At 43.7% G+C, this 138,397-nt stretch overlaps 2 protein-coding genes, 3 long non-coding RNA genes and 1 pseudogene across 10 annotated transcripts; 2 read left to right on the plus strand and 4 right to left on the minus strand.

Annotated features, from left to right (window-relative positions):
• Nucleotides 1–7,303: 7,303 nt before the first annotated feature.
• On the plus strand, nt 7,304–28,460 carry DDX24 (DEAD-box helicase 24; the record flags this gene model as incomplete). Of its 5 annotated transcripts, XM_081860904.1 has the most annotated exons (10): nt 7,304–7,712; nt 11,430–12,151; nt 15,871–16,251; nt 17,244–17,397; nt 19,177–19,692; nt 23,002–23,077; nt 23,905–24,093; nt 26,225–26,354; nt 27,411–28,226; nt 28,387–28,460. In XM_081860904.1, exons 1-9 carry the CDS (start codon nt 7,594–7,596, stop codon nt 27,668–27,670), a joined length of 2,547 nt encoding a protein of 848 aa, XP_081717030.1. In that variant the 5' UTR covers nt 7,304–7,593. The 5 variants fall into 5 exon arrangements, with proteins under 5 accessions (XP_081717030.1, XP_081717028.1, XP_081717026.1 ...); XM_081860902.1 differs by lacking the exons at nt 27,411–28,226; nt 28,387–28,460 and having other exon boundaries at nt 7,701–7,820; nt 26,225–26,362; XM_081860900.1 differs by lacking the exons at nt 7,304–7,712; nt 27,411–28,226; nt 28,387–28,460 and adding an exon at nt 7,857–7,891 and having other exon boundaries at nt 26,225–26,362.
• Nucleotides 16,684–19,184, minus strand: LOC309345503. Its single transcript, XR_014158263.1, has 2 exons — nt 19,056–19,184; nt 16,684–16,853 (listed from the first exon to the last, which is right to left on the minus strand). It is a non-coding gene; the product is annotated as an uncharacterized lncRNA (long non-coding RNA).
• Nucleotides 28,461–36,155: 7,695 nt separating the features above from the next.
• On the minus strand, nt 36,156–115,699 carry LOC309344866. The gene is made up of 2 exons (XR_014157913.1): nt 115,631–115,699; nt 36,156–36,785 (listed from the first exon to the last, which is right to left on the minus strand). It is a non-coding gene; the product is annotated as an uncharacterized lncRNA (long non-coding RNA).
• LOC309342398 (cytochrome P450 2C19-like) lies at nt 39,404–66,252 on the minus strand. The gene is made up of 9 exons (XM_081862913.1): nt 66,043–66,252; nt 46,058–46,220; nt 45,027–45,176; nt 44,234–44,394; nt 42,970–43,146; nt 42,470–42,611; nt 41,330–41,517; nt 40,729–40,870; nt 39,404–40,388 (listed from the first exon to the last, which is right to left on the minus strand). Exons 1-9 carry the CDS (start codon nt 66,223–66,225, stop codon nt 40,207–40,209), a joined length of 1,488 nt encoding a protein of 495 aa, XP_081719039.1. The 5' UTR covers nt 66,226–66,252; the 3' UTR covers nt 39,404–40,206.
• Nucleotides 115,700–121,738: 6,039 nt separating the features above from the next.
• LOC309344907 lies at nt 121,739–122,550 on the plus strand. Its single transcript, XR_014157929.1, has 2 exons — nt 121,739–122,082; nt 122,140–122,550. It is a non-coding gene; the product is annotated as an uncharacterized lncRNA (long non-coding RNA).
• A 9-nt stretch (nt 122,551–122,559) lies between these two features.
• LOC309342487 (cytochrome P450 2C19-like) lies at nt 122,560–133,169 on the minus strand (annotated as a pseudogene). Its single transcript, XR_014161536.1, has 9 exons — nt 132,958–133,169; nt 131,201–131,363; nt 127,755–127,904; nt 126,222–126,382; nt 125,342–125,518; nt 124,842–124,983; nt 123,763–123,937; nt 123,163–123,304; nt 122,560–122,821 (listed from the first exon to the last, which is right to left on the minus strand). The product of XR_014161536.1 is annotated as a cytochrome P450 2C19-like (transcript).
• Between the last annotated feature and the right edge of the window lie 5,228 nt (nt 133,170–138,397).

The following is a 138,397-nucleotide window of genomic DNA, read 5'->3' on the forward strand; positions in this document are numbered from 1 at the left end:
ACAGCACTCCAGAGGAGTTCTGCACTCCCTGTTCCTTAATTCTATCAGTGTGGTGAGGACTATTTTAAGGTTACTGGATGCAGCGGAAGATGGGGCTGCTCCCATAACAGCTGGGCAGAAAAGAGAATTCCAGGAAATGCATCTTCACATTCACATCTGTCCAAGGCTACTGATGGGGGAGACTGCTGTTGCATTCATGTCCTGCTTGGGGGATTCCCACTGTGAAAGCAGGATGCTGGACTAGATTGGCCTTTGGCAGCCGCTTGACTCAGTAGAACTCTGATTACAGGTAAGAACTGCTGCTCCATCAGCCCGTCACATGTCTGTCCAAAGTGTCAGGAGGCTAGCAGGCCAGCCACACCGCCAGCCACATGTGAAGCAACCATGAGAAGGGTGACTTGTGTATACAGTGGACGCTTGGGTTGCGAACGTGATCCGTGCGGAAGGCACTTTTGCAACCCGCAGTGTTCACAACCTGCGACTCACACGGGTCGCAATTTAGCACTTCTGCACATGCGCAAGCACTGAAACCCAGAAGTAATCGTTCTGGTACTTCTGGGTTCGGCGCAGTGCGCAACCCGAAGCGTCTGTAACCCGAGGTATGACTCTACTGACATAGGCACTCACGGCTCTTCTGTGTAAGGATGGTATTCTGAGTCAGAGTCCTTTCTCAGATGGAGAAATGTGATGTGCATTGGTACATGCACAGGGCTCCTGCACATGGTCACCCAATGTATGGTTGTTAAGGTGGAGATGTAGCAGCAAAGTTTATTAGCAGGAGCCAAGACTGGTCTGTGATGCTCCTCAACCCTCTCAATGTGGGCTTTAAGCCCATGATCGAGCAATAGCAAAGCAATGCACACACACACCTAGCACTAGACAGGATGCTGGTGGATTAGGTAGTGAGGTTTATCTGCCCACCTCTCCCAGTTGACTCCCCACCAGCTTAAGTTGGGATAGCTATCTGCAAGAAAACAAACCAACGAAAGGGCATTCCTGGAATCTGGGGCAACCAAGCTGTTTCCACTGCTATCACTTGACAGTATTAGATCTAATCCAGGCCTATATAAGCCTGCCTGCACTTTTGCCATATCCATCCTGAGCAGGAGGGCTGCAGATGCCACAGTAGTTCTACTCCTCTGCAAAGCCCAGCCAGCCCCATAAATGAATTCAATGCACAATATGCAGAGTTAGGAAGCTGTCCAAATCAAGTCAGACTATTCGTCCATTAAGCCTGATATTTGCTACTCTGCCTATCAGCTACTCACCAGTGTCCCTGAAAAAGATCTTTCTCAGCACCTACAACCTGTTTTCCCCCCCTAAGTGGAAAGGCAGAATTGAGCCTATAGTCAAAGCATATGTTCTACTGTTGAACTATGTATGGTTTCCCCCCAGAACCTGCCCTATTCTTGTGACTAATTTGATTTAAACTGTTTTTAATATCGCATTTTAAAATGGCAAGAATTGGACCTTTTGGTGAAGGACAAGTAACAATAGATGGATGTGGATTTATTCAAAGTTGGTTGTGCACAAGATTTGAATCTGGCATTTATGGAAAAATGTGCAAATAGGACTTCTGGGTTAGCGCCATCAGCTAATGGCGGATTCCCTCCGACTCGGGGGGATTAGCTTCGCGGAAATAGGGTCTATACCGCTACAGCGAGGCGGGGACCCTACAGAAATCACAGGCGGGAGAAGCCTGTGAACATGGGACTCAGCGGGCACCCTTTGCGCCCCAACTCGCAAAGAAACCCGTCTACGGGCTTCGGAGCGGAGCGGGGTGAGCGGCGCGGTGCTGTGAGTCAACTGCTTCTTCCACGGAGCGAAGCCGCATAGCCGTTGCTGGCGAGCGCTGACTTTTTCTTGTGGATAATTGGATTTTAAACAACAACCCGTGAGTAGAACGGAAATTGGGCTTTTAAAAAGTGTTTTTAAATTGGCACCGATCAGTGAAGGTCTAAACAGGAAGTCCACCTCCCCTTTCTGTAATTAAACTGAAGCAAAGAATTTGTTAACTAAGGTCGTGGAGAGTCTTACGTAAAGGATATAAATTCCACTGATTGAAACTACTATCAATATTTTTTTTGGAAGCAGGGAAGCCTGCAGGAGAAGGTTAAAATTCGGGAATTGAAGCGCCACTTCCCTAAACCCGGGAGTGGTCTGCGAGAGCCCGTTGACGGTGAATAGATAAATCTGACAGCTGTCAAGCTAGCTGTCAAGATACAAAAGAAGGACTTTGTTTCTACTGTCCGTTTCTGTGTTTAAAAAGAAGGAAGGAACTGTTACAATTTTACGTATGGGACCTTTGGGACTGTGCTGGAAGGAGCGATAAAAGGAACTTGTGTCCCTCTAGAGGGAGCTTTGGGATATTGTCATAAGGATGCAGCTGGGAAATTGCTTTTAAAGATAAAAGCGCTGAGAAACTAGTTTTGACCTTGGACTGTTTAAGGATGGCGGTCGGGAAAGAAGTCGAGTGTGAATTGAACAGGACATTTTATCTGTTGGGAAAGCTGCAAGACCAGATAAATGTTATGGCTACTAATGTTGTAATCTTGGGAACAAAAGTGGGCATCAGTAAAGAAGTTGACAAGAATCCGGCACAGGAACCTCTTCCAACTGAACAAATTGAAGAATCTGAGGAGAAATTTGTTGTGATTAAAGTGATGCAAGGGGGAGCCATAACCCCACAGAGGCAAATGGTGGATTATAACTCGAGGCCTTACATGATGGCAACTAGGAGAAGCCAGTTTTTGGAGATGGAAGCCTGGCTTGGTTTGGAAAATGAAAGATGGAGAGATCACCCTATGTGGAGATCAAATGACTTTTGGGATACAAATCTGAGCCAGGCGGAGGTTGGAGCTTTTGGGGCCTTTGGATTTGAAAGGAGTGCGAAATATCCTATTTGGAATATCCTATAGGCCCTACTTTTAACTATGGAAGTCTGGCAGGAAGGAATATGATTACCGTTGGGTTGGAGCCTCCCTGAGATTTGGTTTTTAACACCAAAGACTACCAAAAAGACCGGCAGAGGGGACATGAAAGAGATTTAAGAGCCTCGGACTTAAGATCTCCGGGTTGATGGTTTTCCGAGATTGATGGAACTATTGCTAGGGGCTGAAACCGGGGAGGGGAGCTGGTGAAAGAAAATTGGGAATTTAAAGTGTATATATTATAATTTGTTTTGTTTTTCTTTTAATGAGAGATGGGAAAATCGTGGAACGGAATCTTTTTTTGACCCTAGGGGAAACATCTTAAGAATAAGTTCAGATATATAAGTTTTAATGAGAAATAAGATTAAATAAAGTAAAAGTGGATGGTTAATTGGTGAAAGAAAGAATGGAAAATTACAGTATATTAAGATAAGATATAAGGATAAAAATAAGATGAAGGATTTGCTGAAATATCTATATGAATTAGAATACAAAGAGGGGAGGTGTGAAGAGGTCAAGGAAATAAGTTAAGAAAGGGAGTTATATTAAGGCTTAACTTGTTCTTTTGTTTTTTTTGGATTGTGTCTTTTTTTTCTTTTTTAGCTGTTTTTGCTTTTGCTATTTTTCTATTTTTATTTCTTTCTTGGATATGTTTTGTTTTTGTATATTGTGTTCTTTTCTGTAACCTTTTAAAACTTGAATAAATATTATTGGGGGGAAAAAGAAAAATGTGCAAATAGGTCACATGAAAGACGGTAACATTAAGAAAATTGACAATTTAGGAAAATAATATTTTATTGAATATGCTTTGACATTTTTACTGCTTCAATTTGCTATTCTATATAGCAGTGTTTCCCAACCGGTGTTCCGCGGCACACTAGTGTGCCGCGAGAGGTTGCCGGGTGTGCCGTGGGTGGGAGGCGGGCGAGTCGGGCTGCTTTAGCCCCGTGCGTGCTCTCCCAGCTGGAGAGGTGACGCGCGCCTATGGAGGCTCCTGCCATAGGCGCGCGTCACCTCTCCAGCTGGGAGAGCACGCACGGGGCTAAAGCAGCCCCCCGCGACCCTCTCCCCGCTGGAGAGGTGACGCGCGCCTATGGCAGGAGCCTCCATAGGCGCGCGTCACCTCTCCAGCTGGGAGAGCACGCAGGGGGCTAAAGCAGCCCCCCGCGACCCTCTCCCGGCTGGAGAGGTGACGCGCGCCTATGGCAGGAGCCTCCATAGGCGCGCGTCACCTCTCCAGCTGGGAGAGCACGCAGGGGGCTAAAGCAGCCCCCCGCGACCCTCTCCCGGCTGGAGAGGTGACGCGCGCCTATGGCAGGAGCCTCCATAGGCGCGCGTCACCTCTCCAGCTGGGAGAGCACGCAGGGGGCTAAAGCAGCCCCCCGCGACCCTCTCCCCGCTGGAGAGGTGACGCGCGCCTATGGCAGGAGCCTCCATAGGCGCGCGTCACCTCTCCAGCGGGGAGAGGGTCGCGCGGGGCTAAAGCAGCCCCCCGCGACCCTCTCCCCGCTGGAGAGGTGACGCGCGCCTATGGCAGGAGCCTCCATAGGCGCGCGTCACCTCTCCAGCTGGGAGAGCACGCACGGGGCTAAAGCAGCCCCCCGCGACCCTCTCCCGGCTGGAGAGGTGACGCGCGCCTATGGCAGGAGCCTCCATAGGCGCGCGTCACCTCTCCAGCGGGGAGAGCACGCAGGGGGCTAAAGCAGCCCCCCGCGACCCTCTCCCGGCTGGAGAGGTGACGCGCACCTATGGCAGGAGCCTCCATAGGCGCGCGTCACCTCTCCAGCTGGGAGAGCACGCAGGGGGCTAAAGCAGCCCCCCGCGACCCTCTCCCCGCTGGAGAGGTGACGCGCGCCTATGGCAGGAGCCTCCATAGGCGCGCGTCACCTCTCCAGCTGGGAGAGCACGCAGGGGGCTAAAGCAGCCCCCCGCCAGTGGCGTAGCGTGGGTTGTCAGCACCCGGGGCAAGGCAAGTAATTTGCGCCCCCTAACCCGTGGATTTGCGCCCCCTAACCCTAACCCCCAGATGTTGCGGCCGGTGCGGCCGGCCCCCCCCTGCACCCCCCACGCTACACCACTGCCACAAAGTAGTGCGAGGCTTAATCACATGGCGGGGAAGAAGGCAGCAACTGGGTCCCGGGGGCGTCTCTGATGTGACTTTACGGGCACCATTTGCAAGCGGGGAGCGGCACCCCATCCGCGCGAGCGCGCCCCCAGACGCAGGAGCCGCGCAGGCAGGGCTGGGGGCTGAGGCGCCAATGGAGGGGAGATGAAGGGCCTGCGAAGCCCTCGAGCACCAGAGAGCTGCTCCTGGTTTCGCGGGGGGGGGGGGCTCGGCCGGGGGCGGCAGCCCTTTTGTCCGCAGGATGGCAGCGGCGCCACCGGCCAGCCCCATTACCGGCCCGGCCAGCCTCCCGGGGCGCCAGGGCTCCGCCGCAACTAACACCTTCCCTCCAAAACTGGGCTGGTCGGATGTAGTTCTCTCCTGCGCTCAGCTCTGCGCTGGGCGGCCGCTGCATTTTCCCTCCCCCAGATAGTCCCTCCCTCGCTCTCTCTCCGCTCCGCAATGCACGCCTGGCACCCTCCCCCTCCACAGTGGGCGGCGACCCGGCAGCTCGGATCAGATTCGCACAGCCAGCACTGTGAGAGAGAGAGTGAGCCAGGACCAGGTAGGGGCAGAGAGCTCCGAGTGCGCCCCCAAAAATGTTGCGCCCGGTGCGGCTGGCACCCCTTGCACCCCCCACGCTACGCCACTGCCCCCCGCGACCCTCTCCCGGCTGGAGAGGTGACGCGCGCCTATGGCAGGAGCCTCCATAGGCGCGCGTCACCTCTCCAGCTGGGAGAGCACGCACGGGGCTAAAGCGCGACCGTCTCCCGGCTGGAGACGCGGGGCTGGGGCGGGGGAAGCCCGAGCTTCCCCCTCCCCCAGAACGGGACCCAGAGCTCTGGGAGCTTGCGGGGCTGGGGGAGGAGGAAGCCCTCCGCCAGCCTCCAAACCATGTCGGGAGACAGCGGGTGGGCGAGCTACGCCTCTCCCGCTGTCTCCCGAGTTTGCGGGGCTGGCGACGGGGAGGAGCAGGCTTCTCCCCCCCGCCAGCCTTCTAACCAAGTCGAGGGACAGCGGGATGGCGGCGTTCCTTCGGAGGACGCCCGTGCTCCGCGCTGGTGTTGGCCAGCCTTGCGCACCCGGGGGATCTCCCCCCAGGAGCGCAAGGCTTGCAGGCGGCGCAGAGCACAGGGCGCCCTTCAGAGGACGCCCCGTGCTCCGCGCTGTGTTGGCAAGCCTTGCGCACGGGGGGCGCGTGGGGCGCCCTGAAACAGAGGGTTCCCCATGCTGCGGACTGTAGCCTGCCGCCCGATGCGCGGGGCGCCCTGAAGCAGAGCGCCCCTCGCGCCAGGCAGACATGGGCCAGCCCCACAAGCTCGGGGGACAGTGGGGAGGCGCAGCACCGCCATCCCACTGTTCCCCGACCTGGTTTTGGGGGGGGAAATAAAGGAATTTTTTTTTTCCTTTATTTCCCCCCCCCCAAAAAAAAGTAGGTGCGTCCTATGGGACGGAGCGTCCTAAAAATACGGTACTTACTATTTCATAATAAAGTAATTATAAAATACCGGTACTTTCTTTGTGTTTATTTGATGCCTATTAAAGAGAGTTACTTTATATATAGTCAATATAGGCACAGAGTTAATTTTTTAAACATTTTCTAATGGTGGTGTGCCTCGAGATTTTTTTCATGAAACAAGTGTGCCTTTGCCCAAAAAAGGTTGGGAAACACTGCTATATAGGACATTGTTAAAAAAATAAAATTGTGAAATGGGCTTGGGCGGAGAGGGAATGTTTGTTGGATGCCATTTCTCGTCCCCTCCTTTTCAATAATTAGTAAAACCAATTTTAAAAGTAGCAGTAGTAACAACAACAATACAAGGTGAAGAGACTTCAGCAACTTTTAACGAGAAAAAATACGGGGCCAAACGATTCAGACCGAGACTATGGGCATGAGAGCATAAGTGCTCAGAAAGCGTGCAATATCATCCTCCTGTTAATCTGTGATTAGCTGAGAGGGACGCGGGTGGCGCTGTGGGTTAAACCACAGAGCCTAGGACTTGCTCACATTGCTCGGTCCCTGCTCCTGCCAACCTAGCAGTGCAAAGTGCAAGTAGATAAATAGGTACCACTCCGCCGTGCGCTGCTCTGGTTTGCCAGAAGCGGCTTAGTCATGCTGGCTACATGACCCGGAAGCTGTACGCCAGCTCCCTCGGCCAATAAAGCGAGATGAGCGCCGCAACCCCAGAGTCAGTCATGACTGGACCTAATGGGGGCCTAATGGTCAGGGGTCCCTTTACCTTTATGCCTTGGTTACTCGAGCTAATGAAGTGCTGAACATTCTCTGAGGATAAAATAAATAAATAAATAATAAAATAAAATAAAACAGCCATAATTAAGCAACGGGGGTGGGGAAGAGCCCTTCCTGATAACATAACTCCTCCAAAACTCCACTCAACTTATACCAGAGCAATAATGCTCATCTAAACCGACCATCGGATAACAACCACCAGCAGAATCGGATGCCTCATCCTGTGCTTTTCCCCACCCTTCCCATAGAAACACGACCGCCCCAACGCATCAACCGCAGCCTGCCCGAATGCTGGAGAGGCAGCCAGCATGCAGCCTGATAAAAGTTCTGAAGCCCGGCGCTGGGGGATGACGTCACGGCATCATGGCCGCCCCCGTGAGGCTCCCACGTGGTGGGATTTCCCGGAAGCGTCGCTGTGCAGTGTCTGGTGGGATCTTCGCAGGGACTTTTCTCGGCGGGTGCAAACGGCGCTCGCTGGGCCGTTAAACCCGGCAAGCGCGCTGAAGTAGCCTCGGAGGCGAGCGGAGGAAGGAAGGCAAGGATTACTTTTGTGCAGCCGTAGAGATTTGTGTGGTGTAATATATTTATGCATATAGATATTTCAGTGTAAGTCTCTTGGAGACCTTGGGTGACAAGCGACTAATAAGTTCAGCTAATAAGAATAAATAATAAGAACTTGTTACAGATAGGTAGCCGTGTTGGTCTGCCATAGTCAAAACAAAACAAATTCCTTCCAGTAGCACCTTAAAGACCAACTAAGTCAGTTCTTGGTATGAGCTTTCGTGTGCATGCACATTCTTCAGATGTGTATCTGAAGAAGTGTGCATGCACACGAAAGCTCATACCAAGAACTGACTTAGTTGGTCTTTAAGGTGCTACTGGAAGGAATTTGTTTAATAAGAACTTGGAAGGAGATAACCGCGTGGGGCGGGTAGCAGGAAAGGACGGAGGGCAGCTCCCAAAGAAGTAAAATCGAGGTTGCTATTTACTGTTCTTGTAGTTTCATTACCATTTATAAGGCTGCATCCTTAAAAATGCTTGTTATTGCCGGTTTAATGCCTCGCTGTTCCTCTCAGGAGCCTAAAGTGGCATATACCTTCTCTCTCTCTCTCTCTCTCTCTCTCTCTCTCTTTCTTTCCTTCCTCTCTCTCCCCTACCCTCCCCCCACTTTAATCTCGCGACAGTAACGGTAAGATTGGTTGAGAAACGGCGGAGGAGGGCGATCAGCTGGGGGTTCACCCCACTGAGCTTCATGGCGCTGTGGTGGTTTGGAGATTGGTCTCCTCAGTACTTGGAAGTAAATCCCCGGTGAATCAGTTAAACTTCTGAATAAAACGTATTTAGGATGGCTTCCTGGTCAACTGTTAATTCGTGCAGTTGGCTGCGTGTTGGATGCAAGCTCGCAACTTAATGTTGTTGCGTACCACTTTTACTGGGTGGACTGGCCAATTGGGAGGTTGCTGATTAGCAGGGATCCAAAAGTCTCGCATTATCTGAAAACCGAACACTTACAGTTCATTTCTATTTTTGATTCTTCCTTGTATGTTCACCTGCAAATTGGTTGGGGTAAATAACATTTTCTCTTGTTTATTTGTTTGCTTATTAAAATAAAAATATACCGCTGTATCATAAATATATATCACAGGGGTTTACAATAATATAAAAACATTTTAAAAATACATTTTAAAATCACATTACCTTAGCCTAGGTGACAGCCAAATTTGATGTGAACAGCTCTTCCCCCCCTCCCCACCCCAAATAAATCATTGCATGTACAGTATAGGGTGGAATTTCCACCTATTGTACATCTGTTAATGTGGGTACTTCTGCCTTACTTTCCCAAAGTTGCAGCCCTGTTTTAACAACTGTTTGTTTAAACCTGGATACTGAATCCCACAAAAACTGTAGTTTAGGAATAGGATCGATCTGTTGGACAATTAACCATGTTAAATACTCAGATATTTGAAGTAAGCCACTGAGCGATATCCAGCTGAGTCATACTCTGAGTAGACCCATTGAAACCAGTGGACGTCAGTTATTTAAGTTAGCTTATTTCAGTGGGGCTGTTCTGAGTATGACTAGCATTGAATAAAGGTGTAGAAGCTCACACTTTTATTTCAGCTCCCTAGCCCTATTTTTTTTGGGGGGGGCGCTGGACCTAGGCGTATGGAAAAATGTACCCCCTTGGCTACCAGATGTAACTGCAGGCATTTCCAAACAGGCACACAAGGTTCTGTGAGTAAGCTGCCATCAGTTACAGAAGCCACTGGGACTGCAAAGATCCAGGTTCAGTTCCTCATTCAGTCATGAAGCTTATGGTGTGATGTTGGGTTAGTTGCACACAGTTTGCACGGTCTGCTTCACAGGGCTGTTCCAAGGAGAATAATGGGGAATGGGTAGTATGCATGATAATGTGGGTCCCGTGGAGGAGGGGCAGAATTAAAATAATATATCACATTTTTAAAAAGTTGATGTCATTGTTTCATAGTACAGTGGTACCTCTAGTTAAGAACTTAATTCATTCCGGAGGTCCGTTCTTAACCTGAAACTGTTGATGCTCCACTTTAGCTAATGGGGCCTGGCACTGCTGTGGCGCGATTTCTGTTCTCATCCTGAAGCAAAGTTCTTAACCTGAGGTACTATTTCTGGGTTAGCGGAGTCTGTAACCTGAAGCGTATGTAACCTGAAGCGTCTGTAACCCAAGATACCACTGTAAGGGGCATCTAAGTGTCAGATCTGTTGGTTAGCATTTGACCTCCTGCTGTAACTTTATTGTGACCATTATGGGACTAGTCAAATGCCTGAGATAGCTCAGTCAGTAGAGCATGAGACCCTTAATCTCAGGTTCATGGGTTCAAGCCCCACATTGGGCAAATTGCAAATGTATTTTGGATAGTTAAGCTTTTACATCTATCTTCGGTACGTTTATTCTATGTTATTGCTATGGCTAGTGGCTGATGCAAATAGATATTATTCTTATACCAGCTTTTGAGTCTAACGATTCCAATGCCACAACTGCCAGTTATATCTTGCGTTGTCCATGCTTGCAGCCTGAAAGTTTTTTTTAAAAAAATACAGTCACTACCAAATCTGAGAGGATTGTTGTTCAGAACAAAATATGTAGAACCAAATGTTCAAAGAACCAGGAAGAGAACACAAGCCTATGAAGGGCATATTGAGACATGTTTCTGTAGGAGTTGCTCACATGAGTGATTATTCAACTCCCCCAGCCCCCAAGATAAATGTTAACAGTAAAAGTCCTAGTAGCTGTTGTCACTTTGCATATGAATGGACTTAGCAGGCTGGTAAGGACAACTGTAAGGAGAAGGTCTCTGCTAGTTAGCCAATGTGGTGCCCTCTAAATGATGTTGGACTAGTGGTTAGGGTGTCAGGCTAGGGAGACCAGGGTTCAAATCCCCGCTCACCCATGGTCTGGAATGATTGGAGTTGTAGTCCAAAACATCTGGAATGCATTAGGTTGGGAAACTCTGGTCTAGGGAAAGACAGGGTCTTGGGAGAAGGTAGCATGGCGTGGGAAGCAGGGAAGGACTAGGAAAGGAGGGTGGGAATGGTCTGAATGAACTTAGGGAGGACTCAAGAGGGGAAGAGAAACTAGACTGCTGATTGCATGAAGGAGAGATGCTCATAGCTGGGAGCTGTAGTATCCTTTTTTTCTTGCATCTCTTCCTTTTGTGCAATTTCATGTTATGTACTTTATATAATGGGACGCAGGTGGCGCTGTGGGTTAAACCACAGAGCCTAGGACTTGCCGATCAGAAGGTCAGCGGTTCGAATCCCTGCGACGGGGTGAGCTCCCATTGCTCGGTCCCAGCTCCTGCCAACCTAGCAGTTCGAAAGCACCTCAAAGTGCAAGTAGATAAATAGGTACCGCTCCGACGGGAAGGTAAACGGCGTTTCCGTGTGCTGCTCTGGTTCGCCAGAAGCGGCTTAGTCATTCTGGCTACATGACCCGGAAGCTGTACACCGGCTCCCTCAGCCAATAAAGCGAGATGAGCGCCGCAACCCCAGAGTCGGTCACGACTGGACCTAATGGTCAGGGGTCCCTTTACCTTTACCTTTACTTTATATAATGAATTTAACTGATAGCCGTTTTTGAAATATTTTCCTTTGTTCTTCTTTGAAGGTCAGTCATGAAGCTCAAGCGAGGTTCAAGTAAGTTTAAGACTCCATCCAAGCTTAAGCGAAGAGGCATCAAAGTGACAGGGGCATGGAAGCCCATTGAGATTGACCCAAATCTCTTTGCCGACGAGCAACTTGGAGGTTTAGTATGCTTTGAGGAGCTTACAGATTATAAACTGGTGTCTTCCTCAAAAGCGGGAGAAGAAAATGCCAAGGGGAGAAAATCTACTAGGAGGCCTGGAGAAGAGGAAGAACATAGCACAATTCCCAAAAAGAAGAGGAAGAAGGAGAAAAATCTGGAACCGGAGGTGAGGAGTGGTGATGAACCCAAAGTGAAGGAACTGGTAACAACTGAGCAGGAGGCTGAATGTAAAGAGGCCATCCCTAGCTTTGAGCAAGATGAGAGAGTGGAAGGAGACACCAGAATCCTGAAAAGGAAAGTGAAGAAAAAGAGGAAGAGAGAGTTGAAGAAGAAAACATGTCCTCCCCAAGATGTTGCTGAACCAGCTAAAGCTTCTAAAAAGCCTAAAAACTGGACGGCAGAAGTCCTGTCTTTATCTTCAGGTCAGGAAGTGGACATGTCTGCATGGAAAGGCCTCTTCGTTCCTAAGCCTGTTCTTCAGGCACTGAGTGAATTAGGGTTCAGTGCGCCAACTCCGATTCAGGCCCTGGCTCTGCCTTCTGCGATTCGAGATGGCATGGACATCCTTGGAGCTGCAGAGACAGGTATAACTCATTGCTACAGTGGTTGTTTTGCTTCCACTGTCCCAGATGTGTTGATTCTGTACCTCCATAAGCACATGATAGAAGCATGGATTTTGGTAATTGAGCACAAAGTACAGTGTGCTGAGAATTTCAGCTTTTTCCTTTGTGGGTGAAAAATATTTGGGTGCAGGGGCTGGTGAAATTGAAGAGGGCCAACAGGACATCAGTGGTGAGGACAGGGCCAGCCCAAGACATTTTACTGCTGTAGGCAAGACCAGCAATGCCCTCTTCCCCACAACAATTAATTTATTATTTTTATTTATTAAATTTATATAACACTCTCCATCGTAAGAGCAGTTCTCCATCAAGGCGGTTCACAGAATAAAATACAAGTTAAAAGCAAGAGTGCAAATTTTCAACTTTGAAGCGTGCTTTTTGATTGTAAAATTTTATATGGCAATTTCAGTGTATTAGATTTGTTGGCATCTCTCAGCTAAATTTGGCAGGCATCAAATATGGATTCTTATAACCTGCCAGTTGTCAATAACAAATCACAGACAGCTGCACGGGCACTAAGATTCAACTCGTATCTGTGTGTTTGTGTGTTTTTAAATATTCCAATCTGTTCCAAGTTGCTTTGTACTCTCTTTTTCAATCTGTGCTCTGGCTTCTAAGCCACTACGTCTAAAACAAAGCTCTGTGTTTTCCTTATTCACTGTAATGGGGAACCTGCAGTGACTATAACATTTTCCCCTTTTTGGCCAAAGTGGATAAAATTTTGAGAGACAAATACTCTTCCGAATGCAGTGAGCCTGCCAAATTGTAGACCGATAGAGAAATTTTCATGAAGGGCGCCTTTAAAATTTGATGAATCTTAACTAAAGGAAAAGTCTATTACTATTTTGATGTTCTGGCCGAACTGGATGCAGTTTGCAGGCATAACCACTCCTTCTGAGGGGTTGAAGCCTTCTGAATTTCAGAATGAATCATAAGGTGGTGGTAGAAGGTTTATTGGTGGAGTGTGTGAGCTCCCCATGCCCCCTAAGACTTAGGGATTGCAACTTTTCTTCCCTAGGAGAGTGAGAGACCTCTACATTGTGATTGGAGTGCCCTGAGAAAATGATTATCTGTGATTCAAGCCAAGACCTGTCTGTCAACATGACAGGTTGCACCCCTTCCCCTTTTGAGCTCTGGGCAACTCCCCTCTCGGTTTTGTTTCATTTTGGTGGAGAGAGATTCGTTCATTTTTTTGGAGAGCTTAAGCTACAGAGCCATTCTGCTGATGTTGCTGAACTACAGCTCCCATAATCCTCCACCATTGGCCATGTTGTCTGGGACTTACGAGATTCGTAGTTCAGCAACATCTGGAGGGCTGCAGGTTAACCACCCCTGGCTTATTGAATTGAGAAGGTCCCAACTTCGTTTCCCTTGAATTCACATTATCTCAACACTTACTGAGGGGGAGCATTGGTGTGATAGAAGACATGTCTGCCAGTTCCCTCTTCCCTAGGTGGACTGTCTTCCAGATTCAGAGGCCAGCCTGGGTGAACAACCTTTACCACAAGACCTGGGGGCAGGGAGACTTGGTGTGGGGGGCAGGGATTAAGAAAGGCCCTCCTGTTTGCCAGTTTTCACTTGGGAAAAGTCCCTCCACTCCTTATGAGGGAAACCACTGGGTTAGTGACTCCATATTTCCTACAGAAGGAGTAAAAATGTCAAAGGCAGCAACAGAAAATTGCATCACGAGAGATGAGTTGAGTAGAATGCAGTTTGTCCTTGGCCTAGTTTTCATTTCTGTGTGTGGAGAGCGCTGATCAGAGCTGTCAATTAAGACAATTCCTTTTTTTAGAGCTTTTTCAAAAAGACAGAGAGTAGAATGAAAAATCCAACCAAGTACATATGTTGCACATCAGTAGCATTACACTACTTTGTATGTTACCTTAGGATAGTGGAAGCCGCAGAGCAGCCTTTGCACACCCAACAACAAGCAGGCCAGAAACCACTGCAATTTTTAATTATTTTTTAAGCACAGCAGCCATTTTGATTTGCGATGAGTCTTATTACAGACTAGCAGCCTACAAAGGAACCAGTATTTTTTAAGAGTCCAGGCCCTCATTTGTTGGTTTTAAAAAATATGTATCTGTTCAAAAGATTTCACAATGATTTATATTTATTAATTGCTACTGTTGAAAAGGAACCCACTGTGAAGTGCCTTGGTGAGATAAGCAACGACAGGTGCCTGCTTTAAGAAGCGCCAATTTGACTCATTATAAGGCAACTACATATATTTACATGGCTTTAATTAAGAGAGGGAGCCCTGGCTGAGGGATAATGCATATCCTTTGCATCCAGAATTTCTGAGGTTCAATCCTCACCAACTTCAAGGAGCAGGAAGCTGCTGAAGTAAAAGAATCCCTTGCCTGAGATCCTGGAAAAGAGCTGGCAGTCAAAGAAGAGTAGACCATACCAGACTAGTCAGGGGAAACTGGCTGGTTTGGTTTCTTAATTTTAGATTTAAGCTTAGTTTTGATCATTCAACAAGTGTACAAAATATTAAGAAAATTGGATGACATGAGGTAAAAAAGTTGAATCACTTGATATGGAATTACCTGGCTACACTAGCGTAAGGCAGTTTAGAAAACATTCAGAAAAGAGCAACCTGTTGAATGTTTGACTCTCATTTACACTGTATAGGGATGGAGTGTTTCTTGGGGTGCGGGGATGTATGGGGATGGTTTGTTAAATGAGTTTTTAAAAAACAAAAATAAAGATGTGTTAAAAAGAAATGGGATGGAGCAAGTTCCCTATAAAAAAAGGTGCAGAATTTGGGGCTTTTTAGTTTAGGGAAAAGGCAAAGAGAGGCAACATGGTAGAAGTTTATAAAATTATGCATGGAGAAAGTGGATATAGAAATGTCCCCCCCCCCCTTTCTCCTCACGCTAGAACTCATCCAATGAAGCTGAATGTTGGAGGATTCAGGACTGGTAAAAGAAAGTGCCTAGTTAAACTCTGGAGCTTAGTTCTGTGGGAGGCAATGATGGCCACTAGCCTGGATGGCTTTCAAAGAGGGTTAGGCAACATCATAGAGGGCAAGCCTACCAAGGACTACCAGCCATGTTGTCTAGACTGCCTCCATGGTTGGAGGCAGCAATGCTGGAAACCACATGGGGGGGCGGAGGACTCCTGGGTTTGCCAGTTTCCCCCAGGCATCTGGGTGGCTGCTGTGACAAGATGCTGGACTAGTGTGATGGCTTGTGTATGCTCTTCACAATAAGCACCCTCTGCTCACTCAGAGAGGTATTTACAGTTCTTTATTTTACACGTGTACAAGCAGCACATTACAATCATGCGTCCGAATCGTCCGGTTCAGATTCGGGGAGTGGTCTTCTCCAGCTTCTCCTCCAACAGAAAAGGCAGGGAAGTTTCATGGGACATCTCTGATCCTTGCGTTTTAACCCTCTCCTTTCCTGTGCAGACGGCACAGGGACAGGCTCTCCATCTGTTCCTGAACTTCCTGTGCGGTTCTGGGGCTCTGCTTCAGCATCAGAGAGCCTTCCCGCCTCCTGGCTTTCTCCCTCTTCCCCATCCGTCACTTCCTCTCTATCTCCCTCTGACTGTTCCCACTTCCCAAAGGCGTTCCCTGGCAACCCCATGAGAACTAGGTGGGCCATTGACCTGATCCAGCAGGCTCCTCTTGTGTTCCTAGGTTTCTAACCTGTGTTTCATTTGTCCATGTTTAGGAAGTGGTAAGACTCTTGCTTTCGCCATTCCAATGATCCATTCCATTCTGCAGTGGCGCAAGTCAACAGGACTGGCAAGTGGAAGGGACAGCCCGCTTGACGAAGGAGAGGACGGTGAGGATGAGGTACCCAAGCAGGAAGAGAGTGTGGATACAGGAGGCTTGAGCCCTGATGGGGGTGAAGCTAGTGATGGCGATGGTGACAAGTCTTTGGCAGCAGGAAACCTGAAGGTGTTGGAGGGTGCAGAACGTGATCTGGGTTCCCCAAAACCTAATACTGCTGCACATAAAAACAATCCTCTTCTGGGATTGGTCTTGACTCCTACAAGAGAACTTGCTGTCCAAGTGAAGCATCACATTGATGCAGTGAACAGATTCACAGGTAATGTCAATTCCTGGTAATCATAGAATTGGAAGGGACTCCAAGGGTCCAACCTTCTGCAATGCAGCAATCTCAACCAAAGCCCCCATGACAGATGGCCATCCATCAATGCTATTGTTGTGGTTATTATTTCATTTGTGAATCACTTCCTATAACACATCTAGAAGTGATTCTACAATACAGGGAAGAGAGATGAGACAATAGCATATATAAAATCAGTTTTTATTTTCATCTAACATACATATAAACGTCTGTCTTCCATTACTTACTTTGCTGCTGAAGTACATTGCTTCAGTTTCCCTTTCCTAAAATGGAAACATGCTCTGCAGAGAAAGTTTCCTACAGTTTTCTGTCTTCTCTGTAAGGAAAGCACAAACTATGGTACTGGTATGCACAACCAGTTTCCTGAGAAAATCCTTGGTCCCCCCCCCCCTTTTCTTGTTTGAAATGCAGCTTTCTATCCTTCCTTGCTGTGAGGCTGTGTTTGAAGGTGTCTGGGCATGGCCTGTGGACATCTGACAACCCAAAGAGGTGGTTGAGTAAGAAGTCCAGTGATTGCTGGTGGCGCTTCAATGACCTGCCCGGTTCATTTTCTCACACAACTAGAAAGCCAAGATAAATTATTCAAAATAAGAGTGGTTGTTATTTGCATAATTTATACAGGTTGAGAATTCCACTTTTTTGGGGGGGGGGGCTCAGCATCGCATTAGTAAGGATTTTTTAAATTATACACTACTAGGAGGAGCGCACACCATCTTGAATACAGGATAAATGCTGCTTTGGAGACGCAGGTCATCTTTGTAGTTCGTTGGTTTTTTAAAAAAACATTGGGAAATACTTTTGTGGAGGTTTGTTGCGCCTAAAAAGAGGGGAGGTAAATCCAGTGATTTCTTACAAATATGGTACAGCATCTCATGCTAGAAAATTTTATGAAATATAGCTACAACAGTGCTCCAGGGACCTTAATGTCCTATTGGTCTTCTGTCTTTTAGGCATTAAGGCAACCATTCTTGTTGGAGGAATGGCACCTCAGAAGCAGCAGCGAGTTCTGAAAAGGAAGCCTGAGATTGTAATCGCGACCCCGGGGCGCCTGTGGGAGCTAATACAGGAGAAGCAGCCACATCTCTCAAACCTGCGGCAACTCAGGTACTCAAGATCCCTTTTCTAATATGTCTTCCTTCTCCAAAGGAGCAAATACTATCTGGGCATTTTTAAGATCATCAATGCTAAAGAACTTCCTGCTTAAGCAATAGTACAGAGGTAGTCAATGTATCACCCTCCATATGTTGCTGGACTACAGCTCCCATCAGCCCTGACTGTTGGTGGTTTTCACTGGGGCTGATGGGATTTGGAGTTCAGCAACACCAAGGGCACAATGGTTAGCCACCTCTGCAGTAAACACTTTGCAGGATCTTTCAGGGTTTTCCCTTGAAGTTCACAGTTGCTGCTTTGAGAATCGGGGGACACTTACGCATGCTTGATGTTGCACTTGGACTGCTTAGCTCTGTTGCACCTGCCTGAACATACTGTGGCTCATTCAGATGAACAGCAGAGACCATGAAAGCTACTATAGAACAATTGAGGTGGGTGGAGGATGGAAACGGTTTCCATAATTGGCCTGACTTACCAGATTTTCTCCTCCACCCAGCTCATGCCACGTTTCAAAGCAAATTTCCAGGCACTGGCAAGTGGTGACCAGTATTAGAAATCAGCCAGGCGCCAGGTGCAATTTGCGACTGCTGTGGGTCCAGCTGTGATCACCTGGAGGTCTCTGGGGAAAGCAAAATGTCACTTAGGGAAGGATCTGAAATATTTTCCTTGAAGCCTGAATTTGTTGTATTCCAGATTGCTTTATTTGATGTTTCAATATGCTGCATACCGTTTTGAGACTTGTTCTTTAAAATATAAAGTGGTATAGAAATGAACAAGATGATGATGATGATGATAACAAATCCCATTGAAAAGAAATGGCACCTAGACATTCCATGGTGGCAACCACAACCTACATTTAAGGTTTCATTTGTGGGTTAGCAGAAGTGGCAGCAGTTTCACCCAGGTTCCTCCTGGGCCCAGACTACAGCTCATTCCCAGTGGCGGAGTTTCACGCTCCGGCATCGGGGGGGGGGCTGGCGTGTGTCCTGGGGTGGGGCACGCCGCCCTTAGGGGCGTGGTGTGCATCCTGGGGGTGGGGGCACACGGCCTGCTGGGGCATGGCGCACATCCTGGGGGTGGGGGGGCACCGCCTGCGGGGGCAGGGCGCCCAGCACTGGCAGGGGGGCAGCCGCAATGGCACCCTGCCGGGATTGCGCTGCTGGGGGCGGTGCGCTCCCCCTGCACTCCTCTTCCTCCACCAGTGCTCATTCCTCTCTTGGTGCGCCAACCAGTGGCGGCAGAAGGAATCCCTCCATTGTCAGTGCCCAGCATGCCAAGGGAATAATGACCTCCACTGGCCACAGTGCTGATGGAACCTGTTCTACCAGATGCTGGCGACAGAGAGTCCCTCTGCCACCAATGTGCTAAGGGAATAACGATCTGCATCAGCTCTGGCACGGTCAGGAGTGGTGGCGGCAGTTTCACCCACAGTCTACCGCCGGGTGAAGGTGCCTCATGCTCTGGCCCTCAAATCAGTCCTGGGAGATGCATTGATACACCAGGCCTAGCGGTCGTCACTTTGTGACAGCAAAGTCCTTGAATTTAGTGGTGCAAATTCCATCAGACTTTTGTTTCCTTGCACCTTGGTTTCCCACTTTGGTATCTATACAAGCCTACGGAATAAGAATCGGCTTGTGGTTCTGTTTACGCACTGCAGGCCATTGTTCTTTTCTGTGTGCGCCGTAGCAGGTAGGGCTATTTTGAAGCGTGTCGGATCTCCTCTTATCTCAAAACGAAACACTCTTAAAACTGTCTCTCGCGTCCGTCTGACAGGTGCCTGGTGATCGACGAAGCAGACCGGATGGTGGAGAGGGGGCATTTCGAGGAACTCTCTCAGTTGCTGGAAATGCTGAGCGACTCGCAATATAACCCAAAACGCCAGACGTTTGTCTTTTCTGCCACCCTGACTTTGATCCACCAGGCTCCGACTAGGGTTCTCCACAAGAAGAGAGCTGTCAAAATAGACAAGAAGACCAAGCTGGAAATGCTGATGGAAAAAGTTGGCATCAAGGGCAAGCCCAAAGTGATAGACTTGACCAGGAAAGAGGCCACCGTGGAGACCCTCACCGAGACCAGGATCCACTGCGATACAGAGGAGAAAGACTACTACCTGTATTATTTCCTCCTTCAGTACCCAGGCAGAACCATGGTTTTTGCAAATAGTATAGATTGCATCAAGCGGCTCACTGCCCTCCTGACGATATTGGACTGCGACCTCCTGCCTCTTCATGCAAACATGCACCAAAAGCAAAGGTTGAAAAACCTGGAGAGGTTTGCTGAACGCCCCAGGTCGGTTTCTCTCTCTCTTTCTCTCTCTCTCTCTTTCTCTCTCTCTCTCTCTCTCTCTCCCTAACCCCCCCTTGGTTTATTTTATCTATTAAGATCATGCCGCTTTTCAAAAGTGGATTGCTTGAATTGACAAAAACACAATGAGAACAAGAACGGAGTAATACGCCGCAGCACAATTAGCAAGTAAACGCTGAAAAACTTACCAGAATTTAAAGCTGGGTGAAACTTTTAAGGGGAAAAGTAATAATGACTTGCCTAAAGCTTAAAACGGAGGGATTCAGTTTGGGAAGGAGTTCTTTGTGGGAAGCACGGGGGCCGCAGTAGAGAAGGCCCTGTCTTAAGTGCCAACCAGCTACACCTGCAGCGGAGGTAGGACACAGAGCAAGGCCTTTGATATTGAACACAGTTGAGTGACAGGATCCAATAGCGTGGCCTCCGTTACCCATGCTCTGCTAACCTCCTGTGCAGATTGCTGCAGTGCATTCTACATGGGGCTTCCCTTGAAGATGGTCCAGAAGCTGCAGCAGTTTAATGCAACAGCTGAGGGCAGTGCAGAGCTGCCAGAGAAGGGCACATCGCTCCAATTTTGAGAGCACTACACTGGGTGCTGGGGAGCTACTGGGCCCAATTCTAGGTGTTGGAACTAGTGTGCAAGGCCTTAAATGGGTACTTGAAGAAGCCATATTCTCCATATGCCGCAACCCATAATTTGCAGTGGAGGGCGGACACCCTGAAAGCAGTATGGCTGTTGCAAGTGGCAAAGAGGATGAGAGTGCACAAGAGGGCTTTCTCTGTAGTGGCCCACCACGTTCAGAACCCCTCCTGGAGGTAATGGTGCAGTCCTCATCCCCTAACTGTACTTGGGAGGAATTCGAAGACAGTTCTATTTGTCCAGGCCTTTGGGAGGGGATTGGCATTTTTAGGCCGTGGGGTATCAAGACCTTCATTTTAATTGTTGTGTCCTGGATACTTTGACTTGATGCTGTTAACTTCCTTGGGGACTCTTCAGGGAGGAATGTCGAGCTGTGAATTAAATAAAGAATAGGAGGTGGACCTTCAAAGACCTTTAGGGCTTTATCAGTAAGAATGGGAACATTTATTGATTGATTTGATCTCAGTGCGGTTCACAGAATAAAATACAGAATAATTAAAAACGAAACAGCGAAACCGTAACACACACACCCTTCCCACAGGCACATTTAAAAGGCTGTAGAATATTAATCAGCCCAAGGCCTGGTTGAACAGAAACGTTTTCTCTTGGTGCCTAAAATATAATAATAATAATAATAATAATAATAATAATAATAATAATAATAATAATGCTGCTGCAGTGGTGCCTCGCAAGACGAAATTAATCCGTTCCGCGATTCTCTTCGTCTAGCGGTTTTTTCGTCTTGTGAAGCAAGCCCATTGACAGCTTAGCGGATTAGCGCTATTAGCGGTCTAGCAGCTTTTAGCGATCAGCTGAGAAGCGGCTTATCAGCGGAACAGCTGATAAGCGGCTTAGCGCTTAGGGAAAGGGCAAAAAAAAGCGGGGGGGGAAACCGCGGGAACTCGCAATATTTTTTCGTCTTGCGAGGCAACCCCATAGAGAAATTCGTTTAGCGAAGCGCCTCCAAAACGGAAAACCCTTTCGTCTAGCGGGTTTTCCGTCTTGCGAGGCGTTCGTATTGCGGGGCACCACTGTAATAATAATAATAATTTAAAAATTAAAAAAAATATTTTATTTATATCCTGCCCTCCCCAGCCAAAGCTGGGCTCAGAGCGGCTAACCACACGCAGGGTGTGTACTCCACCTTTCTTTTGCCTCTAGGGTGACAACTATAGAGCCAGGCGGCAGCAGCACCTCCCTCAGGGCCACTAGAATTGGGCCAGGCATCTCTCCCCCCCCCCCCAGACTCCTAATGCACAGGACAGCTATTCTGTGCAGGGGAATAAGCAAACTTAACGTGAGTTGGAGCGACTGACGTGGGTTGGATGTTTGGTTTCCTTAGCAAGTGCTGCTCAAGGCAGCGAGCAGCAGTAACGTACTCCTGCAATCAAATGATAAATTGCAATGAAATGAAAAAGATACAAAGGGAAAAAAAACCCAAGGCAGGTAAAACTTTATAAAAGACAAATTACACTTATTTACATAGTGTGGATAGGAGAACTGAAAATAATGCCAATATATTTCACATCTAGTTTCAGATAGTACATGGGTAGACGAGTCTAAAAAGCCCAGAACTCTAGCTGCTATGGTGGCTCAGTTACCAGAAGTAGTTTATTTAGCATTAACTATGGAAGTTTATGAGATGCGGGTGGCGCTGTGGACTTGCCGATCAGAAGGTCGGCAGTTCGAATCCCCACAATGGGGTGAGCTCCTGTTGCTCGGTCCCTGCTTCTGCCAACCTAGCAGTTCGAAAGCAGGTACCACTCTGGCGGGAAGGTAAATGGTGTTTTCGTGCGCTGCTCTGGTTTGCCAGAAGCTCCTTTGTCATGCTGGCCACATGACCCGGAAGCTGTACACCGGCTCCCTCGGCCAATAAAGAGAGATGAGCGCCACAACCCCAGAGTCGGTCACGACTGGACCTAATGGTCAGGGGTCCCTTTACCTTTACCTTATGGAACTTTATACTCGATTCTGACCAAACTAAGCCTCCTAGAGCATGATTTGCATCAGGAGGCTTAGTTTGGTCAGAATCAGGTATATGTGTCAAGAGCTATCGCTAAATATATCGCTTCTGGTAGATGAGCGCCCGTAGCATAGCTGTCAACGTTTCCCTTTTTTAAAAGGGAAATTCCCTTATTCCGAATAGGATTCATTGCAAGAAAAGGAAAAAAATGACAGCTATGCACCGTAGCTGCTAGAGGGCCATGAAAATTTGTGTCCAGGGCTTTTTCAGAGCTTGGGAGCAGCCGTCAAGAAGGCTCTCTACTGAACATTTGCCCTGTGTGCTTCAGATGCCTCTCCCAAAAATCTTAAAACCTGTGCAGGCTGACACGGAAGAAGCCTTTCAGATAACCTTGCTCCCAAGACTTGCAGGCGAAAACTAGCAGTCTGAATTGTAACCGGAAACAAACCAGTAGCCCCTGAAGGTTTTTCCACCCATCCTTCACAGGCTAAGTAAAGCAGTCTTAAATAGATAGGTTATCTTCTTTTTTGTCCTTCTTTTCATTCTGCAGTACTTATGACACAGCCCTATTTTGCTTATGTTACTGTATCTGGCCTTCTGGTAATACTGAATTCAGTGTTAATGCACTTTAGGGAGCTCTCCCCCCCCCCTTTCCTTAATAAAACAACCATTGTCTCCACTTCTGCAATTTCAGCTGTGCCCTCTTGACAACAGATGTTGCCGCTCGTGGTCTTGACATTCCTCACGTGCAGCATGTCATACATTACCAGGTACCAGAACAAAATGTACTTCTGTTCTCTGTTCATGAATTTGTAATACATTGATGGCTGGCGGTAAATTGAAGACCACAAGCGATCTTCGTGGCCTGTCTTTGGGTTGTAACACAGAAGAAGAAAGAGAGGCATGGCGGATTGGTTTAAATCAAGATGATTTCAGTTACCAGGGAGGCAGGGAAGCTGATTTAAATCATTGATTTCAATCAAGTTTTCCATTTATACTTCATGGTGCAAATTTAGCTCTTAATTGCAACTGAATAGGTTATTATTTACACTGTTTTTAAAATTCTTAAAGCCAAGGTGTTGTGTCTGTTTGTTGCAATGTCTATAACAAAGGCGCACTCCTCCATTGCCTTCCAAGACAGATGTCAACAATATAATTTATATGTTTTCCATTCTTCTACCTACAGATGGACTGTCATTAAAATATTCCCATGTAGGTTCTCAAGACTAGTAGTCTGTTAGGTAAACTTAAGAGAATGTAGGAACAGACACACTTGGACCTTCTGAGTGTTGCTCCTTTCTTCTTTATTCTGCTGTTGCTCAGCCCTGTAGAAATGATTTTTTTTGGTTAGTAGCATTGTTTGTAACTGTGGCATGTGCCAACCAGCCTGTCGTTTCAGATATCTCTGACATTTCTGGGCTTGCACATAATTGTGGAATCCAATATCTCCCAAGAGTTAGCGCACATTGAGATAAACTGAAACAGTGCCATAGTAGGTGTGAAATTGCTTGCTGCTGGGGAACGTTATGCGTTGTTCTCTTTTTGTGTACTTCAGACCCGTTCCCACAGAAGTGCTTAATCTCTTTCGCTGTTGCAGGTTCCTCGCACCTCTGAGATTTACGTGCACAGAAGCGGCAGGACCGCCAGAGCTGCCAATGAGGGCCTGAGCTTGCTTCTGATTGGCCCAAGCGACATGATGAATTTCAAAAGGATTTACAAGACGCTGGAGAAGAACGAAGAGCTTCCTTTTTTCCCCGTCGAAACAAAATGCATGACGGCAATCAAGGTGAAATAGATATTTCCTATGAAAGTAGTGTGTTCGTGGTTTTTATTTTATTTCTCAACCACAGCGCTTTTCACAGTTGCTCAAGGCTTTGTAACAGATGTCTGTTCCTAACACCTGATTTTGGAACTTGGTTGGGAAGTGAGATCTGGAACAGTGTTTCTGACTGAGATAGCTGTTCATGAGCCAAGCTTGCTGTAAATTTTTTGTTTTAAAAAATGCTTCTAGCAAGTGGGCTGGTGGAGGAGAGACAGAGTGATCCATCCCTTCTCTGCCAGTCAACATATTAGCCCGCATTAATGTCCTGGTCACCTGTGACAAGTTGTTGAAAGCAGGGTGGCATAAAGTTGGGTAGAGAATCATAGAATTGTAGAATTGGAAGGGATCCCACGAGTCATCTAGTCCAAACCCCTGCAATGCAGGAATCTAAACCAAATCATCCGTGACAGATATGTGCTGCTCTACTCGAGTAGAGCCAGGGTTCAGCTTCTTCAGTGCTCATCTCTCCTTTAGATCTTGCCAGCCAGGGTTGGAAGACCAGAAAAGAAGACATTATGTTATCACAAGTAGAGGAAAGACAAGAGGAGAGCAGGAGTTATGTGGAGACATTAAAATCAAAGCTGTTTTTAATGAGCTTAGTTTTCAGTAGTTGATTGCAGGTAATGAATGTTTTTCAGGACTAATTTTTCCTTTATTTGGCTGCTTAAGAATTTCAAATTGCTCATCACCCTGCTGTCACTTCTGCGGCTTTAATAATTTAATCCCTTATTAAATATGGAATATAGGCATAGATAAATCACCATGTCCCATTTGCAGACTTGCGTGGGACTTTCTTTGGTGCCTACATTCTAAGCTCTTAATGTTGGCAGCGCCCTGCCAGATCTCATTTTTCATCTAGAACATTCATCTAGCAGAATGGTTGAATTAAAATGTGTTGAAAGCTAAGGGCAAAAGACTTTGTGAATTGCTCTGGTGGTTCCGATATAACTTAGTGGAGCATAATCGCTTCCATTGCTTTGCATTGTAGAAAAGGCTCCTTTAGGAGGATAAACAGAATATAAATTCAATTAATAAAATAACAGTGAAAAATAAATATATTTCCCCTCCAGTTTCTTTGTCATTTTCCTTGTTTTGAATGCTATGTAATTTGAAGCTGGATCTATATTATTATTTTTCTGTCTGTTTTGAGGTGGTAGCTTGCTCCATCCCAAATATTTTGGGTAACAAAATAGAGGAAGCAGCAGTAGTCTTACAAATAATTTTCCAATCTTTTTATTAATAATTGCAGTTGAACAAAAGTCCAGTTAAACCACAGATACATAGGATATGTTTATATGCACAGAGCTTGGTTGACTTAAGTTACATTGTACCCAAACTTCTTAAGGCGAGCTTGTACCTCACCATGTTACAAGTAGAAGATAACTAATTGTTGTCATTGGGGAAAGCTTTTCTAATTCAGAATTGTTGGCTTCCTCCTTCCCCATTTGAGTCTGCTGATGTTCCATAAAAGACCAATGTAAGGCATGCTGGAGCTTAAGTTCAGCGTACTTAGACCCCCTTTCCATTTTGGCCTAATGGCAGTCCTGCAAAACAAGGTAGCCGGACAAACTAGCCCATGATTTACCCAAGATCACCCAGTGAACTTTGCAACTGAGTGCCAGTTCCAACCCAGGTCCTCATTCCAAGTCAGCTTGACCCCTTTGTAAGCCAGTAATGTTTGTAGACTGAGGGTTACTTTACAAACCATCACCTTGAAGTATGTCCAGAAGATAACAGGGATGGCAACATTTAGGGAGTAATGGTTAACCTAGGGTCCCATGAGTTCATTAGAATTATTGAATTCCTTACAAAGGCAAAGTGTGTGGAAGCTTTTTCATCTCCCCTGCTATTATGAGAGAAGCAATCTAACAAGGTGAAGGGCAGGTAATTAAAATATTAATAATGATAATAATAACAATGGCCAGAGACATCCACAGACCTGTACCATCTATTTGTTGAAGAAAAAGCAATTGTGAAAGACCCACCCAGTGAAAACAGTGCCACGTCTAACTTAGCCCTTATATTGCCTTTGTCCATGTACTGTTTTGAGTGCCCACGTCCTGTCCCTGCATAACCTCACTGTGCTTTGTTGCAGGAGCGGGTGAACTTGGCAAGAAAGATTGAGAAGGTGGAATATTTCAACAGCCGAGCGAAGCAGCACAACTCATGGCTCCAGCAAGCTGCAGAAGCGCTGGAGCTTGATTTAGATGATGATGAACTAATAGGCAAGTAGCAGTTACAGATAGGTAGCCGTGTTGGTCTGCCATAGTCAAAACAAAACAAATTCCTTCCAGTAGCACCTTAAAGACCAACTAAGTCAGACTTAGTTGGTCTTTAAGGTGCTACTGGTAGGCAAGTAGCAGTGTGTGTGTGTGTGTGTGTGTGTGTGTGTGTGTGTGTGTGTTTGGGCTTGGGAGGGAGGAACCACCCCGAGAAAGGTGTAATAAGGGGCATATCTCCTGGATGCAGCAATGAAGGCAATAACTTGGGTACTCTCACACATCTAAAGAGCTCTATTTATGGACTCTTGTATTTATCTAAAATGCATTTGGAAAATGTTTGAGGTTGTATACAAGTTGGGCAGTGGGGGGAGAGCAGGTAAGGCATAAACTTCATTCAGACTCAGCAAGAGTGGGCACAGCTTAGCGCCAGTTCAGACATTCAGAAAAAGAAAAAGCTGCAAACCTCGGTAATGCCAGTCTCATATTTTAATGCTTCCTGAAGGATCAATGCACTTGGAGTCCAAGTGTAGCAGATGTTCATGTTTCATCTTGCCAAGGCAAGATTAAAGAGGAGTGGTTTTGCCTGGTGCCTAAAGGTGTACAATGAAGAAGAAGAGTTTGGATTTGATATCCCGCTTTATCACTACCCGAAGGAGTCTCAAAGCAGCTAACATTCTCCTTTCCCTTCCTCCCCCACAACAAACACTCTGTGAGGTGAGTGGGGCTGAGAGACTTCAGAGAAGTGTGACTGGCCCAAGGTCACCCAGCAGCTGCATGTGGAGGAGCGGAGACGCAAACCTGGTTCCCCAGATTACGAATCTACCGCTCTTAACCACTACACCACACTGGCTCACACTGAATCTTGTTTTACATGCCATCATTTAATTATTGGGAGTCAGAAACCCTTAACTACGTACTGTAAATTGTCCAGTGATCTATCAGTAGATTTCCCTATGCTTTTCACCAGCCCCCAGCTTTAAGTAACAAAACTTCTAGAACCCCTCTTGATTATTTGTGCTGGGATTTATGTTTCACCCCTCCCTGTGTGTGTGTCTACAGGAGGCCGACCCGACGAGCAAAATGAGAGTGAAAAACAGAAGATGCTAAAGGGGATGAAGAAACATCTGAAACACTTGCTCTCTCAATCCGTTTTTAAAAGCTTGATGAAGACCAAATACCCAACCCAGTCTGGGAAACTGCTCTTGTCCGATATTTCGGAAGAACGTTCTCAGTCTGCATTGGACACCATGTCAAAAGCAAAAGCGAAGAAGAAGATGAAGAAGAAACCACAGCAAAATGCAGAGAAGTTAAAGAAGTGATGGGACATTTCGGGGGTGCAAGATAAGGAACACTTAATTCTCCCCTTCTCAGCCACTGGATGCTCAGACCCCTTTTAAGCACAGACCTGTTCTAGAATGATTGCTGCTTCCTCTCCTGTTGCTGCTCTCAAGTCAGTCAACGTGCATGTACAGACACCCACCCACATGGTCCTTCTTGGTGCTGAGTTTACCTGACATGCAGGTGATGTCCAGTGTCTTGAGTTTTGTGTAAAACATGCCACCTGAAAGAACCAGGTGAGTGGAAATCATTGCACGTGATTGGGGTTGTGTGGAAGCAACTGCAGAGGTAGCAGTGAGCCCAGAGGAGCAGGTAAGCATAAATGTGTGTGTATCAGTTCTGTATCCTTTTAATCAAGTTCATTTATTCATTTAAGTTGCAGGGCATTGCATATGCATTTCTAAAGAAAATCCTATGTTTGTAATTCTTCGAATTTTGCATTAGCATTTGATGCTTTAAATTGTGGGGAATCTTCTCTTCTGCGGAAAGAAGAAACTAAAACATGTCGGGGGGGGGGTAATAGACTGTAAGGTAAAGGTAAAGGTACCCCTGCCCATACGGGCCAGTCGTGACCGACTCTGGGGTTGCGCGCCCATCTCGCTTAAGAGGCCGGGGGCCAGCGCTGTCCGAAGACACTTCCGGGTCACGTGGCCATCGTGACCCTAAAGCGTGACCCTAAATAGACTGTACCCTAAAGTAAATTAGAGAATGAATTCCTTCCTGTTCTTAACTTGCCCAGCTGAAGTCTATATTAAAATATTTGTAAAACTTTTTCTTAGCATTTTTATTACACACAAAGCACATAAAACAGAGGCAATGAGACAATAGGGGCCCTTCCAATGTATCCAGTGGTTGTGGGAGAAGAAGGTACAGCCCATCTTTCTCTTTTTGCTGTTCAGGAAAATCCCTGATCCACTGGAGAGGTGGGTTTGTTTGCTTGTTTACAGTAAGATCAGGGGGAAGGGTAGCTTTATGGAGGCGTTCGAAAGCAAATTACAATTTCAGAATTCATTGCCCTCAGCAACTTAGAAACTTCATGCAGGAAATCAGTTCAAGTAAGTTATGTATATTTCTAGTTTGCAATGGAAAATTACTGACTGAAAAACAGGTGGGTAGGAGGATAAGCACGACTATCCTGCTTGGCAGTCTTTACAAGGTCATTTGGTTACATATATGCTCTACCACTCACAACTTTGGAATAGTTTACCAAAATTTGTTTGTGTTACAGCTGTTTCCTACCTGAAGAAAGATGTATACCTTTCTCAAACTCAGGGGATATTTCTATTATTATTTGTGTTAGCCAGCTGCCCTGGAGGCTCTGTGAAGCTATATTCAGTAATAAAATAATAATTAAATGAAATTCATTCAAGAAACAAGGAGCTTGCATGTAGAACTGCCTTGTGGGATGGCTTCAGGAAAAGAAAAAGCTAAGGAGTAAATCCTGCACAAATCCAGAGTTGAGTCCCTACAATGCTTGGATGACGTCTTGTATGCCTCATTCCAGCAACTCCTGCAGTCAAGCTGCTGCCAAATATATTGCTCTGCTTTCCTTTGGACCACATCAGTGAGGCTGAGAGAGGGGTCTTGTCTTCTGGGCAGCCCAGAACCTCCATACGCACTGCCCAGGCTTGCACCTCGGAGGGGTCACTTTGGTGCTGCTAACACAGCAAAAACAACACAGGCGACTGCAGTTCTGAGGTACTGATCTCTGCAGCCACAGCAGGTGCTGTGATTCTCCAGGGATTGGACTTCACCCCCAGAGGCACACTCCATTGTTTCTCGAGGCAGGTGGATGCCAACTGGTTGCTGAAAAAGGACCTGCAGTATTCCTGTGTTACACATGACCATGAGGAAGAACTGGATCCTCAAGACTTCCGAAAGAAAGTTGGAGCAATAGTCCATCCCCCAAATTGAGGGTCTTTTGTCAGCAGTAGCTGGAGGTCAGCTATTGTAGTCCTAACTGTATCTGGAGGGCCACAAGTTCTGTACCCTGAGTGAAGTGAAGCTTCTGCCATGACTGTTAAGAATTCATAAATGGCTGCTCCAGTGGGATTTCTTGTTCTCATACCCTTATTTAAATGCATAGGAGTTCTGGACGGGCAGGACAGATGGCACACCACATTGGCTGTGCAAATCTTTGGTTTTGCTTGACAGTTTCAAGTATCTCCTTATCAATTTCAGGCTATGAAGCTTTTCAGACCAACCTTACAAAAAGCAAGGGAGCTCCTGGGACTGTTAAGTGACTGATAGAGCTATTATTTTCTAGGCCACATTTCCAATTAGCATTGTTACAAATATAGCTGTACCCAGGAGGTGTTCCGTGAAGAGCCGTACAATGCAAACACCTAATCCCAGATGTAATAAACACTTTCAGATTTTAAGTCACTGCCCTCGCATGGAGGTTGGATGTAGGTAGGGTTTATTTTTTGAAACCTCTCTGCCTTTGAAAGCAGCTTGATCTGCAGACATTAGGAGATCATCATCAGCATTTGGGGATTTCATTTAACGATAAGGCGAGTAAGAAGTGCCATGATAGAAGTTTCTAAACTGGAGAATGTGCATAGAGAAAAGTTCCCCCCTCCCATGACAGTATAATTCACGGAGAACTACCTGAAAAAGATTCACAGATGGTATTTAACTCTAAGCAGACTTGGTAAGATGTATAAGACTGAATCAGATAAGTGCTGGAAATGTAATGAGGTTGAGGGTATGCTCTTTCATATGTGGTGGACATGTAAAAGGGAAATTATTATTAGGAAATAAGTTATAATGAATGGGGGGGTGTTTAAAAGCACCTTTCCAGAATAACCAGAGTCCTTTTTGTTGGGAATAAATCGGATGGAAATTCCCAGGTGTCAAAAAAGGTTATTAATGTACGCCACTATGGTGGTGCGTGTTTTGTTAGGTAAACGGCGTTTCTGTGCACTCTGGCACTCGTCGCGGTGTCCTGTTGCACCAGTAGTGGTTTAGTCATGCTGGCCACATGACCTGGAAATCTGTCTATGACAAACACCGGCTTCCTTGGCCTGAAAGCGAGGTGAGCACCACAACCCGTCACCTTTGACTGGACTTAACTGTCCAGGGGTCCTTTACCTTACCTTACCTCTGTTGAGCAAGCAGTATCTAGTTTCAATTTTTAAAGCCTACATGCAGATTTTGCTATTGGGGCTGCAAATGCTATTAAAATGAAGGCTTTCAAAAGTTGATCAAATGGAGGTTGCCTCCAAAGATGATGCTCCTCTGGATTACAGGCTGGACCTGATCTTAAATTGGCAATGATCAGGAGAGGGGAAGCTGAATCCACTGGCTGTGCCCGCCCCCATCACACCCATTATTAAACATCTCCCTCACATGCTTTTTAAGCAACTGGAGGGAGAGGTTTCATGTGAATCACACTGGGAGAGCCTATTCACATTCCCTATTCACCTTATCCAATAATACAGCGGAAACGGGGATGCCATCCAAAAATAAACAAGGGAAATTATTTCACGAAATGGTATTTTGATAGGTCTCATAAACCAACACTAGGTGGTGGTAAAGCACCACATTTCTATTGGTAACTTCAAAGCAGCATCCTAGACGGTCAGGCTTGGTGTTATCCCTATTTTATTAGTTAGTATTTTTATTTGGAACTCCCTGAATAAGGTCAGGGGAGAGAGGAACGCCGAACATAGCCCGCTCTTTAACCCAATTCCTCTTTCTTTCATGAAAACAGTGGCCACTTTACCTCAGGAAACAGGGAGAAATTGGAGATAATCATGATACTGGCCACCTTGCAAGGTGGTTCTTTAAGGATTTGAAGAGAAAGTGCTGAAGCAATGCATGTGGCTCAGTATCTAATATTGCTGTTATCTGAAGACTTGGGACTGTTCCTCACATACCATTCATAGTGGAATAGTTGCTGTTTTGATCCGATATTTTTTAAGAATGAATGTGTAGCTGACTGTCATCACCTCACGTGTCATTATTATTAGAGAGTCAATGCGAGATTTTCCTTTCCACACCAATGGCAAGTTGAGGTTGAATTTAGAAAAGTTCCATGGCTGTAGTCACACCCCTGACACCCCCTTATGTTCCCTCAGCCAGTAAATGCATTCCTTTCTTCTTTTTTAAATAGTAAATTTTATTAGTATTTTCCACACAACAACAAAAGAAAAATAACAATACACAAAACACAAAAACAAGCATATAAAAAACAAATCCAAATCTTACAAATTAAGAATATAAACACTGAAAAGGAAAACAAACATTGACTTCCACCAATCCCACAGCACCTCCTTTACCTCTCATTGTATCTTCCTGTTTTCCTTATCTCTATCCTAGCATCTAGATATAAATCCCTATTTCTTATCCTTTCAGTTCACAAGATTATTCCAAACTCAGCCAGATTTCTGTCCTCGAAGCTTGGCTTTTAAGGTATTCATTTAGGCACTCCCATTCCTTTTTCACTTCACTTTTTGGTTTTTATCTTATTATATCTGTCAATTTGGCTAATTCTAAATATTCTGAAAGCTTACATAACCATTCTCCCCTAAGGGATAACTGATTCCCTTTCCAATACCTAGCCACCAGGATTCTTGCTGCAGACGTCGCATATAGTTTTGTCTTTTGGAATATCGTTTAAAATTCCTAAAAGGAATGCCTCTGGCCTTTTACTATATGATATTCTTAGTATTTTCTTTATTCTTTTTTAAGTTTCCGGCATTTGTAGAACCTGAGAAGCCAACCTGCTCCCAGCTTTCGGGACCTATTTGCACTATACATATGATTAGCTGCAGCTGCTTGCTGAGATTTCATTTTGTGATAAACCTGAGTTTACCTCTGCATAATATGTCAAACGGCTTGTCTACCTCAGTTTAAATAATTGACTGAACAAACGTTTAAAGCAAAGGAGGGGTTGCATGTTGTCGAATTTATTGCTGGTTATGAAGAGAAAGCTTCTCCCTACAGGAAGAGCTGGGATTAATTGATGTTTTGTTACATTTATATCCATCTTTTCTTCCAAGGAACCCGTTTTATTCCCTCAACAGCCTTGTGAGGCAGGTTAGGCTAACAAAAAGTGGTTTTCCCAAGTGGTTTTCTCCAGGGCTGAATTTGGGCAACTCAAATCCTCCCAGTCCTAATCCAGCACACAAACCACTACACCATATATCCTGTTTTTATGAGTTACTGTAGTTTCCTCCTCACGGGGGGGGGGGGGGGGCACTGACTGCTAATGTAATTGGGTGTGAGATTTATGACACTGATAATAAGCTTCACCAACCTCTTCTATTTATCACTCAAACACGAATATTAACTGCCACTGTCATCAAGTAATTAATGAGATTAGGTCAACACATTTAAGACCTCGGCTGCATTTGTAAAACCGGTCATCAGAATCTTTTAAAAATTATAATACAGCATTTAAAAATTAAATTGCAGGTCTTTGTGGCTTCATGGCTATAACTCTCTTGCTCACTCTCTTGGGGTCAAGTTTCTGTATGAGAGGAGATAACGGCTTAGATTTCTTAAAGAGTCCTACTTTAGGCTAATAGTGGGGGGTTTTAGGACACAGGGTTGTAGGGTTTCATGGCTCCAGGCTAAGCCAACCCTAAGAAAGGATCTTGCAGAGCTGAAAAATCTTCAGAAAAGGGCAACCAAAATGATTTGAGGCTATTAGCAAGTTAACTATGAGGAAAGGTTGTAGCATGTGAGACTTTCGTTCACAGAAAAGACAAGTAAGAGGCGTATAAGATTATACATGGTGTGTAGAAAGGGAATAGGTAAAAGCTTTTCTCTTTCATAACACTAGAACTTGTGCACATCCATTGAACCTGAGTGTTGCATACCCGCCAATATTTCTCCAGTGAAAATAGGGACTATTTTACTATTTATACCCTGCCCACCTGACTGGTTGGCCTCAGCCACTCTGGGCGGCTTCCAACAGGGCTGCCTTCAGACGGCTGGGGGGGAGGTGTTGGACAACAGCATTCCCTCCAACATTTCTCTAAAGAAATAGGGACGTACAAAGGAAAAGGGGGACATTCTGGGATCAAATAAGAAACCAGGGTGGCTTTGGTAAATCTGGGACAGTTCCTGGAAAATAGGGACACATAACTATCTCCCATAGCTGTCAACTTTTCCCTTTTCTTGTGAGGAATCCTATTCGGAATAAGGGAATTTTCCTGAAAAAAAGGGAAACATTGACAGCTATGCTATCCCCACCCCCGACAAAAGTACATGCAAACGAATTGAAAAAGACTCTTATGAATTGAAAGTGGAGATAAAAATGTAACACACACACACACACACACACACCGTTTTTGTTAGTTTTGTAGCAAGGGAACATATTTTATAAAAATTATTTAATAAAACAATAACTGTGGGATTTGCTCCCAGAGGTGGTAGTGATACCATAGGTATTAACTTTGGAGGGAGGGCTGTGGGGCTTAAGCCCACTCCATATTCCTCTGGAGGGGCTGAGCTCCCCTCAGGTAGCAGGCAGGGCCAGGAAATTGACAAGTTCGCAGGTTCGCAGGTGCAGCACAGGGCCGTCCCATCTCTCTGTTGTGTCGCACCACACTTTCCATGCTTCTTTGGGAGACTTTATTCCTGTTTGCCGGCACTTCTTTGTGTTTATAAAGAATTTATACCCTGCCATGAAGGGCCGATAACCCGGCTGGCTCTACAAACTTCCTTGGGAGTGACAGGCTGCAAGGCCTCAGGCTGGGCCCAACGGATTGCAAAGCCGTGAAGGAAACTGAGCCTGGTAAGCTGACAGCCTCCCTAATATTAAATAGAAACGAAAGCTTCAATGCATTTAACAGGGACAAAAACCATCGCCCCCCTCCCAAAGTTGGGGGTGTCTGTCTGTCACCATGAAAAACAACGAGTCTGAGGGAATTTTAAGGTCACCATGAAAAACAACGAGTCTGAGGGAATATAAAGCGTAAGCGTTTGTAGGCCGGAGACTTCAGATTAGATAATTTAAATAATAACAGTTTTACAACAATCAAAGAATCAAACCATCAATTGTTATTCATTTTAGTCTAAATGGAGCCATACGCCATGCTTCTTGTATTTTTGAACGTAATCACTATCTGTAACCTTAAATTGAATGGCCACGAAGTTGAGTTGACTACATATTATCAGTGATTTTTTTTTTCTAAAGAAATGTTTTGGGGTACTCTCATTTTGACTCAAGAAAATCGCCATTTTATAGTTCAAATCCGGAAAAATAAAAGCAGTAAATGGACAAAAAGGTTGCCATCGGAGGTAGCAACGGAACTGCCGATTCACCATGCTAGAGAAGAAATTAAATATTTTAATTTTTTTAGTTCTTCTCCCGTTAGATTCACAAAATGTTTAGGGGTATGCCTACCCCTGTGTTCCCCCCAGAAAAAAGCACTGTATATTATTATTAATATTAATACTATGTTGTTGTTGTTGCCACCCATTCTGCATCTGAGGAAGTATGCCCTAGCAAATCTTACTCCCTTTACAAATAAATACAGTTAAGTCTTTAAATTGCCGCAGACCTTCTCATATTTTTATATACAACTTAGATAAAAAGAAGCAATGGCAAACTGCTTAAAAGTGTGGGCATGGGAGAGGGTTTTCGTCAGCTAATATAAGCTTGTTCAGTGGGGCAGTTTGAGACAAAATACTACACTTTAATCCTGTGTGGATGTGGTCTATAAATGTCTGTAAATTCTGGATTGCTTGCATTGTTACATCATAAGCAGCAGGTCATCCTTAGATTAGATGTGTCAGGGGAATCAGTAGTGAAAGTACAGGTTTGCCACTGATCATGCAAACAAATACAAATGCAGTGGGTTGGGGAGGGGAAGAGGATTAAGGGCAATTGGGGCTAGGGAGGAATACAGAGGTTTGGGGGCATGTGAGGAAGGGGGAGGATGCATAGGGGAGGTGGGGAGACAGGGGGATGTTTGATTTTGTTGTAAAATTTCAAAAATAAATAACAAAAAGTTGTTTGCATTGCTAATTAAAAGTAAAAGGTTGTGTTTCTGCTGTCTGGATGTCATTTGCTAAAACCAAATGTGTTTTAAAAATTGAACTTATACAGCAGAAATACGCACCACTGTGTGAAATGGTGCTTACTCCCAACCATGCACAGAACTGCAGTCATGTGCCATAAATTTAATTGTGTGCTTTTATTAGTAATTTGTTTTAAATGTCTGTGTTTTTAAGGTGGAGGGATTTTTTAAAGCAATGTGTTAGAAAAGCATGATATTTAAATCCCGATGGCCTGACTCTGGATTTCATTATGGAGCTGTCATTGATGCACTACACAGTTAGGAATAGCCCTCAAATGTTGCTGGGAACTGCAAATGAGGAGGAGAGCACTGTAGCGCTCAGTTGCTCCTTGAGGGCTTCTCATAGGCATCTGGTTGGCCACAGGGAGAACAGGATGTTGGATAAAATAATAAAATTGCTGTACTTGCATAATCATTACAAGTGACAGTATTCAGTTTGTCATAGTATTATTTATTTAGCTCTGGGAGGGTGAAGTACATCTATAAAGCCATTCCATTTCACAAACAGGTAAAAAAATACATACATCTGGATGTGCTCTTATTCTCCAGAAGAAGTGGAGCAGTAGTTTTCTATGCTAGTGAAACCAGCACACTTCTCCAAACTTTGGTTTGGAGAAGACCTTCAGGAGTTTCAAAGCGGACAGAGGACATGCATTTCAAGACCCAAATTCTTCTCCAGTTTGAATTAAAATGCAAATCAGATACAAGTTCATTCCTCTTACCCCTTCCATTCAATGCAATGCAATGGAGAAGCATTACTTCACTACTTTGAATAGGAGCATAATTGAGAGGGTGGAGGAACCCAAAACAAAAAATCTGAATACAGAAGAGGAAGACCATTCTTCCTTGGTTAACTTCATAGGTGGACTTCCCCTCACCAATTGTGCCCATGCGGCCTCTGAATTTGTACTAGGGAAACATTTTTCTGTTACACTGAATGGGAGCAGGGTTGAAGGAAGGCTGAGAGGAAAGAAATTCTGACAATTCTTTGAAAGTTTTCCCTCTCCAACTCCTCCTGGAGATTTTCAGTCCTCCCTTGGAGAATATTCAGTGAAATGACCTTCCTTATTTTACCACCCACAAAGTAAGTGGAGAATTTGAGGGAGGGCCATTTTCACTCTTTTTAAAGACAGTGAGAGCCTCAGTTGGGCTCAGGAGGGAAAAAAAATGTTTTCTCATCCAAGTTCATCCAAGGTGGGCTTGGGAGATCTTGCCCATCTATGCTCTGTGCATAGGCAAAAAGTGAAAGTTATTTTTAGACAATTTGTTCTAGCACCGGAAGACTCCAAACTGAGTTTATTGGAATATCTTTCCAAATACAATTGTTTGCCTGTGCTTTATTATTAGCATTGACACATCTGCCAATCTCAGTGTACAGATCTATAGAAGGGTTACCAGAAAAGCTTATGTTGTCACTCAGTTAAACAACTTTGCTGTATCTTGGGTAGGACATGCAAGGGAATCAAAAGGTCATCTCAGACAGGGGCCTTGACCCACCCAGCTTCTACAGCCTGTGGCACTTCAACCCACCAAGTCAAGGTTGGAGATTTTGCTGCTTGACTGCAGCTCCCATTATCTCCAGCCACCTAGCCAATGAAATGGGATTATGGGAGTTGTCCCAACTGAGCCCTCATGGCAAGAATGGGGAACCTGCAGCCCTTCAGATATTCCTGGACTCCAGCCCCCATCTGCCCCAGCAGGGTGATGGGCGCAAGAGTCCAACCACCATTGAGGGTCACCAGTTCCTCAGTGGTTGACTCAGTTCCTTCCACTCTGATTGGCTTCATTTAGCACAAAGAGTAAGAAGACATCTTCTCACCCATCACTCTCATGCAGTGGCAGAGGAAGGGGGTGCAGGGGTGCGGTTTGCCTTATCTCTCTCGCCCTGACCTAGCCACTGTGATCCATGCGACGGTCACCTCCAGACTGAATTATTGTAACTCGCTCTACGTGGGGCTGCCCTTGAGACTGACCCAGAAACTCCAGCGGGTGCAGAATGCCGTGGCGAGACTCCTTATGGGGTCTTCGCTGCGAGATCACATTCATCCAGTACTATACCAGCTGCACTGGCTCCCGGTGGAGTACAGGATCAGGTTTAAGGTGCTGGTTTTAACCTTTAAAGCCCTATACGGCCTAGGACCCTCGTACCTACGGGACCGCCTCTCCTGGTATGCCCCACAGAGAAACCTACGGTCTGCAAATAATAACATCCTCAAGGTCCCAGGCCTCAGAAAGGTTAGGCTGGCCTCAACTAGAGCCAGGGCCTTCTCGGCTGCGGCTCCAATCTGGTGGAACGCTCTGTCACAAGAGACTAGGGCCCTGCGGGACCTGACATCTTTCCACAGGGCCTGCAAGACAGAGTTGTTCCACCAGGCCTTTGGTCAGGGCGCAGCCTGACTCCCTCCTCTGGCAACCTGCACAGAATTTTGCTTAATCGGTTGCCTTTAATTTGATTTTAATTAATTTTTATAATGAAATATTTTTAGAATGTGTGATTATTTGATTGTTTGATTATTTGATTATTGTTAGCCGCCCTGAGCCCGGCTTCGGGTGGGGAGGGCGGGATATAAATAAAATTTATTATTATTATTATTATTATTATTATTATTATTATTATTATTATCATTATTATCAGATGTCATCACTGAGGGTGTGTGTGTGACAAAATGAGTTTTTTAAAAATTGTGCTCACGAAACTTTTTAGGAGTGAGGTGGTGGCTTAGGCACCTGCAGGTTCCGCGCTGCCTGAAACGGCAGCATGGGACTTGTGTCTGCCTACTGCCTCTCCCTCAGACGCCCTACAGCTGAGGGGGAGGCAGCGAAGAGGCTCCAAGTGTTGGAGAGGCTTGCCCTGCCCAGATGGGTGGCTCGACATGCCCCCTAGCTACTCTGCTGCACACATATGCACATGAAGAGGCAAGAAAGATAAGAATGGGGTTTTTTGTGTGTGACTAATTTCTTAATCCTGCTATTTGCCCATTGCAATAATGTCTTCAACGTGGAAATCGTTATACAAAATATGGATTAAATATAAAAGAATATTGGATCCCAAGATCCCCCTGTGCTCGTCACCCACAGAAGCCATGGCAGTTAAAAAAGAAATATGAAAGGGGAATGGCCAACATCAGTCTTAGAAGTAGATAAGGATAAGCCAACATTGAAGCAATATGAGGAAATTAAAAACTCGCTAACAGACTGGCTACAATATTTCCAGCTAAACCAAAGACTAGCTATAGATTCAAAACAAGGAATTGCAAAGGAAACATCTAGATTTGAAAGAGAATCAATACTTAACAAAAAGAAAATTATTTCACAAGTGTATGATTATCTTCTGGAATGGGAAACAAAAGAAGAACAGTCATGGTTAAATGGGTACACGACTTCGGGCATAATATACTTATGGAACAATGGGTGAGATTATGGACGGCAGACACTGAATTCACAGCATGCAATCTCAGGGAATATACCATAAAATGGTATATAGATGGCATCTTACCCGCAAAAAGCTTGCTAAAATGTATAAAGGAAAAACATCAACCTGTTGGAGATGTAAAAGAGGAAGGATCATACTCTCATATGTGGTGGACCTGTGTAGCCATTGGCAAATACTGGAATGATATTTATAATGAGTTTAAGAAACTATTTAAAATTACTTTTTAAAAAAACAAACCCCAGAGATTTTCCTACTTTGTATATTACCATCAGAAATTTAAAAAGATGTAAGATCATCGTTTATGTATGGTATAACAGCAGCTAGGACCCTTATAGCAAGGAATTGGAAAAATGAAATGCTCCCAGTGATTACAGATTGGCAGATGCTCATGTTAGAATATCTACAATTAGCAAAACTGACGGGATCAGTTAGAGGAATATTGAAACAAAAAACAACTAGAGAACGGATAATATTTAAGAATTATGTAAAACTTTATTGTACAAATAACTCCATATTAGCAGAAATTGAGTGATATTTGTAAAGAAAAAAATCAAAGGAATGTATACAAAACAGAAAGAAATGATATACAATGTAAACCTGTGTAAGAAAGAATGTTATATCAAACAGTATAATGAGAAGGATGGGAAGGATCGTGCCGATGAGTACTTTTACTATGTAAATAACTCTGTCTTCTTCTTTTTTTTTGATTTCTTTATTTCTTATCTTTGTTACATCTTTATTTTTATTTTTTATTTCTTTATAAATTTTCTATTTTATATAATTTTCTTTTTTTTACCTTTTAAGAGATAGTACATAATGTCTCTATAAACATGCAATTTTTTTAAATCAATAAAGAGATGAAATTTTTTACAAAATGTCTTCAATGTGCAATAGTCTCTAGCAAGATCCCCAAAGTAACAGTTCCACAACTAGTCAGGTAAAAAGATAAGACTCCACACATGAGGCGATATTGTGTTACGGATTTTTTGAACAAAGATTTACCAGGCTGCAACCTTTCCACATGTGCAGCCCTCCTGAGGCAGGCTTTTCAGCGAGGGACAATGCAGAGCTGATAGGGCCGAGGGCAGTTGGTTACGCCGCTCAACACCGGTGTGAGATCGATGTCTTTGGGGTCAATGATGGACTTCAGAGTGAAGTTCTGTAATATGGTGGTCAAGAACAAGAAGATCTCCATGCGGGCCAGACCTTCCCCCACACATATCCGCTTCCCTGCAAAGGAAACCCAAAGTGTAAGCTGCATTACATCCACTTTGGCTGTTACGGAGAAAATAACAATCATGCCAAAGGAGCAAAGGTGCTGCTCCAGAACAGCTCCCGGGAGAGTCACTCTTCCACCATTTCCTTTGTTTCAGCTGGCCACAGGAAAGGTACAAGGAGTTCTGATGCACCCAGAAGCCTCTGCCCCTCCCTCACAAACTGGGAGCCCTTCCAGTTTAGGCTGCAGGAGGAAGACGGTTCCCCCTCATTGCCCCGACACTAGCCAATTAGGGAGACGGGAAAGACCTGAGCTGGCCAAGACCGCAGCCAACTGGGGAAGCAGAGATCTTACCTGCTGAGAAAGGCATGAAATAGTCGCTCTTCCTGAAGGTGCCATCTTTGTGCAAGAAATGTCCTGGGTCAAATTCTTTGGGGTTTGGAAATTCTTTGCTGTCATGTAGCACAGATGTCAGACTTGGATATATGGTAGTGCCCTGCAGAGAGTGCAAAGAAATGGGCTGGATGGCCATGACACCCAACTAATGGTGTGGGAAGGCACTAACAGGAAGGAAGGTACTTTGTTGATACAGAAGAAGAATGGAGCAGCTTCAGAAGGCAATAGGGTGTTTCAAATGAAGTCCAGGCTTCAAGATGCCCAGCTACACTTTAGGAGTTGGGCTAAACTACTTCCCTTGCTTATACATAAGAAGAGAAGAAAAGCTCTGCTGGATCAGTCCAGTGGCCCCATCTGGTCCAGCATCCTGTTTTCATGCTGTCCAACCAAATGCCCATTGGAAGCCCTTAAATATAATCTAAACAAGACAGCACTCTCAATTCCTGTGGTTTCCACCCACTGGTATTCAGAAGCATGCTGCCTCTCACCATGGAGGTAGAATATAGCCATCATGGCTAGCAGCCTACTATTACTACTTAGAGCCTTGAAAAGAGCTGACCTTTGGAATGACATATTGTCTGAACGGTGTGTCTTTGAGTACTGCATGAGGGCCGCTCAGTGGGGCAATAGAGATGAACCTCTGGATCTCATGGATGACAGCATCTGTGTAAGGCATTTCCCCACGATCTGCCATGCAAGGACTTCGTGATCGGCCAATAACTCGGTCAATTTCTTCATGCGCTTTCTCTGCAATGGGAAGAATGAGGTTTAACGCCAGTGCAGGAAACATTACAGAAGAAAGTCATTACAGAAAAAACTCAGTGGGAATGGTTGCAAGGCTCTGCACATTTTGGAGCTTTCAAATGTTTTCTGATGCCAACTTTCTACTAACTCGTCACCACAGGCGATTTATTGTAGCTTTCCTTCAGCAATCCATCTGTAAACAGGGAAACATAGTATAACTGCAATTATTTATATATTAATTTAATTTCTATCCAAAAGGAGCCCAGCGGGACAAAAGCTTATGGAATGTTATAGGAGCAAGTGATGGTCCAGCTTAGAGAGATTCCTATTGGAGGCACTGTCCTGTAGTGATTCTGATCCTACCTGAGGGCCTTTGGCCCCTGGCCCTTGTGGTTGTGCCTTTGTCTAAAGCAGTGGTGTCCAAACTTTTTTCAAAGAGGGCCGGAAAGGATGAAGTAAACCAAAGGTGTTGACCTTTTTTTTAGTATTTTACCCCCAGGAAATAACCTGCTGCTGGGGCCGGATTAAACCGACCAGCAGGCCTGATTAGGTCCCCAAAATGTACTTTGGACATGCTTGATCTAAAGGATCTGCACTGGCTGCCAGTACACTACTGAGCCAAATTCAAGTTGTTACTGTTTGCATATAAATCCTAGGGTTTGCAATATGGTCAGCTATAAGAGCTCATCCACACTTCTGATTTTGCTGGGATTTCTAGGCACGGGTCTGTGGTTACTAGGCACAGATCTGAGCATTTTGTCCACGCCCCCACCCCCACTGTTGTCTCCAGGAAAGCCTTCTGTCTACTGCTGATGTCAGTCAGCGATGATTAACATTCAGCAATGAACAGTGGGTTTTCCTAGGGAAAGTGGCAGAACAACCATCTCTTGGACCTGTGACACATAAATCTGGGAAAGAACTAGAATAATAAGAACTAATAACGCATCTGTTTTACCTTGTATCTCTGGGTATTTGAGGAGGATCATGAGCCCGTATCGCAGTGTGGTGCTGGTGGTCTCTGTTCCAGCCCCAAACAAGTCAACTGTGCTTATGGCCAAGTTTTCAATGGTGAAATGGGATGCCCTATTACCTTTTTCCTGCAGAAACACACAACACAGTCAGTGGAGTCAACTCAATTGTTCTGAGTACAACATAACAAGAATTTAACTGTGCCACTGGGACCAGCTCCCTTCCCAAGACACATCTTATCTCAAGTCTTTTTATAGCTCATTCCTCTTGACATTCCTTGCCCAGAGGGCTAATCATTAGAAAGAACTTCCCACTTACTGCAGGAACAGGTCAGCAATGGGAAATGAATCTACTCCAATGGGGTGTGGGCAGGAATCTCTTTCCTTGGCATTCCCCACAAGAAGCTGGATGGAAGTCTACTGGTTGGGAAGCTTCAGGAGTGGCAGGAGAACCCACTTGGAGAGTTCTGTGAGTTTTCATGATTACCTGATCCATTTTCATAAGGAAGCAGTCGATAAAATCCCGAGGTGAGCTGGGGTCCAGAGTGGGCTTGTGTTCTTCAACCTCCTCCAAAACAAACTCTCTGAGTGCCAAGTTGTTTTTCAGCACTTTATGGTAGGGCCCAGGAATCCGTTTCATCAAAGAAGGAAAGATGTTGTAGAGCTAGAAGAAACACCACAAGAGACCCATTGGCACCAACCTCAGTCAGGGTTTGTCCACACTCGGGCTTTAGTATAATGTTGGCCACTGTTGCCTTGTGTGCATTTCAACTCTGTGGTCCACACACCAGCATTTTCACTACCAATGCCTCCCAAATCTGTATAGATGTTCCCCATCAGCTGTCTTATATTATTATTTTATATCTGCGGTTCGTAGACTAAAATCAAAATATAAAACCACAAAATTCACAATCAAAATAAAAACAACAACCCAGTTACCCCCCCCCAAACTCCACATGTTAAAAGGTATATACTGAATGAGACCATTGTTCTCTCAAGGTCAGTACAGCCTATGCAGCAGCTCTGCTGGGTTTCTTTCAAAAGTCCCATCCCTAACGAGGGATGCTACTAGGGATTGACTCTGGGACCCTATATAAACAAGCCAAATGCTCTAAAACTGAGCTATGGGATTACATATATATCTCTAAATCTAGTCCCATCTGTTTCTCCTACTGAAACCAGTCCGTGTACACATCCCTGGCTTAGAATTCAGCAAGGCGCAACATTTCATAAGAAATGGCAGGATAGATATGGATTGTGACTAACATCATGTATTCACACCTTCTCAAACCATTAGTGGAAGCACACTGGATGCAGAGGCAGTGGCAGTGTGCATACATCCCAAGTAATTAGTTCCAGTTACAGTATTGAGGCTGTGGGTTTTACTTGTTAAGCTTTACTTCCTATTCCACTGGGCTGCTGTTGAGTTAAGTCAAACCTTGGTTACTAGGCCCAAATTAAAAATCCAAATTAAAAACAAGAACATAAGAAGAGCCTACTGAATCAGGCCAGTGGCCCATCGTGCTGTCACAGTGGCTAACCAGTTACCCATGGCAAGCCATCAACTAGGGCATTAACAGAAATATTAAGAGGCAGAGGCAGTATGGGCTATGAGAAGCCTGGAAGAAAGACATTTAAACAGCAGGAAAATGGCTACAGCCAGAGGCAGTATCTACATAAAATAAATATTCCACATGCAAGTAAACTTTAGACTTTGTGGAAAAGAATGCATTTAACCAGATGGCACCTACCTGTCCCCAAGGAGAGCTAAAAACCTGAAAGTTTTCACTTATTAAGCTTAGCATGGATAGCAACTTCTTGTCATTATAATCGTATCGTTTCCCAAAGATAATTGCACAAATGACATTGGAGATGGCGCAACTGAGTGAGAAGGTTGGATCCAAGGGCTTCTCTGGAAGAACAAGAAAAAAATAATTATACCCATTACAGGTTTTAGGCAATAATGTAGTCTGGAATTTCTGAGCTGCCATTTCCTGGCTCCTGGCCTCAGTGGTCAGACAGGGAGCTGCCTTTCTCACAACAATTCTGGAGGGATGGGCATCTTCAGTGGCTATGAGTGGTTTCTTCCAAGGACTTTCCAAGGTGCTTTCCTCCAGCTTCAGCCAATATATCCTTAGATAGGATAGAGTGACCACAGTGGTGCAGGCCTTGGTGAAGGCTAGACTAAAACTAGGGAATCTAAAGCACTTCAGATGCTGCTAGACTCTAACTTCAGGACCACTGTTGACCGTTGGGGCTGAAAGCAGCTGGAATTCAACAATATCTGCAGATCACTCTTCCAGTTGATAGAGAAGCAGCAGCCGGACTTTAGATGGAACTGGTCTGTGTCAGCATATTACACCCCTGCTGAAAGCTATGCATTGTTTGCCAGTACATTGACAAGGTAAGTTCAGTGCATTACTGGTGTGTATGAAGCCCTCAGTGACCTAGGACCATCTGTTGTAATGTACCCCAGATTCTGTTGTGATGTTTTAGGGGGTCTGCTTGATAAGCCTATGTGGATGAAGGGCAGTGGCTACCCACCCTGCGTGTCCTGGAACTTTTCTAGCAGGAACTGTGCTTCCTCCTGGATCCTCTCCTCAATACTTTTCTTTCCCATGCCAAAGTTGCGCAGGGTGGTAAGGGCAAAATGTCGGAGCTGCTTCCACACCTCCCCATTGCTGAATATAATTCCTGGAAAGCAGAAGAGGAAATGGGCATAAAGGAGATGGATGGACTGAAAGAGAGAGCAGAAGAAGCAGGTCGGAAGAGCAGGAGGCTCTTATTCTTGGCTCCAGACCACCTGGTGCCTCCTTATTCCATAATCAGTAGCTGGCCAGTCTTCTGATACATGCCCTTACTGTAAAATATATGTGTTTAATGTGCATAAAATGCTATGTTTGTGTGTGTTGTGTATGAAACGTAGTGGAGGTTTGCATTTGCAGAATGTCCATTTTTGCAGCTAAAACTTAAAAAGAGGTTTCAATGTTTCGATATTTATGTTAACTGATAATTCATCTCTTGGAGCCTGGGTCTCTCTCTGAAGCTGCCAGTATAATGAAGAAGCAATACTTCTTGGACTATATTAACCAGAAAGAACTTAAAGAAAACTGGACTACATTGCTAGTTGTTTAAGTGCAATGTGTTGATTTGTATTTATTTATTTTCTTGGTAACAAATTTATAGATAGTTTGCAGTAACTTTGAAACTCTTTCTTGGTGTGGAGAGCTTATTGATTCACAAGATCCTGGCCAGGGACTTCTGCTCACACTTACTGCCCACACCAGAATTACCCCAGACCATTATTTTTAAAGGCTAGAGACTCATTCAATCCTTCTTTAATTTTTGGTGCTTGCTCTAAACCAGAAGTGGAGCTAGCTGCTCCAGCATATATATAGCTATGCCATTAAAAGGCTGCTAATTATCTATTGCTACTGTCCAGTGGGAACATTAATTAGGAATGTTTATCTCAAGATGCAATGACTTGTCTTTGCAACCTTTTTTGCTTTATTTTCATGAATAGAGGGATTTTCCTGCGTCCCCCCCCCCCCCACTGGTCAACCAGCATAAAATACCTAATCCCTTGTTGACATCATCAGCTAATGGCAGGCGTCCCCTGGCAGCAAATTCATCTCCACGGTCGATCAGTGCTTCTTTCACTGCATCATAGCCATGCAGCACCACAACCCGTTCTGTTCCAAAATACATTGTGAACACAGAGCCATACTTCTCACCAAACTGTAAAAAAGAGAAGGACACACATCTAGGTGGGTTTGCGGGTTAGGAGAGAGTCATATAGCTGATGTAGAGCCCCGCTGCCCCCAGACTCACTATGGGCATCTGAACCACATGACTCTTAATAACATACAGAAGAGTTCTGCAGCTAAATCAGGCCGAAGGCCAACTAGTCCACGACTGTTATCACAGTGGCCAACACAGTTCTTCTAGGAAGCTCAAAAACAAGACTTGAGTGTGTGAGGAGAACCTGAGCTTACAGGGTTAAACAGCTCAGAATGTCCGCCCTGCCTACAATTTCATAGAATCATAGAATCATAGAGTTGGAAGAGACCACAAGGGCCATCGAGTCCAACCCCCTGCCAAGCAGGAAACACCATCAGAGCACTCCTGACATATGGTTGTCAAGCCTCTGCTTAAAGACCTCCAAAGAAGGAGACTCCACCACACTCCTTGCAAGCAAATTCCACTGTCAAACAGCTCTTACTGTCAGGAAGTTCTTCCTAATGTTTAGGTGGAATCTTCTTTCTTGTAGTTTGGAACCATTGCTCCGTGTCCGCTTCTCTGGAGCAGCAGAAAACAACTTTTCTCCCTTCTCTATGTGACATCCTTTTATATATTGGAACATGGCTATCATATCACCCCTTAACCTCCTCTTCTCCAGGCTAAACATGCCCAGCTCCCTTAGCCGTTCCTCATAAGGTATCGTTTCCAGGCCTTTGACCATTTTGGTTGCCCTCCTCTGGACACGTTCCAGTTTGTCAGTGTCCTTCTTGAACTGTGGTGCCCAGAACTGGACACAGTACTCCAGGTGAGGTCTGACCAGAGCAGAATACAGTGGCACTATTACTTCCCTTGATCTAGATGCTATACTCCTATTGATGCAGCCCAGAATTGCATTGGCTTTTTTAGCTGCCGCGTCACACTGTTGGCTCATGTCAAGTTTGTGGTCAACCAAGACTCCTAGATCCTTTTCACATGTACTGCTCTCAAGCCAGGTGTCACCCATCTTGTATTTGTGCCTCTCATCTTTTTTGCCCAAGTGCAATACTTTACATTTCTCCCTGTTAAAATTCATCTTGTTTGTTTTGGCCCAGTTCTCTAATCTGTCGAGGTCGTTTTGAAGGGTGATCCTGTCCTCTGGGGTGTTACTCACCCCTCCCAGTTTGGTGTCATCTGCAAATTTAATCAGGATGCCCCTGAGTCCATCATCCAAGTCATTGATAAAGATGTTCAATAAGACCGGGCCCATGACAGAACCCTGTGGCACCCCACTAGTCACTAGTCACTTTTCTCTAGGATGAAGAGGAACCATTGATGAGCACCCTTTGGGTTCAGTCAGTCAGCCAGTTACAAATCCACTGAGTGGTAGCACAGTCAAGTCCGCATTTTACCAGCTTCTTTACAAGAATATCATGGGGCACCTTGTCAAATGCCTTGCTGAAATCAAGGTAGGCTACATCCACTGCGTTCCCTTCATCTACCAGGCTTGTAATTCTGTCAAAAAACGAGATCAGGTTATTCTGACATGACTTATTTTTCAGAAATCCATGCTGACTATTGGTGATCACAGTATTCCTTTCTAGGTGCTCACAGACTGTTTGCTTAATGATCTGCTCCAGAATCTTCCCTGGTATTGATGTCAGACTGACTGGGCAGTAATTATTTGGGTCCTCTTTTTTCCCCTTTTTGAAAATAGGGACAACATTTGCCCTCCTCCAGTCTGTCGGGACTTCGCCTGTTCTCCAGGAATTCTCAAAGATGACTGCCAGTGGTTCTGAGATCACATCTGCCAGTTCTTTTAATACTCTTGGGTGCAGTTCATCTGGCCCTGGAGACTTGAATACATCTAAACTAGCCAAGTATTCTTGTACTATCTCCTTAGTTATTCTGGGCTGTGTTTTCTCTGCTGAATCATTTGCTCCAAATTCTTCAGGTCGGGCATTGTTTTCTTTATCGGAGAAGACTGAGGCAAAGAAGGCATTGAGGAGTTCAGCCCTTTCTGTGTCCCCTGTTTGCATTTCACCATCTTCTCCTCTGAGTGACCCCACTGTTTCTTTGTTCTTCCTTTTGCTACGAACATACCCAGAGATCTAGAGATTACCAAGAAGGCCCAAAAAATCCTGAGAGACTACTAATCATATTTGTTAAATATGATTAGAAGGGACCACTTGATTAAAGGCATCCAAGTCGTAGCTAAACAGTATAAACTGAAAGCTTTTGCAGATGATCTAGTATTAACATTACAGGAGCCAGAATCTAGTACTAAAAGAGTATTGGAACTGATTCAGGATTTTGGTCAAGTGGCAGGATTTAAACTGAATAAATCAAAAACTAAGGTTTTAGAGAAAAATCTAACACCGTTAGAGAAGGAGAGGTTTCAGATGGAGACAGGTTTAACATTGGTTAAAAAAGTGAAATACCTGGGGGTGAACATGACTGTTAAGAATTTAAATCTATTTAAGGATAATTATGAGAAATGCTGGACTTCCGGTCGGCGCCAGCGTTCAATGGCGGTCCTAGCCTCGAGCTCCGAGGCAGGACTGCTCCGTGAGTTCGGGTCTTACCCGCTACGGCAAGCGGGGGACCCCTAAAATCACAGGCGCTGAAGCTTGTGAGCAAGGAGATTCGGTGGGCACCTTTGCGCCCCCCGGTATCGTGAAAGAGCCTTTTTAAAGGCTCCGGAGCGGCATTGGGGCGAGCGCGGTGCTGAGGATCGCTACCCAGCTTGCGGAGTGAAGCCGCGTCGCCTATTGACGGAGAGCGCCGATTCCTTTCTGAAACTAACGATTGGCAACAACAATACCCGTGAGTAAGAACGGAAAATTAAGGAAACGGGACTTTAAAAATTTAGAAGATTTGGCTGAAAACGGGAAAGGCAAAAATAAGGAAGTCAGCCTCCCGGATCTGCATGAGTAACGGAGCAATGAAAAGACTGAGCTGTACTTAAAAGGAAAGTTATCTTAAACTTTACCAGACCAAAACAAAATAAAAAAATTCCTTCCAGTAGCACCTTAAAGACCAGCTGAGTTAGTTCTAGGTATGAGCTTTCGTGTGCATGCACACTTCTTCAGATACACTAAAACAGAAGTCACCGGACCTTTCTATAAAGTGAGAAGGTGGGGAGGGGTCTCTCCATAGTTTTAAGTTTGGTGATAAGTTGCAATTCAGCAGCTTCTCTTTCCAGTCTATTTCTGAAATTCCTTTGTAATAGAACAGCTACTTTGAGATCTTGTATAGAATGTCCTGGGAGATTGAAGTGTTCTCCTATTGGTTTTTCTGTCTTGTGGTTCCTGGTTTGAACAAAGACATTGGATTCTTATCTCATTATACATGACTAAGCCATTTTTCACCTTCTCACCCCTTGCTTTTTCCTGTTAGACCTATTGCAGTCGTTAAGAGTCGTCAACAGGCTCATCGCAGCTATCTGCCAATCACCCATTCCCACCACCCTTCTGAGTAATACCCCTCCCCACCTTCTCACTTTATAGAAAGGTCCGGTGACTTCTGTTTCAGTGTATCTGAAGAAGTGTGCATGCACACGAAAGCTCATACCTAGAACTAACTCAGTTGGTCTTTAAGGTGCTACTGGAAGGAATTTTTTTATTTTGTTTTGACCATGGCAGACCAACACGGCTACCTATCTGTAACTTTACCAGACCAGACATCGAAAGGATCTCCCCCCTGTAGAGCAGGGGAAGGGGGGGGGGAAACAGAATTAATCTAACCTGTAAAAGAAAGAAAGAGTAATGAACGGGGAAGCTTCTGCTGCCGACACTTCTGGCCAGGCTGCCGGAGCAGCGATTGCCTAGAAAAGGAACTGTCAAATGAGCTGTCAAAAGATAGCGGCTACAAAATAAGATCTATCTGAAACATATTAACGGGACTTTGGTGGATTACAGTTTTAATACCATAAAGTGCTACAAAGTAGGGACTTTTGGTTGGACTTGTGCCTTTGGAACTTTCCGTTTCATTGTAGCTGTTACCTCTGTTTGGACACAATTTCTCCCTCTAGAGGGCTTCAGTTGCATTACGGTGTATTTAGCGGGATTTTCCACTTGCAACTTTCCTGTGTGAATGACCTTGAGTTATGAGCAACCCGCCAGAAGAAATTTCAACAAGAAGTAAAACAAAGCAGGCTCAAAAACAAGCTCAAAAAAGAGGTTCTATATCAGGAGCAGCAGCTGCACAAGAGAAAACAACAGCAGCATCAATGGATTCAATGACACAGGCTCTGCTCAGAATAAATCAATCTTTAGAAGTACTTACTAAGCAGTCTGCAGAGCTTACTAAACAGTCTACAGAGAACTCTAAGAAACTGACGGAGCTGACAACAAGACTAGACTTGAACACAACGACAATATCATCTAACACAGACTCTATCAACCGTTTAATCCAAGAGACTACGGAAACAAGGAAAATAGCTGAGAGTGCCAGGACCACTGCTGAAGAAACCAAGGGAAAATTTGCGCCTATTGCAAAAAAAGTACATGAACATGATGCAGCTTCAGCCCTATTGGAATTGGAAAGGAAAAGCAAGAACCTGAAACTAAGATTGGTACCAGAAGAGGAAGAGGACAAGCTTGGGGAATTCCTTACAGATAAATTTCAAGATTTCTGGAATGATGAGCTAGATGGAGAGGAAGACGAATTTGTAATAACTACAGCCTTTCGGATTGGCAGGAAGCAAGGCAAGAAACCAAGAGATTGTTTAATTACCCTGAGATCAAAGGAACAAAGAGATAAAATATTGAATTTACATTTCCAGAAGGCCTTGGTCATTAAAAATTCTCAGATACAGATCTTCAAGGATATTCCTAAACATTTTTTGGAGGTTAGAACTCAATTTAAAGAATTAGTTGATCTACTCAAACAGAACAATATCCCATTCAGGTGGGAATTCCCACAAGGGCTGTCCTTCAACTTTAAAGGGAAGAAAATCAAAATAAAAACAAATCAGGATAAAGAACTTTTTCTGGAAAGAAACCTAGAGGATCTTCAGAAAGGAACTGTTAGCGAGAGGGAAATACCGGACATTTCAAACCTATCATTTGGATTGAACCAAGCACCGACCGAGGAGGAACAACAACTTGGTGCAGTCGGTGGAAGAGGTACCCAGTAACAAAAATGTCTCTGCAACTCCTGAGTTGGAATTGTAATGGTCTAAACCATCCCCGAAAAAGGGGTCAAGTGTTTCATATACTAAAGAAAGAACACTTAGATGTAATCTGTTTACAAGAAACCCACATTGCCAGGACACACAGAAAACTCTTAACAAATAAGAGACTAGGATTAGAATTTATTTCATCAGACAGAGTCAAGAAAAGAGGAGTAGTGATTTATGTCAAGGAAAAACTCGAGCCAAAAATGATTTTTAAGGATGAGCAAGGAAGATACCTGGCAGTGGAAATTCAAACTCATGGAGAAAAGATTTTGATTGTTGGAGTTTATGCACCAAATGAGGGGAAGGCTGAATTCTTCAAGAAGTTGCATGAGACTTTAATGGACTTTTTGGACTTTAAAATTATAATGATGGGCGATATGAATGGAGTTGTCTCCACAAACATGGACAAGGCCCAAAGACAAGTAATATCTAATGATGGAAGACTACCAAAGACTTTTTTTGAACTGACTGACACTATGGACCTGATTGACATTTGGAGAACTAGGAACCCTCTGGAAAGGGAGGGGACTTTTTTCTCTGAAGCAAAAATGACATGGACTAGAATCGACCAAATATGGATTTCTAGTAATTTGGCATCAAGGGTTAAAAAAACAGAAATTTGCCCAAAAACCTGCTCCGACCATAATGCCGTGAAGATGGAAATGAAACTGACAACAGCTGGAACCTTTAGATGGAGAATGAATGACACTCTTTTTGGAGATGAAGAAATTTGTAAAAAGGCCCAAAAGACACTTAAAGACTACTTCGAGATTAACCTGAGATCAGATGTCGAAAAAAGAGTAATTTGGGACGCAAGCAAAGCCGTGATGCGTGGCTTCCTAATACAACAGAATTCAATAAAGAGGAAAAAACAGAATGAGAGGAAAGAGAAAATTTGGAACCTAATAAAAGAAGGGGAGAAGAAACTGAGATCTAAGCCTAACTCTCATGAGATTTTAAGAGAAATAAAGTTTTATCAAACACAATATATGGAACTGATGAATCAGGAAATAGAATGGAAAATAAAACAAATGAGGCAAAAGACTTTTGAGTCAGCAGACAAATGTGGGAAGCTACTGTCATGGCAATTGAAAAAGAGACAAAAGCTGAATACGGTGACATCACTCGAAGTAGATGGGAAGTTTATTAATAAACCAAATGAGATAAGTAATTGTTTTCAAAGTTTTTTCAAGAAATTGTATAAACAAGGGCCAAAAAATGAACAAGAGATAAAAGAATTTATTGAAAAATACGGCCTACCAAAAATTTCGGAAAATAACAGAAGGAGTTTGAATGAGAAAATTACAGATCAAGAAATAGAGAGTGCCATCCAAGATATGCAACTAGGGAAATCACCAGGACCAGATGGACTAACTGCGAGATACTATAAAGCACTGAAGGAATGGCTAGTACAACCATTGAAAGAAGTTTGTAACCAAATTTTGGAGGGGAAAAAGGCTCCCGAATCGTGGAAGGAAGCATTCATCTCACTTATACCGAAGACAGAAACTGAGAAACATCAAGTTAAGAACTACCGCCCTATATCACTTCTGAATGTGGATTATAAAATTTTTGCAGACATTTTAGCAAAAAGATTTAAAAAAGTTTTGTTAGAGGAGATTCACAGGGACCAAACAGGCTTTCTACCAGGTAGACAATTGTCAGACAATGTGAGGAACATTATAGACATTTTAGAACTCCTGGAAACTGACATAAATAGAAAAGCTGTGTTGATTTTTGTGGACGCAGAGAAAGCCTTTGACAACATTTGCTGGAGTTTTATGAAGAGGAATCTCCAAGGGATGGGGGTAGGCAAGAACTTTGAAAATGGTATAGGTGCAATTTACTCTGAGCAAAAGGCTAAACTAATTGTAAATGGTATGGTCATGGACGAGATTTCAATAGAGAAAGGGACACGACAGGGATGCCCAATATCCCCCCTATTGTTTATATCGGTACTGGAGGTTTTCCTGAACATGATTAGAAGGGACCAGCTGGTTAAAGGAATACAGGTCGGAACTAAACATTATAAGTTAAGAGCATTTGCAGATGATCTAGTTTTGACATTACAACAGCCAGAAGCCAGTACAAAAAGAGTTTTGGAACTAATTGAAATATTTGGTCAAGTAGCAGGTTTCAAATTAAATAAACATAAGACAAAGGTGTTGGAAAAAAATCTAACGATGGGGGAAAAAGATAGTTTCCAAAGAGAAACCGGTTTGGAAATTGCAAAAAGAGTAAAATATCTGGGGGTGAACTTAACATCTAAGAATGTGAACTTATTTAAAGATAATTATGAGAAATGTTGGTTGGAAGTGAAGAAAGATTTCGAGATATGGTCAAGGCTGAGACTTTCCTTGTTAGGCCGAATTGCTGTCATCAAGATGAATGTATTGCCGAGATTGTTATTTCTGTTCCAGACATTGCAGATTCTAGACAAGATGGATTGTTTCAAGAAGTGGCAGAAAGATATATCTAAATTTGTCTGGCAGGGCAAAAAACCCAGAATAAAATTTAAGATTTTGACTGATGCAAAGGATAGGGGGCTTTGCCCTGCCGGACTTAAAACTTTACTATGAAGCAGCAGCTTTTTGCTGGCTGAAACCATGGCTACTTCTTGAGAACACAGATATTCTGGATCTGGAAGGTTATGATAATAACTTTGGTTGGCATGCATATTTATGGTATGACGAGGTAAAGGTACATAGAAACTTTAAAAACCATATTGTTAGGAAAGCACTGTATAATGTATGGAATCGATATAAAGATTTGTTAGAGAGTAAAACCCCCAGGTGGTTGTCACCAATGGAAGCCAAGGCGGTAAAAAGACTGAACATGGACTCAGATTGGCCAAAATATTGTGAAATTATAGAATATGAGGGTGAAAAGCTGAAACTACAGAGTTTTGAGAAATTGAAACCTAAAGTCCGAGACTGGTTACATTATTACCAGATTAATGAAACCTTTAAGCAGGACAGGAAACTAGGATTTCAGAAGGAGAGGTCAAAGTTAGAAACAGAATTGCTAGAACCCAATACTAAGAATTTGTCTAGAATGTATAATCTGCTGCTAAAATGGAACACACAGGATGAAACGGTTAAATCAGCTATGATTAAGTGGGCACAAGATATTGGTCATGATATTATGTTTGCTGACTGGGAGCAGTTATGGACCACAGGTATCAAATTTACGGCATGTAGTGCCTTGAAAGAGAATATAATGAAAATGATCTATAGGTGGTACATGACCCCAGTCAAGCTTGCAAAGATATATCATCTGCCCAATAACAATTGCTGGAAGTGTAATGAATGCGAAGGAACTTTTTATCATCTTTGGTGGACCTGCCCGAAGATTAAGGCCTACTGGGAAATGATCTATAATGAAATTAAGAAAATCCTTAAGTGGACATTTGTAAAGAAACCGGAGGCTTTTCTCTTGGGCATGGTAGGCCAAATGGTTCCAAAGAAAGATAGAACATTTTTTATGTACGCAACAACAGCAGCAAGAATTCTTTTGGCGAAGTATTGGAAGACTAAAGAATTACCTACTCTGGAAGAATGGCAGACCAAGGTGACTGAATTTATGGGACTGGCAGAGATGACCGGCAGAATCCGTGACCAGAGGAGAGAGACAGTGGAAGAAGACTGGAAAAAATTCAAAATCTATCTTAAAAATTGTTGTAAAATTTCGGAATGTTAAGATGTCAAGGGATTGGATATAAAGAATTACAGCTGTAAAAATTGAAACTTAAAAAACTTTAAAGAGAATTAAATATAAAAAGGGATGAAGGATTGCTAAAAAATTTTTAAAATAAGGATGCAGTGAAGGGGAGGTTTGGGGAAGTTGTGTTATGTTTGTTTGTTTTTTGTTTATGCTGTAAAATTAATAAAAATTATTTTAAAAAAAAATTATGAGAAATGCTGGTTAGAGGTGAAAAAGGATCTTGATATATGGTCAAATTTGAAGCTTTCCTTGCTTGGTCGAATTGCTGTTATAAAAATGAATGTATTGCCAAGAATGCTGTTTTTGTTTCAATCACTGCAAATTTTGGACAAGATGGACTGTTTCAAGAAGTGGCAGAGAGACATTTCTAGATTTGTCTGGCAGGGCAAGAAGCCCAGAATAAAATTTAAGATATTAACTGATGCAAAGGATAGAGGTGGATTTGCCCTGCCAGACCTTAAACTCTACTATGAATCAGCAGCATTTTGCTGGCTGAAAGAATGGCTGCTTCTTGAGAACACAGATATTTTGGATTTAGAAGGTTTTGATAACGTTTTTGGGTGGCATGCATATTTGTGGTACGACAAGGTTAAAGCACATAAGGCATTTAAAAATCATATTGTCAGAAGAGCATTGTTTAATGTCTGGACAAGATATAAAGACTTACTTGAAAATAAAACCCCAAGGTGGCTATCACCTATGGAAGCGAAGGCTCTGAAAAAACTCAATATGGAGGCCAATTGGCCAAAATATTGGGAGATTCTGGAACAGGAGGGTGATAAATTGAAATTGCAGAGTTTTGAGAAGCTTAAAGATAAAGTGCGAGATTGGCTTCACTATTTTCAAATAAGGGAGGCTTACAATCTGGATAAAAAAATTGGCTTCCAGGTGGAAAAATCAAAATTGGAAACAGAATTACTAGAACCCAAAACTAAGATATTATCAAGAATGTATAACTTGCTGCTGAAATGGAATACTCAGGATGAAATGGTAAAATCTGCGGAAAGATGGCGACGGAGGTAGCAGCCTAATCAGAGCCTCCGACTTCAAATAAGCGTTTTTATTAGTTTTAGCCTCTCTAAGACCTCAAAACTGCACCTTAAGGACCTTAAAGACTTTCGGCTGTCTATCTTGTCGCCTCGTTTTAATTAGTTTATTGTTTTACTGTTTTATTGTTTTACCGTCGCACTGTTTATCGACACGGCTACACTGACTCATAACCTTGGGGCTCCCGGACGATGGACTGGCTTGGAATACAGCCAAAGAAGCAGAGGAAAACGCTGAACTCCTTTGAGCCTAACTTCAATAAGATAAGTTCAAGAACTCCCCCATGAATATCTTACCGCCCCAAGCTAAGGCTTAAGGAGGGAAAGGTAGGGAGGCTCCCTGAGCCAACAGCCTGGATACAGGACTTCCAAACTTTACCTCTACCCTTATTTCTACAATAAAGCTTCCAATAAGGGTAGCTTTCAACTTAGGGAATGGTGTTCACAAGACAGAGCTATAAAGAGCTGGGAATCCCCCTCACCAAAGCGGCTGATACCTCTACAAGAGGAAGACAGGCGAAAATATCACATTACTTCAAACCAAAAACAGATAAAATAAGTAATGTTGAGAAACGTCACTCCCACGAATGGTCCATAGACTGCATTAGGTATGAGGAGCTCAAGGAAATAGATGAAGAAGGGGTGGGAGTCAATCTGGCAATGGAAATAAAACAAATTACCATAGAAAATGAAATCTTAATGAATCAACCGGAGCAGGAGCAGGAATAAGAGTCACAAGAGGAAAACTCAGTAATTAAGACAAACGAGCCCTCCCAAAGACCCAGGCCCGGGGAGAAGATGGGGCTTCACACTGTGATGAATGACTACTTGGAGGATACAAGAGCCCAACATCTGGACCTGGAATGCCTCCCCTACATACTAACAGGGCTATATAATGATCTGTTAAATGAACAGAAGTTGCAGATAGGCAGAGAGCTGGGTCACATCAAAGACTTCCTCTCAGAATGCTTGGGCCTACTTACCGCCCTAACTGAAATAACTAGGAGAACAGGCAACTTGCATACACATAAAGTTCTCTCTAGTACACCAGACGATAACAGCATTGGGGAAAATAGAATCCAACAAGATGTGGAAAAAAGGAAAACATCTAGGATCAAATCAAACCAGAAGGGAAACCTATCTGACCCTAAGAAACACCTCTTAAAGGGGAAGTTTCCCAGGAATAAAGAGAAGAAGCCCAAGAACGTAAAAATGGGAAGGAAGACAAAGCTCCCATCCCGAACAAAGAAAACGAACTTCACAAGACTATTTAAGCTATTAGAGAATTCAAATTCAACGAGCCAAGCTAACCCAGCTCTGTCACCCCTTGATAAAAGCCGAAGCCCAAGCTCAAATAAAAACCTCCTTAAGGCTGGGCTTTTCAATTCAGCAGAGGAACTCCATAAGGCTGGGCTTCACAATTCAACAGAGCAAGTAGTGCTCCCGAATGGAACCGCGGGAAATTCAAGGGAAAACCCGATCCCTAAGCAAGAAACTTTGCCTAAAACAAAATACTCTTGCAGAAATCTAATTCTAAATAAACAAAAACTTACCCTACCTGTATACAAGCACAAAGATCTCCTTTCCCCAGTACAACAGAGAATATATATTCTCAAGAAAACTGAATTAGCCGTTAAAGGGTTCGTCCCACCAGAAAACATCATTAATGTTAAATTTCTGCCATCAGACAAGGACCTAAACAGAGTTGTGGCAACATTCAGAGACTGGCACACAACCAAACTAGTTTTAGACAATAAGGACAAGCTGCAAAGGGTTGGATTGCAAGTGACTCGCCTATTCAAAGACTCCGGTTCTCCCACTCCTCTCATCGAAACAACCAAGACCGATAAGAGAAAAATAAAGCCGACAAAGTCTATGACGGATGAGAACTGTATGATGCTTCAATTAGAGACAGATAAAGCCCCAAACCAGCTGGCCCAAAGACCAAAAACCCTATCCCCAAATCACGTATCAGACGAAAGATCCAATATAGAGAAGGAAAACCGCTTCATAGCAACTATTGAACAAATACATAAAGCTCAGGACGCACTAATTGCAAGGTTAGCATCCATAAGGAAATCTATTACCCTTCTAGCCACACCTGTCACCAGGGATTTTAACTATGCAACTTATACCACAAAACCTCTATCCAACAGTGAGTGGATATTAAGACTATTTCTATCGCCAGAGGAACTGGGACCTACGGAACCATCCATAACAAAGAAAACAATAACACATCAAGCTGAAATAGCAGTTCCACTAGGCAAGAACGGCTCAATCTTTGTGGACAACCTAGGAATCCTAGACACCATTCACACGGATGACTGAAGTAAGGCCACGGGGGAAGGATGCCCCTCCGGGACATTAAAATACGACCAAGCACACATTGTGCAAAAAAGTCCTATTACACACCCCAGAAGGGACATAATGAATGATAAATCTCAAACTGGCCATAAACCTAGGCTTGACTGTCCCTTGAGATGTCTGCCAATCAAAAAACACAAGCTGGCCATCTGTACGTGGAACATCGCAGGGTGGGGAGCTAAAAATAAAGATCCCATTCTAATGGACTTCCTCACTAAATTTGACATCCTGTTCATCCAGGAAACCTGGTCGATAGACGAGCTCTACCTGGATAATTACCACTCGTGTATAAAAAGAGCAACACCTAGCCAAAGAGGGGGCAGACCCAAAGGAGGCTTAGCCTTACTGTTCTCAACACAGATACAAGCTAATATTACCCAATTACCCTCCAATGATGAATGGTCTGTAGCAGCAGTTTTAGATTTTGGACAAATCAAACTGTTATGCATAAACTTATACTTACCCACATGTCGATGGCAGGCTCAAGCAGAACAACTATGGAAAGAAGTGGAAGCCCACATGGTGCAATGGAGGAGACAACATCCGTCAGCCATGATATTACTAGCTGGTGACTTAAACGTAAGAATGGGCCCCAACGACAATGCCCTATACACACATTTTCACCAATGGCCTCCAGAAACGGTAATTATCCCACCCCTATTGATAAGATCATCCTACGACAAGACATGCAACATTGGAGGACTACATTTAGCACAGATGGCCTACAGACAGAACCTACATTTACTGAATGGGGCAATACAAGGAGATTATCCTGGTCAATATACATATTGGTCAGGACAGAAATTGTCAGCGATAGACTACTGCATTGTTTCCCAGGATCTGATCCCTAGGATATCAAAATTCACCATTACAGCAAGAGCTGAAAGTGACCACCTACCTTTATCCCTCGTGTGTGATCTACCATTTGATCTGCCTAAACCACAACACAGATATCAACCAGATCTAACACCTGGAACAGGCCTTAAGAAAATCAGATGGAATGGACAAGTGAGCGAGCGGATATCCAACTGGTACAAATCTGAGGAGAGCTACCGTCTCTCAAAAGCAATCATGGAAGGGTGCTTAGAAACAGAGGAGAGCGATCCGAACACGATAACAACATATGAAATGCTTATACAAAAAATTCAAGAGTTTGTTGTAAAACCAAATTCCAAGCCTCCCAACCATAGGAAAACTTCCAGGGAGTGGTTCGATCATGAGTGCATAGCCTCCAGGAAATCATTGATCCACTCCTTTATATCTCATAAGGATAATCCCACAGAGGATAACAGACAAAAGATGCTTGAAGCCAAAAGAAGCTACAAAAAACTCCTGACACAAAAGAAAAGGTACGCAATGAAGTTATTATGGCAGCAACTGATAGAGGCCTCCAATTCCAGTAACCCAGCATTATTCTGGAGAATCGTTGCTGTACAACCGGATAGGGGCCTATCACAACTATCCTGCTGCATATCAATGAAAGCCTGGGAAACACACTTCCATAATCTTTACGAGGAATCTAGCGATGAGTCCTATACATTAGACATACCGGAAGACCAGATACAGCCATGGCCAGCAGTCTCAACAACAGAGACTCACCTACTGATTGACCAACTAAAGAATGGGAAAGCCCCCGGAATCGACTGTATACCAGCGGAACTTTTTAAAACCAATGCGACCTGGTGGGCCCCCGTGCTAGCCTCTCTGTTCACATATATAGATAGAACCGCACAGATTCCATACGACTGGGGGACTTCCATCATTATTCCCATTTACAAAAAAGGCTTGAGGGATGATCCCTCCAATTATAGACCTATAAGCCTCCTGAATATAGTAAGTAAATTATACGCTAAGCACCTCAGCGAGAAACTGTGCGAATGGATAGAAAGAGCGAAGATTCTTGATGATGCACAGGCAGGATTTAGACAGGGGAGATCCACAATAGATCACTGCCTGATCTTACAGCACCTAGCTGAGAAATACACGTTGCATCATAATCATCACCTATTCGCAGCATTTGTAGATTTTAAATCAGCCTTTGATTCCATCTCAAGAACTCGACTCTGGGACAAACTCAACAAATCATCCATCGACCGACGTCTGCTGCTACTAATATCCAAACTGTACAACAACACACGACTCAGCATAAGATGTAGCCAAGAAGGTCAACTCTCTAATTTCATTAGAACAACAAAGGGAGTTAAACAAGGATGCATCTTGGCCCCCTTTTGTTCAACATCTACATAAACTCCCTAATAGACCACCTGCAAGGAGCGGATATACACGCCCCAAAACTAGCAGACAAAAAACTGTCTATCCTACTCTATGCAGACGATGCGGTTATACTGTCCCAGACTCAGAAGGGTCTCAAGAGAGCCCTTAACAGCTTATCCCAATACAGTAAAGAAGAGAAACTAGCAGTGAACTACCAAAAAACAAAAATCATGGTTTTCTCTAACAAAAGAAAAATATACAGATGGAAATTAGACAATCAGGAGATCGAACAAGTGTCATGCTTTAAATACCTAGGAGTCATATTCCAATCATCAAGGAAGAAGACTGCCCACATAAATTACAGCTCCTCTACAGCACAAAAAAGTACAACAGCAATTTTAAGATTCCATCGCACAACGGGAGGAAATTTCATTCCTGCTACAATTAAACTATTCGCTGCAAAACCAACAGCACAAATACTATACGGCGCACCACTCGTCTCCCTCTCTAATCTAGACCCATATGAAAAGATACAATCAGGTTTCCTTAGATCACTCCTGCAAACACCCAAATGCGTCCCAAACGCCGCCCTACGACTAGAAGCGGGCTTATACAGCATCAAAGCCAAAGTATGGATAAGAACCTTATGCACTTGGCTAAGACTTAACAACTCGCCGGTTGGACTACTCTCCCTGATGCTTCTTGACAAATTCCAATCTACTTGGTCGAAGGGCACTCTCAGAAAATTGGCCGCATATGGTCTCTCCCCAGAGTATTTATTAAGTTTAGAAAGAGGAAGGGCCAAGAACATAAACAAAGAAAGACTCAGGGACATTGAAGCCCAAAATGACTTTAATCAGCTTCCGATAACTTATAAACTCCTATTCAATTCCCAAAGGCCCCATCTAGCAAACTATCTCAAAGTACTACACAACGCCAAACACCGATGGGCATTTTCCAGGGCCCGCTTTAATGCTCTCCCTTCAGCTCTCCTAGAGGGAAGATACAACAAAACACCGATAGAACAAAGATTACGTCCCTGTAACAGCAATGAAATCGAAACCATCGAGCATGTCATCTTATACTGCCCATTATATCGAGACTTAAGAAAAGAGCTGATTGAGCCGATTTTAAGGAAAATACCTCGTAGTACAGACGACACCTATATCAGACACCTCTTAGCTGACAAAGAGACCGAAATCAACAGGCCTGTGGCAAAGTACTGTTACATTGCAACAAGAGTAAGACGAGCAATGATGTCAGCAACGGAGTTTAAATTGTAAACATCGAAGGAACGATAATAAACAGTTGTGACATTTGAATTGAATTTTAAAACCTTAAAAGCCGAAACTTGGTCATAAATATAAGCACCAATTCTGTGAATTGGCTATATTTTTACTGTTATTTGTAGCTCAATACTACTTATAATGTCATATTTTTATAAACTGTTTTCTGGTCATTGACCGTATTAAAGATATTTGATTTGGTAAAATCTGCTATGATTAAATGGGCACAGGATGTTGGACATAACATTATGTTTGCTGACTGGGAACAGTTGTGGACCACAGGTATGAAATTTACGGCATGCAATGCCTTAAGAGAGAATATTATGAAAATGATATATAGGTGGTACATGACACCAGTCAAGCTTGCAAAAATCTATCATTTGCCCGATAATAAATGCTGGAAATGTAAAGAGACTGAAGGTACATTCTTTCACCTTTGGTGGACGTGCCCAAGGATTAAGGCTTTCTGGGAGATGATTTATAATGAAATGAAAAAGGTATTTAAGTATACCTTCTTGAAGAAACCAGAGGCCTTTCTCCTGGGCATGGTCGGCCAATTGGTGCCATAGAAGGATAGAAGTTTCTTTATGTATGCTATAGCAGCAGCAAGAATACTCATCGCAAAGTATTGGAAGACACAAGATCTACCCACCCTGGAAGAATGGCAGATGAAAGTAATGGACTATATGGAATTGGCGGAAATGACTGGCAGAATCCGAGACCAGGGAGAAGAGTTGGTGGAAGAAGATTGGAAGAAATTTAAAGACTATTTACAGAAACACTGTAAAATTATTGAATGTTAATGATGTTGGAATGAAATGAAGTGGTTTTAGCAATAAGATAAAATAGGGATATGTAAAAATGGATTGATATTAGATGAAAATTTGAAGTTATAAGATGTGAAGATAAAGAACTAAGAGTAAATAAAGGGTATGGATTTGCTGAACTTATTATTAACTGGAATACAAAAAAGGGAGGTGTGAGGAAGTCATGAAAATAAGTAAATGAGCGGTAAGATAATAGAAAGAGGGATTTATTTTTAACTGTTTTTATTTTTTATTTTCTTTTCTGGTTTTGTATCTTGTTGTATTTTCTTTTCACTATTTTTGTAACTTTTTTCGTGTTGAAAAGCTAATAAATATTATTTAATAAAATAAAATAAAATAAAAGTTCTTTAGATAGCCACCCTGGCTTCTTTAGGCACCTTCCATGTTTCCGTCTCATTGGTATTGCCTGAAGTTGTGCTTTTACTATCTCCCTCTTAACAAACTCCCAGCCATCATGAACTCCCTTTCCTTTTAGTATTACTGTCCATGGGATCTCACCCAGCACTTCCCTAAGTTTTATGAAGTCGGCTTTCTTAAAGTCAAGAAATTGAGTCCTAGTATGCTTGGCTGCTCCTTTCTGCTGTATAGTAAACTTCAGAAGAGCATGATCACTCGCGCCTAATGATCCTTCCACTTCTACCCCACTAACCAGGTCATCAACATTGGTTAGGACCAGATCTAAAATGGCTGTTCCTCTTGTTGCTTCTCCCACTTTCTGGACAACAAAGTTGTCTGCAAGGCCAGTGAGGAATCTGTTTGACCTTATGCTCTTGGCTGAGTTTGACATCCAGCAAATATCCGGGTAATTGAAGTCCCCCATTACTACTATCTCCCTTCCTTTTGCATGCTTGGCCATCTGTTCCAGGAAGGCATCATCTATGTCCTCCGTTTGGCTTGGGGATCTATAGTAAACTCCCACAATGAGGTCCCTGTTATTCTTCTCTCCCTTAATTTTGACCCAAATGCTCTCACTTTGGCTTTGAGGTTCTAAATCTTGGATCTCTTCACAGGTATACACATCCCTGACATATAATGCCACTCCTCCTCCTTTCTTGTCTGGTCTGTTTCTCTGAAATAGATTGTATCCCTCCATTATTACATTCCAGTCGTGGGACTTATCCCACCAGGTTTCAGTGATGCCTATTATGTCATATTTAGTTTGCTGTACCAAGAGCTCAAGCTCATCTTGTTTATTTCCCATGCTTTGCGCATTAGTATACAGACATTGAAGTCCATTAATCATTCCCCCGTGTCTCTTATTTAAGGATTTTTTCCTCCCACCACTAGGTCTGTGTGCTGTTTGCTCCATTTGGTCTATGACATTTAGATGATCATCTTCATCAATTGATAGACTCCTACCTTCAGGAGCACTGTCTCCCTCCCCCACATTAGTCAGTTTAAAGCCCTCCTGATGAGGTTTCTGAGATTTTTGGCAAAAACATTCCTCCCAACCGTTGTGAGGTGCAGCCCATCGCTTGCCAGAAGTCCATCTTCAAGAAACTGCAGTCCGTGATCTAAGAATCCAAACCGTTCCCCCCACCATTTGGGAGGGGGGAGATTATGCATCATTTCCGAGAGTCTCCAGCCTTTGTTCTTTTTTCTCTACTTTCGCTTTTGAGGAGAGAGGACGTGTTTTCACGATGCTGTTCGCTGTGATAGATAATGGATAGTCTGCTGTAAATAAAACTGCTTTTAGCTGCTAAGATCCTGAGTGGACTTTATTTAAGAAAGCAAAGAAGTTTTTGCAGCTTTCTCTTACCGCTGCTGAACTCTGCTGTTGCTCAGAGCCTTTGGAATGTGGCCTTTGAAGTCCGAAGGCCTGCCTGGTAGCTGCGCAGCAAAGCGGGCTGGACGCCAGGACTTATCTGAGCAATAAATTTTCTTCAGAGAGTGCAATAGCACGCTCCCCTCCTGCAGGTCCCTGGAACTGGTGGAGGTTCAGCATCATCACTAGCAGCTATGGTTGCTTTATCTTCAGTGAATTTTGTCTTAACAAAATTCCACAGTGAATTCCACAGTTTCAATATGCACTGTATGAAGAACTACTATCTTGCGTGTGTTGTAAATCTTCCAACACTCAGCTTTAATTGAAGACTCCAAGTTTTAGCATTACAGACCCTTCAAGTGTCCCTATTTTCCAGGGACATCCCTGATTTAGAGAAGCCATCCCAGTTTGATCACAGAATGTCCTTAGGCTGTCCCTATTTTCATTGGAGAAATGTTGGAGGGTATAGAGTTATCCGACCCCCTCTGAAGGCAATTCTGAATAGGGAAGTGTTTTTTTGTTTAATTTCTAATGTTTTCATTATGTTTTTATATATGTTGGAAGCTGTCCAGAGTAGCTGGGGCAACCCACTAAGGTTTGTGGGCTATAGTAAAATTATCGTTATGGAATGGGATGCCCCTACTTTCATTGGAGAAATGTTGGAGGGTATGGCATTATGAGAGGGGGGTAAAAGTGTTTTCCCATCCACTTTCTCTATACCGTGAATATGATTATACTGCTCTGTTATGTCCCCCTCACACTTATTTTTCTAAGGGAATTCTTAAAGTACCTTCCAACCAAGCACATTCTGGGGAAAATAAAGGAGCAGCTTTTCGAAATACAAGAAGACTATGAACTCCCCACTGTCCAGCAGAGGCTAAAAATGTTCAGAGGGCAAAAATGCCCAAACCATCCATGTGTGGAGGGAGAATTGGACCCGCCCCCACCCCCTGTCTCTAATATAGTATGAAAATTGCACTATTGCTTTTTAAAGTTCGTTACTCAGAAGGGGGCTTTATGGCTTTTATTTTAAGCATAAAACAATAAAATGACAATAAAACAACCCCCTTTGTGGAGTTGTGGGACCTGCTCAAAGTCCACCTCTTTTCTGTGGATCCTTTGGGACAAGTCCCTGCTCCCCATCCCTGCTGATGTAGCCAAGCGCAAGTCCGTGCCACGGAAATCACAGTGATTCTGCTATTCTTTTCCTCTGGTCTGGATGCCTCCCCTCCCTCTTTTGCCTCTCCTCTGTCAAAGTGCAGAGTCTGTTGCCTTATACTCTGTAAATGTGCCCTGCACACAGATGGTACCATCTATAAATAAACAAACTGACAATGGATTGTCCCCTTCCAAAAGAGTCAGATGGAAAGAGGCTTGCAAACAGGTAACGGTCATCAACAGACAGCTGTTGAGGAAGGTGCTCATCTTTGGCTTACCTCCTGGAGAACCTGGGCCAGGTTGTTGGTCTTCAGCTGCAGAGCGTTCCCTACGATGGGCAGTGGAGGTGGGCCAGGTGGCAGCTGCTTTGCATTCTCTGGCGTCCTGCTCCTGACTGCAAGGAAAACAAGGCAAGAGATACATATGATCATCAGAATGGTCACTGTCCCTAGAGGCTCCATGGCACCAGCTAACAGTGACTGAAATGACTCTAGATGAATTAATTTGCTTTCCAATTTTATATACTCTGAGGAGGTCACATAGACATGGATTTTCACCAATAGGAATTCTAGGTTTCTCTGAGTAAACAAGATTAGCCATTAAGTAGATAAGGTTGTATAATGAAGAAATGAACTTCTCTGAACTTCTTTTTCTTCATTGATTATTAAGGCAATGATAACGGCATTACTATACACAAGGTCTGTGATGTAAGACAACCAGGGGTTCAGTTTTTTCTGCCAAACATTGTAATGTGCCAAGAAAGAAGCAAACCAAGAATTCAGATCAATATAAGTTTTAATAGTGGGGGTGGTCCCTACTCACAATTCAATAGTCAATAGAAACCAAAACCAATCCATTCAAAAGTATGTTTTCTAATAAAGATTACAAACTCAAATAGAGATTACAAAGTCTAACAGAGATTACAAACTCTAACTCAAAGAGATATGTATAAAACAATAATTTGTTACAAAGATTTTCTCATTTTCACTCAACAATAATATTGATCCTTATAATTTATCAGCTTGCAGATGGAGACTCAGTTTCAATCGTTAAACAGAAGTCAGTTATGGATTGGAGACCAGGACAGGGCCCTGTTTCGATGTATTCACCTTCATCAGCTGTTAGTATCACTGCTGCACTGTGAGTTGGGAAGGCCGCTCCCTCCTCAGGCTAATTCTACCTGGCCCAGGGGGCGGTGCCTAGACTGACTCACCACCGCCACAGCTTAAGAGGCCTCATGAGGCACAGGGACATCGCTGCTGCTGCACCATGGGTGTTGAGGAAGGCCGCTCCCTCCTGTAGGCCCACTCCACCAGGCCTAGGAGGCGGGGCCCACACCCGCTACGGCTACAGCTTTAAGGACACTGGTGCTGCTGCAGCAAATGTTTAAAATGTTTTTATATGTTTTAAAGTATTTTAAAGGGGTTTTGACTTTTTACTTTGTTGTACCACTGTGAACGGTGCTTTTATTGATGTATTTCTATTTTGTTCCGTTTTTATTTTGGTTTGGGGTTGGATATTGAGTGGGGTGGGGATTGGTTTTGTTTGGTATAAATTGTTTTTGGTTCGGTTTGTTTTTCTATTTTGTAAGTGGAGTTTGGTATGAGGCTTGGGATTGCTGCCGTGGTGGGCCGAGGGAGGTATGGCGTTGGGGGCAGATGTCATAGGCGAAGGGGATCGAGATATGGATATGCTCGTACCCCTTCCAATCTGCGCCCCATCCCGAGGGACGAGGGTAGGGTGAGCAAGGATTACTCACCTCCGTCACTGGTGTTGTGCAATGCCAGGTCCATAGGCAACAAAACCGCCACCCTGCGATATTTCTTCACCTCGCAGGGGGTTGACCTGGCTTGTGTGACGGAGACCTGGGTGCGTGAAGGGGATACTGTTACCTTATGAGAGATGGCGCCCCCGGGTTTCTCCGTCCTCCACCAGTCGCGAACTGTGGGCCGGGGGGAGGGGTGGCATTATTAATCCAGGAAGATTGTTCTTTCGGGGCTCTACCATCGCTGTTGATCCCCGGCATTGAATGTGTTGGCCTAGTGTGGGGCTCCGAGGTGAGCTTGGCTGTCTGGCTGGTGTACCGGCCACCTAGCGCACCAGCAGCCACCCTGTCAGGCCTGCTAGAGGCGGTGGCCGGCTGGGCCTTGGAATTCCCTAACCTATTGGTATTGGGGGACGTCAACGTCCATGCTGACGCCACTCCCTCCTCACAGGCTCTGGACCTGGTGTCTTCCATGACGACACTAGGGCTCTCCCAGTTTGTTTCGGGCCCCACACATCAAGCAGGCCACACGCTGGATCTGATCTTTGGCGTCGTTATAGATGTGATCATGTCTCCTTCGATGAAGGTGCCATGGTCTGATCACTACGCTCTGAAAGCCAGGATTGATTTTCCACCCCCACCCTGCTTAGGTGGCGAGCCAATTTGGGCTCGCCCGCAGAGGCTGATGGACCCTGATAGATTCCGTCAGGCCTTGCGAGATCTTGCTTCCCCTGGCGACTCATTGACTGAGCTTGTTGAGGGCTGGAATATCCAGCTCCTGGCAGCCATCGATGAGATTGCACCTAAGCGCCCTCTGCGACCCCGCAGAAACCGGGCTCCCTGGTTTACCGAGGAGCTCCGGAAAATGAAGCGGGACCTCAAACGGCTAGAGCGAGTATGGCGGGGTGCCCGTGACGGAGCCTCAAGAACATCTTATAGGGTTTTTATGAAAACCTATGAGATGGCAGTGAAGGCAGCTAAGAAGTCCTACTTCTCGGCCTCCATTGCCTCCGCTAGCTCTTGCCCAGCGCAATTATTTAGTATAATTAGGTCTTTAACATCCCTTGCAGGACAGCCAAATTTAAATAACAATTTGACACACAGCTGTGAGGCATTTGCGAACTTTTTTGCGGAGAAGGTCCTGTTGCTCCGCCATGACCTCCCTGCCAATTTGGATACAATAAAGGAAATGGAGGCCCCTTGACTGTCCTCGGGTCCAGTATTGGACCACTTTGACCGGATATTCCCAGCCGATGTGGACAGACTACTCCGAGCTGGAAAGCCCACCACCTGTCCTCTTGACCCGTGCCCATCTTGGCTGATTAGAGCGTGTCCAGACGAGGTGCGGGCCCCCCTGGGTGATATCATCAATTTGTCCCTTGGCACCGGGATATTGCCAGGGGAACTGAAGGAGGCAGTGGTGCGCCCGCTCTTAAAGAAAACATCATTCGATCCCTTAGATCTATCCAATTACTGCCCAGTTTCGAATCTTCCATTCCTGGGTAAGGTGATTGAGAGAGCGGTTGCTGAACAGCTTGGTAGGTTTCTGGATGAAACATCGGCCCTGGATCCATTCCAGTCCGGCTTCCGCGCTGGTCATGGGACCGAGACGGCTCTGGTCGCCCTAACAGATGATCTCCGTAGGCAGCTAGATCGAGGCGGGTCGGGGCTGCTGATTCTTCTAGACCTGTCAACAGCCTTCGACATGGTCGATCACGGACTCCTGGACCACCTCCTTGCCGACGTTGGGATTCAGGGCACAGCCTTTCAATGGCTGCGCTCGTTTCTGTCTGGTCGGGGACAGAGGGTGGCGCTTGGGGGAGAATTGTCATCGCGCCACTCCTTGGTGTGTGGAGTGCCTCAGGGTGCGATTCTCTCCCCGATGCTTTTTAAGATCTTTATGCGCCCCCTCGCCCAGCTTGTCCGGAGTTTTGGGCTGGGTTGCCATCAGTATGCTGAAGACACCCAACTCTATCTGTTGATGGATGGCCATCCTGACTCGGCCCCAGACACACTGACCAGATGTCTGGAAGCTGTGGCTGGATGGTTAGTGGGAGCCGGTTGAAGTTAAATCCTTCGAAGACAGAGGTCCTCTGGCTGGGGCAGGGCGATATGGGATTGAGGGGGCAACTCCCATCTCTTGCGGGGGTGCAATTAGTGCCAGCACCGTCCGTTAAGAGTTTGGGTGTAATCTTCGATACCTCCCTCTCTATGGAGGCGCAGATTACAGCTATAACAAAGGCAGCATTTTTTCATCTCCGCCAAGCTAAGCAGTTGGCCCCTTATCTCTCTCGCCCTGACCTAGCCACTGTGATCCACGCGACGGTCACCTCCAGACTGGATTATTGTAACTCGCTCTACGTGGGGCTACCCTTGAGACTGACCCAGAAACTCCAACGGGTGCAGAATGCCGCGGCGAGACTCCTTATGGGGTCTTCGCTGCGAGATCACATTCATCCGGTACTATACCAGCTGCACTGGCTCCCGGTGGAGTACAGGATCAGGTTTAAGGTGCTGGTTTTAACCTTTAAAGCCCTATACGGCCTAGGACCCTCGTACCTACGGGACCGCCTCTCCTGGTATGTACCACAGAGGAACTTACGGTCTGCAAATAAAAACATCTTGAAGATCCCAGGCCACAGAGAGGTTAGGCTGGCCTCAACTAGAGCCAGGGCCTTTTCGGCCGCGGCTCCAATCTGATGGAACACTCTGTCACAAGAGACCAGGGCCCTGCGGGACTTGACATCTTTCCGCAGGGCCTGCAAAACAGAGCTGTTCCACCAGGCCTTTGGTCAGGGCGCAGCCTGACCCCCCTCCTCTGGCAATCTGCACAGAATTTTGCTTATTGGTTGCCATAAATTTGATTTTAATTAATTTTTATAATGAAATGTTTTTAGAATCGTTGGATTATTTTGATTGTTGTTAGCCGCCCTGAGCCCAGCTTCGGCTGGGGAGGGCGGGATATAAATAAAATTTATTATTATTATTATTACATGAAAATACATTTAAATTCTTACAGGACCCTGTTTCGATGTATTCACCTTCATTAGCTAGTATATTTAATAACAAGAACTCCAACTTATTAAACATTGCAATGTAGCCTTGTGGCAAATGGTTCTGCGTTTAAGGTTCCTGCAGGAGAGCTTCTTCTACACTCTGAGTGCTTGGTTGGAAGTTTCTTGCACCTTAGATGCCCACAAATGTGACAAATTGTGTCAGAAGTGTAGAGAAAACTTGTGTTAATTTTTATTTTAAAAATCAAAGGTATGTATGCCAGCTGCAGTGATCATGGAGCCCAAGAAAGTAAAATCTCTCACTGCCTGACAACAGCCACGAAATTAAAAGACGCCTGCTTTTTCAGTTCATTATATATCATCTCCCAGAAAGCCTTAATCTTCGGGCACGTCCACCAAAGGTGAAAGAATGTACCCTCAGTTTCTTTACATTTCCAACATTTATTATCGGGCAAATGATAAATTTTTGCAAGCTTGACTGGGGTCATGTACCACCTATATATCATTTTCATAATATTCTCTCTCAAGGCATTACATGCCGTAAATTTCATACCGGTGGTCCACAACTTTTCCCAGTCAGCAAACAAAATGTTATGACCTATGTCCTGTGCCCATTTGATCATAGCTGATTTAACTGTTTCGTCCTGAGTATTCCATTTCAACAGCAAGTTATACATTCTTGAAAGGATCTTAGTTTTAGGTTCTAACAGTTCTCTTTCCAGTTTCGATTTTTCCACCTGGAAGCCCAATTTTTTATCCAAATTATAGGCCTCTCTTATTTGATAATAATGAAGCCAATCTCGCACTTTGTCTTTTAATTTCTCAAAACTCTGCAGTTTCATTTTGTCTCCTTCCTGTTCTAATATCTCCCAATATTTCGGCCATTTGGCCTCCATATTGAGTTTTTTCAGAGCCTTTGCCTCCATGGGTGACAACCACCTTGGGGTCTTATTTTCCAATAGATCTTTGTACCTTATCCAGACATTAAATAATGCTTTCCTGACAATATGATGTTTGAAATTTTTGTGCACTTTAACCTTGTCATACCACAAAGATGCATGCCATCCAAAAGCATTATTAAACCCTTCCAAATCCAAAATGTCAGTGTTCTCAAGAAGCAGCCAATCTTTCAACCAGCAGAATGCTGCTGATTCATAATAAAGTTTAAAGTCCGGCAGGGCAAACCCCCCTCTTTCCTTCGCATCAGTTAATATTTTAAATTTTATTCTGGGCTTTTTGCCCTGCCAGACAAATCTAGAGATGTCTCTCTGCCACTTCTTGAAACAATCCATCTTGTCCACAATCTGTAAAGTTTGAAACAAAAATAACATTTTTGGCAATACATTCATCTTTATAACTGCAATTCGACCCAACAAGGAAAGCTTCAAATTAGACCATATTTCTAAATCTTTTTTAACTTCTGACCAACATTTCTCATAGTTGTCTTTAAATAAATTCAAATTTTTAGCTGTCATATTAATCCCCAGATATTTCACTTTCTTAACTAAGGTCAAACCAGTCTCATTCTGAAACCTTTCTTTTTCAATCTGTGTTAAATTTTTCTCTAAAACCTTCGTTTTTGACTTGTTCAATTTAAATCCAGCCACCTGACCAAAATCTTGAATCAGTTCTAATACCCTTTTCGTACTAGATTCTGGCTCCTGTAATGTCAAAACTAGGTCATCTGCAAAAGCCTTCAATTTATATTGTTTGGCTCCGACCTGAATTCCTTTGATCAAACGGTCCCTTCTAATCATATTCAGCAGCACCTCCAGGACCGAAATAAATAGTAATGGAGAGATAGGGCAACCTTGTCGTGTTCCTTTTTCTATCTTAAATTCTTCAGTCACCACATTATTAACTATCAATTTAGCTTTTTGTTCTGAATAAATTGCACTTATACCATTTTCAAACCCTTGTCCCACCCCCATTCCCTTAAGATTTTTCTTCATAAAGTTCCAGGAAATATTATCAAAGGCCTTCTCCGCATCAATAAAAATTAAGGCAGCTTTTGTGTTGATAATCACTTGTAATATTTCCAAAATGTCAATTATATTTCTTGTATTATCAGACAAGTGTCTACCTGGGAGAAAGCCAGCCTGGTCCTTGTGAATCTCTTCTGCTAATACTTTTTTTAATCTGTTAGCTAAAATGTCGGCAAAGATTTTGTAATCCACATTTAAAAGGGATATGGGATGGTAGTTCTTGAGTTGTGTCTTTTTGGACTCTAATTTCGGTATAAGTGTAATAGAAGCTTCTTTCCATGACTCCGGCGCCTTCTTCCTCTCCATGATTTCGTTGCACACCTCCTTTAATGGTTGAATTAAGTAGTCTTTCAAAGTTTTATAATACTTGGAGGTTAGCCCGTCCGGCCCTGGAGACTTGCCCAGCTGCATGTTCTCAATGGCACCTTCAATCTCCTGTTCTGTAATTGCGTGATTCAACATTATCCGTTTTTCTTGAGATGTTTTTTGTAATCCATTGGATCTTAAAAATTGATCTATATCAGTTTCTTTCTGGGGCCCTTGCGTGTAAAGTTGTTTAAAATATCCCTGGAAACACCGTCTAATCTCCACAGGATTCTGGATACTTTTCCCTTCTATCTCGAGATTTGTAATAGTGTTTAACTTCTGTCTTTTTTTAACTGCCAAGCTAGCAGTTTCCCACATTTGTTAGCCGATTCAAATTTCTTTTGCCTCATCTGTTTTATTTTCCATTCTACTTCTTGGTTTATCAGTTTCATGTATTGTACTTGGTATAATTTAATTTCTCTCAGAATCTCCTGTGAATTTGGTTTCGACTTTAATTTCTTCTCTCCTTTTATTTTTTCCAAAATTTTATCTTTTTTTTTTCATTTTGAGTCCTCTTTTTTATAGCATTCTGTTGAATTAGAAACCCTCTCATAACCGCTTTACTTGCGTCCCAGATTACTCTTTTTTCCACCATAGTTCTCAAGTTTACTTCAAAATAGTCTCTCAGTGTCTTTTGGGCCTTCTTGATAATCTCTTGATCCCGTAATAAGGTGTCATTCATCTTCCATCTGAAGGAACTGGTTGGTGTTAGTTTCATTTCCAACTTTACAGCATTATGGTCGGAGCACGTTCTTGGGCAGATTTCCACCTTTTTTATCGTAGGTGCCAGTGCTCTAGTTGTCCATATTTGGTCAATTCTAGTCCATGTCAATTTGGCTTCAGAAAAGAATGTGCCTTCTCTTTCCAGGGGATTTTTGGTTCTCCATATGTCAATTAGATCCATATTGTCAGTCAGTTCAAAGAAAGTTTTTGGTAGTCTGCCCTCTTTTGTTACAGTCTGTTTCTGTGCCTTGTCCATGTTCGTGGATACCACTCCATTCATATCTCCCATCATGATGATGTTGTTGTAGTCCATATAATCCAACATTGTCTCGTGCAACTTCTTATAAAACTCCGATTTCCCCTCATTTGGTGCATAAATTCCTAAAATCAAAAATTTAAATATACCTTCCTTAAGAAACCAGAGGCCTTTCTCTTGGGTATAGTCGGCCAATTGGTGTTAAAGAAAGATAGAACGTTTTTTATGTATGCGACAACAGCAGCAAGAATACTTATCGCAAAGTACTGGAAGACACAAGATTTGCCCACCTTGGAAGAATGGCAGATGCAAGTAATAGACTACATAGAATTGGCAGAAATGACTGGCAGAATCCGAGACCTGGGAGAAGAATTGGTGGAAGAGGACTGGAAGAAGTTTAAAGACTATCTGCAGAAACACTGCAAAGTTTATGAATGTTAAAAGGATGTTGGATATGAAATAATATGGCATTAGTGATACAGTGTGAAAAAATATGCCAAAATGTAATAGAAAAAGGGTGAAAGGCAAAAGTTTTATTATGTCAAAAGTAAATAATGTGTTAAGGGTGTTTAAATACAAGGAGGAAGATTGGAGACATAATAGAGTGATTTTAATAATTAGAAATGAGTTCTGAAAGAGGGCAAGGATTTGCTGTATCTGATTGGGTAAAAAGGAACACAAAAAAGGGAGGCGTGAGGAAGTCAAGAAAGAAAGTTAATCAAGTATGAATTTAAAAGTTGGAGTTTTTATTTTTCTTATCGATGGGAGGATGTGTATTTTGTTTTTTTGATCTGTTTTATGTGTATTTTCGATTACGTTTTTATTTTTCTTTACTTTTTTTGGTTGTTATGTGTTTTCTCTTTTATAAAAACTTAATAAATATTTTTTTTTTTAAAAAAAAGACGCCTGCTTTTTGGGAGAAAAGCAATGACAAACCTAGACAGCATCTTAAAAAGCAGAGACATCACCTTGCCAACAAAGGTCCGTATAGTTAAAGCTATGGTTTTCCCAGTAGTGATGTATGGAAGTGAGAGCTGGACCATATGGTTTTCCCAGTAGTGATGTATGGAAGTGAGAGCTCTCCCTTTGCTCTCCCTGTGCAAAGGTCAGAGGGGGCAGGGTTTCTGTTGAGGCAGGTGATTAGCTGTGGGAGGAGCTTATCAGAGCTTGCAGGGCAGCGCCGCGCACCGCTAGGCACGCGCAGTTTGATCCATCTTTTACATTTCGGGGAGCTAGTCTCAAACGTTTGTTGGGGGAGACCTAGGGGTTTTTTTGGGGGGGGGAGTTATTTGTCCTGTCTGCACGCTTCTTATGATGGAGGACCGCTGTAGCCACCCCCAATGACACGTTCTCAAGATGGAGAGTGAGGGAACAGCTGCAGTCGCCTGCAGTTCCTGCGCAATGTTTGCCATCTTGCCAAAGGTTGCAGGCAGCTTTATCTGCAGCATTTTCATGTTGATTGCCCCCTTAAAAGACAAAGTCCAGCAACTGGAGGAACGTGTAGCTACGCTCCAAAGAATTGGAGAGCTGGAGCTCTTCTTGGAAGCAACAGATCACACAGTCTCCACCAAGGAGGAGACAGGGGACTCCCCTGAGAAGGAGGCTAGTTCACCAACACAGGAGCCAGATATATGGAGAAACGTGACTCAAAGAAGTAGGAGACCCAGGGTTCGCTCTGATTGTTTAGAAATACACAATCGCTTTGAGGTCCTCTCCCCTAGCATGGAAGACGAAGAGCAGACTCCATTTGAGGATCTCTCCCTCATTACAGTCGATCAGGTATATGAAGACGAGCAGCAAAGTCAGTCCTCAGGGAACGTGCAGGCGACCTTGGAATGAACAGCTCATGGAAGAACCCCGACCAAACCTAAGAGGAGGCGTGTAGTGGTGACAGGGGATTCCCTACTGAGGGGAACAGAAGCAGTGATCTGTGGGCCTGACAAGATGTCTTGGGAAGTGTGCTGTCTCCCCGGGGCTAAGATCCAAGATGTAACTGAACGACTGCAAGGAATCATAAAACCCACTGACAAATACCCCTTCCTCTTGGTTCATGTGGGAACCAATGACACTGCAAGCAATAGCCTACAGAAGATCAAAAGAGACTATGAGGCTCTGGGCAGGAAATTGAAGCAATTAAATGCACAAATTGTCATCTCATCTGTCCTCCCAGTTGAACGACGTGGCCCAGGGAGAGATGCGCAAAGCATGGGAAATAAACAAGATGAGCTTGAGCTCTTGGTACAGCAAACTAAATATGACATAATAGGCATCACTGAAACCTGGTGGGATAAGTCCCACGACTGGAATGTAATAATGGAGGGATACAATCTATTTCAGAGAAACAGACCAGACAAGAAAGGAGGAGGAGTGGCGTTATATGTCAGGAATGTGTATACCTGTGAAGAGATCCAAGATTTAGAACCTCAAAGCCAAAGTGAGAGCATTTGGGTCAAAATTAAGGGAGAGAAGAATAACAGGGACTTCATTGTGGGAGTTTACTATAGATCCCCAAGCCAAACGGAGGACATAGATGATGCCTTCCTGGAACAGATGGCCAAGCATGCAAAAGGAAGGGAGATAGTAGTAATGGGGGACTTCAATTACCCGGATATTTGCTGGATGTCAAACTCAGCCAAGAGCATAAGGTCAAACAGATTCCTCACTGGCCTTGCAGACAACTTCGTTGTCCAGAAAGTGGGAGAAGCAACAAGAGGAACAGCCATTTTAGATCTGGTCCTAACCAATGTTGATGACCTGGTTATTGGGGTAGAAGTGGAAGGATCATTAGGCGCGAGTGATCATGCTCTTCTGAAGTTTACTATACAGCAGAAAGGAGCAGCCAAGCATACTAGGACTCAATTTCTTGACTTTAAGAAAGCCGACTTCATAAAACTTAGGGAAGTGCTGGGTGAGATCCCATGGACAGTAATACTAAAAGGAAAGGGAGTTCATGATGGCTGGGAGTTTGTTAAGAGGGAGATAGTAAAAGCACAACTTCAGGCAATACCAATGAGACGGAATGGGGGTAGGGCAAGGGTTTGAAAATGGTATAGGCGCAATTTATTCAGAACAAAAAGCAAAATTAATTGTAAATAATGTGGTTACGGATGAATTTAAGATAGAAAAAGGGACACGACAGGGGTGCCCAATTTCCCCATTGCTTTTTATATCGGTCTTGGAGGTTTTGCTGAACATGATAAGGAAAGACCAGTTGGTCAAAGGGATACAGGTCGGAGCCAAACAGTATAAATTGAGAGCATTTGCAGATGACTTAGTTTTGACGTTACAGGAGCCAGAATCTAGCACAAAAAGGGTTTTAGACTTAATTAATGAATTTGGTCAAGTAGCAGGATTTAAACTGAACAAGTCAAAAACTAAGTTTTAGAGAAAAATTTAACATCAATGGAAAAAGAAAGGTTTCAGAATGAGACTGGTTTGATTGTGGTTAAGAAAGTGAAATATTTGGGGATTAAGATGACAGCGGAAAATGTGAACTTATTTAAAGACAGTTATGAAAAATGCTGGTCAGAAGTGAAAAGAGATTTAGAAATATGGTCAAATTTGAAGCTTTCCTTGTTGGGCCGAATTGCAGTTATAAAAATGAATGTATTGCCCAGAATGTTATTTTTGTTCCAAACATTGCAAATTGTGGACAAGATGGACTGTTTCAAGAAGTGGCAGAAAGATATCTCTAGATTTGTCTGGCAGGGCAAAAAGCCCAGAATAAAATTTAAGATTTTAACTGATGTAAAGGAAAGGGGCGGTTTTGCCCTGCCGGACATCAAACTTTACTACGAATCAGCAGCTTTTTGCTGGTTGAAAGACTGGCTGCTTCTGGAGAACACAGACATTTTGGATTTGGAAGGTTTTAATAATGCTTTTGGGTGGCATGCATCTTTGTGGTATGACAAGGTTAAGGTTCATAAAGCATTTAAAAATCATATTGTCAGGAAAGCACTGTTTAATGTTTGGATAAGATACAAAGATCTATTGGAAAATAAGACCCCAAGGTGGTTGTCACCAATGGAAGCTAAAGCTTTCAAAAGACTTAATATGGAGTCCAAATGGCCAAAATACTGTGAGATTTTGGAACAAGAGGGAGACAAATTGAAATTGCAGAGCTTTGAGAAATTAAAGAGTAAAGTACGAGATTGGCTTCATTACTATCAGATAATGGAGGTTTATAAATTGGATAAAAAAATCGGATTCCAGGTGGAAAAATCGAAATTAGAAACAGAATTGTTAGAACCTAAAACTAAGAATTTGTCAAAGATGTATAACTTGCTGTTGAAATGGAATACTCAGGATGAAACGGTGGTCTGCTATGATTAAATGGGCACAAGATGTTGGACATAACATCATGTTTGCGGACTGGGAACAGTTATGGACCACCGGTTTGAAATTTACGGCATGTAATGCCTTAAGAGAGAATATTATGAAAATGATTTATAGGTGGTACATGACCCCAGTCAAGCTTGCAAAAATTTATCATTTGCCCAATAGCAAATGTTGGAAATGTAAAGAGACTGAAGGTACATTCTTTCACCTTTGGTGGACGTGCCCAAGGATTAAGGCCTTCTGGGAAATGATTTATAATGAATTGAAAAAGGTACTTAAGTACACCTTCTTGAAAAAAACAGAGGCCTTTCTTCTGGGCATGGTTGGCCAATTGGTACTAAAGAAGGACAGAACTTTCTTTATGTACGCGACAACAGCAGCAAGAATTCTCATCGCAAAATACTGGAAGACACAAGATTTACCCACTCTGGAGGAATGGCAGATGAAGATGATCGAATACATGGGATTGGCGGAAATGACCGGCAGAATCCGAGACCAGGGGAAAGAGTCGGCGGAAGAAGATTGGAGGAAATTTAAAGACTATCTACAGAAATATTGCAAAATTAATGAATGCTAGAATGATGTTGGACAGAAATTAAATGGTTACCAGCTGTAATGTAAAGGGAATTATAAGTTAAAATAAGTTATATCAATGTTGCAACAAGGATTTTGCTGAATTAAGAATTTGAACTGGAATACAAAAGGGGGAGGTGAGAGGAGGTCCGGGATATAAGGTAATGGAAATAAGAATTGGGAATTATACTTGTTTTGTTTTGTCTTAAATGTGTATTTTTGCTTTTTTTGTCTATTGTTTTTCTTTGTGTATAAAATTGGAAAATCTTAATAAATATATATATATATATATATATATATATATATATATATATATATATAAAAGAGATCCCATGGACAGTAATACTAAAAGGAAAGGGAGTTCATGATGGCTGGGAGTTTGTTAAGAGGGAGATAGTAAAAGCACAACTTCAGGCAATACCAATGAGACGGAAACATAGAAGGTGCCTAAAGAAGCCAGGGTGGCTATCTAAAGAACTTTTAACTGAGTTAAGATTTAAAAAGGATGTGTACAAAAAATGGAAAAGGGGGAAACCACGAAAGAGGAATTCAAACAAATAGCCAGCACGTGTAGACACAAAGTCAGAAAAGCTAAAGCACAGAATGAACTCAGGCTTGCTAGAGAGGTTAAAAGCAACAAAAAAGGCTTTTATGGGTATGTTCGTAGCAAAAGGAAGAACAAAGAAACAGTGGGGTCACTCAGAGGAAAAGATGGTGAAATGCAAACAGGGGACACAGAAAGGGCTGAACTCCTCAATGCCTTCTTTGCCTCAGTCTTCTCCGATAAAGAAAACAATGCCCGACCTGAAGAATTTGGAGCAAATGATTCAGCAGAGGAAACACAGCCCAGAATAACTAAGGAGATAGTACAAGAATACTTGGCTAGTTTAGATGTATTCAAGTCTCCAGGGCCAGATGAACTGCATCCAAGAGTATTAAAAGAACTGGCAGATGTGATCTCAGAACCACTGGCAGTCATCTTTGAGAATTCCTGGAGAACAGGCGAAGTCCCGACAGACTGGAGGAGGGCAAATGTTGTCCCTATTTTCAAAAAGGGGAAAAGAGAGGACCCAAATAATTACCGCCCAGTCAGTCTGACATCAATACCAGGGAAGATTCTGGAGCAGATCATTAAGCAAACAGTCTGTGAGCACCTAGAAAGGAATACTGTGATCACCAATAGTCAGCATGGATTTCTGAAAAATAAGTCATGTCAGACTAACCTGATCTCGTTTTTTGACAGAATTACAAGCCTGGTAGATGAAGGGAACACAGTGGAGGTAGCCTACCTTGATTTCAGCAAGGCATTTGACACGGTGCCCCATGATATTCTTGTAAAGAAGCTGGTAAAATGCGGACTTGATTATACTACCACTCAGTGGATTTGTAACTGGCTGACTGACTGAACCCAAAGGGTGCTCATCAATGGTTCCTCCTCATCCTGGAGAAGAGAGACTAGTGGGGTGCCTCAGGGTTCTGTCATGGGCCCAGGCTTATTCAACATCTTTATCAACGACTTGGATGATGGACTCAAGGGCATCCTGATCAAATTTGCAGATGACACCAAACTGGGAGGGGTGGCTAACACCCTAGAGGACAGGATCACCCTTCAAAACGACCTTGACAGATTAGAGAACTGGGCCAAAACAAACAAGATGAATTTTAACAGGGAGAAATGTAAAGTATTGCACTTGGGCAAAAAAAAATGAGAGGCACAAATACAAGATGGGTGACACCTGGCTTGAGAGCAGTACATGTGAAAAGGATCTAGGAGTCTTGGTTGACCACAAACTTGACATGAGCCAACAGTGTGACGCGGCAGCTAAAAAAGCCAATGCAATTCTGGGCTGCATCAATAGGAGTATAGCATCTAGATCAAGGGAAGTAATAGTGCCACTGTATTCTGCTCTGGTCAGACCTCACCTGGAGTACTGTGTCCAGTTCTGGTCACCACAGTTCAAGAAGGACACTGACAAACTGGAACGTGTCCAGAAGAGGGCAACCAAAATGGTCAAAGGCCTGGAAACGATGCCTTATGAAGAATGGCTAAGGGAGCTGGGCCTGTTTAGCCTGGAGAAGAGGAGGTTAAGGGGTGATATGATAGCCATGTTCAAATATATAAAAGGATGTCACATAGAGGAGGGAGAAAGGTTGTTTTCTTCTGCTCCAGAGAAGCAGACATGGAGCAATGGTTCCAAACTACAAGAAAGAAGATTCCACCTAAACATTAGGAAGAACTTCCTGACAGTAAGAGCTGTTTGACAGTGGAATTTGCTGCCAAGGAGTGTGGTGGAGTCTCCTTCTTTGGAGGTCTTTAAGCAGAGGCTTGACAACCATATGTCAGGAGTGCTCTGATGGTGTTTCCTGCTTGTCAGGGGGTTGGACTAGATGGCCCTTGTGGTCTCTTCCAACTCTATGATTCTATGATAAAGAAGGCTGATCGCCGAAGAATTGATGCTTTTGAATTATGGAGGAGACTCTTGAGAGTCCAATGGACTGCAAGAAGATCAAACCGATCCATTCTTAAGGAAATCAGCCCTGAGTTCTCACTGGAAAGACAGATCCTGAAGCTGAAGCTCCAATACATTGGCCACCTCATGAGAAGAGAAGACTCCCTAGAAAAGACCCTGATGTTGGGAAAGATGGAGGGCACAAGGAGAAGGGGACAACAGAGGACAAGATGGTTGGATAGTGTTCTCAAAGCTACAAGCATGAGTTTGACTAAACTGCGGGAGGCAGTGGAAGACAGAAGTGCCTGGCATGCTTTGGTCCTCCTTTCCATAATTTCACCCAGTCTCTCAGTTGTATGTTATATCCAAAATCTTTAGCCCAATGAATCATAACTGACTTAACCTCCTCATCTTTCAAATTCCATTCCAGCAGCAATTTATACATTTTGGACAAAATTTTAAAATCATTATTTAACATTTCTTGTTCAAATTTCGATTCCTTTTCCTCAAATCCTCTTTCTTTAAAATCTTGCCTAAACCTTTCATTGACCTGGTAATAATGTAACCAATCATAAACATAATCTTTAATTTCTCCATATGGTTTCATTTTCCATTCACCATCTTCCTTACTTATTAGTTTCCCATATGTTATCCATTTCCCACTCATAATGACCTTTTTCACATTCATCACTTCTAATGGAGATAGCCAATGCAGTGTTTTTTGTTCCAATAGGTTTTTATACCTATCCCAAACCTCTATTAGAGATCTTCAAAAAATATGATTTCCAAATCCTTTATGGACTTTTGTCTTATTATACCATAAATATGCGTGCCAACCAAATCTATTGTCATAACATTCCAAGTCCAGCAATTCCGTATTTTCCAGTTTCATCCATTTCTTCAACCAACAGAGGCATGCTGCTTCATAATACAATTTCATAATACATAATACAATGGCAGGGCGAACCCTCCTCTTTCTTTAGCATCTGCTAATAACTTAAATTGAATTCTCGGCTTCTTACCCTGCCAGTTATATCTTGAAATTGTCTTTTGCCAATCTTTCAATATTGCAGCCCCTTTAATTACAGGAATTGTCTGAAACAAAAATAACATCTTTGGTAGCACATTCATCTTTATCGCTGAAATCCTACCCCAAAATGATAACTTCAACCTCCCCCATATCTCTAGATCTCTTTTGACACTATTCCACATTGGCGTATAATTATTTTGAAATAGATCAATATTTTTAGAAGTTAACAAAATTCCTAAATATTTCACTTTTTTAACAATTTCTATACCAATTTCTATAAGGCATTTCCCCACGATCTGCCATGCAAGGACTTCATGATCGGCCAATAACTCAGAAGAAACTGAAACTCAGTGGGAGTGGTTGCCAGCCCCTGCACATTTTGTAGCTTTCAATTGTTTTCTGATGCCAACTTTCTACTAACTCGTCACCACAGGTAACTTATTGTAGCTCACCTTCAACAATCCATCTGTAAACAGGAAACATAATAACTGCAATTATTTATATATTAATTTAATTTCTATCCCAAAGGAGCCCAGCGGGACAAAAGCTTTAGGGATGTTATAGGAGCAAGTGATGGACCAGCTTAGAGAGATTCCTATTGGAGGCACTGTCCTGCAGTGATTCTGATCCTACCTGAGGGCCCTTTGGCCCCTGGCCCTTGTGGTTGTGCCCCTGGCCCTTGTGGTTTTTCAAAGAGGGCCTGATTGGCTGACCAAAGGGCCAACCAAAGTCATGGACCTTTTTTTTAGGATTTTACCCCAGGAAATAAACTGCCCCATGGGCCCGATTAAACCAACCACAGTTTGGATTAGGTCCCCAAAATGGGCTTTGGACATGCCTGGTCTATAGGATCTGCACTGGCTGCCAGTACACTACTGAGCCAAATTCGAGTTGTTACTGTTTGCATATAAATCCTAGGGTTTGCAATATGGTCAGCTATAAGAGCTCATCCGCACTTCTGTTTTTGCTGGGATTTCTAGGCACAGGTCTGTGATTACCAGGCATGGGTCTGAGCATTTTGTCCACACACCCCCACTGTTGTCTCCAGGAAAGCCTTCTATCTACTGCTGATGTCAGTCAGCGATGATTAACATTCAGCGATGAACAGTGGGTTTTCCTAGGGAAAGTGGCAGAACAACCATCTCTTGGACCTGTGACACATAAATCTGGGAAAGAACAAGAATAATAAGTACTAATAACGCATCTGTTTTACCTTGTATCTCTGGGTATTTGAGGAGGATCATGAACCCGTATCGCAGTGTGGTGTTGGTGGTTTCTGTTCCAGCCCCAAACAAGTCAACTGTGCTTATGGCCAAGTTTTCAATGGTGAAATGGGATGCACTATTACCTTTTTCTTGCAGAAACACACAACACAGTCAGTGGAGTCAACTTAATTGTTCTGAGTACAACATAACAAGAATTTAACTGTGCCACTGGGACCAGCTCCCTTCCCAAGACACATCTTATCTCAAGTCTTTTTATAGCTCATTCCTCTGGACATTCCTTGCCCTTGAACTTTCCACTTACTGCAAGAACAGGTCAGCAATGGGAAATGAATCTACTCTAATGGGGTGTGGGCAGGAATCTCTTTCCTTGGCATTCCCCACAAGAAGCTGGATGGAAGTCTGCTGGCTGGGAAGCTTCAGGAGTGGCAGGAGAACCCACTTGGAGAGTTCTGTGAGTTTTCATGATTACCTGATCCATTTTCATAAGGAAGCAGTCAATAAAATCCCGAGGTGAGTTGGGGTCCAGAGTTGCCTTGTGCTCTTCGACCTCGTCCAAAACAAACTCTCTGAGTGCCAAGTTGTTTTTCAGCACTTTGTGGTGCGTCCCAGGGATGCATTTCATCAAAGAAGGAAAAAAAAACTGAATTCTATCAATTCCTGGAAGAAAAAGTCATAGAATATTTAGGGGGGGGGAATTATATTATTAGGAGATTTTAATGGAGTAGTCAGTCCAAACATAGACAGAACAATAAAGAAGAAAGAAAAGAGGCAAAACAAACTCCCAACTACATTTTTCCAATTAATAGAACTCCTGAATTTGTTTGACGCTTGGAGGTTTAAGAATCCAACAGAGAAAGAATTTACACATTATTCAGAGCCACATAAATCTGAGGAATGAATCAACGCTATCTGGACAACAAGGGATTTATTAAATAATATTACAAAAGCAGAAATCCATCCAAGGACAATTTCAGATCACAGCGCGGTCTGGGTTAACTTTAAAGGAAAAGAAGAAAAGGTTAAAAGGTGGCAACTTAATGAGAGTATGCTAAACGATTAAAAAACTACAGAAGGCCAAGCAAATCTTAGAAGAATATTTTAAGTTTAATTTAAATCAAGATCTAGAGACGGTTTGGGACGCGGGTAAAGCCGTCATAAGAGGCTTCTTTATCCAACAAAACGTATTCCAAAGGAAAATAAAGGAGAAGAAGAAAATGGAGATCTGGGAGGAAATTAGAAAAAAAGGAAAGGATCCTTTTCCAAAAACCAGATGATGAACTAATTAAGCTAAGTATAAAAATTTTACAGACGCAATTCTCCATGATAATAAACGAAGAGATAGAATGGAAGATAAAATGGTTGAGACATAGAAATTTTGAGTTTGCAAATAAACCTGGCAAACTTCTGGCCTGGCAATTAAAGAAGAAAAAGGAAGATAGAATTATCAATAAAATTAAAATTGAAAACAAATGGATTCAAGCACCGAAGGAAATTAGTAAAAACTTTGCTAGTTTTTTCGGAAAACTATATAAAGAAGGTCCAGAGACTCTAGAAAAAATAATTGATTATTTGGGCAAAAATAAACTACCAATAATACCTAAGGAAAAAACTGAAATCTTGAACTCACCAATAACAGCTATGGAGGTGCAACAAGCTATAGAGAGATCAAAATTAGGAAAGACACCGGGCCCAGATGGTCACCCAGCTAATTACTATAAAAAGTTAGAACAAGCATTATTTCTTCCCATGAAAGACCTAATGAATATAATTCTGGCAAATGGAAAGCTACCGAAAACCTGGAAGGACAGCTTTATTACTCTTATCCACAAACAGGGAACAGATGCCTCAAACATGTCCAATTACAGACCCATTGCACTGCTAAATAATGATTACAAGATATTCACAGACATTCTTGCAAATAGATTAAAAATGGTGCTGAAAGAGATAATTCATAAAGATCAAACTGGATTTCTTCCCGGACGATTCATGCAATCCAATATTAGATGTGTGATTAATGTAAAGACCTTCGAAAACCTTCATATTTTTTGCAGAAGCAATCAAACCAAAGTTACTATGTCTATAAATAATGCGAGTTTCAATGTAGCAGTTCAATGCGAGTTCCAATGTAACAGTCCAAAACAGCCTGACAGCTCTAAAGAACCTGGCAGCCCATTACCGGGAGTTCAATAATTTTTATAAATCCACAAATGAAAGAGTAGCAGTCAGATTTGTCCTCTTCCCCCTCACTTTACTTGGGGGGAGGTTCTTCTCTTAGATGCTCGGATTTAAGCTTTTTACAGTTCCGCTTTCCACCACATTAGAGTTGATAGTCTTTGCTTTGAAGTGTTAAACAAAGCCGAGAGACGGACTTCCTGGTTGCGCCTTCCCGGTTCAGTGCCAAATTAAGCTTTATTTTCTTTAGATCCCAAATTCATAAAACTTCACCTATTCACGGGTAGTTGTTTATCAGCTGAATAGTCCCAGAAAAAAGGTCAGCGCTCTCCAGCAACAGCTTTGCGGCTTCACCGCGCCAACCCCATTACGCTCCGGAACCCCTTGCGAGGTCCCTTCACAGTTTCGGGGAGCGCTGATGGTGCCCGCTGAGTCCCACGGTCGCAGGCTCCTTCTGCCTGCGATTTCTTCACAAGGGTCTCCGCTTCACCGTAGCGGACGACCTGTTTCCGTAGAGCTTCCCCTTCCAGATCAGAAGGAGACCGCCATTGCCGTTGGCGCCGCCTCCGGAAGTCTGGACCTGGAAGGTTTTGACAACCGTTGGGGATGGCACGCCTACCTAATATATGGAAAAGCGAAAATTCATAAAAATTTTACCAACCATATAATAAGAAAGTCACTCTTTGCTGTATGGGAAAAATATAAAGACCTGATGGAGCCTAAAGTCCCATGGTGGACTTCTCCAGTAGAAGCCATAGCAGTAAAACGGAAAAATACTCAGGAAAGCTGGCCAACATATAAAATACTTTTAAAAAATGAAGATAACCAAATAAAATTAAAAAACTTTGAGGAAATAAGAGAACACATTTCAGACTGGTTCCAATACCATCAGCTATTTGAAAAAATTAAATCTGACAAACAAAAGGGGTTCTCAACAGAGACTTCTCGATTCGAATCTGATCTTGTAAATTCTAAAAGAAAAACTCTTTCCAAAACTTACTGACTCCTCCTTGACTGGACAGACAAGGAGGAGGAGATAACAGTGGCAATGGTGAGGTGGTCCCAGGATTTTGGCCATTCAACAACCATAGCCCAATGGGAAAATTTATGGAAGATCAATTGGAAATTCACAAATTGTTACACGATTAGAGAGAACTTTCAAAAAATGCAACATCGATGGTATTTAGCACCATGGAAACTTTCAAAAATGTATAAAAATGTGTCAAGTAATTGTTGGAGATGCGGAGACTCAGGAACATTCTACCATATGTGGTGGATACTGTATGTAGGAAAATACAGGTATTCTGGGAGAGTATCCATGCAGAACTGCAAAAAAATGCTAAAGACCTCTTTCAATAAAAAACCAGAGGCCTACCTCCTGGGAATAACAGATTTGGATATTCCGCAAAAGAGGAAGGGTATCTTTTTATATGCAACGGCGGCAGCAAGAGTTTTGATCGCAGCAAAATGGAAGAGTAATGAAATCCCCTCTATACAAGATTGGATCCAAAAGCTGACAGAATATGCCAAATTAGATGGTTTATCAGAAAAAAACAAAGAATAAATCAAAACAGGAATTTGTTTCTAAATGGGAGGTTTTCAAAGAATATCTGAAAAATAAATATAGTAGTTTAAATTCTGTTGCAGCATTCGAGGAACTTCAGTAATAGTTGTAAGATAGATATAAGAAATTAGATTTATTGAGAATAAGTTTAATTAGGAAAAAAATGTGTATTGGCAATAAGTAATATGAATTTGAAATATGGAATAGACGGGAAGTTGGGTCTTTAGTGTTAAGACCAATAGATGTTTTATTGTTTGCTAAGAAAATTACGTGTCTATGGTTATTTCTGTAATTTGTGTGTCATTTGGTATTTGTGTTTTTTTGTTTGTTTGTTTGTTTGGTTTTCTTGTTGGATAAATAAAATAAAATAAGATATATTTTTTCTGAAAAAAAAGATAAAATCCCGAGGTGAGCTGGGGTCCAGAGTGGGCTTGTGTTCTTCAACCTCCTCCAAAACAAACTCTCTGAGTGCCAAGTTGTTTTTCAGCACTTTGTGGTGGGGCCCAGGGATGCATTTCATCAAAGAAGGAAAGAGGTTGTAGAGCTAGAAGAAACACCACAAGAGACCCATTGGCACCAACCTCAGTCAGGGTTTGTCTACACTCGGGCTTCAGTATAATGTTGTCCACTGCTGCCTTGTGTACATTTCAACTCTGTGGTCCACACACCAGCATTTTCACTGCCAATGCCTCGAAAATCTATGTAGATGTTCCCCATCTGCATTACTGGGTGGAACTTCCGGAGGCGGCACGAAGGGTAATGGCTGCCCTTTCCTAACGGGGAAGGGAAGCTCCGCTTGAGAAGGGTCGTCCGCTACGGCGCAGCGGAGACCCAAAACGGAAAACCGCAGGCAGCAGAAGCCTGCGGTCCCAGGACCCGGCGGGCGCCAGCAGCGGCCACCAAAACGTTGAAGGAACCCCGTAAGGGGCTCCGGATCGCGGAGGAGGCTGCGGCGCTGTGGGTCGTTCCGCAATCGGCGGAGTGAAGCCGCATAGCCGTTGCCAGTGAGCGCTGACCTTTCTTCCTGAAATTTATGCTTTGAAAAACAACAACCCGTGAGTAAACAACTGACTGTATGCAATTTGGGACTTTAAAATATCAAATTTGGCTGAAAGCGGAGTGACGAAAAACAGGAAGTCCGTCTTCCGCTCCCATTGAACTTGAACGCAAAGAGCTGGAGGAGTGGAGGCAAAGAGAGATCTTTTAAACTATTTGATCTGAGCACCCATTGAACTTTATTCTAAGTGGAACAATAACTTTATGTGTTGGACTTTTATGAATTTTAATCACACGGGGATATCTTTCTCCCTTTGGAGCTACATTCTAACTAAAAACCCCAGGCGCTGGAGCTGCCTGAGAAACTGAGCTGTCAGCTTGCAGTTTGCAGTTTGGATACTTTGAATCTGAACTTTGAAACAATCTGAGAGAGTTTGAACTTGCTACTTTAAGGCATTTGGATTACCAGCTTGCACCATCAGAAACACTGTTGCTGTTCTAAACTCCAACTCTGCTGAAAAATCTTTTTATTGAGGGTTCTTGGACTTAGAAATCTGACTTTATTTTAATTGAAATTGATCTCTTTCCTGAAATATTTTAAACTCCCCCTAGAGGATTTGGGACTTATAACAGTGACTTTTATTTTACTTTCCTTTTCCCGGCCCTCTGCTGACTGTTACCATCTGGGCCGTGGCTTTCTCATGGGAACAACTCAGCTTGACCTTGACTTTTAGATAACTTTGGAATGAGTGGTACAAGAAGGAGAGGAAGAACTAAACAAACAACTTTGACAACTTTAACCGCAGCCTCACAGGCACGTAGATCATCTGTGCCTACTTTGCCTTCTGAGGTGGAAGCTGTTTCTCTGCCTCGGGCAGGGGAGGGAGAAACTGAGGAATCACAACTGGAAGATATGGCCTCAGGGGCAAGCACTGCTATTTTAGAGAAAATTTTTGAAAAATTAGAATCTTTGGATAAGAAAGTAGAATCTTTGGACAAGAAAGCCGATGAGCAAACATATAAAATTGAGCAGAACACAGAATGTTTAAATAAATTATCTGGACAAGTTGCACAGAATACTCAAGCGATCGCAGAATTGAAGGAGGCTGCAGGGGAAAATCGGAAATTGGCTGAAGATACCAGCCAAAAACTTGAAAATTTAGAACAAGAGGTAAGACCACTCTGCAAACAAGTAGGTGAACATCAGACCTATTTGTCCATGCTTGAACTGCGGAACAGGGAGAGCAATTTAAGGATAAGAGCAATACCAGAAGTGGAAGAAGGCAACCTAGCTGAGTTTTTGACTAAAGAATTTTCCAAATTTTGGAGTTTAGAGGAAAAGGACTTTAAAATTGTTTCGGCTTTTAGGCTCGGAAGACTTCTAAAGAAAGAGAAGCCCAGAGACTGTTTGATAATACTGAGGTCAAAGGAGGAAAGGGATAAGATTTTGGGCCTACACTACGGAAAGTCACTGGACATTTTGGACAAAAGAATTGAGATCTACAAGGATATTCCTAAACAACTGCTAGATCTTAGATCTAACTATTTGGAGTTGACAAGACTACTAAGGAAGAATTCAATCATCTTTAGGTGGGAATTTCCTCAAGGACTATCTTTTACTTTTAGAGGGAAGAAGATCAAAATCAGAACATTGGAAGATAGAGATAAATTTCTGAACGTATACGGAGAGGACCTTCACAAAGGAATTGACCAACTTCCAGGGCCTGAAACACCAGAGGTACTTGCACCCTTGGACCCTGAAGATCCTCTGAATAAGATACCACCCCTTGAAAAATAACCAGATTTATTCAGGATGTCTCTGCAACTTTTGAGCTGGAACATTAATGGCTGCAACATCCCGGAAAAAAGGAGGAAAATTTTTCATATATTAAAAAAAGAACAATTGGATATTATCTGCTTACAAGAAACACATGTGACTAGGCTCCATAGAAAGGTGTTAATAAACAAAAGACTTGGTCAAGAATTTATATCTTCGGACAGAGTAAAGAAGCGAGGAGTGGTGATATATGCAAAAGAGAGCCTGTCACCTAAATTCTTATTCAAAGACGAACATGGAAGAATATTAGGAATTGAGATACAACATCAAGGAGAAAAGATTTTGATATTAGGAATTTATGCACCAAATGACGGGAAATCGGAATTTTACAAGAAGTTGCATGAGATTATGCTGGACTATCTGGACTACAACAACATCATTATGATGGGAGATATGAATGGGGTCGTATCGACAAACATGGATAAGTCACAAAATCAAAATGTTACAAAAGACGGCAGACTGCCAAAGACCTTTTTTGAAATGGCTGACAATATGGACTGGATTGACATTTGGAGAACTAAGAACCCCCTGGGAAGAGAGGGAACATTCTTCTCTGAAGCCCAACTGACTTGGACAAGAATCGACCAAATATGGATATCTAGAGGTCTGGCACCCAAGGTCAGAAAAGTGGAAATCTGCCCAAAGACCTGCTCCGACCATAATGCACTGAAGATGGATATGACACTTTTGCCAACCGGCTCCTTTAGATGGAAGATGAATGATAGCTTGTTTAGAGATCAGGAGATTGTCAAGAAGGCCCAAAAAACTCTGAAGGATTATTTTGAAATAAATATGAACACTACAGTGGAAAAAAGAACTATCTGGGACGCAAGCAAAGCTGTGATGAGGGGGTTCTTGATACAACAGAACACTGTAAAGAAAAGAACACAAAATGAAAGGAAGGATAAGATTTTGCAGAAAATCAAAGAATTGGAGAAGAAATTAAGATCAAATCCGAAGTCACAGCCGATTCTGAGAGAAATTAAACTGTATCAAGCTCAATATTCTAAATTGATAAACCAAGAAATAGAATGGAAGATTAAATTAATGAAACAAAAAACTTTTGAATCGGCAAACAAATGTGGGAAACTGCTAGCCTGGCAGTTGAAGAAGAGACAGAAACTAAATACAGTTACAAACCTAGAAATTGAAGGAAGAAATATCCAGAACCCCATGGAAATTAGAAAGTGCTTCCAGAGATACTTTAAAAAATTATACACTCAAGGGCCGCAAGATGAGGTTGAGATTAAACAATTTTTGGAAAGAAATGGACTAACAAAGTTGTCACAAAAAAACAGATTAATCCTGAACAACAAAATAACACAGCAAGAGATTGAACAAGCTATCCAGAACATGCAATCGGGCAAATCTCCAGGGCCAGACGGTCTGACCTCCAAGTATTATAAGACATTAAAAGACTATCTGATCCAACCATTGATGGAGGTCTGTAATGAAATTATGGAAGGGAAGAAGGCGCCGGAATCGTGGAAGGAAGCTTTTATCACATTGATACCAAAATCTGAAGCCGAAAAGACACAACTTAAAAACTATCGTCCCATCTCCCTTCTGAATGTGGATTACAAAATATTTGCAGACATTTTGGCAAGTAGATTTAAAAGAGTTCTTAATGAAGTAATTCATAAAGACCAGGCAGGCTTTCTCCCAGGCAGACATATGTTTGCAAATACTAGGAACATTATTGACGTTTTGGAACTTTTGCAAACAGATATAAATACAAAAGCAGTGTTAATTTTTATAGACGCGGAGAAGGCCTTTGACAATATCTCTTGGAAATTTATGAAGGGAAATTTGAATGAAATGGGAGTGGGACGGGGGTTTGAGAATGGGATTGACGCAATATATTCAGAACAAAAGGCTAAACTAATAGTTAACAATGTGGTCACAGAAGAGTTCAAAATTGAAAAAGGAACACGACAAGGCTGCCCGATTTCCCCTTTGTTATTTATTTCGGTTCTGGAGGTGCTCTTGAACTTGATTAGAGGGGACCGGTTGGTGGAAGGGATTCAGGTCGGAGCGAAACAATATAAATTGAAAGCTTTTGCAGATGACCTAGTTTTGACTCTGCAGGAGCCAGAATCTAGTACGAAAAGAGTATTACAACTGATACAGGATTTTGGTCGGGTGGCAGGATTTAAATTAAATAAACAGAAAACTAAAGTGTTGGGAAAAAATTTGACAGATATAGAGTCGGAAAGGTTTCAGAGAGAATCAGAACTAACTATGGTTAAAAAAGTAAAATACCTAGGGGTAAACATAACAGCAAAAAACCTGAGTCTATTTAAGGATAATTATGAAAAATGTTGGTCTGAAATTAAGAGAGACTTGGATAGTTGGACAAAATTGAAGCTTTCTTTGTTAGGCCGAATTGCTGCTATCAAGATGAATGTATTGCCAAAAATGTTGTTTTTGTTTCAAACATTACAGATTGTGGACAAAACGGAGTGCTTCCGGAAGTGGCAGAAAGATATATCCAGATTTGTCTGGCAGGGCAAAAAGCCCAGAATTAAGTTTAAGATATTAACAGATGCGAAAGAAAGAGGGGGCTTTGCCCTGCCAGACTTAAAGTTGTACTATGAAGCCGCAGCTTTTTGCTGGCTAAAAGACTGGCTACTTCTCGAAGACACTGACGTGTTGGACTTGGAAGGTTTTAACAATGCTTTTGGTTGGCATGCATACTTATGGTATGATAAAGTTAAGATCAATAAGGCCTTTAAGAACCATATTGTCAGGAAAGCAGTGTTTAATGTCTGGACAAAATACAAAGACTTACTGGAAAATAAAACTCCAAGGTGGCTCTCACCTCTGGAGGCTAAGGCCCTAAAAAGACCCAATATGGAGGCTAAATGGCCAAAATATTGGGAAATATTAGAAAAAGATGGAGACAATTGGAAATTGCAGAGTTTAGAGAAAATGAAGGATAAGGTGCGAGACTGGTTACATTATGCTCAGATTAAAGAAGTTTTTAAAAATGATAAAAAGTTAGGGTTCCAGGTGGAGAAATCGAAGTTAGAAACTGAATTGTTAGAACCAAAGACTAAGGTATTATCTAGAATGTATAACTTGCTGTTAAAATGGAATACACAAGACGAAATGGTTAAATCGGCTATGATAAAATGGGCACAGGACATTGGGCATAACATTATGTTTGAGGACTGGGAAAGGTTGTGGACCACTGGGCTGAACTTCACCGCATGTAATGCTCTGAAGGAAAATGTAATGAAAATGATATATAGATGGTACATGACCCCAGTTAAACTTGCCAAAATATACCATTCGTCTGATAATAAATGTTGGAAATGTAAAGAAAACGAAGGAACATTCTTTCACCTCTGGTGGACATGCCCTAAGGTGAAGGTCTTCTGGGAAATGATATATAATGAGCTGAAAAAGGTATTTAAGTATACCTTTACTAAGAAACCAGAGGCCTTCCTTCTGGGTATTGTCGGCCAGAAGGTGTTAAAGAAGGACCGAACATTCTTCATGTATGCAACAACGGCAGCAAGGATACTCATCGCAAAAAACTGGAAAACTCAAGATCTACCCACACTGGAAGAGTGGCAGATGCAACTGATGGACTATATGCAACTGGCCGAGATGACTGGCAGAATCCGTGACCTGGGAGAAGAGAAGATGGAGGAAGACTGGGAGAAATTCAAGAAGTATCTACAAAAACATTGTAATTTGGTTGAATGCTAAGAAGGATGCTAGATTATAAAAAACTGGCCACCACTAAATTAGATTTGAAATTTGATGATAAGTGAGACTAAAGAAAATATAAAATTTTTTGGAAGAAGTGCTAGATTATATTTGAATGAGTGGACATGAGATTGTAAACAAGTTGATAATTTGTTTGGAAAAAACTTTTAACGATGTAAATGGGAGCGGGAGACATGAGGGAGCCCAAAGAAGTGATGAAATTATGTCTGTGATAGAAGTAAGACTGTTTATTATTTGTGCATTTATATTTTAAAACTTTAATAAATATTTATAAAAAAAAAATAGATGTTTTATTGTTTGCTAAGAAAATTACGTGTCTATGGTTATTTCTGTAATTTGTGTGTCATTTGGTATTTGTGTTTTTTTGTTTGTTTGTTTGTTTGTTTTTCTTGTTGGATAAATAAAATAAAATAAGATATATTTTTTCTGAAAAAAAAGATAAAATCCCGAGGTGAGCTGGGGTCCAGAGTGGGCTTGTGTTCTTCAACCTCCTCCAAAACAAACTCTCTGAGTGCCAAGTTGTTTTTCAGCACTTTGTGGTGGGGCCCAGGGATGCATTTCATCAAAGAAGGAAAGAGGTTGTAGAGCTAGAAGAAACACCACAAGAGACCCATTGGCACCAACCTCAGTCAGGGTTTGTCTACACTCGGGCTTCAGTATAATGTTGTCCACTGTTGCCTTGTGTACATTTCAACTCTGTGGTCCACACACCAGCATTTTCACTGCCAATGCCTCGAAAATCTATGTAGATGTTCCCCATCTGCATTACTGGGTGGTGCTTCATTGATTGTACTGCATTGTATTATCTTCCCTTCACCTCAATTAGTGCTTTCCCATCCTCTGCCTAATGTTTGTAGAGGTCATATGCAGATTTTTATTTTTTAATTTCACCTATGTGTACCTTTAGAAAAATCTGAGAAATCATGTAACAATCCCCCCACCCCCGCTGCCAAAACCGCAACAGCTGGGTAGGAAGCTGTCTTATATTATTATCTTATTATTATTATTATCATTTATGAATTTATACCCACAGGTCTCAGGGCGGTTCACAGACTAAAATCAAAATATAAAACCACAAATGCATAATCAAAATAAGAACAACAACCCAATTACCCCCCCCCCAAAAAAAAATTTCCACATGTTGAAAGGTATATACTGAATGAGACCATTGTTCTCTCAAGGTCAGTACTGCCTATGGAGCTGCTCTGCTGGGTATCATTCAGGAGTCCCATTCCTAACTAGGGATGCTACTAGGAATTGACTCTGGGACCCTATATAAATAAGCCAAATGGTGTAAAGCTGAACTATGGGGTTACATACATATCTCTAAATTTAGTCCCATCTGCTCCTCCTGTTGAAACCAGGCTGTGTACAGCAAGGCAGCAAGGCAGAATAGATATGGATTGTGGCTAACGTCATGTATTCACACCTTCTCAAACCAGTAGTGGAAGCACACTGGATGCAGAGGCAATGGCAGTGTATATACATCCCAAGTGATTAGTTCCAGTTATAAACTTGAGCCTGTGGGTTTTACTGGTTAAGCTTTACTTCCTGCTCCACTGGGCTGCTGTTAAGTCAAACCTTGGTTACTAGACCCAGGCATTGGCATTGTATGCACCGGCCTTGACTGGATCTCCAAATTAAAAACATAGGAACGTATGAAGAGACTATTGAATCAGGCCAATGGCCCATCCTGCTGTCACAGTTAACCAGTTAGCCATGGCAAGCCTGCAACTAGGACATTCACAGAAATATTAAGAGGCAGAGGCAGTATGGGCCATGTGACGCCTGAAAGCAAGACATTTAAACAGCAGGAAAATGGCCACATCCAGAGGCAGTATTTACATAAAATAAATATTCCACATGCTAGTAAACTTTAGACTTTGTGGAAGGTCCCTAAAGGTCACTGTCCCTAGAGGCTCCATGGCACCAGCTAACAGTGACTGAAATGACTCTAGACGAATTAATTTGCTTTCCAATTTTAAATACTCTGAGGAGGTCACATAGACATGGCCTTCACCAATAGAGATTATAGGTTTCTCTGAGTAAATGAGATTAGCCATTAAGTAGATCAGGTTGTATAATGAAGAAATGAACTTCTCTGAACTTCTTTTTCTTCATTGATTATTAAGGCAATGATAACGGCATTACTATACACAAGGTCTGTGATGTAAGACAACCAGGGGTTCAGTTTTTTCTGCCAAACATTGTAATGTGCCAAGAAAGAAGCAAACCAAGAATTCAGATCAATATAAGTTTTAATAGTGGGGGTGGTCCCTACTCACAATTCAATAGTCAATAGAAACCAAAACCAATCCATTCAACAGTATGTTTTCTAATAAAGATTACAAACTCAAATAGAGATTACAAAGTCTAACAGAGATTACAAACTCTAACTCAAAGAGATATGTATAAAACAATAATTTGTTACAAAGATTTTCTCATTTTCACTCAACAATAATATTGATCCTTATAATTTATCAGCTTGCAGATGGAGACTCAGTTTCAATCATTAAGCAGAAGTCAGTTATGGATTGGAGACCAGGACAGGGCCCTGTTTCGATGCATTCACCTTCATCAGCTGTTAGTATCAAATATTACATGAAAATACATTTAAATTCTTACAGGACCCTGTTTCGATGTATTCACCTTCATTAGCTAGTATATTTAATAACAAGAACTCCAACTTATTAAACATTGCAATGTAGCCTTGTGGCAAATGGTTCTGCTTTTAAGGTTTCTGCAGGAGAGCTTCTTCTACACTCTGAGTGCTTGGTTGGACATTTCTTGCACCTTAGATGCCCACAAATGTGACAAATTGTGTCAGAAGTGTAGAGAAAACTTGTGTTAATTTTTATTTTAAAAATCAAAGGTATGTATGCCAGCTGCAGTGATCATGGAGCCCAAGAAAGTAAAATCTCTCACTGCCTGACAGCATCCACGAAATTAAAAGACGCCTGCTTTTTGGGAGAAAAGCAATGACAAACCTAGACAGCATCTTAAAAAGCAGAGACATCACCTTACCAACAAAGGTCCATATAGTTAAAGCTATGGTTTTTCCAGTAGTGATGTATGGAAGTGAGAGCTGGACTATAAAGAAAGCTGATCGCCGAAGAATTGATGCTTTTGAATTATGGTGCTGGAGGAGACTCTTGAGAGTCCAATGGACTGCAAGAAGATCAAACCGATCCATTCTTAAGGAAATCAGCCCTGAGTGCTCACTGGAAGAACAGATCGTGAAGCTGAGGCTCCAATACTTTGGCCACCTCATGAGAAGAGAAGACTCCCTGGAAAAGACCCTGATGTTGGGAAAGATGGAGGGCACAAGGAGAAGGGGACGACAGAGGACGAGATGGTTGGATAGTGTTCTCGAAGCTACCAGCATGAGTTTGACTAAACTGTGGGAGGCAGTGGAAGACAGGGGTGCCTGGCATGCTCTGGTCCATGGGGTCACGAAGAGTCAGACACGACTAAGTGACTAAACAACAACAACAACAAACAATGTATGCCAGACAGGTAAACAAACAAAAAAAGACATCAGATTTCATGGCTTGGAGCAACACAAATTTAAAATAAATTACTGCAATTTTGAACAAGTCTGGACTATTGGAACACACATATTTGATATAAACTTGAAGGCAGGTCCATAATGGAGCTGAGCCTCAGCAAAATACATCCCTGTTGGCAGACCTTGAAGCTTGGGTGAAGTAAACTGAGCAGTGTATGTACAGTTTCTGGATTTCTACAGCTTTATTCATGCAGGAACAGAATTATCTTGACAAGAACAATTTACAGGATGAGTAGAGATAAAAAGAGAGAGCAATAGCAGGCATCTTACTAGGAGAGAACAACAAAAGGTTCAGCTTTTACAGGTGGAGTTAACTTAGAAAAAGACTACGAGCAAATGCTGGCTTGCTTGCTACACAAACAATGCTCTTGTGTGGTTTAAAGTAATACATGCATTAGCTGGAGGTTCAGGAGAAGGAAGTTTATTTGCTTTCCCCCAACAATCCCATCTAGCACTACCCACTAATGTGGACAGGACACACCAAGATAGATTTTGGAGACATAAACCTGGAAGTGCTTTTGTATTGATAAGACACACTAATGTGCTCATCAAAACAGTGACTCACATGTGCCCTTGTGGGGACAAAACCATGGTCACTAGTGTACATGGTGACACAGAACATTAACTTCTTGTTTTCATTTAGTCCAATTTTTCCATCCACATCTGGAAATCATATTTAGTACAAGAGGGGAGCATGCAGATGATGGAAGCCTGCCAAGTTATTTATTTAAAGTATTGAGCGGTCCCCTTTTAAGGGGTAGCTCCTAAAACAGGAGTGATCATACCCTCAAGCATTTCAAAAAAAGATGTCAAAAAGAAGAGAGTAAATATCCCGTTGTGTATATTAGCTGACTTTTTTTTTATTATTAATTTTTTAGAAAAGTTTTTCTTTTACAAATTTAAATAACACATACTTTCCAATATAATACATAAATTCTTTTAGACTTCCCCCAGCTGACATTTTTACACTGATTTACAGCTTAAACATACTCCTGGAACAGGTTATAGACATCCATAAAATTATTGTAATTAGCGAGGATAATATCTCCCTTATACCAGTGTTAAATTCTCTTTCAAACTGGCTTGTCAGTTCAGTTTGCATAACCTTATTTGAACTTGTGGTTCAGTTCATAAACCAAAGTGCACCAGGTGTTTTTGCCAACATCTGTTGCTGCTCTGTGTGTTTTGAGTCAAACAGATATAATCTTTGGTCTATCTTCTTAATACCTTCTCCCACCAAACCTAGCAAAAATTCTTCCGGCTTTTTGGGAAAACTATACTTAAATATATACTTAAAATTTTCCGGCAATGCAGTTATAGGGCTTCGATTTCCAACCTTTCTCTGATTTCATTAGAATCTCCTCATAAGTGGCGCCTCTCCCTTCTGTGTTCAATTTTTTGACTGTTAACATATCAATTGGTGACACCCACCACCGAGTTTTCCTTTCCAACAAATTCTTATTTCTGTCCCAGACTTCAAATAAAGCACCCCTTAGCACATGGTTTGTAAACCCTTTATGCACTTTTGCCTTACCATACCAGAGGTAGGAGTGCCATCCAAATCTATTGTTGTATCCCTCCAGATCTAACAAGTCTGGGTTTTCCTGGGTTATCCAATCCTTTGTCCAACACAAACACGCCGCTTCGTAATAGAGTTTTAGGTCAGGTACAGAGAATCCCCCTCTTTCCTTCTTATCCGTCAATATTTTGAATTTAATTCTTGGTCTTCTCCCTTGCCATATAAAGCGCGAGAGAGTTTTTTTGCCACTCTTTGAATTGTCTTAGACCTTTAATTATCGGTATTGTCTGGAACAAAAATAGCATTTTCGGTAATAAATTCATTTTTATTGCTGACATTCTTCCAATCATTGACAGCTTTAATCTATCCCATATTTCTAAATCTCTTTTAACCTCCTTCCATACTGGTTGATAGTTGTCATTATATAGATTTATGGTTTTTGCCGTCAATCCTAATTCCCAAATATTTTACTTTTTGGACCACCTTAATTTCACTTTCTTGTTCCAATCTTTCTACCTCACTCTTTTCTAAGTTTTTGCCTAAGATTTTTGTCTTTCTCTTATTTACTGTATTTTTCGCTCTATAACACGCACCCGACCATAACACGCATGTAGTTTTTAGAGGAGGAAAACAAGAAAAAAAATATTCTAAACGAAACAGTGGATGTATGATTTTTGTGGTTCATGCTGTGGCCACAGACATGTGATCTGACAGTGAGGTTGGAGTAGCCCAATGCAAAACTCCTGAGGATCCATGTGGCTCCATTCTTTGTAACCACGTTTTTGCACCAGGCAACAGTGGGTGCGTGATTTTTTTGGTGCAAGATGTAGCCATGGACATTCTATGTGATCTGATGGTGAATTTGGGGTGACCCAGTGCAAAAATCCTGAGGATCCATGTGGATCCGTGCTTTGTAACCAGGTTTTAAGTGGGGAGGGAAGGAAAAGCACTCAAGGGACAAGGAGCACGTGTGGGGTATGTGGAGAAGGATGCTGCTAATAATGCAGAAGAGGGGTATTAGGGGAGAAGGCTCCTCTCCTCTCCCACTTTGCTCCTTTAAAGCAAGCAGGCTCTGCTTTTCTCCCTCCTCCCCGCTCATCCCTGGCTTAGCGAGCTGAAAAACTTTGCTGCTAAGTAACAAGCTGAGTGGGGAGGAGAGAGGGACAGAGAGCCTGCTTGCTTTAAAGGAACCAACCGGACAGGAGCCGCTTACACACGTGTAAGTGGCTCCCCTCCTCTCCCGCTTTGCTCCTGTTTCAAAGCGAGCCACGGAGGAGGGAAGGAAGGGGAACCATGCATCCTCTTCTCACAACTGCAGCAAATCCCCCCCCACCACCCATAGGCATTCCCTCCATAACACGAACAGACATTTCCCCTTACTTTCTAGGAGGAAAAAAGTGAGTGTTATGGTGCAAAAAATACGGTAATTTAAATCCTGCCAATTGTCCAATTTTTTCCATTTCTTCCAATGCTATTTTAACACTTTCTCGAGGTTCTTCTAAGGTTAGTACCAGATCATCCGCATAGGCCTTGAGCTTGAATTCCTTGGCACCTATTCTGACCCCTTTTATCTCTGTAATTCCTCTCAGGCAATTTATTAATACTTCTAATACTATAATAAACAGTAACGGGGACAAAGGGCACCCTTGTCTGGTACCCTTTGTAATATCAAATGAGTCTGTCAAGGTGTTATTCACAATTAATTTCAGCTTCTGTTCTGAATAGATTGCCTCGATACCTCTTAAAAAGGTGCCACAGATCCCCATGTTTTCCATACTTTTCTTCATAAATGACCAAGAAACGTTATCGAATGCTTTTTCAGTATCAATGAACATCAAAACGGCTGGCTTATCGTTTCTTACCTCCAGGTATTCCAATACATTAATAATATGTCTCGCATTATCTTTTAATTGCCTGCCTGGTAAGAAACCTCCTTGGTCTTTATGAATTAAATCATTTAATATTGTCTTCAATCTGTTGGCCATGATATCCGCAAAAAGTGTATAATCATTGTTTAACAATGATATTGGTCTGAAATTTTTGACACTCTGGTGGTCTGTGTCCTGTTTGGGGATAAGCGTTATATACGCCTCCTTCCAGGAGTTTGGTACTTTCCCTTTTCCTTGTAAAATAGCATTCTTTACTTCCCCTAGGACCGGTATCAGCTGCTCACCAAGTGATTTGTAATACTTAGTGGTTAAACCATCTGGTCCTGGGGCTTTGCCTTGTTTCATTCTCTTTATTGACCTTTGGATTTCTTGGTTTGTTATTGGGGCATTTAATAGTTCTCTTTCCTCTAATGATACCTGCTTCCCTTTATGAATTTCCAGATATCTTTCTATCTTTTTTATGTCTTCTTTTTCTTTCCGGTAAAGCTCCTTAAAAAATCCTTGAAAAGCTCTTCTTATTTCTTTTGGGTCTTCCGTTAACTGTTCCCCTATCCTGATTTTGTTGATTATGTTTTGACTTTGTCACTTTCTCAGCTGCCATGCCAAAAGTTTCCCGGTTTTATTTCCTGATTCAAAAAATTTGTGTCTCATTAGTTTTAATTTCCATTCCACTTCTTGATTCACCAACATGGAATACTGAGTTTGTAACATTTTAATAGTCTGTTTAGTTTGTTCATCTTTTGGTCTTACAGTGGTGCCCCGCAAGACGAACGCCTCGCAAGACGGAAAACCCGCTAGACGAAAGGGTTTTCTGTTTTGGAGGCGCTTCGCAAAATGAATTTCCCTATGGGCTTGCTTCGCAAGACGAAAATGTCTTGCGAGTTCCTGCAGGGGTTTTTTCCCTTCCCCCCCTTTTCCTAAGCCCTAAGCCGCTTATCAGCTGATCCGCTAAAAGCCGCTAAACTGCTAATAGCGCTAATCCGCTAAGCTGTCAATGGGCTTGCTTCGCAAGACGAAAAAACCGCTATACGAAGAGCCTCACGGAACGGATTAATTTCGTCTTGCGAGGCACCACTGTATTGTCAATTTTTTCTCATTTTCCACGAGTTGAACCAGGATTTCCTCTTTTTTCCTTTCTCTTTCTTTTTTTATGACTGTTTTGCTGAATTAGAAAACCTCTCATGACAGCTTTACTCGTGTCCCACACAGTGTGCAAACTAGTTTCTTTGTGTAAATTCCAATCAAAATAATCCTTTATTGTCTCTTTCGCTTTTCTCTACTATTTTTGGATTTTCAAACAAAGTGTCATTCATCCTCCATCTAAATGAGGATTGTTCTTTACCTTTTAATTCCAAATAGATCGAATTATGGTCCGATAGAGTTAATGGATGATTTCAATTTTATTTACTCTGGAGAACAATTCTTTGGAGCCCCAAACATAGTCTGTCCGACTCAAGCTTTGGTGGGGCTCCGAGAAAAAAGTGAGCTGTTTTGTAATTGGGTATTTCCGCCTCCAAATATCTATTAGACCAAAATTCTCAACCAATTCAAAGAAATTCCTGGGGAGTTTACCCTCATTTATGTTTTTTCTCTTTGACATTCTATCCATTTCTGGCATCACCACTCCATTACAATCTCCCATCAGAATTATCCTCTGGTCCATAAATTTCACCAATCTTTTCTCTCATCTTCCAAAAAATTCCGCCTTATTATCATTAGGGGCATATATTCCCACAAGGATTATCTTCTCACCCTGCAATGAAATTTGTACCACAATCACTCTCCCCTCATCATCTTTGGTAATGAATTTTGGGTCTAATCTCTCCTTTATATATAGCACCACCCCTCTTTTTTTGTTAACATCAGAGGTTACAAACTCTTTTCCCAGTCTTTTATTGATCAGTACATGTCTATGTATTTTAGCAACGTGAGTTTCCTGTAAACAGATTACATCAACATTCTTTTTCTTCAAAACATGTTCAACTTTATTTTGTTTAGATTTTTCATTAAGCCCATGAATATTCCAAGCTATCAATTTCAACGTCATTTCTTTAATCATTTGTTACAGAGAGGGGAAATTAAATTCGGGTGGTTTTGCTAATGTCTTCTTCGTCCTCTTCTTCTTCTTCCTCTTCTTCTCCTTCTGCTTCCCCTTCTTCTCCCTCTCCTTCTTCTTCCTCTTCTTCTTTGTTTTGATCTTTCTTTGTCTTCTTTTTGTTTTCCTCTTCCCCATAGAGGTCTGCTCCGATGGTTCTGGGTCCAGTAAGGCTTCCTTCTATCTTACCTAATTCTTTCTCATATCTTCTGGATAATTTCTTTACCTCTTGTAGATCTGTTAATCTAAATCTTTTATCCTTGTAATAAAAAGAGATTCCTTCACAGAACTCCCACCTATGTTGGATTCCATTTTTCTTCAGTAACGTCACCAGTTGTTTGTACCCGTCTCTTTTTCTTAGGAATCTAATAGGAATCTCTTTACATATGATAATTGGTCTTCCATCAATTAATAACCTGTTATTATAACTCATTCTCAGAATTGCATTTCACATCTCTAGTGAATTAAAGATCATCAAACAATCTCCAGGTAGTTTTTTAGTTAGCTTTTACAGATCTCACCTTAATTCTAAACACATTCTCAATTGTGTACTCAATTTCTTCTTCCTTCATATCCATCCATCTTGCCAGTTCTTTAATCATTTTTGTTTTAATATCTTCATTTGGCTCTTCTACTACTCCTCTGAATTTTAGGTTTTTCTGTTTCTGCCTCATCTCCATCAGAGCCATATTGTCCCAGATCTGCTCTTGTATTTTGCTGACCTCAACCAAGTCCTTTTTTATTCTATCTGACTCTTTTCTATTTTCCTTAACTTCCTTCTGAGTTCGTTTCACTAGCTCTTCTGTTGTTTTAGATCTAACTGTTAAGTCTTTGATTTTACTTGACAGTTCCCCCCACCACTCCCTCTATTTTTTTATCCAGGGTTTCTTGCACTTCCACCAATTTTTTTCTCCATGTATTGTTCATTTTGTTTGAATTCTTCCTTTATTTTCAACCAAAGAATATCTAAATCATTAATTTCATCCTGTTTTGACTGTCTTCGGTCACCTGGAGTTCCTCCAATCCCCCCCCCCATTTTTCCTGACATTTTTATACAAATAAATCAATATGAACTGCTTTCACCACTGGGGGGGTAGTTACACCAGAGAGCTGGAAATCGTTTGTCAGAAATTGTGATTTAGATAATGGCCTCTAGGGGTCTTTCTTTCCCTTTTCCTCACATTGACTTAAAATTCTTATCTTAACCAAGCACTTCGAAATTCACCCCTTTGCACCTATATCAACTGTATGACACCTATATATCAAATATTATTCTGAAGAGAGGGGGAGAGAGATCGGGAATAGTACACATCAAAGATATATAAACATTGTCCCAAATTGTATCACAGTTTAAATGTCACCTTCCCAACTCAGTCCAAAATGTTTAGTTCATCATAAAAAGCCCATCTAACAATAACTCAAATACTGTTCAGTTTGAGGGTCCTCTTCTGTCCTCTTCTGTCCTCTTCTTTTCTTCTACCTCTTATAAACTCAGTCCAACTTGAAAGTCCAAATAAAAGTCCAAGCAAGTCCATATAAGTCCATAAATCCAAATATAACTGTAATCAGCTCAGGGAGTTGGAACATAAACTTCTAGCCACTTGGAGGTTTAATCCTCAAAAAATATAGATATAAATATAGGATATTCCCCCAGTTAGTCTTCTTTCCTCCTTTCGTACTCCGGGGGGGGGGGATGAGGATAGTCACAGTTTAATTTCAAGCCTCTTCTATATCCATTAAATCCAGGGGAAATAAGGAAAATAAGGAACAAAGATACTTCTAACTGCTCCACTTTCCCTTGTCAGTCCCTTATGCTGTTGCAGACCTCCCCCCTTAGCTTTATACAGGGGTCTATACAAAGTAACCAAGTATCTGGATTGAGGTTTGAATATGTTACTGTTTCTCTGACCAAGTCATCAAGTCTTCTCAGAGAAGAAGGAGATACAAAGTTCTCAGTGCATTACTTCTGAGGTCTTTCAGCTTACACTTACTCAGCAGGAAACTTTCACTTCCGTCTTGTTCTCATGTCTTTGTTCTCTGCTCCATCTTTGACACTGCAGCCGGGACAGACTCCCTTTTTACATCCCTCAGCTGACCAAATTCCTTGAATTCCTTACGGTAGTCAGTTTTTAAACGTGTCGTATTTCTAGGAATTCAGTTTTCTCGTGGAAGTTTAGCACTTTCCATCAGAAGTTTGAGACTGCACAGCACGGAGTCTGAGGTGCTTCCCGTTTCGCATCCGCAGCTCTATACTGTCCCGGGATTTTTATTTAAATCCCGAGAAACAGGAGAGCACGGCTGGGCGCCGCTGGGTGCTCCGTCCTCCAAGGTATCCCCCTTAAGGTTTTGAGGCCCGTAGAGTCTTTACGGACCCCTAAAAAACCCCCGTGCTGCTCGGAATTACCAGAGCGGTCATTCCGTGCTTCTCTTTGATGTCCGTGCTAGACCGGAAGTCCCTGTGTTTTGAGTCAATCTCCTGTCAGTGCAGATCACAGAAGTTCAGCCCATTATAGCCACAGCTGGGACACTTTATGGCTGCTCTGCAGAGAGAGGCCAACTCAGTTCACTAGAGTTCAGATTGCATAAACTGAGTTTCTTTGCCAGAGCAACTGGTGAGGTGGTAAAGCCTCTGCCTTACAAGCACATGGTCCCAGGTTCAAGACCCGTTATCTCTCGAAATTAGGAAATGTTTCCAGAGATATTTCAAAGATCTCTATGCACAAGGGCCGCAGAAAGAATCTGAGATAGATCAATTTATTAAAACTAACGGATTACAAAAAATTCCTCAGGAAATGAGAACAACCCTGAATGTTAAAGTTACACAGCAGGAAATCGAGAGTGCCATACAGAACCTCCAATTAGGCAAATCTCCAGGCCCTGATGGACTTACCTCCAAATATTATAAGGTTTTGAAGGACTATTTGATACAACCCTTGATGGAGGTATGTAACCAGATTATGGAGGGTAAGAAGGCACCAGAAACGTGGAAAGAAGCTTTCATCACATTGATTCCTAAAACAGAAACTGAAAAGACTCAACTTAAGAACTACCGTCCCATCTCACTCCTAAACGTGGATTACAAAATTTTTGCAGACATTTTGGCAAATAGATTTAAAAAGGTATTGAATGAAGTGATTCACAAGGACCAAGCAGGCTTTCTCCCGGGTAGGCATTTGTTTGACAATACGAGAAACATTATTGACATCTTGGAACTCTTACAAACAAATATTAACACTAGAGCGGCGTTAATTTTTATTGATGCGGAGAAAGCCTTTGACAACATTTCTTGGATGTTCATGAAGAAAAATTTGGAAGGGATGGGAGTGGGACGGGGGTTTGAAAATGGTATAGAAGCAATATATTCAGACCAAAAAGCTAAATTGATAGTAAACAATGTGGTGACGGAGGAATTCAATATTGAAAAAGGGACACGACAAGGGTGCCCTCTATCCCCATTATTGTTTATCTCGGTCCTGGAGGTGCTTTTGAATATGATTAGAAGGGACCGGTCAGTTCGGGGCATTGAGGTCGGAGTGAAACAATATAAACTGAAAGCATTTGCAGATGATTTGGTACTAACATTACAGGAGCCAGTTTCTAGCACAAAAAGAGTTTTGGATTTAATATCTGATTATGGTCGGGTGGCGGGATTTAAGTTGAACAAGCCAAAGACTAAGGTCTTAGCTAAGAACCTAACGTCTACAGAAACAGATGAGTTTTTGAAAGAGACAGGATTAAATGTGGTTAAAAAGGTAAAATATTTAGGGGTGTTCTTGACTTCTAAAAACTTGAATTTGTTTAAGGACAACTATGAGAAATGTTGGTCAGAAATCAAAAGGGATTTGGAAACTTGGACAAGACTAAAACTTTCCTTGTTAGGCCGAATAGCAGCTATAAAGATGAATGTTTTGCCGAAAATGTTATTTTTGTTTCAGACCCTGCAGATTGTGGACAAAGTGGTATGCTTCGGAAAGTGGCAGAGGGATATTTCTAAGTTTGTTTGGCAGGGCAAAAAGCCCCGAATTAAGTTTAAAATACTAACAGATGCGAAAGAAAGGGGGGGATTTGCCCTGCCAGACTTGAGGTTATATTATGAATCTGCAGCCTTCTGCTGGTTGAAAGACTGGTTTTTGTTAGAGAACACCGATGTCCTAGATCTGGAAGGGTTTGATAACGCTTTTGGGTGGCATGCGTATTTGTGGTATGACAAGGTTAAAGTTCATAAAATGTTTAAAAACCATATTGTTAGAAGAGCAATCTTTATGGTCTGGACAAAATATAAAGACTTATTGGAGAGTAAAACACCAAGGTGGCTTTCACCGGCAGAGGCCAAGGCACGCAAGAGACTTAACATGGAGGCCTACTGGCCAAAATATTGGGAATTAATAGAAAAAGATGGTGACAATTGGAAGCTGCAGAGTTTTGAAAATGTAAAAAGTAAGGTGCGAGACTGGTTGCATTATGCCCAAATTCGGGAAATTTTTAAAACAGACAAAAAGGTTGGGTTCCAGGTGGAAAAATCGAAATTAGAGACAGAATTGTTAGAACCTAAAGACAAATTACTTTCAAGAATGTATAACTTGCTGCTTAAATGGAATACACAGGATGAGACAGTCAAATCCGCCATGATAAAGTGGGCACAGGATATTGGACATAACATTATGTTTGAGGACTGGGAAAGGTTATGGACCACCGGATTGAAATTCACGGCATGTAGTGCCCTGAAAGAAAATATTATGAAAATGATATACCGGTGGTACATGACCCCAGTCAAGCTTGCTAAGATATATCACCTGTCTGATAATAAATGCTGGAAGTGTAAAGAGGCGGAAGGGACGTTCTTTCATCTCTGGTGGACATGTCCGAAAGTGAAGGCCTTTTGGGAAATGATCTATAATGAGTTAAAAAAGGTATTTAGATATACCTTGCCTAAGAAACCGGAGGCCTTCCTTCTGGGCATTGTAGACCAGAATGTGTTAAAGAAGGATAGAACTTTTTTTATGTATGCTACAACAGCAGCAAGAATTCTCATCGCAAAGTGTTGGAAGACACAAGATTTACCCACACTGGAGGAATGGCAGACGCAGTTGATGGACTATATGGAACTGGCGGAAATGACTGGCAGAATCCGAGACTTGGGAGAAGAAAAAATGGAAGAGGACTGGAAAAAATTTAAGGACTATTTACAAAAATATTATAAGCTGTATGAATGTTAAGAAAATGCACTTTTTAGGAAATATTAGCCCCAGCAATGGTAATTAGGTGAAATTAAAATTAAGGCACAAGAAAAGAGAGGTGAAATTAAGAAAAATCTTTATTGCATTACGTTTTAATCACAATATATAAGATCATGGTCACAATAACTTTGACTTTGGTAACATGAAATTGAAAGATACAATAATGAACTGAAAGATACAATAAGTAATGAAATACGATAATAAATAGCTGAAGACTTTGTATTATGAACATTGGGTTATAAATATATTGAAAAGGGTAACATGACAAAATGAAAGATACAATAAGTGATGAAATAAGATAACAAAATGCTGAAATTGGTATTATAAATAATGCAGATTCGGGAAGATGTGGGGAAGTCCAAAAGATTCTGTAAAAGAAATATGATTTATGAAACTTTTGTATTTTATTCTTTGTTCTTTTTTATTCTGTAAAATTAATAAAAATATTTAAAAAAAAAAAAAAACAAGACCCGTTATCTCTCGGTAGGGGCCTGAAGAGCCCTTTGACTCGGGATAAGCCAGCTTCATACATTCGTGTGTCAGGGTAAGGCACCATGATCTGATTATTATAAAGGCAGTACAGTGGTACCTCGGGTTAAGTACTTAATTCGTTCCGGAGGTCCGTTCTTAACCTGAAACTGTTCTTAACCTGAAGCACCACTTTAGCTAATGGGGCCTCCTACTGCCGCCGGAGCATGATTTCTTTTCTCATCCTGAAGCAAAGTTCTTAACCCGAGGTACTATTTCTGGGTTACCGGAGTCTGTAACCTGAAGCGTATGTAACCTGAAATGTATGTATGCTTTGCACCATAAGGTCCCATGGCAGGTTACAGCAATCTAAAATATCAATATTAAGCAGTATAGTTTAGGTGTACTCTCATTTTGACTCAAGAAAATCACCATTTTATAGTTCAAATCAGGAAAAATAAATGCAGTAAATGGACCAAAGACGGCCATCGGGGGTAGCAACAGAACTGCCGCTTCACCACGCTGAGAAGAAATTAAATATTTTATTTTTCGTCTCCCGTTAGATTCACAAAATGTTTAGGGGTATGCGTACCCCTGCATCCCTGCAGAAAAAAGCAGTGTACTGTGGTACCTTGTGTTACTGACACTTCAGGTTACAGACTCCGCTAACGCAGAAATATTACCTCGGGTTAAGAACTTTGCTTCAGGATGAGAACAGAAAGTGGTGCTTCAGGCATGTGAGGAAGGGGGGAGGATGCATAGGGGGGGGAGAGAGGGGGCTGTTGGATTTTGTGGTAAAATTCCAAAAATAAATAACAAAAAGTTGTTTGCATTGCTAATTAAAAGTAAAAGGTGGCGTTTCAGCTGTCTGGATGTCATTTGCTAAAACCAAACGTGTTTTAAAAATTGAACCTATACAGCAGAAATACGCACCACTGTGTTCAGTGGTGCTTACTCCCAACCATGCGCAGAACTGCAGTCATGTGCCATAAATTTAATCATGAGATTTTATTAGTAATTTGTTTTAAATGTCTGTGTTTTTAAGGTGGAGGTATTTTTTTAAGCAATGTGTTAGAAAAGCAAGATATTTAAATCCCGGTGGCCTGACTCTGGATTTTATTATGGAGCTGTCACTGATGCACTACACAGTTAGGAATAGCCCTCAAATGTTGCTGGGAACTGCAAATGAGGAGGAGAGCACTGTAGTGCTCAGTTGCTCCTTGAGGGCTTCTCATAGGCATCTGGTTGGCCACAGGGAGAGCAGGATGCTGGACTAGATAGGCCTTTGACCTGCTCCAGCAGAGTTCTCTTATGTTCTCTCTCCCAGGGCCAGGTGAGACTGCCAGAATCTTCTGAGAGCAGCCATTCAAAACATCCTAAAAAGCAACCTACTGCGCATGCTCCTGCAGCTATTTCTTGGAAGAGAAGGGGAAACAATAATTGCCACACCTTATTCTAGTAAGTGAAGGTGTGCTGGATTGCTACTAATACAATGAATGGCAGTAGCTTGGGTTACATTAGAAACAAAGGCTAAGCTCCGAAGTGCATAAGCAATGCCTGGTAGAAACTAGAAGGAGCTTAGGATGTCAGGGGGTGAAGGTATCAGTTGCATGCAAAGGACAAGCATTTCAAGCCCCAAATTCTTCTCCAGTTTGAATTAAATTGCAAATCAGGGACAAGTTCTTTCCTCTTGTCCCTTCCATTCAGTGCAATGGAGAAGCATTACTTCACTACTTTGAATAGGAGCATAATTGAGAGGGTGGAGGAACCCAAAACAAAAAATCTGAATACAGAAGAGGAAGACCATTCTTCCTTGGTTAACTTCATAGGTGGACTTCCCCTCACCAATTTTGCCCATGCGGCCTCTGAATTTGTACTAGGGAAACATTTTTCTGTTACACTGAATGGGAGCAGGGTTGAAGGAAGGCTGAGAGGAAAGAAATTCTGACAATTCTTTGAAAGTTTTCCCTCTCCAACTCCTCCTGGAGATTTTCAGTCCTCCCTTGGGGAATAATAATAATAATAATTTATTATTTGTACCCCGCCCATCTGGCTGGGTTTCCCCAGCCACTCTGGGCGGCTTCGAACAAAGATGAAAGATACATTAAAATGTCACATATTAAAAACTTCCCTGAACAGGGCTGCCTTCAGATGTCTTCTGAATGTCAGGTAGATGTTTATCGCTTTGACATCTGATGGGAGGGCGTTCCACAGGGTGGGCGCCACTACCGAGAAGGCCCTCTGCCTGGTTCCCTGTAACTTGGCCTCTCGCAGTGAGGGAACCGCCAGAAGCCCCTCGGAGCTGGACCTCAGTGTCCGGGCAAAACGGTGGGGGAGGAGACACTCCTTCAGATATACTGGACCGAGGCCGTTTAGGACTTTAAAGGTCAGCACCAACACTTTGAATTGTGCTCGGAAACGTACTGGGAGCCAATGTAGGTCTTTCAAGACCGGTGTTATATGGTCTCGGCGGCCGCTCCCAGTCACCAGTCTAGCTGCCGCATTCTGGATTAGTTGTAGTTTCCGGGTCACCTTCAAAGGTAGCCCCACGTAGAGCGCATTGCAGTAGTCCAAGCGGGAGATAACCAGAGCATGTACCACTCTGGAGAGACAGTCTGCAGGCAGATAGGGTCTCAGCCTACGTACCAGATGGAGCTGGTAAACAGCTGCCCTGGATACAGATTCAACCTGTGCCTCCATGGACAGCTGTGAGTCCAAAATGACTCCCAGGCTGCGCACCTGGTCCTTCAGGGGCACAGTTACCCCATTCAGGACCAGGGAATCCTCCACACCTGCCTGCCTCCTGTCCCCCAAAAACAGTACTTCTGTCTTGTCAGGATTCAACCTCAATCTGTTAGCTGCCATCTATCCTCCAACCGCTTCCAGACACTCACACAGGACCTTCACCACCTTCACTGGTTCTGATTTGAAAGAGAGGTAGAGCTGGGTATCATCCGCATACTGATGAACACCCAGCCCAAACCTCCTGATGATCTCTCCCAGTGGCTGCATGTAAATGTTGAAAAGCATGGGGGAGAGGACAGAACCCTGAGGCACCCCACAAGTGAGAGCCCAGGGGTCTGAACACTCATCCCCCACCACCACTTTCTGAACACAGCCCAGGAGGAAGGAGTGGAACCACTGTATGACAGTGCCCCCAGCTCCCAGCCCCTCAAGACGGTCCAGAAGGATGTCATGGTCGATGGTATCAAACGCTGCTGAGAGATCCAGCAGAACTAGGAAACAGCTCTCACCTTTGTCCCTAGCCCGCCGGAGATCATCAACCAGTGCGACCAAGGCAGTTTCAGTCCCATGATGAGGCCTGAATCCCGACTGGAAGGGATCCAAATGGTCCGCTTCTTCCAGGCGTGCCTGGAGTTGTTCAGCAACCACTCGCTCAATCACCTTGCCCAAGAATGGAAGATTTGAGACTGGGCGATAATTGGCCATCGTGGCCGCATCTAAAGATGGTTTTTTAAGAAGCGGTTTAATAACCGCCTCTTTCAGCGGGTCTGGGAAGGCTTCCTCATGGAGGGAAGCATTCACCACCCCACGAAGCCCATCGCCCAGTCCTTCCCGGCTAGCTTTTATAAGCCAGGATGGGCAAGGATCCAGGAGACAGGTTTCACTCGTCCAAGCAGCCTGTCCACATCCTCGGAGGTAACAGATTGGAATTGGTCCCACACAACTTGACTAGACAGGACTCTAGCACTCTCCCGCCCTGGCCCTGCTCCCATGGTGGAGTCTACTTCTTCCCGAATCTGAGCGATTTTATCTGCAAAAAACTTTGCGAAATCATTGCAGGAGATCATGTGGCCCGTACTGGGCCCCGATGTCGCAGGTGGTTCCGCTAAATTGTGAACCACCTGAAAAAGTCTCCTGCTGCTGTTTTCTGCAGATGCAATAGAGGCGGCGAAGAAAGTCTTCTTTGCTGTCGCTATCGCCACTTGGTAGGCTCGACGTTGAGCTCTAACCTGTGTCCGGTCAGATTCGGAATGAGTTATCCGCCACCGGCGCTCTAGCCGTCTCAACGATTGTTTCATTGCCCTCAGATCCGTGGAAAACCACGGGGCTCTCCGGGCTCCATGCAATCGGAGAGGGCGCTTCGGAGCCAAACAGTCAATAGCCCTGGTTAACTCCACATTCCAGCGGGCCACCAGGGAATCGGCTGAAAGGCCATCCACATGGGATAAAGCATCCCCTACCACTCTTTGGAAACCATTTGGATCCATTAAGTGGTGGGGGCGGACCATCCGAATCGGTCCCACCTCCCTGCAGAGGGGATGGATCGCAGAGAAGTCCAGTTGCACCAGGAAGTGATCTTGGGAGCTGGTACCGGTAGTTCCAGGAATGAGACTGGTTGGCAGCAAATGGGTCTTCAAGGCCAAGGCAGACCAGAATGGCAAGGTTGTCAGACACAAAGCCAGATTGGTTGCCAGAGGTTTTTCACAGGTACCAGGACGGGATTACCATGAGACCTACTCACCCACCGTTAAATATGAGAGCATTCGGCTGATGCGCAAGATAGCTGCAGAGGAGAAACTGCATGTTTCCCATCATGACATTGATACAGCTTTTTTGTACGGGATTTTGGGGGAGGAGCTGTACATGCTTCCACCTGATGGAATGCAGATACAGAAGGGAATGGTCTGTAAACTGCGGAAATCTTTATATGGTCTCAAGCAGAGTGCCAGGTGTTGGAACACAAAACTCACTGAGACGTTGCTTTCTCTAGGTTTTCACCAGGGCAAAGCTGATCCATGTGTGTTTGTCAAGGAGGAGGGGCAAAACAAACTGTATTGTTTATGTTTTGTTGATGATCTTCTGATGTTTTGGAAGAATCAGGCTTTTTACCAAAGCACCCTAGCTCAGCTGAAGGAGCACTTTGACATGAAAGATCTTGGTGAGGTATCCAACTATCTTTCTCTGCAGGTGGAGAAGGACCAAGCAGGTAATTTTCTGGTACACCAAACACAGAAAATTGCTGATGTATTAACCAGGTTGAATTTGGTTGATGCAAACCCAGCAGACACACCGATGGTGACAGGTTACCAGGTAGATAGTACTGCTGAAGCATTTTCTGACACTACGCTGTACAGATGCATTCTAGGGAAGTTGAATTTCATTGCTAGATGCTCAAGACCTGACATTGCTATAAGCACTAACCTGCTTAGCAGACATGCTAACAATCCTACTGTTCAGGATTGGAAAGCTCTGAAGCGTATGGCCCGCTATTTGAAGGGGACTATGCACTACAGGCTGAAGTTCACCAGTCAGAAGACTGGAGGTCTTGAAATCTTTGCAGATGCTAGTTTTGGAAGTGACACCACGGATGGTACAAGCACTTCTGGAGTATGCTACATGTACAACCACTGTCTGTTTGACTGGCTGTGCAAGAAGCAGACGACAGTGAGCCTAAGTTCCTGTGAAGCAGAACTCAATGCTCTGTCATTTTCACTTATGGATTGTGAATGGTTGATGCAACTGTTTAAGGACATTGGGGTTTCTGTGAAATGTCCTATACAAGTGTATCAAGACAATAGATCCTGTTTGGCTTTGCTGAACTCAGAGAGTTGCAAGCAAAGAACCAAGTACTTGCAGATTAAGCTACATCGTGCAAGGGAGTGTATTCAGAAAGGACTCATTCGGGTGTCCTACATGCCAGGAAATGAAATTCCTGCTGATCTGTTGTCTAAGGTTGTTAACAGAGAACAACTTAAGGTTTATGTACAGAGGTTGCAATTGGGTTGAACCACAGGTACTACAGGTTACACGGAAAGGGGGAGGATGTTAGGATATTTCCGTTCCACCTTAAAAGGGAGCAGGCTTTTGTGTGTCACAGAGTCTGCGTATTTCCTGTTCACAGGATGTTCATGTTTTGCTATTGCTTTCGTCTCTCTCTCGGTGCCTGAACACGCTAGCAGGCAGTCATGTTTTTCTTTGTTCTGACCAACGCTGAATAAACTTGTAAATATGCTCTCCTGCTGTGCAACTTTCGCTGTGTGAATTCTGCTGATAGAGTGTGCACCAGCCTAAGAATGTGGCAATCTATTTCTGAGGCTTCGTGTCGCTAATTGCTGATACTGCACGTCCACGGGAGATCGATGGACGTCCGGAGTCCGGCTGGAGGCAGTGATGGCCTATGTCTCCCTGGCAGTATCCCAACAATCTGACCATGGCACTTCTTTCGTTTCGCTTTTACTTAGTGTCAGATCACCAACATTCATAGAGGTAAACACCAGGACCAAGGCATGTCCACGGCTATGGGTTGGGCCAGACTTATTCAGGGACAGCCCCATGGAGGCCATGCTTTCCACGAAGTCCTGAGCAGCCCCTTGTAAGGCCGTGTCGGCATGGATGTTAATATCCCCTAGGACGACCAAGCTAGGTGTCTCCAGGAGAACATCTGCCACAACCTGAAGCAGCTCGGGCAGGGAATCCTTGGTGCAGTGGGGAGGTCAGTACACCAAAAGGAATCCTGTACTGCCCCTATTGCCCAACTTCCAGAACATGCACTCGGAAAACTGGGTCTTCCCAATAGGACGCCTGGTGCAAACTAATGACTTCCTAAAAATCACTGCAACCCCCCCTCCCCGCCCACATGACCTGGGTTGCTGTGCATAAGAGAAACCTGGTGGACAAGAAGCAGCAAGGACAGGCCCATCTGCTTCATCCAACCAAGTCTCTGTTACACATGCCAGGTCAAGTCCTCCATCCATGATCAAGTCATGGATGGCAGTGGTCTTATGAATCATTGACCTGGCATTGCACAGCAACACTTTCAGGTCATGTGGGTATCCCTTGCTGATTCTAGTATCCATCCGGTCAGGACCAGACCCGGAGGCAGGGATAGTCCTCAGACAACGACTAAACCTGCCTCCTCTGTAATGACATGGTCTGGTCTTAGCGTAACTCCTCCTCCTACCCGTGATCACTGAGATCGGTTGTCCCAGTGCATCCCCCCCTGTGGAACATGCCCCAGCCATTTTGTTGGCTGGGACCTACTCCCCAGCAGCCCTGACCCCTCCCCTTAAGAACAAATATTCAGTGAAACAACCTTCCTTATTTTGCCACCCACAAAGTAAGTGGAGAATTTGAGGGAGGGCCATTTTCACTCAGTTCTTATGAGGAACGGCTAAGGGAGCTGGGCATGTTGAGCCTGGAGAAGAGGAGGTTAAGGGGTGATATGATAGCCATGTTCAAATATATAAAAGGATGTCACATAGAGGAGGGAGAAAGGTTGTTTTCTGCTGCTCCAGAGAAGCGGACACGGAGCAATGGTTCCAAACTACAAGAAAGAAGATTCCACCTAAACATTAGGAAGAACTTCCTGACAGTAAGAGCTGTTTGACAGTGGAATTTGCTGCCAAGGAGTGTGGTGGAGTCTCCTTCTTTGGAGGTCTTTAAGCAGAGGCTTGACAACCATATGTCAGGAGTGCTCTGATGGTGTTTCCTGCTTGTCAGGGGGTTGGACTCGATGGCCCTTGTGGTCTCTTCCAACTCTATGATGCTATGATTCTATGATTCTATGATTCATTTCCCATACTGTCAGGGAACTGCCATTGGAGTCAGAGGAGGAGGGAGGGCTCCAGAGGAATGCTGGAGAGCGTCCCAGGAGGGAGAGAGGTAGCCCATCTGCGGGGGTAGGAAATCAGCGTAGCACCAGTGGAGAAGGGGGGCAGATGGGGGAATTGGTGAGGAGGCTCCATGACTCCTCGCCGGAGACCAGCGGGGAGAGCCTCCACTGCTCCACAGTGGGTCCTCCACTGCCCACGCCCTCCCTGCGCAGAAGACTTCCATGCAGGGAGAGTAGGCGGAGACTTGGCGTCAAAGAACTTCTTTGCTGGAAGAAGTTCAAGAAACGCCCACTGACGGATTCTGCCAGCGATTGAGACAGCCATGGATGAGTGGCTGTCCGGACAGAAAGGGTTCACCCAGGTGACTCAGCCAGGTCTGGCGACGACTTACGCACGAGCAACCCCTAGAACCATTACAGCAATCCGTCAGTCACCGACGTTGCTTGTGCGGAGCGGCAGAAAGACAGCATGATGAGCCGAACAGGGATAGCCGGAGAGCCGGAGCAACCAGCTGCAATGCAAAGTCTGGCAGAGAGGAATTGAGACTTGGAGCAGCATGTAGCTATCCTGACGGCATGGCTGGACGAAAGACGGGCTCAAGATGCACAGGTCAGACCCACATCACAAGGAAGGTACCAGGGCTGGTACACAAGTTTGGTGGGAAGCCCCAGGACTACAATGCTTTCCGAACGGAAATAGAGTACGCTTTGGAACTGCAGCATGATGACTTTGCTGATGACGGGGAGAGGGTGGCATACATTGTGGGGCATCTGCAGGATGGGGCATGTGAATGGATCAGGCCCCTAATGGCGACGCAAAATGATGCCTTGAAGGACCTTAAGAAATTCTTCCCGGCAATGAATGCAATGTTCTCCAGCGAAGTGGAGCAAAGTGTGACTCGGCGGGAACTGATGGGGTGCAGGCAGGGGAGCCAGTCCGTCAGAGACTACTGGTTGCGATTTGCGATGTTAATCCACCGGCTCGGGTGGGATCTGGACTCTGAACTGATTCAAATGTTGTTTGAGGAGGGGCTGTCCCCAACAGTAAAGGACGAGTTGTCCCGCGCACCCCGCCCATGGTCTATAGATGAACTGATCAAGGCTGTGCTTGCTATTGGCGTACGCCAGGAAGCGCGGGCTCAGGAGAAGCGTGAAGGGAGAGGGGAACGCTGCCATGACTACCGCATTCCTGAGATACCGAGACAGCCTTCCCAAGCGGCGGAGCCAATGGAAATTGATGGCGCGCGCGCGCACGAGGTTTCAAACTCCAGGGAAGGTCGCAAAAGGGAGGGGAAGGATTGGAAAACTACCAAGAAGTGTTTCCTCTGCCAACGACCAGGACATTTTGCTAAGGTCTGACCTCAAAGAAAGGCCTGGCAAGGGATGGTGGGGGCTGCTGGCTGTGAGGAGAAGGGGGAGGAAGGGCATGCGCAGGGAAATGACAACGCCTGGCTGCCAACCAGCGGGGGCAGCAGCCAGGCCAACAACCAATAGAAGTGCCCCAGCCTGACCCTCCCAAGGCAGCTATAGCCATAGAAGTGGTGCTAGAACTCCCAAATGGGCACCCCGTCAAAGTTAAGGGACTGCTGGATTCAGGCAGCTCATGTAATTTCTTCAGCAGGGACTTCGCTCTGGAGCACCAACTCCACCTACTGCCCCTAGATTTTCCCTTGCAAGTGACCACCATCGATGGCAGGGAACTTCGGGGGGGGGAGTGACACACCAGACCCCGCCAATGCGAATGAGGGTTTCCAGACACACGGAGACCATCGCCTTTCACGTGGCCACACTGGCAGGACCCCCAATAATACTGGGGATGAGCTGGCTAGCATGGCATGATCCAGTAGTGTCATGGCATCAGCGGTCAGTTACCTTTGGGTCAGCTTATTGCTTGGAACACTGGGGGGGAGAACCCAAGAATGACGGTGGCCAGGGTGGCTGGGATGGCCGTGGAACAAAAAGGGAAGGTGCCACCACAATATGCAGACCTGAAGGAAGTCTTCAGCGAGAAGGAGGCAGATAAACTACCCCCCCCATAGGCCCTTTGACTGCCAAATCAACTTACTCCCAGGGGCTCAGCTGCCGGTGAGTAAGCTGTATGCCATGTCCGACCGGGAGATGCAGGAGTTGCGGCAACTTATTGACAAGAACCTGAAGAGGGGGTTCATAAGGGAATCAAAGGCGGTGGGGGGCAGTCCGGTGTTCTTTGTGGACAAAAAGGACACTAATCAGCCCAGACTTGTAGTGGATTACAGGGCCCTAAACCTGGTCTCAGAACCCGTGACCTTCCCAATGCCCAGGATTGACAACATTTTAACACGGGTGAGATGGGAAAATTTTTACCAAGCTGGATCTCAGGGGAGCCTACAATTTGATTAGGATAAGGGAGGGGGACGAATGGAAAACTACCATGTTCACCCCCCTAGGGGCTTTTGAGTACTTAGTCATGCCATTTGGATTACAATCGGGCTCCGCCTGCTTTCAAGCATTCATGCACCACGTGTTGGGGCCCCTGCTGTACAAGAATTGCGTAGCCTTTTTGGATGACGTCTTGATCTATTCGGACAATGAGGAGCAACACGTCAGGGACGGCAGGGAAGTACTACAGAGACTGCAGAAGCACCAGTTGTGGGTCAAGCTGGAAAAATGCCAATTTCACGCAAGAGAGGTCGAGTTTCTAGGGTACAAGTTGTCAGACAAGGGCCTAGCTATGGACCCAAACAAGGTGAAGGCAGTGCTGGAATGGAAGGCCCCCAAAACCCGGAAGGATGTGCAGAGGTTCTTAGGGTTCAGCAACTTCTACAGGAAGTTCATAAAGAACTTCGCTCACTTGACTGCGCACATCACAGATTGTCTCAGTAGCAAAAAGAAGTTCGCGTGGACAGAAAGTGCCCAGCAATCCTTTGAAAGACTGAAGAAGGCGTTTGCTTCGGAGGAGCAGCTCCTGCACGTTGATCTGGAGAAGCCCATGAGACTGGAGACGGACGTGTCCGACTGAGCTGTCGGGGCGGTCCTTTTGCAGCCGGGGGCCAAGCAGGGCTGGAGGCCGTGTGCCTTTTTCTCAAGGAAGCTGAGCAAGTCGGAGCAAAACTATACCGTGTATGACCGCAAACTGCTTGCAATCTATGCGGCTTTTCGGCAATGGAGACATCTGTTGATAGGGGCACGGCACAAGATCCAGGTCTGTACTGACCACAAGAACTTGGAATACTGGCGGACCGCGCGAGTACTCAACCAGAGACAGATTCGATGGGCTCAGGAGTTCTCCAAGTTTTCTTCCGAGATACGATACGTGCCGGGAGAGGAAAACGTAAGAGCGGATGCTCTCTCCAGGAAGCCGGAGTACATGGAAGGAGAGGGACCACCGGAGATCCGACACGTGTTCCCCAAGGACAGATGGGTGTGTGGGGGAGCATTGGTTGGGAAACGAGAACTGGCTGGGCTTACCAGAGACGACGCGTTCGCTCAAGCGAAAATCAGGGAACTCCGGGATGGAAGGGAAGACCATGGAGGGTTTGAGCAAAAAGAAGGGCTACTGTACTATAAGGGGGCACTGTATGTACCAGGGGAGACCTTGAGGGGGAAGGTACTCAAACAACTCCACGACAACCCAACAGCTGGACACTTTGGACAGTACAAGACCATGCTGCTCGTCACCAGGCAGTTCTGGTGGCCAAAGGTGAGGGAAGATGTACGGGAATATGTACGGGGGTGCGACTGATGCCAGAGGGCAAAGGGGGAGAGGGCTGCCCCCGCAGGGTTACTGGAACCCTTACCTACACTGGGAAGACCCTGAGAGGTGGTGTCCATTGATTTTATGACAGATTTGCCCAAGTCGAGGGGGAAGACAGCAGTCATGGTAGTAGTCAATCTACTGACAAAAATGTGCCATTTCATAGCTTGCTCACATGTGGTGACAGCAGAGGAGACGGCCAGGTTGTTTGTGGATCACATCTTCAGGCTGCATGGGGCTCCCTCGAGGGTCATCTCAGATCGCGGAAAACAATTTACTTCCCGGTTCTGGAGGAAGCTCATGAGCTTGCTACAGGTAGAGGTGGGCTTCTCGACGGCGAGGCACCCGGAGACCAACAGACAAGCAGAAAGAGCGAACGGTATACTCCAGCAATACCTACGCTGCTTCGTCAGCGAGAGACAGAATGATTGGGTAGAGAAACTAGCGTTGGCTGAATTTGCGTACAATAACGCTGAACATGTGTCCACGGGAATGAGCCCGTTCATGGCCAATTATGGGTGTCACCCCAGATCCTTCCCGGGGAGGGGGGAGGAAGAATGGAGTGTACCCGCGGCAGAGCAGTTTGTAGAAGAAATGGAAGCCTTGCACCAGCAACTCAAGATGAACTTGGAACGGGCCAAGGAAGTTTACAAGAGGCAGGCGGACAAGAACCGTCGGGAGGGGGAGGCCATATGGGTGGGAGACTGGGTGTGGTTGTCAACCCAAGGGTTACCCCTAAAGGGGGGTGCAGAAAGTTGCAGCCGAGACGGCTAGGGCCTTTTGAGGTAACACAGCAGGTGAACCCCGTAGCATTCAAGCTCAAGTTGCCTGACAGCATGAAGATACATCCGGTGTTCCACAGGTCCCTACTTTCACCGTACAGGGAGGGGCGGGAATTTCCGGGGCGGGAGGAAGGAGTCACCACCCACCCACAGGTAGAGGAGAGGGAACACCGCAACCAAGCCACAGAAATACTTGATTCAAGGTGGCGAGGTTGCCAGATGGAGTACTTGGTAGCTTGGGAGGGAGAACCCAGGTCAGAAAACACGTGGGTCCCCGCTGAGTCGATTAATGACGGCTATCTGGTGGGAGAATTCCAAAGCTTGTTCCCAGATACCCGGATAAACCAAAACCACTAGCAAGATTCTGGGAGGAAGAATTTGGAACCACAGATGATGAAGAAGACTTTGTGGGTTTTCCTGCCTCTGGAGAGGAGGGAGGGGAGGTGTCAGAGGGAGAAGAATCAGACTGGGAGGCCCACCCCGTGGGAAGAGATCAGAGCGGGTGGGAAGTGGGTTTCGAATCCTCAGAGGATGGTGATAGCTCCTTCAGGGGGTTCCCCGTATCATCGGCCGAGGAAAGGGACGAGGTTGAATCGGAAAATCATGCCAGGGGTGGAGGGGGTCCTGGGGGGGGAGGTGGATGTCAGGGAACTGCCATCGGAGCCAGAGGAGGAGGGCGGGCTCCAGAGGGATGCCGGAGAGCATCCCAGGAGGGAGAGAGGCAGCCCATCTGCGGGGGAAGGAAATCAGTGTAGCACCAGTGGAGAAGGGGGGCAGATGGGGGAATTGGTGAGGAGGCTCCATGACTCCTCGCCGGAGACCAGCGGGGAGAGCACGGGTCCTCCACTGCCCACGCCCTCCCTGCGCAGAAGACTTCCGCGCAGGGAGAGTAGGCGGAGACTTGGCGTCAAAGAACTTCTTTGCTGGAAGAAGTTCAAGAAACGCCCACTGACGGATTCTGCCAGCGATTTAGACAGCCACGGATGAGTGGCTGTCCGGACAGAAAGGGTTCACCCAGGTGACTCAGCCAGGTGTGGCGACGACTTACGCACGAGCAACCCCTAGAACCATTACACATAATTACTCAGAAGTTCAGTTGCATCCAGTATTGCTATCTGTTCTTTAGAACATGGATACCCTTAAAGGGATTATTGGCAGACATTTGTAAATGTCAAGCCTCAAGGTTGTTCTACTAGGTGAAAGGGGGAAAGATTTCAAAAGCTATTGATTTCTGCAGCACCCTCCAAAGACACAAAGAGTAACAGGACTTCTTCTCAGTGGCTAAAAAGCTTCCATCTTGGCAGATTTTGCCCATCATACTCATACAGTGGCGGAGGAAGGGGGTGTGGGGGTGCAGTCTGCCCTGGATGTCATCATTGAGGGGTGTGTGACAAAATGAGTTTTTAAAACCACATGTGGTTTTAGCAGAAATGATATAAAGGATTAAGTAAAAATGGATTGTTAATTGGTGAAAGAACCATTTTTTTTGGAGTGACATGGTGGCTTAGTCACCTGCAAGTTTCGCGCAGCAGCGTGGGATTTGTGACTGCCTACTGCCTCTCCCTCAGACACCCAACAGCTGAGGAGGAGGCAGCGGAGAGGCTCCAAGCATTGGAGAGGGTTTGCCCCGCCCCCATGGGTGGCTCAACACACCCCTGGCTGCAGGACACGCCCCCGCACCAGTCACTCCAGCGGCTAGCTACGCTGCTGCACACATATGCATATGAAGGGGCAAGAAAGATAAGAATGGGATTTTTGTCTGTGACTAATTTCTAAATCCTGCTATTTGTCCATTGCAATAATGTCTTCAACATGATATAGTCTCTAGCACGATCCCCAAAGTAACAGTTCAACAAATAGTCAGGTAAGAAGATAGGGCTCCACACCTGAGTAGATATTGTGTTATGGTTTTTTTGAACAAAGATTTGCCGGGCTGCAACTTTTCCACATGTGCAGCCCTCCTGAGGCAGGCTTTTCAGCGAGGGACAATGCAGAGCTGATAGGGCCGAGGGAAGTTGCCTATGCTGCTCCACACCGGTGTGAGATCGATGTCCTTGGGGTCAATGATGGACTTCAGAGTGAAGTTCTGTAATATGGTGGTCAAGAACAAGAAGATCTCCATACGGGCCAGACCTTCCCCCACACATATCCGCCTCCCTGCAAAGGAAACCCAAAGTGTAAGATGCATAACAACCACTTTGGCTGTTACGGAGAAAATAACAATCATGCAAATGGAGCAAAGGTGCTGCTCCAGAACAGCTCCTGGGAGAGTCACTCTTTCCACCATTTCCTTTGTTTCAGCTGGCCACAGGAAAGGTACAAGGAGTTCTGATGGACCCAGAAGCCTCTGCCCCTCTCTCACAAACTGGCAGCCCTTCCAGTTTAGGCTGCAGGAGGAAGGAGGTTCCCCCTCATTGCCCCGACACCAGCCGATTAGGGAGCCAGGAAAGACCTGAGCTGGCCAAGACCCCAGCCAACTGGGGAAGCAGAGCTCTTACCTGCTGAGAAAGGCATGAAATAGTCGCTCTTCCTGAAGGTGCCATCTTTGTGCAAGAAATGTCCTGGGTCAAATTCTTTGGGGTTTGGAAATTCTTTGCTGTCATGTAGCACAGATGTCAGACTTGGATATATGGTAGAGCCCTGCAGAGAGTGCAAAGAAATGGGCTGGATGGCCATGACACCCAACTAATGGTGTGGGAAGGCACTAACAGAAAGGAAGGTACTTTGTTGATACAGAGAAGAATGGAGCAGCTTCAGAAGGCAATAGGTTGTTTCAAATGAAGTCCAGGCTTCAAGATGCCCAGCTACGCTTTAGGAGTTGGGCTAAACTACTTCCCTTGCTTGTACATAAGAAGAGAAGAAAAGCTCTGCTGGATCAGTCCAGTGGCCCCATCTGGTCGAGCATCCTGTTTTCATGCTGTCCAACCAAATGCCCATGGGAAGCCCTTAAACATAATCTAAACAAGACAGCACTCTCAATTCCTGTGGTTTCCACCCACTGGTATTCAGAAGCATGCTTCCTCTCACCATGGAGGTAGAATATAGCCATCATGGCTAGCAGCCTACTATTACTACTCAGAGCCTTGAAAAGAGCTGACCTTTGGAATGACATATTGTCTTTGAGTACTGCATGAGGGACGCTCAGTGGGACAAGAGAGATGAACCTCTGGATCTCATGGATGACAGCATCTGTGTAAGGCATTGCCCCACGATCTGCTATGCAAGGACTTCGTGATCGGCCAATAACTCGGTCAATTTCTTCATGCACTTTCTCTGTAAAGGGAAGAATGTGGTTTAATGCCAGTGCAGAAAACATCATAGAAGCAATTGAAATTCCATGGGAGTGCCTGCCAGCCCCTGCACATTTTTGGAGCTTTAAATGTTTTCTGATGCCAACTTTCTGTTGACTCATCACATTAACTCAGACAAATTATTGTAGCTCACCTTCAGTAATCCATCTGTAAACAGGAAAACATAGCATAACTGCAATTATTTATATATTAATTCAATTTCTCTCCAAAAGGAGCCCAGCGGGACAAAAGCTTTAGGGATGTTATAGGAGCAAGTGATGGTCCAGCTTAGAGAGATTCCTATTGGAGGCACTGTCCTGCAGTGATTCTGATCCTACCTGAGGGCCTTTTTGCCCATGGCCCTTGTGGTTGTGCCTTCGTCTAAAGCAGTGGTGTCCAAACTTTTTTCAAAGAGGGCCAGATTGGATGAAGTAAAGGCTCGTGAGGGCCAACCAAAGGGCCAACCAAAGTTGTTAACCTTTGCAGGCCGGATTAGGTCCCCAAAATGGACTTTGGACTTTGGACATGCCTGGTCTAAAGGATCTACACTGGCTGCCAGTACACTACTGAGCCAAATTCAAGTTGTTACTGTTTGCATATAAATCCTAGGGTTTGCAATATGGTCAGCTATAAGAGCTCATCCACACTTCTGTTTTTGCTAGGATTTCTAGGCATGGTTCTGAGCATTTTGTCCACACACACATCCCCACTGTGGTCTCCAGGAAAGCCTTCTGTCTACTGCTGATGTCAGTCAGCGATGATTAACATTCAGCGATGAACAGTGGGTTTTCCTGGGGAAAGTGGCAGAACGACAACCTCTTGGACCTGTGCCACATAAATCTAGGAGAGAACTAGAATAATAAATACTAACATCACTTCCATTTTACCTTGTACCTCTGGGTATTTGAGGAGGATCATGAACCCGTATTGCAGTGTGGTGCTAGTGCTCTCTGTTCCAGCTGCAAACAAGTCAACTGTGCTTCTGGTCAAGTTTTCAATGGTGAAATGGGATGCCCTATTACCTTTTTCCTTCAGAAACACACAACACAGTCAGTGGAGTCAACTTAATTGTTCTGAGCACAACATAACAAGAATTTAACTGTGCCACTGGGACCAGCTCCCTTCCCAAGACACATCTTATCTCAAGTCTTTTTATAGCTCATTCCTCTGGACATTTCTTGCCCAGAAGGCTAATCATTAGAAAGAACTTCCCACTTACTGCAGGAACAAGTCAGCAATGGGAAATGAATCTACTCCAATGGGGTGTGGGCAGGAATCTCTTTCCTTGGCATTCCCCACAAGAAGCTGGATGGAAGTCTGCTGGTTGGGAAGCTTCAGGAGTGGCAGGAGAACCCACTTGGAGAGGTCTGTGAGTTTTCATGATTACCTGATCCATTTTCATAAGGAAGCAGTCGATAAAATCCCGAGGTGAGCTGGGGTGCAGAGTGGACTTGTGCTCTTCAACTTCCTCCAAAACAAACTCTCTGATTGCCAAGTTGTTTTTCAGCAGTTTGCGGTGGGGCCCATGGATGCATTTCATCAAAGAAGGAAAGATGTTGTAGAGCTAGAAGAAACACCACAAGAGACCCATTGGCACCAATCTCAGTCAGGGTTTGTCCACACTCGGGCTTCAGTATAATGTTGGCCACTGTTGCCTTGTGTACATTTCCACTCTGTGGTCCATACACCAGCATTTTCACTACCAATGCCTCGAATATCTATGTAGATGTTCCCCATCTGCATTACTGGGTGGTCCTTCATTGATTGTACTGCATTGTATTATCTTCCCTGTCCCCTCTATTAGTGCTTTCCCACCCTCTACCTAATGGTTGTAGAGGTCATATGCAGATTTTTTTTATTTCTTTATTTTTCCTATGTGTACCTTTACAAAAAACTGAAAAATCATGCAACATTCCCCCCACCCCCACTGCCAAAACTGCTTAAGCTTTACTTCCTGCTCCACTGGGCTGCTGTTAAGTCAAACCTTGGTTACTAGACCCAGGTATTGGCATTGTATGCACTGACCTTGACTGGAACTCCAAATTAAAAACATAAGAACGTAAGAAGAGACTATTGAATCAGGCCAGTGGCCCATCGTGCTGTCACAGTGGCTAACCACTTACCCATGGCAAACCTGCAACTAGGACATTAACAGAAATATTAAGAGGAAAAGCAGTATGGGTCATGAGAAGCCTGGAAGAAAAACATTTAAACAGCAGGAAAATTTAGACTTTGTGGAAAAGGGCCTTTAAAAAGATGGTACCTACCTGTCCCCAAGAAGAGCTAAAAACCTGAAAGTTTTCATTCATTAAGCTCATCATGGATAGGAACTTCTTGTCATTATAATCGTATCGTTTCCCAAAGACAATTGCACAAATGACATTGGAGAGAGCGCAACTGAGTGAGTAGGTTGGATCCAAGGGCTTCTCTGGAAGAACAACAAAAAAAATATTTATACAACCCCACTACAGGTTTTAGGCAATAATCTAGTCTGGAATTTCTGAGCTGCCATTTCCTGGCTCCTGGCCTCAGTGGTCGGACAGGGAACTGCCTTTCTCACAACAATTCTGGAGGCATGGGCATCTTCAGTGGCTATGAGTGGTTTCTTCCAAGGACTTTCCAAGGTGCTTTCTTCCAGCTTCAGCCAATATATCCTTAGATAGGATAGAGTGACCACAGTGGTGCAGGCCTTGGTGAAGTCTAGACTAAAACTAGGGAATCTAAAGCACTTCAGATGCTGCTAGACTCTAACTTCTTGACCACTGATGACTGTTGGGGCTGAAAGCAGCTGGAATTCAACAATATCTGCGGATCACTCTTGCAGTTGATAGAGAAGCAGCAGCCGGGATTTAGTTGGAACTGGTCTGTGTCAGCATATTACACCCCTGCTGAAAGCTATGCATTGTTTGCCAGTACATTGACAAGGTAAGTTCAGTGCATTAGTGGTGTGTATGAAGCTCTCAGTGACCTAGGACCAGGTGACTTAAGGACCACCTTGTCCCATACACACTGCTCAGATCACTATGACCATCAGGAGAAGCCTTCCAAATTGCCACACACTCATCACATGTTTGTATCATATCAATGCAGATATCTATTATATCTATTAAAACTTTGAGCACAATGCCACCTGTGCTTTGGAATGTGGTTCCTATTGAAACCAACTAGAATTTTGGCATTTCATCACCTGCAGAAAATGTTTGTATTTCACAAGTGTTTTTAGGCAATTTATTTGATTCAGTGTTGGTCACTAGTTCTGTGTTTTACGATTTTAAATTTTTTAATAATTTGCTTGTACCCACCATGATATTTCTTTATGGTAAAGGTAAAGGTACCCCTGTCCTTATGGGCCAGTCGTGTCCGACTCTAGGGTTGTGCGCCCATCTCACTTAAGAGGCCGGGGGCCAGCGCTGTCCAGAGACACTTCCAGGTCACGTGGCCAGCGTGACGAAGCTGCTCTGGCGAGCCAGCACCACCGCAGCACACGGAAACGCCGTTTACCTTCCCGCTATAAAGCGGTACCTATTTATCTACTTGCACTTAGTGTGCTTTTGAACTGCTAGGTGGGCAGGAGCTGGGACCGAAAGACAGGAGCTCACCCTGCCTTGGGGATTCGAACCGCCGACCATACGATCGGCACGTACTAGGCACTGAGGTTTTACCCACAGAGCCACCCACGTCCCTCATTTATTTATGAGTTGGTGGTTAATAATCCGTTGTGATGTACCCCACAATCTGTTGTGATGTTTAAGGGGGTCTGCTTGATAAGCCTATGTGGATGAGGGGCAATGGCTACCCACCCTGTGTGTCCTGGAACTTTTCTAGCAGGAACTGTGCTTCCTCCTGGATCCTCTCCTCAATACTTTTCTTTCCCATGCCAAAGTTGCGCAGGGTGGTAAGGGCAAAACGTCGGAGCTGCTTCCATACCTCCCCATTGCTGAATACAATTCCTGGAATGCAGAAGAGGAAATGGGCATAAAGGAGATGGATGGACTGAAAGGGAGAGCAGAAGAAGCAGGTTGGAAGAGCAGGAGGCTCTTATTCTTGGCTCCAGACCACCTGGAGACTTGGTACTTTGGTGCCTCCTTATTCCATAATCAGTAGCTGGCCAGTCTTCTGATACATGCCCTTACTGTAAAATATATGTGTTTAATGTGCATAAAATGCATTGTTTGTGTGTGTTGTGTATAAAACGTAGTGGAGGGTTTGCATTTGCAGAAAGTCCATTTTTGCAGCTAAAGCCAACCTAACTGGAAACAGAGCATAGTCATCCCAATACATAAAAAGGGGGACCCACAAGATCCGCGTAACTATCGACCTATCAGCCTGCTGGATATATTATACAAGGTTTACTCTAGATTCTTGCTAGAGAAATTAATCGAGTGGGCAGAAGAAACAAAGCTATTCCACCCGGAACAGGCTGGCTTCCGTAAAGGTCATAGTACATCTGGCCAATGTCTTGTTCTATTTACCCTGATTGATAAATACCTAAACAGGTTCAACTGCAAACTACACGTGGCTTTTGTGGACCTGACCTCCGCTTTTGACTCCATCCCTAGAGATAGGCTATGGCAGAAGCTTAGTAACACCAACACAGATAAGAGACTCCTCCACCTTCTTATGGAAATTCATAATGATATATCAGTCAGAGTAAAATTTGGCCCTCTGGGAGCCCTTTCTGATTCTTTCCCTCTGAATAAAGGGGTCAAACAGGGCTGCCTCTTGGCCCCTTTTCTATTTAATTTCTACATCAATGACATCGTTACAACCATGAAGGCCCTAAACCAATCTGCCCCCTCTTTACAACAGCTCAAGATCCCCATATTACTCTATGCGGACGACATGGTGATACTGACTTTAACCAAGCAGGGCTTAAACAACATGCTCAGAGGGCTCATGGCATATTGTGATACCAACTCCCTCAAAATCAATTTCGCCAAAACCAAAATTCTTACTTTTGGCACGAAAACTCGGAAGCCATTCTGGAATTTTGAGGGCCACTCTATTGAATATTGTTCAGGATTCAAGTATTTGGGTATCACTTTTCAGCATGGGCTTAGCTGGTCAGCTCACCTAAATATGTCCATCCTGGCTGCCCGTAGAACCATCAAAGCCTTGGAGAAATTCTTCTATGCAAAAGGCGGCCAGTTGGTTCCACCAATTAGAAAAGCATTTATCAGCAAAGTCTTCCCGATGTTACTGTATGGGGTTGAAATCTGGGGGTGGAATATAAAAACACTACAACGGCTCGAGATTCTACAAAACTCTTTTGCACGAAAGTTACTGGGTCTCCCCAAGGGCTCGGTTGCTGCACAGTTAAGAACAGAACTGGGCCTCCCCTCCATTGTTGCGAGAGCCCACATTAGAATTATTAGTTTTTATTGTAAACTAATCAAAGCCCCAGGTTCTCTTTTAGCCAGGCAAGCCTTTTTAACTTGTTCTCATAGCAATAAATGGTCCAAGGCCATGGAGACTATTGCTGCACGCTACTCCCTCCCAGATCTTGACACGCTGTCAGCTTGGGATCAACATAAAATCCGGGCTTGGATTCTTACAAGAGACACAGTCCACCACAGCTCGCCTCTCCATGTGGCTCCCTAAAGTGAAAGTGGTAAGATCACTTGCCAACTACTTGATAGACCTGACGGAGCCCAATTTGAGAAGAGCGTTTACCATGGCCCGTTTCCATTCTATACCCACGGCCTTCCTGCAGGGGATTTACTCTAAGACCCCTATTACTCAGCGCCTATGTCCATGCACAATGAACGAAGTAGAGGACTTCATACATTTCTTTTTCTACTGCCCTATTTATGAGCTAATAAGAACTAAGCTCCTCCGCTTGATCCCGTCCACCATCACATCTAAGGAAGACTGTTTGAAATCGCTTCTGGTGGACGCAAATCCCCAAGTTTCACGTGGGGTGGCAATCTTTATAGTGCAGGCCTTGAAACTCAGGGCTATTATGACTGGGTAGTGTGTCCTAGACCTGGACCTGTTTTAATTTTTTCATTACCTTTTTAACCTAATGTGCCGAGCCTATTTTGGGGCCATTATATGCTTTATATACATCCGCATTCTAGATTCTTGGCGCCGGCAACTAAATCTTTACATTATTGTCTTAGGGTAATTTAAATGTCATAACCCAAGTAATATCGCTTTGAATTTTGTTTGGTTGCTTGTCTATAGCATTTTTGTTTTATCCTGCTATGGTTGTATGCTAATGCAATAAAGGTTTGTTTGATTGATTGATTCTATAATCAGTAGCTGGCCAGTCTTCTGATACATGCCCTTACTGTAAAATATATGTGTTTAATGTGCATAAAATGCTTTGTTTGTGTGTGTTGTGTATAAAACGTAGTGGAGGGTTTGCATTTGCAGAAAGTCCATTTTTGCAGCTAAAGCTTAAAAAGAGGTTTCAATGTTTCAATATTTATGTTAACTGATAATTCATCTCTTGGAGCCTGGGTCTCTCTCTGAAGCTGCCAGTATAATGAAGAAGCAATAGTTCTTGGACTATATTAACCAGAAAGAACTTAAAGAAAACTGGACTACATTGCTAGTTGTTTAAGTGCAATGTGTTGATTTGTATTTATTTATTTTTTGGTAACAAATTTAAAGATAGCTTGCAGTAACTTTGAAACTCTTTCTTGGTGTGGATAGTTTATTGATTCACAAAATCCAGGCCAGGGAATTCTGCTCACATAACCCTCACACTTACTGCCCACACCAGAATTACCCCAGACCATTATTTTTAAAGGCTAGAGACTCATTCAGTCCTGCTTAATTTTTTGTGCTTGCTCTAAACCAGAGGAGGACCTAGCTGCTCCAGCACCTGGAGTGGCCTGCGTGGGCAGGGGCGGAGGGGAGCTTCCGGGGGGGCGGGCGGCAGCAACGCACATCCCAGGTGGTGCCACCTGTGGCGATCTGAGGGGCGAACCCCTCAGGGATTGCACCCAGGGCGAACAGCACCCACCACACCCACCTTTGTCCGCTACAGCCCTAGATATTGCTTAAGTACTTTTATGAGGTGGCTCATTTCTCTCTTAAATGGCAATGCCCAATATATAGCTCTGCCATTAAAAGGCTGATAATTATCTACTGCTACTGTCCAGTGGGAACATTAATTAGGAAAGTTTATCTCAACATGCAATGACTTGTCTTTGCAACCTGTTTTTGCTTTATTTTCATGAATAGAGGGATTTTCCTGTGTCCCCCCCCCCTCCACTGGTCAACCAGCATAAAATACCTAATCCCTTGTTGACATCATCAGCTAATGGCAGGTGTCCCCTGGCAACAAATTCATCTCCACGGTCAATCAGTGCTTCATTCACTGCATCATAGCCATGCAGCACCACAATACGTTCTGCTCCAAAATACATTGTGAACACAGAGCCATACTTCTCACTAAACTGGAAAAAAGAAGGACACACATCTAGGTGGGTTTGCGGGTTAGGAGAGAGTCATATAGCTGATGGAGAGCCCCGCTGCCCCCACACTCACTATGGGCATCTGAACCACATGACACTTAATAACATACAGAAGAGTTCTGCAGCTAGATCAGGCCAAAGGCCAACTAGTCCACGACTGTTATCACAGTGGCCAACACAGTTCTTCTGGGAAGCTCAAAAACAAGACCTCAGTGCAATAGCACGCTCCCCTCCTGCAGGTCCCTGGAACTGGTGGAGGTTCAGCATCATCACTAGCAGCTATGGGTAGCTTTATCTTCAATGAACGTTGTCTGAACATTTCTTTAAAATCTATCCAAGTTGGAGGCTATCATCGCTGCTTCTTTGGGAGTGAATTCCACAGTTTCAATATGCACTGTATGAAGAACTACTATCTTGCGTGTGTTGTAAATCTTCCAACATTCAGCTTTAATTGAAGGCTCCAAGTTTTAGCATTACAGACCCTTCATCTGTCCCTATTTTCCAGGGACATCCCTGATTTAGAGAAGCCATCCCAGTTTGATCACAGAATGTCCCCCCTTTTCCTTAGGATGTCCCTATTTTTACTGGAGAAATGTTGGAGGGTATAGAGTTATCCGACCCCCTCTGAAGGCAATCCTGAATAGGGAAGTGTTTTTTGATTTAATTTCTAATGTTTTCATTATGTTTTTATATATGTTAGAAGCTGCCCAAAGTGGCTGGGGCAACCCAGTAAGTTGTGTGGGCTATAAATAGTAAAATTATCATTATGGAATGGGATGTCCCTATTTTCATTGGAGAAATGTTGGAGGGTATGGCATTATGAGAGGGGGGTAAAAGTGTTTTCCCATCCACTTTCTCTATACCATGAATATGATTATACTGCTTGTTATGTCCCCCTCATACTCATTTTTCTAAGGGAATTCTTAAAGTACCTTCCAACCAAGCACATTCTGGGGAAAATAAAGGAGCAGCTTTTCAAAATACAAGAAGACTATGAACTCCACACTGTCCAGCAGAGGCTAAAAATGTTCAGAGGGCAAAAATGCCCAAACCATCCATAAGTGGTGGGAAAATTGGACCCGCCCCCGCCCCCTGTCTCTAATATAGTATGAAAATTGCATTATTGCTTTTTAAAGTTGTTTACTCAGAAGGGGGCTTTATCACTTTTATTTTAAGCATTAGACAATAAAATGACAATAAAACAACCCCCTTTGTGGAGTTTTGGGACCTGCTCAAAGTCCACCTCTTTTCTGTGGAGCCTTTGGGACAAGTCCCTGCTCCCCATCCCTGCTGATGTACCCAAGTGCAAGTCCGTGCCACGGAAATCACAGCGATTCTGCTATTCCTTTCCTCTGGTCTGGATGCCTCCCCTCCCTCTTTTGCCTCTCCTCTGTCAAAGTGCAGAGTCTGTTGCCTTATACTCTGCAAATGTGCCCTACACAGATGGTACCATCTACAAATAAACAAACTGACAATGGATTGTCCCCTTCCAAAAGAGTCAGATGGAAAGAGGCTTGCAAACAGGTAACGGTCATCAACAGACAGCTGTTGAGGAAGGTGCTCATCTTTGGCTTACCTCCTGGAGAACCTGGGCCAGGTTGTTGGTCTTCAGCTGCAGAGCGTTCTCTACGATGGGCAGTGGAGGTGGGCCAGGTGGCAGCTGCTTTGCATTCTCTGACGTTCTGCTCCTGACTGCAAGGAAAACAAGGCAAGAGATACATATGATCATCAAAATGGTCACTGTCCCTAGAGGCTCCATGGCACCAGCTAACAGTGACTGAAATGACTCTAGACAAATGAATTTGCTTTCCAGTTTTATATACTCTGAGGAGGTCACATAGACATGGACTTTCACCAATAGGAATTCTAGGTTTCTCTGAGTAAATGAGATTAGTCATTAAGTAGATAAGGTTGTATAATCAAGAAATGAACTTCTCTGAACTTCAGTCTGTATTCTTTTTCTTCATTGATTAGTAAGGCAATGATAACGGCATTACTGAGCACAAGGTCTGTGATGTAAGACAACCAGGAGTCAATTTTTTCCCCTGCCAAACATTGTAATGTAGCCTTGAGGCAAATGGTTCTGCTTCTAAGGTGCTTTCAGGACCAGGTTCCTGCATGAGAGCTTCTTGTATACTCTGAGTGCTTGGTTGGAGGTTTCTTGCACCTCTGATGCCCACAAATGTGAAATAAAATTGAAATAAAATTGAAGGCAGGTCCATAATGGAGCTCAGCCTCAGCAAAATACATCCCTGTTAGCAGACCTTGAAGCTTGGGTGAAGTAAACTGAGAAGTGTATGTACAGTTTCTGGATTTCTACAGCTTTATTCATGCAGAAACAGAATTATCTTGGCAAGAACTATTTACAGGATGAGTAGAGATAAAAAGAGAGAGCAATAGCAGGCATCTTATTAGGAGAGCACAACAAAAGGTTCAGCTTTTACAGGTGGAGTTAACTTAGAAAAAGACTAAGCTGGCTTGCTTGCTACACAAACAGTGCTCTTGTGTGGTTTAAAGTAATACATGCATTAGCTAGAGGTTCAGGAGAAGGAAGTTTATTTGTTTCCCCCCACCAATCCCATCTAGCACTACCCACTAATGTGGACAGGACACACCAAGATAGATTTTGGAGACATAAAGCTTGAAGTGCTTTTGTATTGATGAGACACACTAATGTGCTCATCAATACAGTGACTCACATGTGCCCTAGTGGGGACAAAACCATGGTCACTAGTGTACATGGTGACACAGAACATTAACTTCTTGTTTTCATTTAGCCCAATTCCTCCATCCACATCTGGAAATCATATTTAGTACAAGAGGGGAGCATGCAGATGATGGAAGCCTGCCAAGTTATTTATTTAAAGTATTGAGCGGTCCCCTTTTAAGGGGTAGCTCCTAAAACAGGAGTGATCATATCCTCAAGCATTTCAAAAAAAAGATGTCAAAAAGAAGAGAGTAAATATCCCGTTGTGTATATTAGCTGGCCTTTTTACACTGATTCACAGCTTAAACATGCTACTGGAACAGGTTATAGACATCCATAAAATTATTGTCATTAGCGGGGATAATATTTACCTTATACCAATGTTAAATTCTCTTTCAAACTGACTTGTCAGTTCAGTTTGCATAACCTTATTTGAACTTGTGGTTAAGTTCATAAACCAAAGTGCACCAGGTGTTCTTGCCAACAACTGTTGCTGCTCTATGTGTTTTGAGTCAAACGGGTATAATCTTTTTTTAAAAAATAGTAATAATATTTATTAGCAGTTTAAAGATTACAAAAGAAAAGAAAAAGAATTAAACAAGACAATACCATACAATACAAAAACAAAAACACCACACAACACGAACCCTAAAACATTGAATCAACCAAACAAAACCAAAACAATTAAAAACACATCCAATAATTACAATATCTTATCTTTCGTTCACTTGTGTCAGCGACCTCCTCACACCTCCCTTTTTGTATTCCACTTCAATTAACTGTTTCAGCAATTCCTTTCCATCTTCCTCTGTTTTCTGTCCTGTAATTTATCTTAACATATTCTAACCTTTCCCGCCCTTTAATACATTAACAATCTGTCTGTACCTAATTCCTTATAACATTTCTGCTAAAGCCATATAACTTCATTCCATCATTTTTCTAACATTCATTAATTTTACAATATTTCTGTAAATAATCTTTAATTTTTTTTCCAGTCTTCTTCCACGACTCTTCTCCCTGGTCTCGGATTTTGCCAGTCATTTCCGCCAATTCCATATAGTCCATCAGCTTCATCTGCCATTCTTCCCAGGTGGGTAAATCTTGTGTCTTCCAATACTTTGCGATAAGTATTCTTGCTGCTGCTGTAGCATACATAAAAAATGTTCTGTCCTTCTTTAACACCAATTGGCCGACCATGCCCAGGAGAAAGGCCTCTGGTTTCTTCAGGAAGGTGTACTTAAACACCTTTTTCATTTCATTATAGATCATTTCCCAGAAAACCTTAATCTTTGGGCACGTCCACCAAAGGTGAAAGAATGTACCCTCAATCTCTTTACATTTCCAAAATTTATTATCGGGCAAATGATAAATTTTTGCAAGCTTGACTGGGGTCATGTACCACCTGTACATCATTTTCATAATATTCTCTCTTAAGGCATTACAAGCCGTAAATTTCATACCTGTGGTCCATAGCTGTTCCCAGTCAGCCATCATAATATTATGCCCAACATCTTGTGCCCATTTAATCATAGCAGATTTCACCGTTTCATCCTGAGTGTCCCATTTCAACAGCAAGTTATACATTCTTGACAAATTCTTAATTTTGGGATCTAGCAATTCTGTTTCTAATTTTGATTTTTCCACCTGGAATCCACCTTTTTTGTCCATTATTTTGGTAATAATGGAGCCAAACTCGCACTTTGTTTTTTAATTTTTCAAAGCTCTGCAGTTTTACTCTGTCTCCATCTTGTTCCAAAATTTCCCAATATTTCGGCCATTTGGCCTCCATATTGAGTTTTTTCTGTGCCTTCGCGTCCATTGCTGACAACCATCTTGGGGTTTTATTTTCTAACAAATCCTTATATCTTATCCAAACATTAAACAGTGCTTTTCTAACAATATGGTTTTTAAATGCTTTATGTGCTTTTACCTTATCATATCACAGATATGCATGCCAACCAAATACATTGTTGAAACCTTCTAAGTCCAACAAATCAGTGTTTTCAAGAAGCAGCCATTCTCTCAGCCAGCAAAAAGCAGCTGATTCATAGTAAAGTTTAAGGTCTGGCAGGGCAAATCCACCTCTTTCTTTAACATAATAATAATAATAATAATAATAATAATTTATTATTTGTACCCCGCCCATCTGGCTGGGTTTCCCCAGCCACTCTGGGCGGCTTCCAACAGAGATAAAAAATACACTAAAATGTCACATATTAAAAACTTCCCTGAACAGGGCTGCCTTCAGATGTCTTCTGAATGTCAGGTAGTTGTCCATCGCCTTGACATCCGATGGGAGGGCATTCCACAGGGCGGGCGCCACCACCGAGAAGGCCCTCTGCCTGGTTCCCTGCAACTTGGCCTCTCGCAGTGAGGGAACCGCCAGAAGGCCCTCGGAGCTGGACCTCAGTGTCCGGGCAGAACGATGGGGGAGGAGACGCTCCTTCAGATATACTGGACCGAGGCCATTTAGGGCTTTAAAGGTCAGCACCAACACTTTGAATTGTGCTTGGAAACGTACTGGGAGCCAATGTAGGTCTTTCAAGACCGGTGTTATATGGTCTCGGCGGCCGCTCCCAGTCACCAGTCTAGCTGCCGCATTCTGGATTAGTTGTAGTTTCCGGGTCACCTTCAAAGGTAGCCCCACGTAGAGCGCATTGCAGTAGTCCAAGCGGGAGATAACCAGAGCATGTACCACTCTGGCGAGACAGTCCGCAGGCAGATAGGGTCTCAGCCTACGTACCAGATGGAGCTGGTAAACAGCTGCCCTGGATACAGATTTGACCTGTGCCTCCATGGACAGCTGTGAGTCCAAAATAACTCCCAGGCTGCGCACCTGGTCCTTCAGGGGCACAGTTACCCCATTCAGGACCAGGGAATCCTCCACACCTGCCCATCTCCTGTCCCCCAAAAACAGTACTTCTGTCTTGTCAGGATTCAACCTCAATCTGTTAGCCACCATCCATCCTCCAACCGCTTCCAGACACTCACACAGGACCTTTACCGCCTTCACTGGTTCTGATTTAAAAGAGAGGTAGAGCTGGGTATCATCTGCATACTGATGAACACCCAGCCCAAACCTCCTGATGATCCCTCCCAGCGGCTGCATGTAGATGTTGAAAAGCATGGGGGAGAGGACAGAACCCCGAGGCACCCCACAAGTGAGAGCCCAGGGGTCTGAACACTCATCCCCCACCACCACTTTCTGAACACGGCCCAGGAGGAAGGAGCGGAACCACTGTATGACAGTGCCCCCAGCTCCCAGCCCCTCAAGACGGTCCAGAAGGATGTCATGGTCGATGGTATCAAACGCCGCTGAGAGATCCAGCAGAACTAGGAAACAGCTCTCACCTTTGTCCCTAGCCCGCCGGAGATCATCAACCAGTGCGACCAAGGCAGTTTCAGTTCCATGATGAGGCCTGAATCCCGACTGGAAGGGATCCAAATGGTCCGCTTCTTCCAGGCGTGCCTGGAGTTGTTCAGCAACCACTCGCTCAATCACCTTGCCCAAGAATGGGAGGTTTGAGACTGGGCGATAATTGGCCATCGTGGCCGCATCTAAAGATGGTTTTTTAAGAAGCGGTTTAATAACCGCCTCTTTCAGCGGGTCTGGGAAGGCTCCCTCACGGAGGGAAGCATTCACCACCCCACGAAGCCCATCGCCCAGTCCTTCCCGGCTGGCTTTTATAAGCCAGGATGGGCAAGGATCCAGGAGACAGGTGGTTGGCTTCACTTGTCCAAGCAGCCTGTCCACATCCTCGGAGGTAACAGATTGAAATTGATCCCACACAACTTGACCAGACAGGGCTCTAGCACTCTCCCGCCCCGGCCCTGCTCCCATGGTGGAGTCTACTTCTTCCCGAATCTGAGCGATTTTATCTGCAAAAAAATTTGCAAAATCATTGCAGGAGAACATGTGGCCCGTACTGGGCCCCGATGTTACAGGTGGTTCCGCTAAATTGCGAACCACCTGAAAGAGTCTCCTGCTGCTGTTTTCTGCAGATGCAATAGAGGCGGTGAAGAAAGTCTTCTTCGCCGTCGCTATCGCCACTTGGTAGGCTCGACGTTGAGCTCTAACCCGTGTCCGGTCAGATTCAGAATGAGTTATCCGCCACCGGCGCTCTAGCCGTCTCAACGATTGTTTCATTGCCCTCAGATCCGTGGAAAACCACGGGGCTCTCCGGGCTTCATGCAATCGGAGAGGGCGCTTCGGAGCCAAACAGTCAATAGCCCTGGTTAACTCCACAATCCAGCGGGCCACCAGGGAATCGGCTGAAAGGCCATCAACATGGGATAAAGCATCCCCAAC

This window comes from Podarcis erhardii, assembly GCF_964252035.2.
Source record: "Podarcis erhardii genome assembly, chromosome: 1".
Taxonomy (NCBI): domain Eukaryota; kingdom Metazoa; phylum Chordata; class Lepidosauria; order Squamata; family Lacertidae; genus Podarcis; species Podarcis erhardii.

Excerpts from the sequence above, each read along its gene's own strand:
- LOC309342398 (XM_081862913.1), bottom strand. The coding sequence starts at position 66,225 with ATGGAGCCTCTAGGGACAGTGACCATTCTGATGATCATATGTATCTCT. Across the intron at positions 43,147-44,233 it reads TTAGCTCTCCTTGGGGACAG|CTCTACAACATCTTTCCTTC; the intron begins GTAGGTGCCATC and ends TGTTTCTTCTAG. Across the intron at positions 40,389-40,728 it reads TTTCATGCCTTTCTCAGCAG|GGAAGCGGATATGTGTGGGG; the intron begins GTAAGATCTCTG and ends TTTCCTTTGCAG.